At 49.3% G+C, this 144,179-nt stretch overlaps 1 long non-coding RNA gene across 1 annotated transcript; it reads right to left on the reverse strand.

Moving 5' to 3' along the window:
- Window positions 1-5,293: 5,293 nt before the first annotated feature.
- Window positions 5,294-64,915, reverse strand: LOC125943849 (uncharacterized). The gene is made up of 3 exons (XR_007465940.1): window positions 64,790-64,915; window positions 17,141-17,207; window positions 5,294-5,452 (listed from the first exon to the last, which is right to left on the reverse strand). It is a non-coding gene; the product is annotated as an uncharacterized LOC125943849 (long non-coding RNA).
- Between the last annotated feature and the right edge of the window lie 79,264 nt (window positions 64,916-144,179).

A 144,179-nucleotide genomic window follows, 5' to 3' on the forward strand; every position in this document is an offset into this window, starting at 1 on the left:
GTCGGAGGCAAATGTGCCACGTCCAGTCACCTCCTCCACTGCCACCTAAGCTATGCACACCAGAAAGCTATGCACTCCCGAACTTTGCGGAGAAATGCCTTGGCGCTCCTGTTAGGTTCTTAACAAAACGTCGCTTTATGCATTGGCGCACAAAATTAACTGGAACGTCAATGGATTTCTACGCAAAATTCGGGAATTAATATCTTGAAACTGCTGGCATCCTTAGAATTAATTCCAAGTGGATCCGCCTTGCGAGCTCCACGGCTACAATTTGTAAATTGCAATATGGGTCATCAGGTATTTAGTTAAAAAAAGTTGTCGCAGTTTCACCTTAAAGGCGAAGCATCAATTGCGATAGCAAATTTGTAGAGAGCTATACGGAGTAATGATAGTAGCTTAATCAGCTGTAGACACTTGGACATGCAGCAGCACCGACAACACGCAGAACTGTTGTCGACGCCGTCGGCGTTTTGCCCGCGTTCGCACAAAATGCGTGCGGCGTTGGTGACTGTTGCCGGAGCCTCTGATATAGATAGGCACTTGGTGGCGCAGCTAAACGTTCTGCGCCGTGCTCCCTTAAGGGAGCACGGCGCAGAACGCGTGTTTGTTTTCCGCCGTGCGTTCACTCCCCGTGAAAGCGCGCGTCCCTCGCGCCCTTTCACTCGCACATACAGCGTTCGGCGGCGTGCGGCGACAATTTCATCTCCATTGACGTCATACGGAACCTCACGGCGACGGCGACGGCGACGGCAGAAATCTGCTTTGGAGCGTCCATATAATTGCTATCGCAATAAAACTTAATAGTAAATTTTTGTTAATTGAAATGCATAAGCATTTGCATCGTCCATCTCAACCGGTCACTGCGTAGGGCAGTGAAAGCGCGCCGACTCGTACAGGTCATTCGGCGGGTGGACGAAGTGGTCGGTGAACGCCTTCTTCAGTGCGGCGATGTCCTTCAGGTCCGCCTCTCCCAGCATGGTGGACGCGAGGACAACCCTGGCTTGCGGGCCCATTCAGTAGAGCATAGAACGCACCTGGACCTCTGTCAGAGCGGCGTAGAGGCCGGTGGCGAACGAGTAGTCCTCGTATTACAGCAGCCATGTGGGCCAGGAGCTGGGGTTGTCAAAGTCAAACCCCGGCGATGGACACAGCTGGGCCATGCCATATAGAAACGGGGCGGCCGACGGAGCAGCGGACGTCGCGAGGGAGCCTTCACCGGTGGTGATGGCGGAGGCAAGGTGACTTCTTCGACGGAGAGCGGCGGCGGCAGGGCCAGGCTGTGTGTCGAAGCCGCAAGCACGGGATCAGCCGAGACGGATCCCACCCACTTCTGACACCATGTCAAGTGAGCGAATGACACAGCAGCCGGCTCTCCAGGCGACAAGTGCCCAAGAGGGTTTATTCAGCCCTTATATAGCCATAGATGCTGTGCTGCCATCCAGCGGTACTGCCGTAGACTACAACCATCTTTATTGTTCATGGACAATTTTCACTCACATAATAAGTATACTGATTATTGCAACGCAGAAAATCAATCAAGCGCGAGCAATGCTCTCTCCTAGTCGAGGGCGGATAGCCAAGAAATTATGGACGTGCTTTGAGGCCAACTAAGTGCAGGCAATATTCGAAGATAAGAATGAGATGCGAACATTGAGAATAAGAGAGGTAAATAAAATTTGCCAACCTCTGCAGGTGGCTTCCCGACCACAACTCCTTTAGGATTGCCTTCGGTCCTCGTACGTAGCGTCCATATAGCAGATCAAAGGGCGAGAAACCCAAACTTACCTGTGGGACTTCCTGTATGCAAATAAAAGTGGGCATAAGTATCGGTCCCAATCTTTCAGGCTTTGTTGGCACATATTCCGGATCATTTGCTTCAACGTTCTGTTGAAGCGCTCCACTAGACCATTCGCCATTGGATGGCAAGGCGTGGTCGGTAGCTTTTCAAGAGACAGCAGACGGCTTAACTCTGTCATGAGTTGCGAGGTGAATTGTGTACCTCGGTAGCATACTATTTCTCGTGGAATTCCGACCCTGGAAAACATCTCAAGCAATGCCTCGGTAATACTTTCAGTGGTGATGCTTGGCAACGCAACCGAGTCTGGATAAAGGGTTGCAAAGTCCACCATAGTTAGGACATATCGATTACCACTGGCCGATATGGGTGACAGGGGTCCAATGATATCGATAGCGACACGCTGGAAAGGAGTATCAATTATCGGCGCGTTTCTAAGAGGTGCACGTCCTACAAGATGTTTTGGGACGGTGCCCTGACAAATATCGCAAAACTTCAGAAACCGCGTGACTTCTGCTTGAACACCAGGCCAGTAGAATTCTTCCGAAACCCTATCCGCCATCCTCTTTGTCCCTTGGTAACCGGACAGTATGCCTTCGTGTGCGATTTTCAGGACGGATGCTCGAAGGTCCTTCGGAACAACCAGCTGTTCCACTTCTCTCTGTGTCGCTGACTTGTAACGCCGGTAGAGATGGTCATTGACGATGACGAATGTGGCAGTGGTCGATCATGTCGTTTTAAGTTTTGCCCACGTCCGCGAAGCAACCACTGAGTCTTCGATCGTCCTTTTGCATTTTCGCCAATGTTTCGGGCCCAACGTCCAACGGGCTTGGCATGACTACTGGCAGCTTTGGTGATTCTTTGCCACCGGATCGTAATACAGCAGCCACATCATCGTTGCAGCCAGGATCGGTGTTGTCCTTGCAATTTAGACAGCCATCTAAACGTTCTTCAGCCTTTAGCCAGGCTTCGCTTCTAGGCAACTCGAAAGAAGGGTAGACGCCGTTGATATTGCCCAACACAACATCATACAGTGGCCGTTCCATGCATATGAGAAGTACCGTGCCCTTGAACAACGGACAGTCGATATCAACTTCTGCTTCTGGAAGGTATTGAGCAGAAATGTGTAATAAATACACTCCGCGTTTTCCCAGTAAACTTCTCGGCCGGAACAAGTCCGCGTTTTACGATGACAGTGTCGCAACCTGAATCTCTGAGGACAGTCACAGGTTGACCTTCCAGATAACCTTGCGCTGTCGCCATTCGTTCTGTTCGACGTTTCGGACCGACGGGGCTTTCCGCACCCGACGCAATCTTGTCACATCTGGTGTCTTCAATGTATGTTGCAATGCGAGACTGTTCGCGCAGGGTGCTTCCTTGCGTGGTTTGGCCACGTTCATAACTGGAACACAAAGTCTCGTTGCGGTCCTTCGTGTTTTTGGGAAAGCTCTGTGGCTTCTACCCTTTCACATTGCTCACGGACCTGTTCCTGTGGCTCCAGACGAGCAATCAGGCGGCTTGTGGCCTCGTTTGTTGCATATGATACAATGAGGCTTTCCTTGAGCGCTCGTTGGCTCTTTTGGCGCCGCCCCACTTTCACATATGCGTTCTCTTCTCTGCCTCTAGCCAGGTGTGTCAGGCCTTGGGCTTCGAGATTATGATCCGCTGTTGCGGCCAAATTGCTCAAATCTTTACAACCTCGTTCCTTCAAAAATACCGCAAGCTTCTAGTCGCATCGCCGTAAAAAATTCTCCCAGACCACCCTGTCTTTCAAGGCGTCATATTTTCTTTCGGTTCGGCCAGTTCTTGCCAATGGTCTAAATAACCAAGCAGTCTGCTTGCAAATTGACGTCTTGTTTCGCCATTTTCGGGTTTGGCCTCTCGGAAATTGATTCGGTAACCTTCCTCGGTATACCGAAACCTCTGAAGTAATGTTGTCTTCAGCTTTGCAAAGTCAGTCGCATCTTCAGCGGACATGCGCCCAACAACAGTGAGAGTCTCCCCCGTTAGGCACAAACTCAGGGATAGACCCCACCTGTCACGAGGCCATCCTTGATCAGTGGCGACTCGCTCGAACTTTTGAATATAAGCGTCGAGTTCATCCCGGGATTTATTGAAAGCTCGGATTAGCTTGTGCGGACTCCGAAAGCCTTGTCTGCTCGCGCTGCGTTCCGAGGTGACTGCTTGACTAAGTCGTTGCGACTCTTGCACGCGTAGCCGTAGCTCAAGCAACTGTCACTTTCCGGCTTGCAGCTCTAACTCTCTGTCATGATTCTCCTTAGCAGCTTCACGCTTTAGCGTATATCTCTAGCTTTCTCTCTCCCGCTCTTTCTCTATCTACTGCTGGAGTGCCTTTCCTGTTAGTCCCAACTCTTTACCAAGACCTATCAGTTTTTCGGCATCCATCTTCAACCACCGCACATAAACAAAGTGAGACTCTCAAAAGGTGTTAAAGAGAGTTTAGTCCTGTCGCGCGGGCGCCAGAAAATGTAGTGAGATGATTGCGGACCGTCACATCTGTTGACGTGCGGTGCGGTGAAGGATGGAGCCGTAGACGTTTAGGTTGGGAGATGACATATATTAGGACTAAGCATTCTATTATACACTATACAAACAGAACGACGCACACATCACACAGTAACTAAAGTACATGTTGCACGTGAATACTAAGTCCCTACGCTACAGGTTCTTTTTCACGCTCACATCCTCGTTGTCTTCAGCAGGAGGAGACCGTAACGGGACGACTTGGTCGCCGAGCAAGACCTAGCGTGTCGACTTGCCGAGGAGCTGGGTGAGCGGTGGCGGCGGCTCGAACGTTCAGGAACGGCAAGAGATTAGACGACCAAGAACAGTACTGGCCGCGAACAGTCGCGGGCAGGTAGTAGCCGCACTGGTCACAGACATCCGCAGGAGCGCGACCGGTCAGGAGGTCGCCCAGCGGTTTACCCGGGCAGCCCTCTCGAACCCTGGCTCTTCGAACGCCGTGTCGAGCCAGTCTCTGCTGCTGCTGATGATGATGATGACCTTATCATCTTTGGCGCATACCGACTCACGGGATCGGCCAAGAGTCGGGCACATTTTATATATGTGCTAAGTGAATAAATTTAGCAAATGTCTAATTTTGGTAAATATACTAAAGCGAATAAATTCTAAGACGATTCAGTGGACGATAAATATATAAAAAGTAAGCATACTAGTACAAGAGGCAATAAGGTAATGATAAAGGAATAATAAATGAAAAGGAATGATAAAGGTGGTCTCTGCTGCGCTCGTGCCTTCTACCTCTTCTTATTTTTTTTCTTCACAGCCGCGCCACCTCATGCCCTCTCTTTCTTTTTTCCGCGACGCGCCGCATATGTAGTCAATGTCGTCTTCGTCGTCTTTTCACCACAAACATACACAATCATATTCCCCCGAAGCGTTCTTGGATACACTGACATCACGCTAGAAATACTACGGCAATTCTTAAATTGCACCATGAAGAGAGAGCAGCGAGTACCACGATCACATTTTTATTTCTCGTCATTTTGGTCTCTTTCCCGATGGCGGCGGCGCGCAGAAGCCGCGTCCACAGATGGGCAGACAGTATTTTGCCTTGGCGACACATCGACAGGGCCGAGGACAATCGGTATGTTTCCCGTTAAAATGAGTATGACACTGCAGAGAAAGGCCAACATTATGAAAGTGACAAGTGGCGTATAAATAAATACAAATTTTCAGGGCGTATGCACGTTGAGCTGCTGAAGAGGTGTAGATGAATTTCTATCCTGAGCGCGAGCGGGCTGGTAATTACAGTGCGTTGGCAGAGAAGAAACTGTGCTCTGTGCTACTATTGGTGATATTCTATAGTGCCCTCGCTCACCAGAACAAAGAGGCGGCTGAACAAGAACAGCTTTAGTGTCTAGACATAGATCTCCGCGATCATTTATCGCTATCAGAGGTGGGAGAACGCTGGCTGCAGTTGTAACAATGACACAGCTTCGCGCAAAGTGCAGGGATATTCGCTTTCACTTTATTTACGGCCTGAATATACGGGAATAGTCTTGTCAAATGAAGCGAGGAGCGAGATGTAGTTTTATTGGCAGCCATTTGTTGTTGCACTACTCGCAAGGTCCCAACTCACATTGTTGCAGCGGACGCGCCGCGCTTTAGGCCGCAGCTTTCAACATCCTAAATTTGCAACGTAGATTTCAAAGGTACTAGCAGAGCCGATAAGGCCCATAGAACTCGTCTTGGTGATACATTCTTAGGCCTTTGGCTGCGCATAGTAGGCGCTTCGTTTAGTCAGGTTTAGTGATGTGTTCAACTTGCGACAGCCATAGAGTTGTATAGTGGCCGCTACCTTTGAAATATCTTTAGTGCCATTGGATTAAAGCTTCTATACTGCCAGGGGCACAGAACGACAGTATTGTTACCAAGGAGGTTATATACTTAGGCCTATGTAGTGAAGGTACACTACATAGGCCAGAAGTGAAGCCACTCACTACCACATTGTTATAGGCAAGAAGCCCGAACCGCCGTAGCGGCCGTTTCAGAACTCAGAGTATATTTGTCGTCTATATTGATTGTGCGCTGTTACAACAGTGTTTAACAGATTGTGGGTATCACAACACCTCAATAGGTCACAGCTGCACGAGTCGTGTAACGATGACGCCGGCTTTCATGTTCCATTTGTAACGCAAGCTCTCATCAGTCGCTGGCAACTATTTGTACGTTGTGAGTTTGTTTGCTTCTGTTGGGAATACTTGGGGAAGTGTTCGTACGTACGCGTATATCAGTATAAAATTTGCGTGTTATATTCACGGTTTGCACGTCACTGCGTATAACTTTGAACTGGGTGATCATTTTTAGGTTTCACCGCATTTTTAAACATGGTCCATCAGCTGGATTATTCAGAGAGGTGGACATTACATGCACGCGAAATCAAAAGCCATATTCAACTAATTAATAAAATATCACAAATTAACTTACGAAATGATTGCATTATGGTACGGATTGCAATTTACGGATTGAAGCCGGTGAGTTTACAAGGCATCTTGCAATTTACGAGTTGTATGTGATGAGTTTACAAGTGTATCGACTTGGAGTAAATTTCCGGAATGACAGCAGTTTGGAGATATGCGCCATGAAATTAGCCGTAAAAATTCACTGTTTTTCGACTTACTTTATTAACAAAACATTTTTATATATAGAAGCACAAAAGAAACTTGAACGCCTGTGTTTTCGCCCTATATATTGAGGTATAATATCTCGAAACTGGTGCGATCCCGCACAGTCATTTCTAGTGGATACGTCATGCAAAATCACAGGCTACAATTTGTATATTAAGCATGAAATGCTTTTAGCTCCCATTGTCGGCAACTTCTAGAGACCTTGAGCGAAAATCCAGAGCCGTTATCCGGGTACTCAAGGCGAGAATGAGCGCGAGAACGAAACGAGAACCTGCGAGAACATCCAGGCATTGTTGCGAGAGCAAAACGAAATCACCTGGGTAACCAGTCAAAATTTAAGAAAATGCGGTCTCTGGCCACCAACCACTTGTTCTTGACCGCATTACATGCACTGGTACTGCTCAAACAAGTTACAAAAAGCTATTGTTTCCCATTTCTTCCTACTTGTTCACAATGTCACTCAAGCTGTAAGTTCTTGTAAGCTGAACTTTAATTTGTCATTTCCAATAGCGACCTTCAAAAGGCAGATACAGGGCACCATACACTTGATTGTTACCTTTTGGTGCTGAGACAGGGTTGCCTGTGCTGTTTTGAACGGCAGTGGTCCGTGCGTTCCGCGGCGCGCGTTTAGCGTGGCCTCCTTCGAGAGATGGCGCCACGCTGCGTGAGCAGGCCGGCAGCTTCCGGCGTGGCGCGGAAGGTTGTTTGGCCGAGACGAGACTTGCAACGAATTACAGTTCAAAACACGTTCATTTCGGCTCAGTAAGCTTTCTGGCCTGCGTCGCGGCATCGATCTGCTTCGCCTGTAGCTATTTCATGATTCCATCTACTCTCGATTACGGGAGACCCGGTATTTCTTTTTTGTTGCACTATGTGCCAGAATTAAAAAAATAAAAGTTCATTTTGAAGCTTTGTTAATTAGTTTATTATGCATTTCAATTCCTCGTGCTAGTAACGTTCCCGTTTTTGTATAATCCAGCTCAAGAACAAGAAATATGCTATCTGCCAAAGGCAATTTAAAAAAAAATCGGGTTGTGCTTAAAAAATGATCAACCTGTATAGCACATATGGGAGGATGCATATGTTAGCAGACGAGGGTATTTCACCGCTGCCTTGTAGTGGTCTCGGTTGTGCTCCAATGCAAGCGAGGTGTGCTTGTACGAAGAAATAGCTTTTTGGTTTGTACCACGTGGTTTGCACCGTGTACTTGTGGCGCGGCGCATGTGTTTTAATAGAAAAGCCATGGAGACAGATGCTTATAACTACAGAAAACGTGTACAGGACCAGTGCTCTACTTACAACAAGAGACGATTTGCATGTTCAGTGCTCGTCCTGTCTATTGCTCTTGCATACATGTCTGTGCGGTAAGCTTTAAATTCATTCGCCTGTGCCAGCTCATCTAGCATGAAATGGCGCTTTAAAAGCTGGGCTTGAACACAAGAGCTGCGAACCCTCTATTAGAACGAAATTTCAGAGTGATAAGGTTTGGGGTACACCTCACTGATGTGGAAGAAAAGCGTGAACACTGATTTCAACACTTGTAATACTTCAAACTTAGTGAATGCAGAACCTAAGCTCTAAACTAAGCTTCTATAGTTAATGAAAAATTCACAGTGCCTCTTACGTTATCCCTAAAACGACTTTAACACGAAAGCCCAAGTGCTGATCGCAATAAAGACGGACACATGACGAAAAGCATCCCCAATAATTCGCTTAGCCTACATCGCTTAGCCATCCATCTAAATTCGCTTACTCATCCTCTCAATTCGTTTAATCATTTTAATTCGCTTAGTGATCCCCCTTAATTCGCTCAATGTGCTTCGATTAGTCCCTTCCAAGGGTCGAGGGCTCGACTCCCACCGAAGACCGAGGGTTTGAGTGCGTTAATTATCTCTATCCCAATTAACTCTGTCATACACCAAAGTCTTGGGTTCTAGTGCCTTAATTATATATTATTTACCTGTGTCTTAATTATCTTCAGCCTTAAATGCCACCAAAGGTGGTGGGTTCGACGATCACCAAAGGTCTTGGGTTTGACTCCGACCAAAGGTGGTGGGGGTTCGAGGTGCTTCACTTTATCCTAATTGAGTGTGCCTGAATTAACTTCGCCTTCATTACCACCTAACGGCCATGGGTACGACTCTGACAAATGGTCGTGGTTCGACATCCACCAAAGGTCGAGGCTTCGTGGCCTTTTAACACGAAAGTGTTTTATGCCGGTTTTCACGACTGATTTCCGGCAATGGATGTAACGGCCGCTATCTAGGAGCAGGTGAAGCGAAGTACTGCATCGTGACACTAACGAGCGCCGACAGGGAGCGCTTCGGTGGTCACAGCACAGTGGAGGCTCCAACGCGGTGTAGCCATAGAATAAAGAAACAAGTGTAGCCTCGTGCATAGAGTTTCGTACAACAATTATAAAACGAATAATCATACAATGAAAAAATGATTAAAATTGTCCGACAGCAGGATTCGAACACAGGACCTCTAGTAGAGAAGCCCGATATTAAAACTAGTATGCCACGGACGCATGCGTGAACGAGCGACATAAAATGCCCTTATGAAATTAACGCCGGCAAGCCAGTGCAGTGAGATGCTTCGCGCGTTTCGATTTGGCCACCTCGACAAGCTGAACCGTTGTAATTAGTAGCGATTGTGCGCGTTCGCAGCATCTTTTTCACTTCGAAAAGTATAGATTGCTGTGAAATTTACGCCAATGAAGGCACATAAAGCGCAATAAACAAAGCGATAAGAACGTCTGAATCCACAAGCATGAACATCAGTCAAATCCATGTACATCTGTGGCCTCGTGCAGGTAGTTAGCATCGGATTAGCCTCTGGCGCCTCGTCGCCTACGGAATTGCGACTTCAACGTGCATCAGCAGTACATCGCACATTGCTTAGCTTGCGAGGGCACCACCTAAGACAACTGCTGCGCTAAAAGGCGCAGAAAGGCAACTATGTCGCCGGGCTAATCTCGCTTTGCTCCGGCGAAAGACACGCCAGCATGAAGCAAACCAGAATGACTTCGTGCGTTCGCGGCGCACAGGTGCGAACAGTGCAACTGGAATTCCTGCAGCCTGTACGCGTCGCAGCTCGACTGGCTGCCGTAGTCACCAACGTTTATAGAACCTTCTTCAGTTGCCTCCGCTGTACTCCCGAATCGGCGCAAGAACGACTTCCGGTACAGGTGGCGCGACCGCAGCAACAGGCTCTATGTAGCAGACGACAGAATACGAGCGAAGGCGGCGGCTCACTTGTAGTTGCGACTATCTGCGCGCAAATATTGAGTTACCTAGCCAACCAATAATTTCCCTCTTCAGGCAGTCATGCAGTTAATATCTCAGGACTGTTCGGCACTTCTAATGGGAGCTCGGTTGGCGCAGGCTCGCGTCAAGTGCAAGGCGACAAGGGTCAACGCTGCTCACTGATTAAACACACCTTGCGACCGCTTGCGACGACAAAAATAGTAGTTTTGACGCAGGTTCTATAAACGTTGACTTTGACTGACCGTTTTCCTGGCTAGCAGAGAAAACTGAAAGGTTTTCGTAGGTTGGGAAGCAAATGTTCTATTACAGAATTTCGTCAGAGGCGCGGTCGGCGTGCAGTCTCGTGTAGCCGTGTTTATTATTGACTTTTTTGCTTGCATTTCTTGCGGCGAGACCCTATGTGATTATGAAAATTGCAATCCAGATTAGATTATGGTAGACGCGTTCAGCTTAAACAGCGGAGATACTAGAAAACAGCGCTGCACATTGATTATTGAGGTCGCGAATGCAGCGGAGTGCATTTCATGAATTTTAAGCTCGCAGACACATCATAGTTAGTATAATAACATGTACAGATTCGGTTCTCAGCTCCCAGATAGGATTCGGCTCTCAGCTCCCATGATACTATAATTCGTACTGAAGGCCGAATCTTGCATAATGAGCCTTAATCATTCATTAAGAGGAAAAATAGCTCTTAATTTTGTTTCAGTCAGAATCAGAACCGGTTTTATTGAAAGTGAATAAAAAGATTACAGGCTGTTAATATGACTATTGGTTGGTATGATTAGTATGATTATATGGTCATTTGTTATTGCCACTCTTCGATTACACTTTGAAGATTACCAGTTTTTATGTTCCTTCTTTTAAAAATTCATTGAATATTACAATGCCGCCTTATGTTTTTGATTGTCCAAGGACATACCTCCTTTTTCTTTAAAATAGGCGTGAATGCTCTCCAGTGCAACTTTGTTAAAGCCATATTCACAAGGCATTCCAGAAAGAGTTTGGTTAAGTCGACTACATGCTGGCAACGCCGAGAGTTTTCATGGCCCTGATAAGCCTGTATGCTTTTGGGCTCGCGATTCTTAAGAGTAGGCAATTCATCATCCATACCGTGCTGTAGCGTGCCCCTTGAGGAGCTTTCGCCTTCGCTTGTTTTAGAGAACTTTCAATGGCAACTTGTTGAATAGGTGGTAACACACTCGGTGCTTCTTTGAGGTTGTAGTCGGATTCTGATATTCCAGCTTTTTTTTTTTTTAGCTCGTTCACATTGTTTAAAAGTTTGCTTCGCCGACACGCCGCTCGCACGGCTCTTTTTTGAAAAATGTTCAGCTTCTGCATGCCGCTGCCTTTGCCTAAGACCTTCCTGGCCCACCTGTCTGGTCAACCTAAGTTTAAACTTCGAGCAACGGCTGCAGTTTGAGCTCTGTGTTAGTACTTCGCAGCAGCTGCTTCTTTCTTCATACAGCAGCCCTCCTGCGCATACTTTTTACAGCCCTGGCACACGTTTAGTGCGTCAACATGCGCGAGCACATCTGTCAGCTGCGACACGGCGATGACGACAGCTTTAAGGGATTTAGCCACACGACCATGGCACTCACACTCATCTTGAGCGACTATAACGCATTTTTCAATAACCAGCGTGCTTTGTTCAGCCTTAATCGCGTAAAAGGCAATAAAACTACTCTTCTCGTCACAATCGACAATTCTACGCCAACTCGTAGACGGCAAGAAAGCGTCTTCGATATCCTTCAAAGTGAGAACACCGCTATTCAAAGTCAAGTCAAAATTTCCTGCCGAATCTTGAGGTTCACAGCTTGACTGATTCGAAGATCGCTCTAGCACAAGCGTGTCCTGATCTGGCGTCTTCCTTTTTTTTTTTTTTTTTTCGTTTGCGCCTTTGAAAGGTACGATGGCAGGTTGGGGAAAACTTTGGGCACACTCCCTTCCACAAGACTCCATTTACCGCTATCGATTTCGACTTTTTGCCCGTTAACAACGTGGGTGTACGTCTTCAAGATGTCCTGGCAGTGGAAATGCACATCGCACGCTCGCGATTTGTCTCACAGCCTTTTGTCCAGACGAGGAATGGCCCGATCCCACGCAGCGCGGAGAGCCGGATCACGCGGGGCCCAGAAGATGGGCCTCGATTTTTGTTGGTCTTATGGCCGCTTGTGCAGCCGAGCACGCAACACGTCGGCATTGCGGTCTGCCTGTGTAGTGCAAAAATCCACACGACACGACCAGACACGACGCACGCCTCCACTTGTTTGCCCACGCCTGATGAAACTTGCTATAGCCTGGCGCGACTACAGCGCCACTCGCCGCCGCTGTTTGCGCCGGCGGCGCGCAACAGCGACGAGTTTGAAAACTGAAAGAAGTTCTATAAACGTTGGTAGTCACTACGGAGGCCCGACCAGAATGCTCGCCCCTTCGTCGAAGCCACTCGTCAGCAGGACGGCGCTCGCCAACAGGATGCCGCGCATTACGCAAACCTGCAACATGGTCGCTGGCCCGCAAATCGTGCGCCTTTCGCTGCAGCGGACCGCGAGTTCACGAAGCAAACACGCAACAGCTTTTGTGAAGCTGTTGCATGTTTGAACACTTTCGTGTTCTACCGATTCCTATGAAAGAGGAATCAACGATAATTTTTTGTACCTTTCGTGTCGCCGACGCGTTTTCGCTCAAGGTCGACTGACTAACCCTTTCTGGGACAGTGGTACATATTTGTACCACTTTTTTATCTTGATTCAAATGCTTATAACAAATAAACGGTTTGAATTGGCGCCACTGTTACTTGTGCTGCCATCTTCTGAAGTGCTTTAGAAGCTTGTTTTGTGTTATTTCTACACTACGCCATGTGGCGCGCATACTGAGCCTCTTTTCCGAAGTGTCTTGTTGAATATTCACTATCCGCTGTTGTGGCCTCTAGGAAACTCTCGAGAACGCTGCGTAAACATGCCTGGTAACTGTTTTATTGTACCGGCTTACTAAGTGAACCCTCGTGATTCGTTTGCAGCCATAAACATACATTTTTGTTCCCTTATTTAGTCAGTGTTTTCAACGAACCTTTCGCAGGCTTGTTTTGTTAGGCCTCGCCTGGCGGCTATCGCACTGATCATGTCGACCAGGTTGAGTGTACATGCTTGCCAAGTCTCCGCAATTCTCCGGGAGGCTGCCGATTGCTTACACACCCCTCCGATCGCACAGGCCCGGTTTGGTGGTTTATCGTTATCTCGACGAGGAACTTTTGATAACATGACACTGCAGCGCACTCAGTTAGCTTCTTCGTTGTACAGCAGTGTTATGCAGTGAAGCGTGTCAGGTGTCTGAAGGGGCCACTTGCGATTGCGGGTTATAGCACATTTTGTCCTGCGTGCGTGTGTAGTCAATTCTACAAGCGCACTATAATAACGAGTACGAATAGGTCTGAATAGGTCTGACTGCCGCCTTGGCCAGGTGCTCCGCAGCTGCTGGGGACTGAGGGCCATGGGTGAATTGTGGGAGTCTTGAGGGAGGTAGCGGCCGAATACTGCACCAGGGAGGTCAATTCCTGTTTTGGTGAGGGAGTGACTTTGTTGAAGCTTAGTGGGCCTTTCTAATTGGTTGCACTTGGATTAGTATAGCCCTACTAGCTCTCGGCGATGTCTTTTTTTTTGCCGGTGTCAGGCGCCACTCCATGCCTGAAAATGTAGTGGACTGAAGGAGGATTTGAACTTAAGACCTTCACATTAGAAGCCGGGTGTTCTGCCTCTGCTCCTCGCCACCACTCATATAATCATGCGTTCATATAGCATTCAATTTTCATATAGTATTTTATTCATATAGTATTGCGATATTATAGGGCCTCCATTGACGTGAATGCCTTTTGAGAACTTTCTGCAGCAGATATAAAATATTCAGCACAGTTTCTCCACGTGCCCAAGCTAGAGCACTGCACGGGCTCGGGCTTACCCGAAAGCCCGGGCCCGGCCCGGCCCGTGGGCCGTGCCGGGCCGGGTAGAGGAGTTTTTTCACGGGTTCCGGCCGGGCTCGGGCATGGCGTGTGCTTTTTGACCCGGGCCCGGGCCGGGCTTGACATTTTTTGACGCGGGCCCGGGCCGGGCTCGGGATTTCTGCGAGTTATTCTCGGGCTTCTCAACTCTGACAAACCTGTATTTTTCGGTCTCGGGCCGGGTTCGCGCCGGTTTCGAGTCGAGCTCGGGTCGGGCTCGGGCTTAAGGTAAAGGGGTGGCGGGCCGCGCCGGGCGGGTAACGTAGATTATTTCCGGGCCCGGGCCGGACCCGAGTCTCGTCATAAATGTTTTGATCGGGCTCGGGCGGGCCGCCCAATGTAAAAACGGGCCCGGGCCGGGCCCGGGCCGCAAAAATCGGCCCGTGCAGTGCTCTAGTCCAAGCCATGTGATAGCGCTCACGATTTATAGAAGCATGGTCGTGCCGTATAGTCAAAGGTTGGCGGGCGAAAAGTGTTTTCCGTCTTTATACAAGTGGCTGAAATCTCAAGTCAGTTAGTGGGTAAACAGGGGTAAATATTGATTACGCAGTCAGCTCACACAAACCTAATTTGTACAGAGAGAGCATTCATAATTTAACTAAGCGAGAAAGTATCATTGGCGAACTTTACCACCGATAGCTTTTCTCGAATCCTGACGCAATAAACTGACGCAGGAATACTTTTATCGACAACAGCGACACACGGATGTGAACTGATATACTTAAAGGGGTTTCTTCTTGATTTCTTATCACGAAACCACAAATGCAGTGGAGCGACACGCCTATTCCATGGCTGCCTATGCTTTATCCGCCCTCTTTTTAATCTAGGAACATGGCCACGGGTGGCTTCGCTCGCTCCCCTGAGCCGCTGCCACTCCAGAAGTTTCATATAACCTCCTTGATTGTTACAAATAAGGCAAGCTTCATCCCACGAAAGGCGACACGAAGAGGCTATGTAACCACATTATCGGGGAATAGGAAATTTGGTGGTTCTAGTAGAGACGCTGCCCTCGCGATGAACAGTCCTTGTGGTTGAGCATCTCATCATCGCTCCGCTGTCTCATTAGCGGCAAGAGTGTCCACTATCGTAGCCGCAATGCTTCGCATCTTCGCAGGTATTGCCGCCGACACTCACAGTGGGCCAGAAAAATGAGCACACCGGCGTGATCAAATTCATATGGCTTGAGCACTGTCGATTGTGGAGCTCAGTAATGGCGCAGGGTGAGAACGCTCTGTTGACCTATCTTACCACAAGCTCCGAGAAACTGCATGATTCTTACCATAGGTACCCAGGCTACGCTTAAGGTCACCACATAATTACTTTGCATAAATGGTGAAATCAGTTTGCCTCGATGTGGGGAGCTCGGTATCCGCTGATAATCTGCAATCGGGTGGGCAAGTCACGTTCATTCAATCATCGGCGAGTATGCTCACCACGTGCAGGAACGTCGCGGGGAAAGTCTGGTGAGATTTAGCAGCGGTGGCAGGACGATAAAGCCTAAAGAATGGACTGTTTAGCCAATATTTGATTCGAATGTCAAATCTAGAGCTTAATTTTGAAACGAAATTACACATCATAAAGAATAAAGAAATTGACGGTGAATACAAGGTTCTGTACATAGAATTGTGTGACAAATTTGAGCATTTAGGTTATAAAGTATTAAGAAATCAGCATAAATATAAGAAATCAGCATAAAAATCAGCATATCAGCTTGGATTCATTGAGACTTGTGCTTGACCACCCTATAGATGTGTGAGCGCAGCAAAAGAAAAATTAAACGTGCCATTAACCCTCTTTTCGCAATCCCCACCACGCACACAAAGAAAGCATACTGGCAGTAGATTAGAATGTACGCTTGCGCAGGGGCTTCAATTCTTCTGAATGCTTGGAACGGCGTGTCATTCAATGTTAACGCGAAACAAGGTCAGGTCGATCGTGCATGGTATATGTATTGATATGCACTGGAATTAGGGCAATGAAGATAAATCAATGTTCCATAATTTGATACTTTTGCAACACGTGCATGTTTTGTTCGTTTAATTGTCAGACCTTACATTTTTTTATGAACACTCTACTTCTTTTATTCATGTCAAGTTCTTGCATTCACATTTCTTTACGCGCGTGTAATATGTTTTCTTTCGCGCTCACTTTGGTTCACACTCCTTTTATTTTATTGTTTTACCAAGAGGCCCAGTGGGGCCATCCCCGAGATACTGCAGTCTATGGTGCTATGTGGTTAGTTTTTGAGTATATTGGCGCTAATGGCGCCCGTACCGCTAGTTTTACCAAATCTGCAACTAATTCTCACTTTTTCTCTCGTGGAGGCTTATATTTTGTTACCTTTCGCGACTCGCTACAGTGTCTGGATTCGCGAAAGCGCCGCTTTTTGACCACTAGGCCGGGTATATACCCGGACCCTACGTTCGCCAAACCTGTGCGGAGTCTCCAAAAATAACCTTGTCTTCAAAAATGCTGGAAAAGCTTAAAGAAGCATACATCATTTATAAACTTGAGAAGCATTGTAATCGATACCAAAGAAAGCGATCAATCCCCACGGACTAGATTTTTGGAGGAATTGATGCTCAACAAAACCGTTCCATTTGCTTTTATTTCACATTTCATTTATGCTATACTGTCAAGTATAGGCTTAAATGAAGCCAGGGAATGTGTCCGGCAGGTTTCACATTTTACAATACAGGCCGCTTTGAATGAACTGGAATGTTGCGCCCGTGACTCAATGCTGTCCAAGTTTGAGCATCTGATCGAAGCACTGATGGTAGATTTAGCGAGACTGGTGCTCGTTTACTGGCCATTATTTAAGCGTGCATGTAACTTCTTACTAATTTCCAACGAACCAAGCATACGAATCAACTCAAGTGAGCATGATAAAATTGATAATACCAGTTCTTACCGGTCCTTTACATAGGCGATACAAAAGGTCTCCATTTCCTGCGCGACTCATCGAGAATGTGTCGATTCTGAAACGCAAATACATGGTCGTTCAACGGTTTGAACATGCAGCTAACCATATAAATACAGAATCGACAACTAGACAATTTCAGTATTTAACTATTGCTGCCTCGAAAAGAAACAAAGTGACAGTTTCGCCCGAAAGGCGAAGCATGGATTGCGATATCAAAATGGTAGACAGATATACGAAGTTAGGGCAGTAGTTTTATCGGCGGCATAAAGTTGTAAACATTCGCTTACTAACTAAATTAGCTACCATGGTGTCACGCGCGCACAGGTAAACATGAACACATCTCGCTCGATGACCACGGAAACTCGCTGTCAAAACGCTGGAGTTCGGAAGCGCGGCAGCAGCAGAGAGCGAATTGACCTTCGTGTTGTCTCTCGCTTCAACGCGAAGTAAACGTCGAAAGCTCAGCACAAACGTAGCTACCGGCACTGGACGAACTTTGTCGACATCGCAGGTCGCTTTGAAGATGAGGCGCGCGAGGGCGCGCACTTTACCCACATCGCAGATTGCTGTCAAGATAAGCGGCTCCACGGCCGTGCCGTAAGCAGCAGTCGCCGGAGTAGAACGCACCCCCTCCTCCCCCGTTCCTCGCGTGCAGAAGACGGTGCGCTTCCGCCTCGCCTTCCTCCCTCGCGCACGCGAGATTTATCCGCGATCCTAGGCTGAGGCTCGCAAGCTTTCACTCGCACATACAGCGTACGGTGCGCGGGCACGATGTCATTTTAGTTGTTTTGTTAACAGGGTGCGTGCCTGTATTACGAACTTCTCGAGGACTGGTAATAAACGAAAAAAAAAAAAATCGCACGGTGCCAAGGAAAGATGTTTGCTCTCCACGCTGCGGGCTCGGATTCAATTCCTCCTTGTATACTGAACGCTTTTCTCGTACATTCGCTTTATTTATAAAAAAAATGAACGACGGCTGCCGTGTCGTCCTATCTAGGCCAGATATATTACCAGGCCAAAGGTGGTAGGGGTAGGCAAAGAAATGCACATTTAAATATTGCTATGGGCTCGGGAGAGGGCTAAGGGGGCGTTTAATGATCAAGGCACAAATTTTGTGGCAATAGTAGGAGATTGGTGGACGGTGGTGGGTAAGACGAACCCATCGACGGAAGCTCTACTCCCTGGTCTTCGCCGCAGCCGCCGCTTTGCTCGACTTCCGCCTTCTCCGATCGAGATGATGTCCCAAATCGAGACCTCTGATGCGTCAGGAGCAACTCCTACGGGTCCCTGGCCATACTACCGAGTGCCGTCGAACTTCGGCGGGACCTCAGGAGAAGTCGTTGACGAATGGCTCAAGAACTCTGAAGAGCTCAAGAACTCTCAAGAAGGGCTCAAGAACTCTCAAGAAGGGCTGAAGAAGCAGGTGAGCAGAAGCAATGGCTGGGACTCGGCAGCGCAGCTCAGTCATGTTGTATTTTCACTCACGAACACTGCTCTTACGTAGTGTTAAAACCACGAGGACGCGTTCACCATTTGGAATCGTTTTGTTGAGGAAGTGCAGAAGTGCTTCGGCGATTCTAACGCGAAGAAGAAGTGAGCGGAGCAGACGTTGACTCAGAGGGCACAGCTTCCAGGGGAGACAGGTACCACATATATAGATGAAATTTTGAAGCTATGCAAGATAGTGAAATCCCCGGATGACTGAAGAGGACAAGGTCGGACACGTTCTGAAGGGGATAGCCGAAGGCGTGTACAATTTCTTGATTGGCAAAGAGAACCTGAACTCCGTGTCCGATGTGATGCAGCGCCGTCGCACATTTGAAACGCTGAAGATACGACGGATAGCTCCGAAATTTCGCCGTCTGTCAAATGTCCCAACAGTGGCTAGTGTCGACACGATGTCGCGTAATGACCTCTCATCGACAATACGCAAAATTGTAAGAGACGAATTGCTTCGATGTCAGCAAATCTCTCATTGCCCCAGCGCCTTCCAGGACGGCTATGCAAGAAAGACAGAACGCGCGCGAACGCCGGCAGCTCCGGCCCCATGGCAGCCATCAGTTAATGCAGCAGATGTCGATGAATGCTAAGGAACACTGCGATCTGAGTACTGATATCGGACACCCTCCGATTCCTAACGGCGCTTTCGCTCACCTCGTTTCACTCAACGAACGTCGGCTGGCTACCGTCCCCATGAAGAGCGATACTACTACCCAATGCCTTCTGACAGGACTGGTCACTCCGAGCTGCCACGGGTGTCTCGACCTCCGCCGGTGTGTTACAGCTGCGGCGTCCCGGGTCACATCTCGCGATCTTGCAACAACCTCCCTACATACCAGCGAGATCCCTTGCTCATGTCTCCTCAGCCTTTCGACCGCCCGTTCTCTACGCCACGGCCCCTACGCACGCCTACCGGTTTACGCTACCCCTCGCCGGCATCTGATCGAAGCTTGACGCCGCCACCAGCTCCACGTGCTCCCCGGTCCCCATGGCAGCGGCGATGCACGCAGTCACGGCCGCCGGAAAGCTAGTCGGCGCGGCCAATGGGGATGAGGCCGCAAGATACCAGACACTATCGTCGACAGATATACCCTCGTCAGTGTTTTTGCTGAAGAACAAAGATCATGTACTTGTTGATGGCGTACCTACGGTGGCATTTGTAGATACAGGCGGGACAATTTCTGGGATGAGTGTTAATTTTAAGAACATTCTTTGGGGGGGGGGGGGGTACTGAAAGTGATGCTTTGTCTAAGCCGTGGTGCGACATTCCGTGGTGTGAGCGGTGATGCGTTGTGGCCTGTGGGAGTTAGCACTGTGGACGTGTCTTTGTGGGGCAAAGTGTTTCCCACAGAATTCGCGGTTATTGCACCATCTACGCATGACGTTATTTTGGGAATATATTTTTTGCGGGAGTGTGGGGCAACTGTTGACTGTTGAAGTGGGCACCTTTCCGTGCATGGTAGTTTTCCAGCTGCGCTATTAGAGAATTCATCCCGTGATCAATGCATCTCTTTTGTCTCCGAGGACCCGGTGGTTCCTGCATTTTCTGCTGTGTGCGTTCCAGTAACCTGCTCTAGTAACAGCCTTGCCATGTTCGATGCTACGCTGGAACCGATTCATGTGACCTGTGTGAAAAAGAACATTTTAGTTACCCATTGCGTGGTGTCTGTAGTTGAAGGCTGCGCAGGTGTGGGGACAACTAACAGTTCAACGGAGCCTGCAGTGTTGCCTCGGGGCATAAAACTTGCTGTATTCAAACCCGAATCCTCTATGACGCTGGTTGCGCCTGTTGATGCTACAGGCGAGAATGGACATCTCGGTATTCAAGGTTCAGACGATTCACAACTTCTACAAATTATCAGCAAGTCATTTAGCCAAAGTGAACGTCACACACTCCTGGGCGTTCTCTCCAAACACTTGAAAGTGTTCGACTTTTCAAAAAGCAGTAAAATGCCTTTAATTCCAGCGTCTCGAACACGTCATCGGATCAACACCGCTTCGGCGCATCCCATACGGCAGAAACCTTACGGAATATCACCATCAGAACGCAACATCATCAACGAGCAAGTGCAAGAGGTGCCAAGAAAGGGACTAATTCAAGAATCGGCGAGTCCTTGGGCTGTTCCCGTCATTCTTGTGATGAAGAAAGATGGTACGTGGAGATTCTGCGTTGACTATCGCCGACTGAATTCCGTTACCAAGAAAGACGTTTGCCCGCTGCCCCGTATTGATGACGCCATCGACTGTCTGCATACCGCTTCTTACTTTTCTTCCGTGGTTCTGAGAGCCGGTTATGGGCAAATTCTGATGACAAGGAAAAACGGTATTCGTTAGGCCTGACGGGCTGTACGAATTCAACGTCCTGCCGTTCGGATTGTGCAATGCACCAGCGACATTCTAAATTATAGAGATTTCGGCCTGTTGGTTGTACATTGGAAATAGTTTGAAGCGCAAATACACAGACACAAAAGTCTGTGTCTCACGTGCTCTTTTGTGTCTGTATTTGCGCTTCAGACATTCTGAAGGTTCATGCAGTGCTATAACGTAAAATGATTCGAAACTGTTTTGATTCCAATTTCTGAAATCAGCCTCCACGATTGGTCAAAACATTTTCGGGCCACTCCCAACTTCGCCTGTCTCTCACGTGATGTCACGAAAACCGCGACAACTCCCCATCTGATATAACGTGTACACACTGATTATACATGATTAAACCGAACAAAAGAAAAAGAATCATTCCTGATTCGACGCCCTTTCACCATTATCCCTCTGCTATTGGTCCTACGTTTTCTGGCTACGCCACTTCGCCTGCCTGCCACGCGACCTCACAAAACCGCGAAAACTCACCACGTCAAAGTGACTTACGCGAAAAAAATGCATTAATATGCCGAACAAAACTGAAAATTTTTCTGTATAGCCACACACTGCCCCGTTCCGAAAGGAATAGAAGATGGCGGCCCGCCGATCGCTCAGGCCCTCGCTACTCACACCTGCCGGTGAGCATGTATTTATTTGCGCATGATAAACCTTTTTGCGTGGCAGTAAAACGTTATCGAGTCCTTTCGGCGTGCATACGACATCGCTCTGCCAACTCTTCCTTGCTGAGGATCTGTTTTAGCGGCATTCTAATCCTTCCGTTGCACGCCGCCGCGACTTTCGACCAGCCACCCCAAGCTAAGTAAGGCGAAGCGGACCAATCGGAGAAGCCGGCACCACCCTCTTCATGCGGTTATCTATTTTCACTGTGCTGGCTCAGGCCCCATCGAAACCCTCTCCACTAGAGCGTGCTCCTCGCCCCTTGTCAGCCTATTAGATAAGAAAAACCGCCGAGTGTAGACAATGTTAGCGGTTTTGACAGCGAACAAAGGTGACCTCCTATAAACGAGGAGAGTGTTTGATTGGGTTGTTCAGACAACGCTGCGGGTCACCGCCCGATGCCTGCGTCGGTTGTTACGTAAATTTGACGTCAGGGGTTTGAAATCAAAACAGTTTGGAATCATTTTACGTTATAGCACCAATAGACACTATTCTGCGCGGATTAAACTGGCAGCTATGCATATGCTACCTTGATGGTGGTGTAATATTTGGACGCACATTTCAGGAGCACAACACCCGCCTCGATATTCTACTCGACTGTATCGAAAAGGCTGGTCTTGAGCTCAAATAAAAAATTGCCATTGTGGCGAGCGCCAAACAGTGGTGTTAGGAGATCTCGTCGATAAAGATGGAATTAGACCTGACCCACAGAAGTTGGCAGCCGTTCAATCATTCGAGCAACCTCAATCTATCAAACGGCTTCGTAGTTTCGTTGGGCTCTGCTCATATACCGGTGGTTCATACCCGGTTTCGCGAATGTCGCTCACCCTCTGAAGAATCTTCTGCGTAAGAACACTCCGTTTCAGTGGACCCCTGAGTGTGAAGCCGATTTTCGCCAGATGAAGATTTTGTTAACTTCATAGCCAATACTCCGGCACTTCGATGCTTCGTCTCCAACAGAGATTCACACAGACGCAAGTCGCGGTGGCATCGGTGCCGTTCTCGTTCGGCGCTCTAGCAACGAAGAACATGTCGCGTACGCAAGCCGTTCTCTAAGCAAGGCGGAATGCAACTACACTGTGATGGAACAAGAATACCTAGCGGTAGTATTTGCCGTAAAGCGGTTTCGCTCGTACGTCTATGGTTGCCCGTTCACCATCGTCACAGACCACCATTCTCTGTGCTGGCTGGTCAATCTTCGTGACCCATCCGGTGGCCTCGCGCGATGGGCCCTTCGTCTACCAAAATATATGTTCACTATTTCGTACAAGAGTGGTAGTCGACACGCTGACGCGGATTGCCTTTCTGGGATGCCACTGTTGAAACGCCTGTTTCAAGTATAGGGGTAGCGTCGTCTGCTACACTGTGCGGCGCATAGATGGCGACCAGAAAGCGGTTTGCAGGAGTGCGCGGGGCACGCGGAATTCGGGGCATGGGAAAGATAAGAAAATAAAGAAATGAAACCCTAAAGGTGAGCTGACGTATTGTCTCTTTGTCTCAAGACTTGTCCGTCCCCGACGACGAAGCCTGGTCTTTCCTGCGAAAAGGCTCTCCTTTACATTTGGTGCCGAAAACCCGGGAGCAGTACTTCGACTTGGATGGACCATGGAGCGCTTGAAGAAGAGGCGTGCAGCTAGAAGAGCTCAGCAGACGCGACTTGTGAAAGAGATCAGTGACCTCATTGAAGCCAACGAGTTCGACCTGGCATCGCTCCGGACTATCCTTCAGCGTCTCGAGAAGAGCACGAATGGGCTCACGAAGATCAACGCTGAGCTTCATGCCGATATGTCCGACGATGAGGCCGCAGCTGACAATGATTCCATACAGGAATATGAAGACAAAGCCGCAGGCACCCTGGGACTGCTGCGACACCATATTTTGGAGCTGTCTAATCCTCCGACCACCGGTACAGGTGTTCGTGTAGAGCCGCCGCCCATACAACCTACCAGCGCGATGCCTTCTGGCAAGAACGGTCCCCAAGTGAGTGCCCCTGCCACACTTGGACCAAGACTGCCCAAATGAGACCTACTGAGGTTCGATGAATCAACGATGAAGCGGCAGTCGTTTGAGACATGTTCCGCCAGAACGTGCATGAGAACTCCCGTCTCAGTGACATCGTCAAGTTACAGTATCTCCGCTCTCTTCTGGACGCCGCGCAGCCAAGGCTGTCGCAGGGATCCTTACTACCGAGAACAGTTACACCGATGCCATTGAGATTCTCAAGGAACGTTTCGGGAACGCCAAGATCATCGAGGCAAAGTACCTTGAGAACCAGCGTACCGTCACTCCGGTGAGCTCTTCGAGCCATGTCATGGGATTGCGGAACCTGTACGATTTAACACAGGTGAATATATGATGACCGAGAGGCCTTGGAGTTCCTGCATCGCCATATGCTGCAATGCTCGGCGAAGTGTTAACGAAAGCCATCCCTCAAGACGTCATGGTAAATTACCATAGACACAGAAGCCTTAAGGAAAATAACGATCGCACCTTAAGGCCAACAGCGGAGGACGACCTTGACGATCTCCTGCAGTATTTTCGCGTCGAGGTTGACTTCAGGGAGAGAACAGCTCCCGGTCCATTAGAGGTGTCCAGCAGACACTACCTGCTGCCCGGATTTACGAAGCAGAGCAGTTATAGACTACTCTTGCTTACATGGCATCTCATGGAAGTTTTCGCCAGAACGCGCTCCTTGGTGGGGTTGGTTCTGGGAGTGCATGGTTCGATCTGTTAAGGACAGTCTCCGAAAGGCTCTTGGCACATGGTTCATAAATTACGAGCAATTAGCGACTGTCTTAACGGAAGTCTAAGCCATCATAAACAGTGGCCCGTTAACTTGTTTGTATGCTACACCGGATGAACCAGAAGTGTTAACTCTCGATCATTTTTTGCACGGTCGGAGGCTCACTGTCCTTCCCAATTTAAAAGCACTCGAGGCTGAGCCCACGACACATACTGAGCTGCTTGAAACGTGAATTCAATGGCAAGAAAGTAAAGAACGCTTCTGGAAGCGGTGGTATAAAGAATATCTGATGTTACTCAGAAACGTCCATAATAGACCCGCGATGGCTCCAACAAAAATCAGGAGGAATGACGTGGTTATTATAAAGGATGAAAATGTGCCAAGAGTTCGCAGGAAGCTGGGAAAAGTCGTGGATACTTTTCCTGGTGTTGATGGGGTAGTTCGTGCCTGTCGCTTGAAATTGTCGAACGGCCAGGTAGTCTCGTGACCAATGCAGCGCTTGTACCCTTTAGAAATGCACCCCTAGCGCATCTCGCGCCGGGAGTGTTGAAACGCTCGTTTCAAGTATAGGGGTAGCGTCGCCTGCTACACTGTGCGGCGCATAAAAGGCGACGAGAAAGAGGTTTGGAAGAGTGCGCAGGGCACGCGGAAATTGGGGCATGGGCAGTAAAAGAAAAAGAAGAAATGAAACCCTAAAGACAAGCTAACGTATTGTCTTTTTGTCTCAAGGCTTGTCCGTCCCCGACGACGAAGCCTGCTATTTCCTTCGAAAAGGCTCTCGCCTTTACAGCCACTACGTACGACGGATTGTGACGCCGACAACTTGACCACCTTATTGCTTCGCTGTCGCCTGACTTTTCCTATGTCTTGACATTCGCCGCAGAGCAGCGCAAAGACACAAGCTTGAGCGCTATTTGCCACACAGGGGCCTATAACCGAAGGCCAATTTTGCGTCCGAGATGGTCTTCTTTACAAGAGGAACTTATAAACGACGGGGCCCGCTTCCTATTGATGGTTCTGGAGTCTCTTAAACCATCTGTTCTGCGCGTTACGCACATGACCAGACCTCTGATCACTTAGGGTCCCCGCGAACAATTATTCGTGCTAAAGAACGATTCTACTGGCCTTAAATGCGCAAAACAATTGACACCTATGTGGCCAGTTGTACACAGTGCCCGAGCCACAAGCGACCTAACTCAGCTCCAGTCGGTCACCTGCAGCCAGTAAAGCCCCCCAGTTCCACTTTTGAAAAAGTCGGCATAGACCTGATCGGGCAATTTCCGCGTTCTTCAAGAGGAAACCGGTGGATAATTGTGTGTGCCGACTACCTGACGCGGTATTGTGAAACCGCAGCCATTTCCTCCGCCACTGCTGCGCAGATTTCTGATTTTATGCTGTATTCAATCATACTCCGACACAGGCCACCTCGCGTGATAATAAGTGACCGTGGTCGCCAATTCATTGCCGATGTTGTGGAAGAATTGCTGCGTTCGTGTACCTCCAAGTTCCGACACTCAACAGCTTATCATCCACAAACTAATGGTCTCACCGAGCGCACAAACCGAACGTTGATCAACATGTTATCAATGTACGTTGCTTCGGACCACAAGAACTGGGATGAAGTATTACCGCAGCAGAACTGATAGTTGGGCGAGTTGGTACGAATTCATAGTGAAATATTTAGCGCGCACAATTGACAAGGACACATTGAAGGGGGACACACGAGCGCTTAATCACAACTGTTTATTTTCGGAAAAATACAGAACATAAATACCCCAGCTATCTGTACTGAGCATGTGCAACAAGAGTCGTCAGTATAAACAGAAACAGAATAAAAAGAGGTTAAAAATGTTCAACCAGTATTCAAAAATGCTAATTCTTTGTCAGAAATTGCAACCGATGGTTGACTTTTGCACGTTTCAGCACACATTTTGATATAGGACGCTTCTGTGATTTCACGCGTTAGTTTGTTATCTGAAAACAAAATGTCAGTGTCAAAAAAATACTGGATCACAATGACATAGATAACAGTGGTTTGACAAGTGTGAATTATTTTCTTTACCGAGAGGTTGAACCTGTTTAATCTGTTTTTAATCTGTTTCTGTTTATACTGACGACTCTTGTTGCACATGCTCAGTGCAGATAGCTGGGGTATTTATGTTCTGTATCTTTCCGAAAATAAACAGTTGTGAGTAAGCGCTCGTGTGTCCCCCTTCACTGTGTCCTTGTCAATTGTACGCGCTAAATATTTCACTATGAAGTATTACCGTTCGTGACGTACGCTTTCAACTCTGCGAAACACGAAACAACCGGTTTCAACCCTTTCTTCCTTCTTTACGCTCGCCAACCTCCTCATACGCTGGACACTATTATTCCTTTTGTCATCCATGACGATTTGCCTATTTCGGAGACTTTGTGTCGTGCAGAAGACGCTCGCCGACTTGCCCGCTTACGTACATTGGCCGCGCAAGACCACTATAAACACGATACGACAGTCAACAACAGCATGTTACCTATGTTCCTGGCGACCTCGTGGTGCTGTGGACTCCAATACGCAGACGCGGCTTGAGCCAAAAGCTACTTGCAGACTATGCCGGACTGTTCGTTATCCTCGATCGTCTAAGCGAGGTGAACTACTCAATTGCACGTCTCACTTTAAATGGCCGCCGTTCATGCAAGACTGAGGTGACGCATGTTGCCCGCCTGAAGCCTTTCACACAAAAGAAGCAGGAGTGACTTGCCCAGCGGACTTCGTCTGGGAGAGGAGGAATGTTACAACGTGTCACTGCCAGTGAAAAGTGAAGGAAGCGGGAGCAGAGAAAGAGGAGGACGACGTTGCTCCTACGATTGCCACAATCTTTGTGCCTTGATCATTAAACGTCCCCTTAGTCCTCTCCCGAGCCCTTAACAATATTATAAACAGCGAATCACAGATTTGGCTCAAATGGCTTATGGCTCATTGTTCTTGCGCGATGTACGGCAACGCACTAACGTGGACAAAAGGAACACTGACTAAGAAGGACGACACAATTTGAGACGAAAATGGCACGTTGCTGTGTTCGTGTGTAAATTGTTTTTTTTTTTTAAAGCAAGCCTTGGTGCCTGCGTGCAGACAAGGAGAAGGAGGAGAGAAAGTGAAAAGGCAGGGATGTTAACCACAAATGTGTCTGGTTGGCTACCCTACTCTGGAAAACGGGAAAGAGAGAATAGAAAGATGAGATAGAGAGAGGAGGGCGGGAGAAGGACGCAGTGAGCTCGCGCACGCATGCGGAGGGCCTGAGCAAGTCAAAGGCGTTCACATAGGCCAGTTGCCCTCAAGAAAGACAAAAGTGCCTTCACAACTTTGTTGGCCGACGAGCGATGGGAGGGTCTTCAAGTAGCACCTGCATGGACAACTGCCAATCGTCCAGTCGTCGCAATGCTATAGATAATGTTTGGCTTTCCGACTGAATTGGATAGTAGTGACACAATAAATGTTCGATGTTATCTTCGCCGCCGCAGACGTCGCACGCGGTACCGTCGGTCATTCCAATCAAAGCAGTTACGCCTTCGTGAAAGGCACTACCAACCACAGCCGTTCTAGGAGCGACGCCTCACGTCGGTGAAGCCCGGGTGGAGGTAGGAGTTCGAGCGAAGGGCTCAGTTCGTGTAACCTGGTGCGCCTTATATTTGGGGTGTTCCACTCTGTTAAAGGGGCCCTGAACCACCCCTCGGGCTTGGTGAAATAACACAGTCCGCGGGTAGCATACGCTGTTGTGAACATCTCAGCCAAGTTCTGCTGTCGTACGTAGTCCGTGGAGCTCACAAGCGGAGTGCGAAGTCACCTTTCTCTCAAACACTCTTGTTTCCAAAAACCCTATGATCCTCGCTCTTTTCTGCGTTCGTAGGCACCAAAATCAGAAGTTCAAAATGAAATTTGAACTGCGCGCCACAGTGACGTTTCGGAGGCGGAGCGTTGTGGCCCTGCCCCACTCCACCGTAGCCTTCGCTGTGCAAGGCATTGAAGGAGGAAGGGGAGCAAAGCGGAGGCCGTGTTTAATTGCCAATACCTCCGCTTCTGCTGAAGGTATTGAAGTACTTTTTGCGCCAAAGTGATTCTGAAATAGCCTGTTTTAATTTCAAATGTCTTTCTCCACTTCGATAAAAAGTGGTTCAGGGCCCCTATTAAGAGAACTTAAGTGCCAGGTGACGAAGCTACCTTGTAGCGTCTCTCCTTGAAAGATGAATGGGAACGCTGTGTTGTTCTAGATGTGACTCTCGGACAGCTTTTTCCACTGATCACGCAACGGCCAGGTATCCCCTAGAAAATAATTTCGTGGCCTTCTTGTTTAACGTCACGGCGAAGTTTGACATTTTCGCACGTTAGCAGCTCGTGAGCTCCAAGTCGAAGAACTGACTGCATACTGTGCAAAGCCGGTACTGAAGTACACTGTAACTGAAGTACACTGTAACTGAAGTAACTGAAGTAAACTGAAGTACACTGCGCAGAGCCGTGAGTTCTTTATCTTTCGTACGACAGGAGTAAGCTAAATTGTTTTAGTGGAGACGGTGATAGATTTGACTTTTTCGGAAGTCCTGGAATTCTAATGTGTACGCCGGCACAAACACTCTGCAGGAGACAAAGGCTTTTCACGGCCAGGTTTTTCACAAAGCCTGGCCGTAGGTGCGTACCCCAATGTAAGCGAGGCATGATATGCTCTGACAGTTGTGCTATATGACGCTTGGGGTCTTTCCATTGTGAGTGAGGTGAGGTGGTGGGAAGGGGTCCGGGCAATTGCCTGACATGTGCATGCAATGTCTCGACGGCGATGTGCATCGGGAGTCGATAATCTTGAGCATTGGCAATAGTTTCAGCTGTTGACGCACTGCGCGGTATTCCAAGGCATATCCTGATTCTTGCGCCTGAATGCTCTGAATTATACGCAAATTGGTTTTGCAGGTGTTGGATAGTACAGGAAGGCTGTATCGGAGGAACGCAACAAACAACACCCTGTAGAGTTGTAACATAGAGTGTATGGACCCCCCCGCAATTCTTTCTTCAAGGAATTTGCAGGAAATAGCCATAAGGCGCTTTTTCACGTGGTTGACGTGAGGAGTCCAGGACAGATCTCTGTCAATCACAACTCCCAAAAACCTGTGACTCCTGCTTAACGATATCACTTGTCGGTTGATTGATATGCCGTATGCAGACATTGGCTTTCAGGTAAATGCCACCACTGCGCACTTTTCCCACGTCACCTGCAGCCCTTGTTTACGAAGGTAGCATGACGTCGATGCGGCGGCCTTCTGAAGCTGAGCGCAAAGCTGAAACCGTGTCATGCCCGACGTCCTGATACAGATGTCGTCGGTGCAGATAAAGAGTCGACCGGTGGTTGGCAGGTTCTCGATTAGTCCAATAAGGGCTAGATAAAGAGCATTGGGCTTAGTACTCCGCATTGAGGGACTCCGCGGCTACTGTAATACTGGGGTGTCGGGCCATCCCCGGTGAGCACGTAGAATAATCACATCTGTATGCGGCTGCGAACCCAGAGGTATGTCTTGCCACCAAGTCCTATTACCTCTAGCGCTTTAAGGATGGCTTCATGGGTGACGTTGTCGTAAGCCCGTTTGACGTCTAGAAACAAGGCAGCAGGCAAGCGTTTACTGGCTTTCCGAGTTCGACATACGTTACCAAGTCGACAACGTTTTCTATACACGAACGGCTGCGCCTGCATCCTGTCAGCATGTCTGGGTAAATTTCATAGTGCTCTAGGTAACACTGCCGTCGCGTTAGGACCATCCGTTCTATTACTTTTCCTACACAACCTGCAAGCGCGATCGGACGGTATGACAAAATGTGCAAAGGCGACTTGCCAGCTTTGAGGAGCGGAATCAGGCGACTTGACTTTCATTCCTGGAGAACGGTGCCGGTGTGCCACGAGTCGTTGTACAGAAGGAGGAGTGCCGTTCGAGCTCGTTCACTAAGGTTACACAGAGCGCGGTATGTAATGCCATCTGGTCGTGGCGCTGAGGAACGCCTGCATAAAGCAAGCGCAGCTTCTAGATCGCCCAGAGAAAAAGGGCACTCCATACGGAGATCTCGTGAGGATGGTGAGTGGTCGGGACTCTGAATTCTAGTGGAACTTGATTCACAGGCAATCGTCCTACAGAAGAATTCTGCGACTTCAGTCTCGCTGCATTGTAGGCAAAGAGTCAGGGAATTCAATGGATGGCGCTGTCCGCGGGTGGCACGGAGGCCACGACCACTTCTCCATATAAAAGACATAGGCTTTCGGGGATCCAGAGACTCGCAAAAAGACACCCATTGTTGTGAAGCCAGCTTATTCATACGACACTATTTTCTTCTGTGTGCATCTGGCCAATCTGAAATCACGGATGGACTTTGTGCGCCTACATCTTCAGTCCCGCACGGCGGCGAAGTGCGCGAAGTTTCTCTAGCGTGCATGAAGACTGGGGAGAGAGTGTCATAGCAAAGTTGGCCGATGCCGGAGACAGTATATGTGTCATTTACCATCGTCGTCACGCTGTCGTCGTTATACCATTTTAATTATTTCAGTTACCCCAGTGACACTATACCTGCATCGTCGTTCCATCGACGGCATTCCTTCTCCATCGTTCCATTGTCACCACACATTTTTCGCCATGCCATCATGGTCACGGCTAACCCTGTCTAGCGAGTTTCACAATAAAGTGGAGCGATTCCGGAAACAGTAAATCCACATATACTAGAAGCAATGGAAATTTCAGACTAACCACTACAGGTTGTACATAAAGGTGTTTTCGGCAATACGGTTGGTCGCTGGATTGCTTAAATGCTAACGCGTTAGTCAACACTCATTGTGAGTGAGCCTTTGTCAAAATAAAAACAAAAAACAAATTTTGATAGCATAAGGCACCTGTAAAATACACTTCTCAATTAATTAAGTAACATTTCACAAAGGAATATTATTATTATTATTATTATTATATTATTAAAAATTTATTAGGTAACAATTCACAAAGCAATAAATTGAAATTTGGAAACATTATTTCACTCTACTAAAACCACGCACAGTTGAATGTTATACTTATAAGTTGAGTTCCTGAGTAAAAGAAGAATAATATGTGCGCAACAGTTGGAAATTAGGCCGAGATTTGGGCAAGAAATCTACATCATAAATTTCGCTAAAAGGTGCCATAAAGGCAGCATTCAAATTGGAAGGCCTGCCTATGAAATTCAGACATCGATTAGTTACACAATATAAGCGTGACCAGGAAGACAAACGAATATCAGCCAGAGCTAAAACAAAGTATGGTCAAGAACTAACAAAAAAAAAGGGTTTTACCAAAATAGTTGTCGAATAAATGAATATGTATGAGCTTATCTACACCTAAACTTGCACATAACTCATTTTGTAGCGAAATAAAGCTAAGGAAACACTTAACCACACTACACTATGCATTTAAACAGAATTTCATACTACAAAACGTTATACTTGAAGCCGCTAATTTACGAGATAGTTGCATGCAGCTACGTTATACTAGATAGAGTATTTCCTCTCTGATGAACGACTAATTTGAAGCATAAATAGGTTAGGGACATCTGCTTCACCTGCCACATTGAATGGCACCTACCCGTCTCATCTGAAGGTGAGAGATTTCCACATTGAATACACTGACTAGGTGGCCACGCGGTCGGTAAACAATTGAATGATCAAAGAAGGAACTATTTTGACCCCAGCAATATTTGTGGCGATGTATTACTGTAGTTAAGCTGGCAAAACAATGCAAAGATCGGAAGCTTACCACCAAACTGCGACAGCTTGTAGGCTATCATTTCGCCAACTCCCCGAAAATCAGTGAACTTCAATGAATTCATCGACTGAGGATGTTGTTTATGAGCTGACAACGTGACCCTTACCACATGCACGGAACGCTCTCAGCCACTGGCTTACTCGAAAAGATGGTTGCTTGGAATTCCATGCACAGAGGAGATACACCTTGTAGGGTGCCACCCCTGGACGCCTAGCACATTTGCTATCTTGTTGACGCATGCGCAACACTGTCCTGAGGCTATATATATATAAAATACGAGGCTTGCGCTATACAGAGGGGAGTTGTCTGGCTGGCTGCGTGGCAGTCTAGTTGCGTTAAGTTCACGTTGCTCATTGAACCGAGTTACTATGTCTTGCTCCACGCTGTGGACCAGGTACAGCAAGCGATGCGCAAACCGTTTAGCAAGTCCTTTTCAAGCGATCGCACACTTTGCACGCAGCACCGTATATCCTTGAATTCTGGAGTTTTACGTGCCAAAACCACGATTTAATTATGAAGAACGCCGTAGTGCGAGATTCCGGATTAATTATGAACACCAGTGGATCTCTAACGCGCCCCCAATTCACGGGATACGGGCGTTTTTGCATTTCGCTTCCATCGAAATGCGGCCGCCGCGGCCGGGATTCGATGCGCGACCTTGTGCTTAGCAGCGCAAGACCATGGCCGCTAAGCCACGGCGGGGGTTGCCGTATATCTTCGTGAAGTGCTAACCAACCGTGAAGTGGTCGTCACCACTCTATTCCACCGGCGGTGTTTGAGATAGCGCGGAGCCGGCGCGTCTGCTTTCGGTAGCATCTCATCCGTACTCGCATTTCCGTGAACGATCCTTCCGCACTCTTCTTCGGAAAGAGCTGCTCTGTGTTTCAGAAGCCGAACAAAATATATCACATGAAGCACTTCATTTTTTTTTGCGCGCTTCGAAGCCGTCTTGAATAGTTGTGCCATTCCCCTTATTCACATGAAACAAGCCGCTCGACGAATCCGCACCACTGAGGTGCAACGCGTGATATTCCTCTGGCGTCACTCACCTTGTTGCAGCCAGGGAGAGAAAGAAATCGCCCCCCCCCCCCCCCCCGCATCACTACATCCATTCACGCCTTTACATGACCAACTTATGTCCTCCCTCTGGCGTGTGGCAAGATCGCCACTTGCTCGTCGTGGCGAGCTTATTGCCTCCTATATCAAAATGCCATTTCTAGAAAACTCCCAGAAGGTGGGGACATACAAAGACTTGCAAACTCCGTCTTCTAGACTTATTCTCCAGTCAGGTTCGATCTTTCTTGCATTTGACTACTTCGAACGCAATTTTTGAGGATTAAGACGATAGACCTGCCGAATAAATTTTTCCCTGTTACCTGGGTGATGGACCTAAGAGCTTACATTGCAAATGAGAAGTTGTTATTGCGACGTGGATTATCTCCAACGAATGGTCAGACAATAGTTAAGTGCATGTGAAGTCATAACACTACTTACATCTAACACACGAGAGAGAAGTTGGCTGTGGCTGTCTATAAAAGACGAAAAAAAAATTGCGGTTCCCGTCAATTGTGGAAATCCGTTGAAGAGAAGTTTTCATTGGTGTTTGTAAAGAGCGCTGTTGCTGCTTAACGATCATGTGCAAGTAGGCGCCACACGATGCAGATGGACACTTTAACTGTTGACAGCTTCGCTCAGCATAAACTTGTTGCGGTCGTTTGTGCACACGATACGCATGACGACCATGGAACGACCGCTTCATCATGGCGGCATGACGACGACTGCACGAAGACCGTGGGATGACGACGCTGGAGTTAGAACGTTGGTGCGACGACGGTCTGATTACGAAGAAGTGATGACGAAGGCTCGAAGTTGGCTGGGTGATGACGAGGATATGACAACGCAGTGTCGGTGACAGAGTGAAAACGGAGGAATGACGATGACGACTTGACAACCAAAGAGTGATCACAATACTATGAAGGCGACGAAATGCCACGAGCATCACTCACGTGCTCCACTTGCCGCCGCGGGCCGCTTTAATTTACACCCTATCTATTCCGATACCGTGGGTCGCGATAATTCACACTATATCCTTTCTTTGCGCAATGTCCTATACAGCTCTAACGGGCCGCTTTAATTCACACTCTATCAGGTGTTTGTTTACACCAAGTCCGGTGCCAGCCAACCGTGTAAGGTTGTAGTACGGAGCGAGCAGGGATGACAGTGTTACGATCAAGACTGTGCGATGACGACGAGGTAAAGGCCACGACGGCATGAAGACGACTCTGTAACGACGACGCAATGACTGCAAGTGCATGACGACGGGCTCATTGCAATTGCAATGACGTGGTCATGGAATGACCACGGCGGACTGATGACAACGGAATGGCAACAACGGTATGACAACTATGTCATGTTGGTGTTGGAGCTCACGTCGGCGCGTATGTGCATCACCTGCCGCCGTGGACCCACTCAATTCTCACCATATCAAGTGCTTGTTTGCACTATGTCCGGTACCGGCCAATATTCTGATACTGTAGTCAGGAGCAAGCGCGGATGACAATGCCAGGACGATGACGGAGGGATGACCACCTTACTTTCAGTATGTCCGCGTGTTCCGCGAATTCTAATCGACAAGACAGCAGGGGTGCTATTTTGTAGAAATGACTTCCTTTGCTATTTTGTAGAAATGTGTGGTGCTATTTTGTAGAAATGTGTGTACGTATGCGCGACGTTTTTTTGAATAGCCCAATCAACAGCTCCCTCCGTTGGGCGGATGTTCCTTTCGTGTTCTCTTTTTCCGCGGTGGTATAGAAAATTTTTGTAAAAAGACATTTAATAAAAGCACACGTTCATCCTTCGTGAAGCAAATTTGTTTTATAAACTTACAACGCGAAAGCTGCCGTAGCACAAAGAAAAGCAAACGCAAGTGCTCCTACTTTTGAAGCCGTAGCCACATATTTGTTGAATCTACATCTAATCCATGCCGTTGAGCGCACGCAAAATGGCGGCTTCTGTTGAACCCGAACTGGCAGTCGCATCACCTAGCATTTACGCTAGTCCATAATGTTCCGCAAGTAATTGCGATCCACGACGGTACTTGCGTCCGAGAAGAAATTCAGACGCTGCTTCCGGGAAACGTGAGATACAAGAGTGAGGTGACTAAATATTCTCGTGTACTGCTTGCATTGTTGTGTGGTTTTCGCTGCATGTATTGAATGACGTGTGATCATTTCTTTTTTTAGGAAGAGCCAACAAGAATTATTCAAAATACCGGAGGACAAAATTTGGAACATAGTGGACCGAGAACTGTCAATTGAGGCACCGAGCACCTTTCAGTAGGGCACCGCCACAACAGAACAATAGCTTCGTCAAAGTGATCGCGGAGACGGTATCTCTTCTTCGGTCAGGCGCCCCTGCACTGACGGTTCCGTTCCGAGAAAGAAGCTGCTACAATGGTACATGTGAGTAGGGACTTGAACTTTTTAACATTGACGGTATAAAAAGGTAAAACATAAAGTAATTAAATCGAAGTGAGCATTTTATGCGGGCGATAAGCTTGGACAAAATGTTTGCCTTACTGTATTGCGGTCGGGCTGAAATTCTCATGTTTTTACAAATACTTCTAAATGTCGGCGAAAGGCTCCACGTCTGTCGAAGGAAGAGGCCGCTATTCTGTTGCAGTTTGTCGAGCAGCATCCATACCTGGTAAGAGCTTCTACTGAGTTCTCGCCAAGCATGAGTGCTGCTCAAAAAAAAAAAAAAAAAAAAAAAAAAAAAAAAAAAAAAACTAGCTGTTGGAGGAGATAGATGGCTCTTCCAAATAAACAGCGGTAAAGACGACAAGCCGCTGGCGCAATCAATGGGCCAGCATGTGGTGACCTCTGAATTAATTGTATTGATCAGTAAACAAGCATAAAATTTACATGTAGTGCTGTTATGATCATTTATTGTACACATTTGCATGATATAACTGGTAATATCTAAGCACTTATGTGGCTAAAAGAAGAAAGTCAAGTTCAAGTAGCCTTGTAAGACATCTTAATGAAGTGGGACCGCAGCATTTTGATGGGCCAGAAATATATTTTCTGTGTTTCAACATCAAGGGACAATAGCATTATTGCAGTAACTTCAACGCCTGCGAATGCGGACCAATACAACATACCAAAGCCTCGTTACTGAGCTTCTGTAAGTAAATTAATTTTATTTTTTTTGCAACCAGCATCATAAGGCACAGATTGCTGGCCTGCGGCAGCTGACAGAGGAAGTGTGAAGCCTGCGGGACATACAGCCGCGGTGCCTCGAGCGGGGAGCGCTGGTCTCAGGGGACGAATCAACGCCTCCTCCAGCTGTTTCTGGCTGCACTTACTCATTGTGCACGCCAAGCCCCCCACCCCATTCAGGCCCTTCATTAAATATGCATTCACACGACTGGACGGAGGAGGAATTTTCGCAGCGGATGGCGTATCACGTGACGCGTGCGTCATCAAAACGTGCCGCCCTCGCCCAGTCCGGGCTCCTCCGGTCGCGGTCCGGATTGAAAATGCTCGCCGGTATTTCCATTCGTCCGTTTGGCGGTTGTCTGACCTCAATTTAGCGTAGTGAGCGTCAAATCTGTCAACATCGGACGGATTGGCATGGCTAGGATGGCGTGTTGTCGGCTTGAAGCCACGTGTGTTTTTGCTGTGCAGCAGTGACCGCATGTGCTTTTGTTGTGGTGCAGCGGGAAAGGCGAGTCGTGGTTGCGCGCGCATTTCTATTTATTCAGACCTCGCAGCCTGCGTGAGTTCAACATGAGTGAGTGAGGTGCACAAGAAAACGCTAAGTGACGAGGCTACCGTCACTTTCCTGGCTCTTGTGGAGGGTTTCCCGGCGCTATAGAATATAGAGCACGCTGATTATGCAAACGCGCAGCTGCGTAACAGGCTATGGCAAGAGATCGCTAGCGAAATGGCTCAACGGCATGCAGAATCAGCGCCTTACTCTGTCGGTATGTATAATTTGCTAGAACTTCATTTTTGGGATAATGACGTGCTGCGCAACCAAGAAATAAAGGGAGAGGGCAGGGCGTTCTGTCCTTTCTGCGCTCAGCCCTGTCTCTTTTTTTTTCTTTTGTGGTCAGCAGCATGTTACCAGTTCAATATGAACCATGTAGCCGAAACGTTTACTTCATTTTTGGGAATGCTATTCTAGATTTGACCCATTATGTTTCCTTCATCTGATTGAACCTCTGCAGAAAACGGTGTTCGCGAACAAACGCCGCACCTTCAGGAGTGAAAAAAAAGAAAACAGACAACTAAAAGCGGCCAAGGCACCGAGGAGGTCTACGCTGGAAAGTGGCGCTTCTACTCGTGCCTCACTTTTCTTGACACTGTCAAAAGGGACGACGCACGACTCGTCACTGAGGAGTTTGTGGAAAAGCGAAGTGTGAGTGCATTTGTGTCAATCACATTCTTTCTGCTACGGTCGACTTTTACTGGCGTTGTTTGGACATTTGAGGGGCTCATTTTCCCGCTGGAAACAATTTAAGAATTAGAATACGGTATATGTTGGTCAAGTCATATTGACACGTGTACTTGCTTATCTTTCACCGGTGACCGCTTTTCACCTGCTAACAAATGTTAAACGTTATCGCTCGGCGTAGGACGCGCCTGCATGTATCGGAAGTTTCTTGAACGTTATCGATGCTTCTATCTGCTGTCACCGACGCTTATGTAAGCAGATTGTATGAGCGACGAGAATTGTCAACTACTTTCTGGAAGACACGCGGGCACCAGGGATTACCCTGGAACCTTCGATGACTCACGTGTAAAAGCCGACTCGTTTCGCCGCTGATCAGATTTCGATGATCGCCGACTGTGTTCGCCGCTAGCTTTGTGCTTCGAGTTTAACGTGCTTTTGTGGGCACAGGTTCGCCCAATAAAAAATCCGTTTCGAATTCACAGTTTTGCGACCGTTTTTTTCACCGTCACTGCTACGTGACAATAATGTATTCACAAGTATGTTTTTTTTTCTATCAACTTAAAGTAAAAGCCAGCTGAAGTGGAACACCTCCGTGAACAGCCCGTGCCTTTGCTTTTCTTATTTCTGGATGCTAAGATTGCACAGACAAAAGTATATTTTATTTTATTTTCTAACATTGCTTCTTTCTCTCTTTTTTGTAGCCAAAGCGACTTTATAAAGGCAGTATAACATATGTCGCATTTCTTAATTTATGTGAATACAGGCACCTGGGCTGGCAACTGACAGTACAATTCAAGGACATTGTCCATACAGAGGAGACATCTGCTTTGCAATCTTCGCCATCACCATGCCACGAACAACCAGTAGTTTTCTCTCAAGAAACGGCTGCTCCTGGGAGAAAAAGAAGGAATGCCGACATGATGCCTCAGCGCACTGCAGCGCTGAAAAAAGTGGCTGATGCGCTTTCTAAGGACGATTCAGAGCACTCTGTGTCGTTATTTGGAAAGTTGTTGGCCTCATACATGCGCCAGTCAAGTCCCACTGCCAGCCTGAGTCGTCAGAAGGATGTTATTGACGCCATTATACCATATCTCAATGAGACGTAAGAGCATGGAGGAAGGAAACCCCAGGAGAGGCCCCGGCCAGCACGAACGTATTGGAGAAGGTGTGGCGGAAGTCACGTGCTGTTTTTCGCAAAGGAGCACTGGGACGGGTACCCCAAATGTCAACGTTGCCATGGCAACCGCGCTCCTGAAGCTTTCCCTGCTGCTCTTGGTCTCTGAAAAGTGAGATAAGATTTTTCCGCCGGTGTCTTTCCCGCAGCACCTTTTGTTCGCGAGAAAAGCTGACTTTGGAGCGTGGTGTGTAAGCTTCAAAGTTGTGTTTTGGGTCTGTGAGTGTGAGTGTCGGCCAGCAACAGATACACTCAAGCAATCTCGGCGCGGGTCTTCGTTGTCTTCTTCAACGTGCCACGGAAAAACACAGGAGCGCGTCTGCTTCACTGAAACTGCTACAGAAGTTTTGCAGGCTTTGTTTTGACGCGCGTCAGGAGCACACACTTCCGGTGGCTCGTAACAATGCAAGTTCAAAGTTCGCGCCCATCTGCTCCGGCGAGCTGTAGAACCCCTGATTGGAGGCGCAAATAGAGGTGGCACACCAACATGGCTGCACTTCCGGCTTCAAAGAAGTGACGTCACGGCCTCTCCTGTTTTGTTTCCTTCCTCCATGCGTAAGAGTCATACACAGCCCAGTTACTGTACGTGTTACTACCATATTAACTTGTAAGGACCACATGTGCAGAGGAAAGTGCAATTCAGTTAACCTTTATTTAATATATTCCTTGTTCTGTGAGCGTGCCAGAGCCGTGGTCATAGAGTGGCATCGCAGCAAAAAGAAAAAAGAAATCTTCTATTGCATGTGCAGCGCCGTCCACCGTTGAAACTCAAATTGAAATAACGTCCAGTTAGTCTTGGTTTTCTCGCTTGTTTATAATAAAACTTGAACATGTTTGTTTCTACTTACAAAGGGGGGGGGGGGGGCGGTGCGGATGCGGAGAACGGATTCGGAGAGCGCGGTCTTGCGCACACTGAGTTGGCATTCCGCCGATGGTCATAATAGGTCAACGCGGACAAACCTCAAGTGGAACGGCTGTACGCGGTGTTGTGCCGCCGGCCTCCGAATCCCCTGCGGGCTAGAGACGGCGCCGAGGTTTATGGCCTATAGCGTTGTTGACCATGTGCTGTGCGTACGGAGCGGGGGACCACTCCCCTACGCGTCCGGGCGGCAACCACGTGTATCTTGTTTTGAGCGCTGAGAAAAGCCCGCGTGGTGTCCAGTGTCAGCTTGCAGTGCGCGCCATAGAGGCGCAGTGCGCGTGCGAGTATCGCGTTCGAAGAACGTCGTCTGGAAAACACCGGGTCCGAATGCCGCCAACGGTCACTATTTTTCCACGCGGAAAACCCTTGAGGGGGGACTGCGGTACGCAGTGTTGTGACACCAGCCCCCGAGCCCCCTGCTGGCTAGAAATGCCACCGAGGTTTGAGATGGCCTAGCAATAAATCGTGCGTGCCTGGCGTGTTTGCTGAGGCCGTCACTGACCACGTGGAAATAGCAGAGGAAAACGGAGTTGCGGAAAGAAGGAAAACAGGGTTGTTTTCCTATACATTTACTTTTAATTGTAAGCCCATCCCTTTGGATTGTGGCTTAACAAACTTTCAGCTCTCATTGGCAACTGCTTCCGTGGGATGGGCCAACGGTCCTACCGCCCTTTTTCTTTGTCTATTTCACCTATAACAATCGAGACGAGGTGCTTGTTCCTCAGTCTAGGCTGTAATCACTAAACCTGATAGATCAGTAAGACTCCGTACGATGCAACGCTAGTCTGGGCCGTAACCACTTAGTGGTAGAACAGTGAGACTCGGTTGGTCGTATGTAGTGACAGTTGTCCTAGGCTCTAACTTAAGAAAAAGTCGAAGAGTAAGGCACTGTTTACTTGTGTGTTTTGCATCAGTGTTGTTTTGCTAACTCTGCATTTGACTGTGTAAATATTTTCGTTGCAATATATCTTCAAGTTTTGTTACCTCCAACCTGCCTCCTGCTTCATCAACGCCGATAAACACCTTGAAGAGACTTTCATCGACTTCAAGGACAAAGAACAAACTTAACTGCCCCGTTAGCATCCACTAAATTTGTGATATATTTGTACGCGGCCAATTCGTCACTATGACTAATGGTCCCCGGTTGAACGTTGGCTGCAATAATGGCGCCTAGCATCGCCGCCTTTCGTCGGCCGACCTTGTAAGTCGCAGCACCCCTCTGGTCGCGCCGAACATGCCGAAGACCCATGAACCACCATCTTTAAAACCGCCGTAATTTTGGCTGCTCAGCGGAAAGTTGTCGCCCGACATAAGGCGGCCTCGACTGTACTTTTGCTCGCCGCGAAGAAGGCACTCGTCAATTTGCGCTATCTCCCCGGGGACACCGAGTGGAGGTTGCGCCATCAGCTCGTCCCTCGCGAACTTTAGGGGGTAGTTCCTCTAGTCGGCGATGGCGTGCTCCGATAGAGGAAACAAGTCACCGGTCATCTCCTTCAACAGCCATTTGTCTACGCCTTTGCTCACGCAGAACTTGAGCCAAATCATTTGCTGCCTCGAGAGATGGTAGTTCGGACGGCCGAGGCGGTCCGTGTTGGCGAAGTAACTTCCTTCGCCTCTTTACCCGTGCAGTGCAGCGGTACCGTGTAACTGCGAAAACTGATTTCGGCAGCTGTGGCACCGGAAGGCCACCCGGCGTCCATTCTGAGCCTTCAAATATAATGTGACCACTTCGCCTTCGCAGGTTGGTTGGTCCGGATTGAACCCTAGGTGCTCGCAGGTGCCCCAGTACTCAGATGACGCCGCCGGACCTGGCCTGGGGCTGGGGCGCGGTAGACGAAAAGCGCTTGAAGCCGGAGAGAGCCGAAGCGATCGCACGAACTTTTCCTCCGCAGCCTAGTCACACCACTCTGCGCTCGGAAAACACAATTTGCCCCCCCCCCCTTCCCCCCCTCCGCGCTGTCTCCGCAGACGACGGCGTTCGCCTAACTCGTCACACAGCCAGCGCACTGACGTTTTGGAAAGGCAAAAATGACGCGAAACTCTGCGTCGGTCTTGTAGGTGAACGGGTCCAGATGGTCATATTGACGCTTACTACCGCTGGATGCGATGACTCAGGCTGCTGCTGCCGCCGCCATGTTCAAGTTCAACTCGAGGGGGGTTTCGCGATGTACAAGTTTGGCACGAGTTCGCCTGTCAGTCAAAACCATAGATCACGCCTCACGCGAGGCATGTAACTCTTGTGCGCACCCACCACGGTTGGGCCACGCCCAACTTATTTTTCGGCAACAGCGACGTGGTGCGGAACTGAGAGGCATTAACAATCTTGACCGGCGAAATAAAACACGCACAACGCACTGTCGTCGGTGATGTACTGAGCACCACTATAAAAAAAGCGTCTACTTTCGCGGGCTTGTGCATATATCTTCTTGGGCTGTGATGGCCACACAACACAGTTCATTGCCTGCATTTTGGCGATGTAGCGCACAGCAAATAATTATCGGCAGGTCACTGTAGCTGCTTGCAAGGCGTCGATGCGCCGCGGTAGACTACGATCCTGAGCAGTGCGTAGTGTTTTCCAACGACAACGTATCTCAGCTGTCATTTGAGATGGCTGCTCTGTCATCAGTGATGTATCGGACCCGCAGTGTCGCAAACACGGTCAGCGGTCAGCGCAAACGCACCCAGAGCGATGGCATTTTTTCATCACAAGCACGACACACTAAACAACTGCAAGACCTTCCTGCGTTCGAAGTTTAATTTTCTAACTGCACACAAGAGCCCTCACCCGCCAAAATGCAATATCTGCGCTGTCGTTACGATATCCACCTGCGATCGCTGTTAGCTTAGCAGCAGAGGCAATCGGCAAGCACGTTGGAGTGAACAACACACTTAAATTCTGCGTACATTCGAATGGAGGCACCTTCACTGTCCAAGCGGTGACAAGCGATGCATCGCGGAGACTTCGCGCACGCAGATAAACTAGTGCATTTTCACTGTGCTGCGCCACTACGGACCCTACAATACCGCACAACAATTTTGCAGCGACAGCTGTTGCCCCGTCTCTATGGCTAGAGTGTCGTTTCAGTTGGTAAAGCAGCGGCCTTAATAGCCGCCTCAGTGAAGCACCTGCAGTGAACAGCCATGCCGCAGCGTTGCGTTGCCATTCCCCTAATAGACAGGGAATGGACAGGTCATTGTCATGACTGACTTTATGCGTCATTATCGCATCGATTTTATCGAGAATAGCACTGCAGCGCCCCTGGCGACTGCTCCCCGTTTGAACTCCCTCGTGCGGGCGACCCTCTAGAATGTATCCGCTTGTAAGCTTTCGCCTCACTGTCGCCACTCGCGGCAAAAAAGTGCAAAATTTAATAATTGACTCGATGTCTGTTTGTCATCACAAATTTATAGCATGGAAAACGAAAAACCGATACTTTCAGAAATAGAATGTTTGTTATTTTATTTGCTGTATTTCCATGTATTCGATTGAGGGAAAGTGTAGGTGCAAGAATGCACCGCATGTGCCCTGTTCGCATTCGAGGGAGGATAGAAAGATAATGCTCGAAAGAGGAGGCATGCCCATAGAGAAAGAAATTCAACAAGAGGGGACACTCGGCAAAAACTGGCAACAGGAAACACGTCACCATACGTCACGCTATACTTTTGACACCGAACGTTAGCTGCCGCGAGCATCGAAAAAAAAAAGAAAGTGAACTTAAGTTAACAGGCATTCATTTATTTTTTAAATTCTTTGCCGCGAAAACTAAAACGTTTTGCGTATAAATGAACTTAAGATTTGCGACTTATTTCCTTGCCTTACCTAGCCACAGGTCAATGACGCGCCAGTTACATGCGTCATCCGCCAGACACTCCCCCGTAGCCAGCAAGGATGGCTGCGCGCGCGGCGACCCGTCTGTCTGATTCTTTTTTTCTTTCTGAAATGTAACCTGGTTTATTGGGCTCTCGGCGTATTCTTGCGTTCATTCTGCACTGGGACAAGACACCACTGCACTATTGGACTACGGCAAGGTGAGAAATCTTGTTTCACAGTCTACGACGCAATTAGGCTACGGCACGGGACCGAGACTTAAGACGCAGTTAGCGAAAAACAGCTCGGCCATCCTGGCGCAGTTAATTTGAGTAAATGAATCGTGCTGAGACATGTTTCCGACGCTTCCTAGGGGACTATTGTAACTTATTTCGGGTTTTGAGCCACACTGGCTGCACAGGGCGCCGTGTCGCAGTTAGCGAGAACTCAGCCGTGGTGTGTAGTCTAGTGCATCTTGCTAGGAGAAGTTTGTGCCGCTTTCTCTGACGCCAGACATTACTGAAAAGTAATTTCGTTACTTTCTGGGGTACTTTTGAGGCACGCTGGCCGCACAGCGCGCTGTGACGCAGTTAGCGATAAGCAGCTCGGCCGTGGTGATAAAGTTAGTTTGGCGTGTAATGAATCTTAGAGGGACAAGTCTGTGACGTTTTTGTGGCTCCGCAACAACATATACTTTCTTTCGGTACTCACGCCTGTTGAAAACGCGATGGGCGATTGCCAAGAGTGATAACATGGGGTGTGCTGCTGGCGCCGGCAGAACGCGCGAACGATGAACATATCAGAAACTTGTAATTCGAAAATTACGTCTTCTAAAGGACTGAAAAAAGGCATTGCACCCACGCATTTGTCTTGAGTGCCTGTTGCGTCCGTCTCTGTGTATGTCGCGTACCGTCGCGTCGCCCGAGGCCAAGTTTTGGAAACGCGAAGTCGCTCGTGTATTTGTGCTGCCTAAGTGCAGGAAATAATGCCCGGAAATTGGGGAACGCTTGGAAATCAGATGTTTTCATATATGTTTGGGATGAGTCGGGTATTTTCTACGCCGTGTATGTAAAAGCGAATAGCTTTTGTTTGTAATGCCGCCCATTCACCGCTTTCGCACGTTTCGCCTCGCAGTATTCCTATGTCTCAATACCAAAATGACTCATGCTTGTAACATGCTGTTACGTGCTTGCAAATGTAACATGCTTGTAATTTACTCTTTTTTTTTCAGCTGGTACCGTCCGGTGGAGCTTCATACAGGAACTACTGCCTTACCTGGTGGTGTCACAACGTTGGATGAACGCACAAAAAGCGCGGAACGAGCTTTTATATAGAGCAAAATAAATATTTCCTCATTGCACAAAAGGTCTTGCGTCTACTTTGTGAAATTGCACGTGGCACAGATTCGATGGGACTTTACGAGATCGTTCGCAATCACTTTTACGAAATAATAAACCGATTCTGCACGCAGAGCAAAAAAAAAAAAGATATGAAAGGAAAAGGGGGGGGGGGGGGCGCAGCCGGCGTGCTCGCCTGCGTTCAAAATACGCGCGCTCAAAACCGAAACCGGAAGTGATGCAAGTGATCGACACCGACCGCTTGGCACGCTGCAGTCAATTCGGCCGCTGGGCCCTATGGGAGTGTCCCCTCTTGTTGAATTCCTTTCTCTATGCCTCACCTGCCAAAATGCGATAACTGCGCTGTCGTTACGATATCCATCTGCAATCGCTGTTAGATCAGCAGCAGAGGCTATCGGCAAGCACATCGGAATGAACAACACACTCAAATTCTGCGTACATGCGCACGGAGGCACCTTCACTGGGCAAGCAGTGACAAGCGATGAATTGTGTCGCTGGGCAGCACGCTCTTCTTCGCAATGCATCGCGGAGATTTCGCGCACGCAGATAAACTAGTGCATTTTCACTGTGCTGTGCCACTACGGACCCTACAATACCGCACAACAATTTTGCAGCGACAGGTGTTGCGCCGTCTCTATGGCTAGAGTGTCGCTTCAGTTGGTAAAGCAGCGGCCTTAATAGCCGCCTCAGTGAAGCACCTGCAGTGAACAGCCATGCCGCAGCGTTGCGTTGCCATTCCCCTAATAGACAGGGAATGGACAGGTCATTGTCATGACTAACTTTATGCGTCATTATCGCATCGATTTTATCGAGAATAGCACTGCAGCGCCCCTGGCGACTGCTCCCCGTTTGAACTCCCTCGTGCGGGCGACCCTCTAGAACGTATCCGCTTGTAAGCTTTCGCCTCACTGTCGCCACTCGCGGCAAAAAAGTGCAAAATTTAATAATTGACTCGATGTCTGTTTGTCATCAGAAATTTATAGCATTCAAAACGATAAACCGATACTTTCAGAAATAGAATGTTTGTTATTTTATTTGCTGTATTTCCATGTATTCGATTGAGGGAAAGTGTAGGTGCAAGAATGCACCGCATGTGCCCTGTTCGCATTCGACGGAGGATAGAAAGATAATGCTCGAAACAGGAGGCATGCCGTTGACACGCCCGAGAAAGGCGTGGCAAGCGGCTCACAGCAAGTGTACAGATAGACAACATAACAGAGACCGTATTGCTAAATTGCGATAATACGTTGATAACAATACGCGGCGCTGGCGCGTTTTGTTGCGCAGTCCTCTGTGCCTGAAGCGCGGAAGAACTGTGCCGCGCAGGGTGCGCTCACCTTTATCTCGACATTTCTTTTTGCCTGCTGTTATTGCACGTTCCTTGCTATCATCTTTCATTGACTGCCTTCGAGCAAACTCGGGTAAAACTCGTGCGAACGAGAAACTCGGCGGATCCTGCATAGCACCCCAGTTCTCTTCCTTATGGTGGATACCGCTGTACTGGTCTTCTAACTCGAGTCGAACGGCGAAGCACGGGCGCAGCCTTGGTGGTTGAGGCTTCATTAGGCTGTGCTGCAGTTTCAGCTGACGACCCAGCCATTTTTTTGCCTGTAGCACCCGCAGAGCTGTCTCTCACACGAACCTGGTCCAGGTGCCGTTCATTTAGCCCGGCTGAAGTCTTGACGGTAACCATACGGGTGCCACTCGTTCGCTTGATTGTACCAGGCAGCCACTTTTCCCCCTCACCGAAGTTTCGGACCCAACTGTGTCGCCAGGACCGAATTTGCTTGGCGTGTCTTGCTGCGAAAATAAAGAAAACGACAAAGGTGGACGAAGACAGGTGTCTATAGGCGAGAGCGAATTTGGTAGTTCAGAAGCCTCTGTGACGGTGATTTGTCTCCTTGCGGTGTTCTTGGTAGTTGAAAAGAAGCCTGGACAATTGTGTAGATAAGCTATCTTGCAGAAACTTCTTTAGACCGTCTTTGATTGTACGTACGGCTCTTTCTGCAAGCCCGTTCGACTGCGGGTAGTACGGTGCAGTGCGCAGATGCTTCACGTTATTTCCGGACAGAAATTTCGCAAATGTCTCCGAAGTAAATTGCGTTCCGTTGTCCGTTACAATCTTCCTCGGAATGCCAAAACGACTAAACATCTCGCGCAACGCCGTGATGGTCGATTCAGCTGTGGTATATTACATCGGAACCGCCTCAATCCACTTGGAATGTGAATCCACTACGACTAAGATCATTGCACCGTTCATGGGACCGGCAAAATCGAGGTGAACGCGGGACCAGTTTTCTTGAGTCGGCGGCCAGTTGATCGGCGTTTCTGCCGGAGGCAACGGCCTAGTTTGCACACAAATGTCACACTTGCGGCTCAAGTGTTCAATTTCCTGGTCTAGTCCAGGCCACCACATACTCGTTCGCGCGACCGCTTTCATAGCCGAGACTCCCTGGTGCGTCTCGTGCAGCATCTGCAGCATTCTGTCACGCGCCGCTTCGGAATGACCACTCTATGGCCCCAAAAGATGATGCCTTGTGCTACAGTCAACTCAAGTTTCCTTGCCACGTACGCTCGCAAGCACAATTGCGCGTGTTTTTTTCTTGCGGCCAACCCTTCAGTATGGACGACTTCACGATTCGCAATACCTTGTCGGCTTCCGTCAGTCGGCGGAGCTCGTGTGACGTCACAGGTGTCTCGTCAAGTTGAGGCAAAGAGTGCACGAATTCTGAAATTTCTTCAGGGGCATCGTCAGGAGTCGGAAGTGGAAGCCTACTGAGGGCGTCGGCATTTTGGTTGTCTCCTCCGGGCTTCTGCTCGATCTTGTATTGGTACGCTCCCAAAAGCAAAGACCAACGCTGGATGCGAGCCACTGCCATGACAGGTGTAGGTCGGTCTTCGCGGAATAAGCCAACCAACGGCTTATGATCCGTCACAAGTACGAATGACCGCCCCAGAAGGTAATCCCGGAACTTGCTTACGCCGAACACCAATGCTAAGGCCTCCCGCTCGAGCTGCGAATAATTTCGTTCGGCCTGGGTCAGTGTTCGCGAACGAAACCCTATAGGCTTGTCGACGGCGGCAACTCGATGGGAAAGGACCGCTCCTATGCCATGCGGAGATGCATCGCACTCGAGGCGCAGCGCCTTGCTTGGATCAAAATGAGTGAGCATTTTGGCATGTCGGAGGGCTTCCTTAGATCGATCAAATGACTGTTGCTGCTCCGATGACCATTTCCAACGGCAATCCTTCTTCAGAAGGTCATACAACGGAGCAAGCATCGTTGCCATGCTCGGAAGAAACTTGCTATAATAAGTGAGCAGACCGATGTAAGAACGCAGCTCGCTTACGTTCTTCGGGCTTGGTGCCTTCATCACCGCTTCCACGTTCTTCTCCAGCGGATGAAGTCCGTCGCTGGTGATCTTGTGTCCCAGGTACGATACTTCCGACTTCCTGAAGGAACACTTATCCTTCCGCATTTTGACGCCACATTCCCGGAACCGTTGGAGCACTGCCTTAAGATTGCTTCCACTGTCGCCTTTCCTTTCTGCCACCAGGACGTCGTTCAAATATGCTTACACGCCAGTTAGACAGCGCAGCTTATTTTCCATAGCGCGATGGAAGATGGCTGGTGCGGATGACACTCCAAAGCGTAGGCGGTTGAAGCAGAACAACCCCACTTGGTAGTCCACTTCTTTGACTCCTCATCCAAAGGAATCTGGTTATAGGCGTCGCGTAAGTCTAGGGTGCTGTAGACGTCTCCGATGTGCAGTGCTGCGAAAATATCATCGATGAATGGAAGTGCATACTGTTCAGTGACGCATGCTGCGTTCACGGTTAGCTTGTAGTCGCCACAGATCCTGACAGATCCTTCTTTCTTCAGCACTGGCGCAATCGGCGTAGCCCATTCTGAGCGAGCGACAGGAGACAGCACGCCTGACTTCACTAGCCTTTCTAGCTCTTCAGTCACCTTGTCTCGCATTGCGTAAGACAGTGGTCTCGCCTTGAAAAACTTCGGAATCGCTCCTTCTTTCACGTAGAGGTGAACGGGAGGAACCTTGAACAGGCCTAGTTCTGACTCGAAGACGTCTTGGTACTCCGACAAAATTTCTTCGAGCGTATTGTCATCTCCTCTGCTGGTACTGCTGAGGCTCAAGACTGTAGCACCCACATTGTTCAGGGCACGAATGAGGTCGCGACTGCATAAACACGGCCCTGAATGACGAATTACAGTCATAGTGGTAGTCAGAGTCTTGCCCGCGTAGAAAACTGGAAGGGTAAGCTCACCAGCGATAGGAAGCGGTCCCAGGTAGCAGGACAACCTCAGGTCGGTCTTCTCAATTTGAGGCCACTTAGCACGGTGCATTTGGTAGACGTGCCAGGGTATCACGCACACCGGTGACCCGGTGTCTTATTTCCATGACAAGGTCGACGCCTCCGCAGCAAGACTTGCGCCGCATGGGACCGACGATTTCGTTGCTCGACACCGACGCTTGGTTTTCGCTGATGGTGAACAGTTGAGTTGAGCGCGCCTTGTTTCCTTCGGGGCTTCCAGTTAAAGCAAAGGTGTTCTGTTTCTTGCCTCTTGCCCTACAGGCTACGGATATATGCCTTTTTTTCCGCACTTGAAGCACTTCGCAGTTTTGAACTTGCATGCTTGTTCCGAGTGGATTTTGCTTCCGCATCTTCCACACTCTTTACTTTCTTGCCTGCTTGTGCTTCGTGCTGGTCGCCTGTCCATCAGCTTATGCAGTCCTGGTTCAGTCTTCACGTCGACGTTTTTCATGAGCTCGATGCCTTGACCCGCAGCCTCTGCTGCCAGCACCATGCTCTCGGCTTCCTTCAAGGTCTAACTCGAACGGGAAAGCAGTGTCTTCTGTAACTCTGTGCTTCGGATTCCGCATACAATCTTGCCCTCAGCATTTGGTCCAACATGTCACCAAAGTTGCATTTGTCGGCGAATCGTCGGAGGTCAACGATAAACTGCTGGACTGATTCATCTTCTTTTTGGACACGAGTAAAAACCTGAAGCTCTCTGCAATCTCGTTGGGCCTCGGGTCGTAGAAGCCTTCCAGAATTTCCACCGCTTCCTTGTAGGTGAGCTGGTTCACCTTACGAGGAGCGCACCGCCCACTGAGGACGTCAATTGACCTTGTACCAAGAGCCGAGACAAGAAGCGCTCTCTTCTGTGCATCTTCCGTGATGTTGTTCCCTTCGAAATAGGACTCAATGCGAATGACGTACGAAGTCCACTTGTCCTTGCCGTCGTCAAACAGTTGCCAGCCTTGCTCCTCGCGTTCTCTTTCCTGTGTATATGTTTACAAATCAAATAATAATAATAATTCGAAATAGGACTCAATGAGAATGACGTACGAAGCCCATTTGTCCTTGCCGTCGTCAAACGGTGGTACTTGGTACGACATTGCACCATCAGCGATGCACTTGCTCTTCAATACGTGTGTAGGTTTCTCGTCGCCATTGCTACAACGTGCCGGGGACGGAGCGTAGCATCCGAAGCACACACCAGACGAAGGCTGCCAGAACAAGGACCCTTTATTTCGTAGCGGCTATCTTTTTATAGCCGCCCGTCAAACCAAACAAGTAAATCCAGGTACAAATCAGTGCAGAAGTAAACAAGCGCTATCACAGCACCACGCGAAGCCATGCGCGCGCACTCGCAGCGCAATCTACTTTACAGCAATACATAACATGTGAGATCCTAACTGATGGGCTCGGCAAAGAAAGCTGCAATTTAAATAAATTACAAACATAAATGTGCAGTTACGAAGCAGTTCAGTGACTGCTGTTCACCTGTAGTTGAAGATGCGCTGCCTTGGGCTCAAGGTATCCCCTCCAAACGGCTTCATCAAGTTTTCACCCAGAGGAAAAGCATCATCTCCTACAATAACCGGGGGCATGTGAAGATCCGGCGAACTTGCCACTTTCACGGTTTTGGGCAGTCCCGCATTGTTTTCATCAATTGCTTTTCGCAGAGGTGTTGACTGCCAAATTCCGCCACCACCTTGTGAACCAGGGTCGCCAATGTCCAAATAGCGAAACCTATAGTTTGCATCAACAAGCGCAAATAGCACTATGCTGAAGGTTTTCTTATATTTGAAATACAAAGAGCCTGGATCCTATGGCTTGATGATGCACACATGCTTTCCATCTATTGCACCTATACGATTTGGGAACGGCCACTTTTTCTTTGAAGTCTTGCATGACGGTAGACCACTCACCACCAGTCTTGGGAGTCTTCAAGAATTCGTCTTTCAGCTCCAGGTAGATAGCCACACATGTATCTTCTATGAGCTGGTTGACAGTTGAGTGTCCTACCCTGAACTGTCAGCTTAAAGAGTAGTGCGTTTCTCCTAATAAAAAAAGAAAAAAAATGGCTGGTTACACTAAAAATTAACAAAGAAAGACAGAACTCCGCATTCGAAGAAAATGTGCACATTTGACGTTCCACTGGAATCTGTGTGAAGCAAATCTTTTACGAAGCGGCTATTTTCATGCTATGAAACTAATCTCGATACACACAGTTGCCTTTATTTCACCATATTTCCAACATTCCAATGCAACATATTCATACGATGTTTATGAGCCGTGCCGGCCAAAACGATTTAGTACTATAATGTATACGCGCCGCATGCAGCGTTCGCTATATCTACGCCGAAATACACGAACTGTTCATTGCAAGAGGTAAAGGCAGTCATGTCACAACGAAGATGTGTTTGCCATTGTACACACTGCAGAGAGATGTAGGACGCTAAAGACGGGTAAGCACGCTCACGCCAGGCGTCATTTATATCAAGTCAAGCATGGCCTTCAAGTTAAGACGCATTTCTGAATACGGGGGTTATTTTTTACGTTTCATTCCTGCGTCCATGGGCTAACGGAAATAAGTGCACGGGCACATCACACGCGACGTGTAGCGCGCACTTCACAAGAGAGCAGCAGCAGTCACGGTCGAGAAAGCTGGGGAAGCTTTCGCTTTAGAAGTCAGCGCTCCTCATCAAAAGTGACACTTGATACTTCAAATTGAAGCAGACGCTAGCGCTTACCTGTGGTGAGGAAGCGAAGAGTGATTTGAAGCCGTGTCTTCGCTGGCAGAGATGGTCTCATGATGGTTTCTTTCCGCTCGATCGTATGTTGAACGCGGGCCAGAAGTTCGAAAAACTGCGTGCTGCGGACGCGTAGGAGGCGCTTGTATTCTGCCGGATCACACTCCAGCAGCTCTTCATAAACCAAGCTCCGAACACCAAGCGTCTTCTTCGACATCCATGGTTTCGTCCAGCATAATCGTTTTCTTTTTACAGCCTGCCCCTCGTCGTCTTCACTCACTTCAAGTAGAACAGCCAACGCGGACAAACGCCGCCTCCAATAGCCGTCCATCTTGGAATGCGCTTTTGTATCCCGCAATTTGGCAACGTGCGTAGCTTTAGAGTCGAGAGTAAGCACGCGGATTCCGCAAACGGCGGTCCGGCTGTGCGAATGCGACCTAACTCGGCTGCGCCGGATTCAAGCGATGACGTCACTGTTTGTCCGCGGAGCAGGCGGGATTTGGCCCTCGCGTGTGTATCCACCTGAAATGTAAAAAAATGTAGGCAAGGAATTTTTCATTGCATTTTTTATTCGCTTTAAAAAATCTGATGTAGTCATGATATGAAGTTAGACTATTGCTGGTTTGCAACAAATAACTGCATATGTCACCCTTTAATGCAGCCACCAATAGCATAGCAGATGCAGCATGATTTTGTGCTCGAATTGATACTGCAGCAATAGGCGTATCCACACAATCAGGCTCACCTGGGGTGCTATGCAGGATGCGCCGAGTTTCTCGTTCACCCGAGTTTTGCCCGAGTTTGCTCGATGGCAGTCAGTGAACGAAGATAGCAAGGAACGTGCAATAACAGCAGGAAAAAAGAAATGTCGAGATAAAGCCGCGTATGACAACATGAGCGCACCCTGCGCGGCACAGTGCTGCCGGGCTTCAAGCACAGAGGACTGCGCAACAAAACGCGCCAGCGCCGCGTATTGTTATCAACGTATTATCACCATTTAGCAATACCATCACTGTCCCGCTGTCTATCTGCACACTTGCCGTGAGCCGCTTGCCACGCCTTTCTCGGGCGCGTCAAGGGCGTGCCTCCTTTTTCGGGCATTATCTTTCTATCCTCCGTCGAATGCGAACAGGGCACATGCGGTGCATTCTTGCACCTATACTTTCCCTCAATCGAATACATTGAAATACAACAAATAAAATAACCAACATTTTACTTCTTAAAGTATCAGTTTTTTTGTTTTGAATGCTGTAAATTTGTGATGACAAACGGACATATAATGAATTATTAAATTTTGTACTTTTTTGCCGCGAGTGGCGACAGTGAGGCGAAAGCTTACAAGCGGATACATTCTAGAGGGTCACACGCACGAGGGAGTTCATGCGGTGAGCAGTCGCCAGGGGCGCTGCAGTGCTATGTTCGATAAAGTCAGTCATGACAACGATCTGCCCATTCCCTGTCTAATAGGGGAATGGCAACGCAGCGCTGCGGCATGGCTGTTCACCGCAGGTGCTTCCCTGCGGCGGCTATTAAGGCCGCCGCTTTACCAACTGAAACGAACCTTTAGCCATAGAGACGGGAGCAACGGCTGTCGCTGCAAAATGGCTGTGCGGTATTCTGGGTCCGTATAGTGACGCAGCCCAATGAAAATGCACCAGTTTATCTGCGTGCGCGAAGTCTCCGCGACGCATTGCGAACACGAGCGTGCTGCCCAGCGACACAGTTCGTCGCTTGTCACCGCTTGCCCACTGAAGGTGCCTCCGTGCGCATGTGCGCAGAATTTGAGTGTGTTGTTCACTCCAATGTGCTTGCCGATTGCCTCTGCTGCTGAGCTAACAGCGATCGCAGATGGATATCGTAACGACAGCGCAGCAATCGCATTTTGGTGGGTGAGGGCTGTTGTGTGCAGTTCGGAAATTAGACTTCGAACGCAGGAAGGTGTTGCAATTGTTTAGTGTGCCGTGCTTGTGATGACAAAATGCCATTGCACTGGGTGTGTTTGCGCTGACCGCTGACCGTGTTTGCTGCACTATATCATTCACAGAGCAGCCATCTCAAATGACAGCTGCGATACGTTGCCGTTGGAAAACACTACGCACTGCTCAAGATCGTCGTCCACCACGGCGCATCGACGCCTTGCAAGCAGCTATAGTGACGTGCGGATAATTATTTGCTGTGCGCTACGTAGCCACAACGCAGGCAATGAACCGTGTTGTGGGGTCATCACAGCCCAAGAAGACATATGCATAAGGCAGCGAAAGTCGACGCTTTTTTTTTATAGTGGTGCTGAGTACATCACCGATGACAGTGCGCTGTGCGTGTTTTATTTCGCCGGTCAAGATTGTTAATTCCTCTCAGTTCCGCACCAAGTCACTGTTGTCGAAAAATAAGTTGGGCGTGGCCCAACCGTGGTGGGCGCGCACAAGAGTTACATGCCTCGCTCGGGGCGTGACCTATGGTTTTGATTGACACGCGAACTCGGGCCAAACTCGTACATCGCGAAACCCCTCTCGAGTTAAACTCGGGAGCATGGCGGCGGCAGCAGCAGCCTGTGTCATCGCATCCAGCGGCGGCAAGCGTCAATATGACCATCTGGACCCGTTCAGCTACATGACCGACGTAGAGTTTCAGCGTCGTTTTTTGCCTTTCCAAAACGTCAGTGCGCTGGCTGTGTGACGAGTTAGGCGAACGCCCTTGTCTGCGGAGACTGCGTGGCGGGCATATTATGCTTTCCGAGCACAGACTGATGTGAGTAGGCTGCGGAGGAAAAGTTCGTGCGATCGCTTCGGCTCTCTCCTGTTTCAAGCGCTGCTCGTCCACCGCGCCCTAGCCCCAGGCCAGGTCCGGCGTCGTCATCGGAGTACTGGGGCACCTACGAGCACCTGGGGTTCAACCCGGGCCAACCAACCTGCGTAGGCGAAGTGGTCACATTATATTGGAAGACTCAGAATGGAAGCCGGGCTGCCTTCCGATGCAACAGGTGCCGAAATCAGTTTTCGCAGTTACACGGTAAAGCTGCACTGCACGGTCAGAGAGGCGAAGGACGTTACTTCGCCAACACGGACCGCCTCGGCCATCCGAACGACCACCTCTCCAGGCGGCAAATGATTTGGCTCACGTACTGCGTGAGGAAAAGCGTAGACATATGGCTGTTGAAGGAGATGACCGGTGACTTGTTTCCTCTATAGGAGCACACCATCACCGACAGGACGAACTACCCCCGTAAGGTCGCGAGGGACGAGCTGCTGGCGCGACCTCCACTTGGTACCCCGGGTAGATAGCGCAAATTGATGAGTGCCTTCTTCGCGGCGAGCAAAAGTATACAATCGAGGCCGCCTAATGACGGGCGACAACTTTCCGCCAGCCGCCAAAATTACGGCGGTGTTAAAGTTGGGGGCCCATGGGTCTTCGGCATGTTCTGCGCGACCAGAGGGGTGTTGCGACTTTCAAAGTATACCGACGAAAGGCGGCGACGCTAGGCGCCATTATTGCAGCCAATGTTCAACCGGGGACCATTATTCATAGTGACGAATTGGCCGCATACAAATGTATCCCAAATTTAGTGGATGCTAACGGGGCTATGCCTCAATCCGCATTGGTAGACAGTCAACGAAAGCGTGAACTTTGTGGACCCCATCACGGGCGTTCACACGCAAAAAAAAAAGAAAGTTATTGTCAAAAAGTGAAGCGCTCCCTCGTCAGCGATGGGTACAGGGTAACTGCACCGATGCTGGAGTCCCACCTGGGATGCATGTGGTGGCAGTCAACATCCACGTGCGCTGCAAATACCCTTTCGTGCGTTTGTTAGAAGCCACGGATCGCTCCGGCTAGCCACTACAAAGACTCTTTCCTGCGGTTGTTAGAAGCCATCGCTCGACGCTTGCCAGTATGGAGGTGTATCGCAAAGTAAAAGAAAATAAAGCGTAGTTTTCTGACCCTTGTATGTGTGCTTTCCGGCATTCCTGTGTGCTTACACGGTAAGCGCGCGGCAAACCACTTATGCGCTAGCCGACGCTCACTTCGTCTTGTAGCTGGATGCGCGCGCTACTCGCAGCTTTTCTTTAGCGCGAGCAACGAGCGATCTGTTAAAAGCCCAGTGTGAAAACCAGGCGCACACCAATCTCTGCTCGGAAATGGGAGCGCAAGCACGTAGCGAGCCGCACCAATCCAATCTAGAGCAAAGGAGCAACGAGCGATCTGTTGGAAACCCAGTGAGAAAAGCAAGCGCACACCAATCGGTGCTCGGAAATGCTAGAGCAAGCATGTATCGAGCCGTGCCAATCGAATCCAGAAAAAAAATAGGGGGGCGAGCGTCCCCTCGTGGCATAACGCGAAACGTATTTATATACAAATTAGTCTAATACATATTCCGTGTACATCGTGGAAACATTAAAATGCTTACAACCCACGTTAATGTGACTAATATTATTGTACTAAATGAATTTATTTTATAACTTGCTTGTGCCTGTATTGCACTCGGTGGAACGACAAACAAGTGAAAGAAGGCACGACCATGCACCGACCGTATGATCACGTGAGCCCCAGTTTGTCGACCGCCCATATGGCAACGCCCAAGGGATAATGGCCACCCAGAGTGAATCAAGATAAACCAATGAAATTGGAGGTGTGCCGATGGACAAACGTCGTCTTGTTACCATTTGTTCTTTGATCTTGGGGCGTCGCCAGAGCTCGTGAAGATCCCGAGTTTCGCCAAACTCGGGGCATCCTGCATAGCACCCCTGCACAAGTGCCAGTAAGCCTGGTGGTGCGAGTATTCTGACCGTGGCACTGAAATTTCCAGGTGCCTGATTGCTGTCATGTCAATGTGCGCAGGAGACACGTCACAATTGTTTTACAATTTCGTCCTGTCTCATCAAATGGCGACAACTGAGAGGCAGATGAATTCGGACCTTAATATAACACTGACAGCAACCTATAAACACACGCACACACACAAAACTGTGATGAAAATTTCTTGCCTATGTTCCTTCATTTCATTTGTATATTTGTGAATATCAAAGTACGACATCACGTTTTTTTTCTATATATAACCCCACGACAGTATGTTCCTTTCACATGTGACGATGTGCCTACATATCTGGCTGTGATGAATATGGTTTGGTTGGTGCTTGATGATTTATGCACCGGTACATTCTTTTCTGGTACAGTTTAAACTGGGTGCTATTTCTGTGTAACTATGCACGCACATAGTTTTTGAAACAATGCATGCCGTTACTTAGGATATTTTAGATGCAAGTACAAGGGGATGTGATATTTGTACGAGGTGATGTGATATATGTCGCATATGTCTCTAGTACTGCAGCCTGATGATTTTCACGGTTCTTTAATGTAGAGTCTATTGCATGTGATGTGTGCATAAACACGTTTTACTTTAAAGAATGGCTGTAGATAAAGAAAGTTGCAGTTTTGTTTAATAATTTTGTTTACATGCTACTGCTAGATTTGCAGTGCTAGCTTGCACTATAAAAATATTACTGTGTAATATTACAGTTGGTTACTCTACTAGTTACAAGTGAGGGCGCTTTTTTGACATCTATCAACTGCTCATGCGTGAGCACACTTCACGGGAGCCACAGCGTTTGACATGTTGGATGACAAGTTGACAGCATTTTTGTCACTCGGAGGAAACTTTGTGGTTGCTTCGAGAGAAAATGGTGGAGGACCTAAAGGTGTGCGTTAACAGCACGTTCCATGGAGCGGAAGGTGTGATGTGCACTGTGCATTTTGGTTTTTGTGAGCTTCTCTACCCGAGTAGAAAGCGAGGAGACGAAAGCTAATGTCCTTCATTGCATAAGGGGAGCGGAGAACTGTCAGGGATACCAGTAAGAAAAAAAGACTAGAAAACAAAACTGCACGCTGCATTCATGGCATACAGGGCATCTAGACGACGACAGTAGCAGCAGAAAGCAAATCATGTGAAACACACTTTTAAATGCCACTTAATTTTAGTTTGCTTCCAATCTTATATGTCACCACTAAATATTCTGTTTTACTTGGTATACATGTAAGGTCTACATAACCCTCGACCACACAACTTTTACATTTCTATACAAATCGTGAATGCTTTGCATTACGTCGACATCAACTACAACTGAGTATGGAAAGTGTTGTGTGAGCAATTTCACAGCATTAAATGCACAATGCAATTATTTCGTATCTGTTAGACCACAACATATTGATGGCACTACAACAGCGTGTATGCACCTATAAATGCTCACACTGCTGTTGACGTCGCAAATACAGCGACACACTCTTCAAGTAATGCATGTACAGCGCACGGGTTGGATCGAACATGCCGATTACAATGTCTCGGACAGCGCGCCTTCTCAGATTATTCAATCGAGACCCCCCGTTTCGGGGCAGACCGTGTGGTATGAGTCGCCGTTACTGTCAAGCTCGCTACTACTGCTGCTGCTGCGGCTATCGTCATCACTTCCATCACTGTCTTCTACGTTGCCCTCAGACAGCCGAAGGTTGTGCAACACAGCACATGCCGCGACAATGTTGGCCGCACGCTCCGCCTCGTAGAGGAGGGTGCGGTACCGCTGCCTACAGTGGAAACGGCTCTTCAAGAGCCGAATAGACCTCTCCACTACGGAACGCATGGCGGCATGTGCTGTGTTGTACATGCCTTCGGCTGTTTGCTTTGGAGGATGGCCGGGAACCGGGGTCAGACACCACGACTCCAAGGGGTAGCCACTTTCACCTGCATGAAGATGAAAATGGTGCACTCAGTACTCTTCTGACGAGAAGCAAGTTGACAACTGAGGAAAGTTACAGCATCATTCACCAAAGGTAGGGTTCAGATGTTGCAGATCTTACACTGTCGTGTGGACCAAGCTCGAGTTGGGCATGTCCGCCCCAACACAAACTGTTAGCCAAATTACAAGCGTACTTCTCGGTGCCTGCCAGAAGTTGAAGAAATTAATGCTTATTAGTACTACCAATGACACAGTAGTAGCACTAATACACTAATACGTGTTGCTTTCTTCTGCTCCTTGCAGGTACTTGGTAGCACGCTTGCAACTTATTAACACTTTTAAAATTGTCAGTGCGAGCAATAATTGGTTTGATTTTTTTTCTACCTTAGGCACGCACTTACTCGTGTGCTTGTTATTTAGTTAAATGTTTGTGTTGGGGCGCACATGACGTTCTATTCGCTAATGAAGGGTGATTGCGACAAAAATGCTTTGTCTCACCGAGGAGGTATTCACCAGGATTCGCGATGCGACCCGCTTGGAACCGCCGGCGCAGCCATGTCATCCACCAGACGAATGAGTCTTAATCCGACCCCTGTCGCATGGGATCCACGGTCAGGGTCCTCATGTCCGCATCGCAGATATGAGGAAAATGTGAACGGAGAAAGTCCGCATTGAGAAGTGCAACATAACTGTCAAAAGAATGAGCAGCACTACAGAACATAACGCATACTTACGAACATGCACTTTACGGCGTAGTAGCCCTTCGGACACATGAACGCAGACGTGCGCTCACCCTTGTGGGTGATAATGGCAATGAGGCTACCATCCATGCACCTGATCATGCCGGGAATAGTGCCGCACCCTCCTTCACGGCTGCCTTTTCTTCGGACGTCTTCGGAAAATGGACACACTTGTTGCGGGCCCCTGCGTTTAGGAGAGCCTCTGCCACGCGTCGCACGCACTCGCTCCCGGTCGACTGCGACACCCGATCCTCTCCACGCTCCCCACGGACGCTTGCTCCCGGTGGCAAAGAAGCGCAGCCCACACAAAACCTTCCGCTACACCGGCAGTCCCGTCGCTCGCTCCGCTTCTAGTTCCCCGGCCAGTTCCTCGCACAACAACCGCACCGTTTCCTTCGAGGGGCGAAAATAGACATCCGGCATGCCAAACGCATTGTCCGGCTCTCCGTGTCCACGTCAGCGACGGCGAAAAGCCACCGCCATAGCGATGAGCGCGGCAGCCATTTTTTATGCGTTCTGAAACGACCCTGCCTGCGGCAGTGCGAAAAAATGATGCCTTATGCTCCGCATAATGAGTGTGTCAACGTCATTTTGAAGTAGCGGGTTTTGCCGGGCACGGCCGGGCTCGACTGGCGCGCGCGCTCGCTTCTTACGGCCTTCGCATCGGGGCTAGTTCATGCCTATCGCCGCTGCTTGGAGGGGGGCGCTGCGACCCCACCCTCTTTCTCAGCTGCTCCCAGCCGATCTGTGCAGGCGCGGAACGCTGGAAGATTGGGTCGGGCGCGCTTCTTACCTCACCGTGCATTCAAGAACAAGTCGCCTAATTGTAGAGGACTCGTAAATGGTTCATCTAGGCTTCTTATAAATGGATGCAGTGTAACTGTATTATACATCAAGCTTCTTTAAATTCACTGGGGATGCATGCGCCGGGAGAACAGCTCTCCGCCATCAAATGTATTTTGAGGAAAGAAAATAATATTTATTGCTCGTATGGCACTTACAATGGTTGCCATACTTTCAGGCGAAAACTCTTGCGGGCACAGTAGCTCACAAATGTGTCTTATTCACAATTACAATCTGAAGGGTTTCCTTGGCGGCTTGTGTACATATAGGCCGAAGGCTTGTTGTTTTCTTCAGTCAGTTGGTTTGACTGATTTACAAGGAGTATTCTCAGAAACTTCTCGGTAATTAGATTTGCGGATCGTATCGCATGACTGTCGTCAACACCTTCAGGGTAGCTCAAGATGAGAGCGCGTTGTAAATAGGGCTGCACTGCTCTTTCGAGTACTTGTAGTTCATTCCTGCGTGGCAGGTGTTCAGAGGCTTTATCGAAAAAAAAACACGCTATTATTTATTTATTTGTATTTTATAAATACTGCAATCACCATGCGGTGATTTTAGCAGGGTGGTACAAGCATAACGAATACATTGTTATGTACAGAAAATGCACACGGTAATAAAGAAAACTGTTATTTGAATAAATACAAAGCGTACAGGTTGGGCACACGCAACGTTACTCTAAAGAAGTAAAACACTGTCACTGCAAACATGGCACAAACAAAATAATGTCACTGTAAACATTATAAAAAAGAAGTTAATGTTGGCGCAGAGACGACTTAAATACTTAAATACTTAAAAGAGTTGCTGCGTGAGGAAAAAGGAGTTATAGTGAAATTATGTATTTGCCGAGTAGCGCATCCGGAGGAGAAGGCTATGATCTTTGTTATGTCCATCTTATAATTCCCCTTTATTAGTTGATGCTATCTTGTCCAAATATCTTGTCCAAAAGCGCTAGAAACTCGGGCTTGAAACTCATTGCTTGAGAACTGGTGAAAAGAAACACCGGGTGTTTTCCCGGAACGCGACTTGCAATACGGAAGACAGCAATACACCATCACACAGCAGTTATATACCGATCTGCAATGAACGGCGCCAAGTCTTGGCTGTGGCCGCGCGTACTAAGGGCTGTACGACCGTCTTCAAGATGGATGGATGGATGGATGGATGGATGGATGTAGAGTGACCTAGAATAGGGGAGAGTGTCCAAAGCGCCGGCTCCGGCGAGGGCCTTTTTCTGTGAACTGCCGCGCCGCGCCGCTGCTGCTCCGGACCCGTGGGCTTTTCGCGCTCGCGAAGCGCGCGGGAAGCGAGGGTCGTCTGCTACGCGCTGTATTTTTTTGCGTTTAATTTCCACGCAAAGCGCTTAAAGTCTATTTAACTTGAACAGTGTAGTGCTGCATGGAGATTACCCATCTTTGAGCGTTTCTTTGTGCTTGGGCAGCAAGATAATGCAAAAACTAACGTATCAAACTCATCAGCGCGGCCTAGCTCCGGTGTTAGAGTTCGGGAACGGTATTACGGTAACTGCGCGTGCGTAGAAACGCGCTAAATGAGCCCGCGCAAGGAAAGAGCGCAAATAAAGAAACGTTATTCGCATGGGTACGCGGGCAATAGCACATTGCTTGCAAGAATAAGAGTAACGACAAAAGTAAATTACTCGCGCAGTCAAGTGAAAAACTTACGTGCGTGCAGTGACCGCTTCGCTCACCATTACGCGCTTTTCGCTCACGGTCAGTAGTGGTTTACAGCTATATGCATATGTATTTATTCGAATATTTTTTAGCCACGACAATATTTGATTATGAACATAGCAGAGTGAGAAGGTGTAAGGGAAGCAAGAGAAAGAGCAAAGACGGCCCTAACGCCGCAATATTGTTGGCTTATTTCGGTTCAGAGGTTGCGTACACGAACAATTCTTGCTGTACGCTATCTCTTCAATACAAACTTCGCGCATGATGTACCTTAAGGTTCACCGTGAGCGAAGCTTTTTTCAAATTCAGACATTCGAAAGAAAAGCCATTCGATGCAGCCAATACAGCTAAACAAATATATTTTTTCTACATTGAAATGAATAGATAGCTGCTACTGGCCTAGCCATTTACTAATTTCTTATGTAAATGTTATTACTGGAATAGCCTTGTTTAATCCGTGAATCCTCTCTGAAATTACCAACATGTAACTTCTCATTATACCATACTTATTGCGTAACGTGTGTTTTTTTACGTAAACTAACAAGCATTCATGGCGCGCGTGACGATGTTTGTGCTTGCAATTATATTGAGGGGAAAATCGTCTTGAACATTACTGTCTGATGCACTACAAATTTCACAATGGATCTACATATTCCTAAAATAGTTACCTTCAATAACAGCAAAAAATGAAAAGTTTTATGTTCTGGTGATTTGTTGCCTCTTTCATTACATAACTACAAGTACGTAGTTATTGATCAGTAAGTATGTTTGCTGTGTGCGAACCAGCGAGCATAAGCAATAAATATTCCTAAAGTTACTTTCATGTTAAAATTCACTTAGTGTTTGCGCTCTTGCAACACAAGAAGGCGAGAGACGAGTTGCACATACGTAATCCGTCATGTTCGTTTTCTGACGCGTCGCTTGCTCTTAATTATGAAATGAGGCATACGTATACAATGTTGCACTGTTAGCGTTTCATTTATTTTGGCTTGTCTTGTTTTTTGCCGCGTATATTTCTCGCGTACCCTTTACCTATACACGCCGTGCTATAGCTTAGTGGCTTTGGTAGGTTGTACTGCTAAGCTCGAGGACGGGGGTTCGATTCCCGGCCACGGTGGCTTACATTTCGATGGAGGCTAAATGCACAAAACACCCGTGTACATAGATTTAGGTGCACGTTAAAGAACCCCAGGTGGTCGAAATTAACGGAGCCCTCCATGCGGCGTCTCTCATTGCCATATTGTGATCTTTGGGTGTAAAACCCCAGAAATTATCATTACTATTATTACCCTTTACCTATGCTCTCCCTTATTCATTATATATTGAGTAAGTTCGACACTTTCAGATCGAGATTGGCATTCAACACGTTTTTATTGTCACACCCACAGCATCAGAGGGATTTCTGGCCGTCGTCATATGACCACACGTAATATTGTTATCGTTAATCGTGACGTGAGTGCGAGTATGTGAAGTTACTAATGCCTGGATGACCCATCAGCTATCTTAGTCACACATTTGTGCCTTTCCACGTGAACGAGCCGCGAGAGTTACGCGTTTTGTATTTATTTTTGGTACCGCGGCATCGGCCAACAGACACATTCCGCTTCCCAAGAGCGCAGTTAAGGATTTCGCCTTAATAAAGAAACACCAGAGCGCTGGATGCAGTCTTGTAAAGCAAATCGAGTGCATGAAATAAAAGAAAGGAAACGGTTATAAGGTTCAAAAGCGTTAGCATTAGTTAGCCATATCTGCTACGTTCTCTTGGTTATTATCGCGGTCTTCAGCTTATTTTCTTCTGCAGCACGTTCACGTTGCTCATTCCACGCATAACTAAATGAAGTAAGCGCGCGGAATGCGTTACTCAAACAGCCGAGTAAGCGCGGACCAAGCGAGCTAGAAGGAAATAGACAAAATACCCATATTCACAGCTGGCAAACGCGTTCTCTGTGTGGTGAGTCACTACGGTATTACCTTGCGGTGACGTGGTATTTAATATATCCGAAATTATCACGATTTTGGCTAATAGCAACCAAAATATCAGGCTCGTAGCAGACGCCCGCCGCCTTGGCGCGGCTTCCGCAGCGGAGAAAGCCCACGGGTCTGGTACAGCAGCGCCGCGGCGCGGGAGTTCACACAAAAAGGTCCTCGCTCCTCCCATGCATTCGCCCGGCGCTTTGGACACTCTCCCATATTCTAGGTCACTCTAGATGGATGGATGGATGAAGAACTTTATTGGTGTCCTTCTGGGCGCGGAGCCCACAAATTACTTCAAACTGAACGACACTGACAGAGCACCGATTAAAATGCGCGGGAAAACGATCGTGCGAGCGCGAAGGCAAGCGCATGTACGCGGAGCAGGGTCAGGGTCGCAGCGCCCCTACCGCCGACGGGTGGCGAAACGTGCTGAGAAACTCTCCCATTGTTTCCCCGACGGGTGAGAAGGCCGTAAGAAGCGAGCGCGCGCGCCAGTCGAGCCCGGCCGTGTGCCGGGTTCCCGACGTCGCGTGATTGACAGACAAAATGGGCGCGGCCTGGTCATTTTTGACCAATGGCAGCCGGGTGATGACGTCAAAAAGCATAAACAAAGTAATAGAATTCCTACAAAATCACACCCCAGCTGCTAGCAGCAGCTGCGGCGGTGGCGGCGGCAGCAGCAGCGGGAAAGTCGAAGGCGATGCAAACGTAGCATAATCATATAATACGACAATGCACAAGTGCGTTGCCGTTATCGTCACCGTATCACTTTGATGCTGAAAAATGCGATGGAGCCTGTAAGAGTACTTACGCAAATGCAACGGTGATTGCAAACGAACAAAACATGAGTGCTCTGAATTCAGACATTTGCATAGCTCATATGAGGTGCCATTCCCTGAACACAGAAGAATGTTTTCACAGGAAGTTGCTGTTTTATACTCTAACCGTGAATCAATGCCTGCAAGTGTGTTTTCGAGGAACTCTTATTGTTAGGGGCAGCTTCATGTGTTGTAGAGATATTGTTCAAGCCAGCTGTCACGAACATATGCCATCCGGTTATAAAATACAGCATAAATTTCGCTGCGAAACAATATGACTTGTGTTTTGCAGTATAGACTCTACAGCTGATAAAAAAATGTAAATTTAGAAATTTACAGAACGAAAATGTATATTTGCTTGACCATATTGTGCTCGCGCTGGAAAATCGCACAAAAAGATGTAGTCTAAAGATGTAGATCCTGGAACTCCGCGCTTGGTTGCAGCAACAGCAGTAATACGAAGTGGTCTGAGCCTGCATTAAACGTTGTGCTGCGATCCCGTTCATGCTAATATTGTGTAACCTGCTATTGCGCACTATTCTGTCGTTTCATGCTCGAGAGTAGCACCTATTGGTACATGAATAAATGGCGGAATCCATCGCTACCTTAAGGTACACAATCAAATAAAAAATTAAAACAGAATTCAACTCACGATGACTCTCCATGGTAATGGGAGTAGCAATCGAACAATGTAGCGAGATATATTATTACAGATGTCATGTTTATTTACACTTATACCCAGGTAGCACAAAAAAGATACTTAACGTTTTATAGCTTTTATCAGGGACAATATTAACGGTTTGAAGAAGACACGAGTATGACAGCTTCAACTCCGTTGTATGAGATAAGCTCATTAGAGGGTTTAAACTTGATTTTAATGTATAAAAGCTGTGTACCGGCACACTGGTGACAGCTCGCTGTAACTACAGCTTGTGCAAATATAATTGTAGCTGCCATATTTTATGTATCTACTGTATCTACTAGTTCACAGGGACGGACGACGACGAAGTGCCTCTTTGATAGAACGCTTCTATCTCTGTTCCTTGCATTTTGATCAAGTTTTCCACGTTTTTCGGGGACGCTGCTCCCTGCCTCGTGGCAACGGACGCGGAGCCTTCCACAGGCCCGCCCTGCCTGAGGTTTTCTATGGCAAGCTCCCCGGGGAATCAACGCGCCTGGTCCAGCACCAGCGAGGTCATCAGCGAGGCTCGCTGCCTTGTGGCGATGGACGAGGAGTCAACTGCGGTGACACCCGGCCAAAGGTCAACCATGGCGAGCTCGTCGAGGAAACGAGGTTCCTGGTCTACCACCAGCGAGGACACCGAACTGTACTCGGTCACCGGCAACGACTCGTCGGATGACAGCTTTGAGTCTGTGATGAGCAGGAAAGGCAAAAGAAGGTTTCTCAAGGTGTCTTCACCAGCGAGGACATTAACAATGAAGACAAAAATTGAACGCTGGCCGCACTCAGTCCTCTTCGTACCTGAGGACTCCTTGATCAGTCTCCGAACGCTTAACAGGCAAGCTCTCTCCATGTTCCTCGAGGGGGTGGCGCCGAATGACATAAGGGAAGTTCGAATAAACACGCGAAAGAATATCCTCGCTGTGGACGCGACAAATTGTAGCGCGTTGGACAAGCTTCGGAAAATAACTGATTTGGGAGGCGTCAAAGTACGACCGCGTGTACCATTGGACGAATCCAGCATGGCGGGCGTCATTTATGACATTGATTTGGCCATAGCGAACTCGGATCTGCCAATTCTCATCAAACCAGTGACCGAAGGAGTTATCATCACACATGTGCTCCGCCTTGGCAACTCCCGCTGCGTGAAGTTGATATTCAAGGGCGATTCCATTCCTTCGTATGTCAAGGTTGGCCACTTCCGACATGCTGTTCGCCCATTCGTGCCCAAGCCACTTCAGTGCCATAACTGCATGAAGATCGGCCATGTCAAGGGCGTCTGTACGAGTACGGCTTGTCCACGCTGCGCTGAGTCGCACACTGTGGACGCTTGCCGCGCAACACATTTAAAGTGCAGTAACTGTGATGGATCCCATGATGCCTCATCCAAAGAGTGCCCGCAAATACTGAGAGAAATTGCCATGTTTAAACAAATGGTCAGAGACAGCTCATCCCACAGGGAAGCTGCTGAGACTGTACGACGCCGGCGTAACCGTCGACGCAAGCGTACAAGACGTGGTGTTGATCAAACGCAGAACGCACCCAACCCACTACCTTCGAGTGCACGTAAACATACAAGCACGAAGAGGATTGAGACTGAGAAATCTAAAGCCGCGGAAGACTGGCCTGCGCTTCCGTGCACACAGCCTGCCAAGGAGCCTCCCGGCCTGATGTCTACTTCCACGCACACTTCGGTGGATGAAGTACCAAGGGTTGACCGACAGATCATACCGATGCTGCGGTCCCTAATGAATGTCATTAAAGAGCTACTGACAAGTATTGCAACTCCAGCCGCTCGAAGTGGCCTGCAAGTGCTGGACGCGCTGAGCCCAGTCCTAGCAGCCCTGGAGTAGAACCATGGATGGCAATCACCAATCGCTCCACCAAGAGGTCAGAGAGGCATCTATTATCCAGTGGAATGCCAGAGGACTTAGATGCCGGACGCCTGATTTTCGTCAGTTTGTATACTCTAACCGTTTCCCAATCATCGTAATCTGTGAACCGAAATTATCAAACCCAATCCGTCTATTCGGCTACGAATCAATCAGGTCCTCAACTTGCAGCGAAAGCAGCAAGGTCGTTGTGTTTATTCGTCGGGAGCTTACCTACGTCGTTCAGCAAGTGCCACCTCATGATGAGAATCAGTTTGTTTGCCTGACTGTTAAGAAGAAAAAGGTAGCCTTTACACTGGTGGGTACCTACTTATCCCCTTCAACCCAGTTTGATAGCAAGAGACTAGAAGACATCTTGACAGCAACCCCTGGTCCATGAATTATCACGGGAGACTTTAACGCCCACCACCCTATCTGGGGAAGCTCTAAAATTAACGCAACCGGCCGACGACTGGCTTCATTCGCATCTGACCATGGACTGTCCCTACTTAATGATGGGAGCCCTACCTTTTTACGAGGCTCATCATACAGCAGTTGCTTAGACTTGGCTTTTCTGTCACGTCGCTTGGCTACTCGTGTAAAGTGGTTTTTATACATTGAGACACATGGGAGTGATCATATCCCCAGTTACCTTAAGATCAAGGGTTTGGCCAGCTGCCATTCGCCAAACACAATCCGGCGAATTGACTGGTCTACATTCGAAAGCAGCATGGAAGAAGCTTGTCGCAACGGTCTCCCTTCTGGCCTTCAACAAGCTATCAAGGAGGCAACGCAGAATGCGATGTGCACGATGAAATGCTATCCAAAGTTCTCCAAATCCGACGTGGAGTTAGAGCAACTCCGTGCGATTCGTCGGCGGGCCGAGCGAAGATACTGACGCACAAAGTCCATCCATGATCTCAGAATAGCCAGACGCACGCAAAAGAAAATCCAGTGCCGAATGGCCAAACTGGAATCTCAACGGTGGGCAATGTTTTGTGAATCCCTAGACCCCCGAAAACCTCTTTCTCACATATGGAGAACCATGCGAGGCCTACGTACATTTCCCGAACAACGCGTGCCATTCAAAGCCTCGGCACTTTTCCAACGTCGAGAGGACATCGAGGTAGCGGAAGATTTCTGCAGAAAGATTGCAGGTCAATCAACCTACACAGGCCCCCTTGGTACGGATAGCATTGAGCCGCATACACGGGACTCACGCATGGACTTGCCTTTCACCACCGAGGAGCTTGATGCGGCTCTTGCTTTGTGTAATCGGTCGTCGTCTCCTGGACTAGATGGCATATCGTACCGCATCTTGTGCCACCTGGGTGAGCGAGCTCGAAATGCCTTGCTGGATATATTAAATGAATCCTGGCAGAATGAAAACGCTCCTCAAGATTGGAAGACAAGCCGCCTGGTGCCACTATTCAAATCTGGCATGTCACCACTAGAGCTCGCGTCATACCGCTCAATCGCGCTGGCAAGTTGCGTAGGGAAGGTGATCGAACGCATGATCCTTACCAGATTGGAGTGGTACCTGGAACGCTACCAAGTTTATCCAAATTCTATGGCCGGTTTTCGACGTCTCCGCTGCTCCATTGATAACGTCATAGATCTGGTCACTTACGTCCAGCATCAAAAGAGATGTAAACGATTATCGGTCGCTATGTTTCTGGACGTAAAAGGAGCTTATGACAATGTTGCTCATGATGCCATACTTGGTGCTCTGGAATCGGTTGGCCTTGGTGGCCGCGTGTACCGGTGGACCCGCAACTACTTACACGTGAGGTCATTCTTTGTGCAGACCGAGTACGGTCCGACGTCTCAACACTGCACATACCGTGGTGTTCCTCAAGGTGGCGTCTTGAGTCCCACACTATTCAACCTTGTTCTTGTCGGTCTCGTGGAACGTATACCAAATGCTGTCCATATATCAATATATGCCGATGACTGCGTGTGGACGTCAGGTGTAACACGTCCTCAGGGGCGCGCGAGACTTCCAAAAATCTGCGACATCAATTTCGGCGTATCTCAGCGAACAAGGCCTCCTGGTTTCACCTGAAAAATGTGCGCTGGTCGCGTTTACGCGGAAGTCAATGACGCCTGACGCCATATCCATCAATGGGCAAAACATCTGTTACGCCAGGACGCATAGATTCTTAGGGGTGATCATTGATCGAGACCTCAGCTGGAGACCCCATGTGACATACCTGAAGAAAGGCCTAAAGGCCATTTCACCCGTTTTCAAATTTCTTGGAGGGAGAACGTGGGGAGCGTCAGTACACGCAATGTTACAACTATACAGGGCACTGTTTCTCGGATATCTGAGATACAGCTTACCTGTACTGAGCAATACCTGCAGAAGCAACATCCGCACAATCGAAAGTGCTCAGGCGCAGGCACTAAGGGTTTGTCTTGGATTGCCACGATGCACATCGACAGCGGAAACAATTGCAATAGCTCAAGATTACCCAGTGACAACTCATATGACATTGGAAGTGCTCAGAGGTAGGTAAGTGGTTCTTGAGGGAAAGGGAAAGGTTGGCGCTATCTTCTGCAGCCCTTGAGGGAGCACGGCTCAGCGCCAAACTCAGAGCGCACATGAGGCACATTGTCCGCTCCCCTTTCCATCACCTCGCCACTCTGCCGAATGACCGACCCAATGCCTCCTTTTGCCAGGCGATATCGGCGTACCGTGACTGCCTCCCTCGAGATTATACGCCTGCCGAGAGACTGCTATCACCTCCTTGGTGTTTGGCTCGTCCACAAGTTCGACTCTCGGTACCAGGGATTCGAACGAAGGCAGGACTCTCGTCCCCAGCTCTCAAGTAGCTAACTCTCCTCATGGTGCACGAGACGTACAAGGACCATTTTCACATTTACACTGATGGCTCGACAACTCTTGACTGATCTACAGGGGTGGTGATCTTCCCCGGAAAAGCTGTGACCCTTCAGTTTCAAACTTCTCACCGGACAACGTCGACTGCGGCGGAGCTTGCTGCACTTCGCTGCGCACTTTACATGATTCACGAAGACTTACCAAGAAGATGGAGCATATTTACAGATTCAAAGGCCGCCCTGCATTGTCTGCTATCCGCTCTACGTCGTGGACAACAAGACCAACTTGTGCTGGAAATAAGGCACCTTTGTCACCAACTAGCAGAAAAAGGACATGACATCACTTTTCAGTGGCTCCCAGGCCACTGCGGCATCATGGGCAATGAACAGGCCGATGAAACTGCGAGGAGGGCTCACGAAAATGCTGTGAAGGAACCCATCCCGCTATCAAGAGCCGATGCGGTAACAAAGCTTCGCATAATCGCGCGTGATTCCACACGAGCCATGTGGAACACACCTGGTTTCCAACATACTCGACTGCACCGCCTGGACCCATCCTTAGGACTACTGCCGACTGTGGCTTGGAGTATCCTTTACGAATGCTTTTGCTTGTCGCATCGGAATGGCTGACAGTGCTGCCTGTGATACTTGCGGCAGCGAGGAAACAGTCCAACATATCCTGTGTCACTGTCCCCGCTACAGCTCACAGAGACAGTCGCTGGTAACGGAGTTGGCACGCCTCGACGACCGGCTGCTTTCTGAGCAGACGATTTTAGAATGCCGACTGATACGGTCTTCACAGCAGAAGGCGACGAGGGCGCTACTAAAGTTCCTCCGGTCAAGCGACCTGTTTGAACGACTGTGACGCTCCTGAGTTCCTTTGTGTGTGTGTGTGTTTTCTTTCCTTTTTTATCTCCCTCTCTAAGTGTTTGCATTTTTCTTTATCTTTCTGTCTCCCCTTACCCCTTCCCCAGTGTAGGGTAGCAAACTGGATATTTACCTTCCGGTTAACCTCTCTGCCTTTCGCATCTCATTTATCTCTCTCTCTCTCTCTCTAGTTCACAGGCGTCGGCAACAGCAATCGTTAGGCCGCCATATTGGAATGTCAGATGGGGTGTCAATGTGGAATACCCTCCTGCATAAACTTCATGAGCATTTCTCCTTTTCAGTGGCACAGGTCAGTGTTGCAACGAATGTAAATACATGGTGCCTGTTTACAACACCCGTAGAGAACAAAGTTAGAGAATCATTAATGAACAGTAAACATATTGAATTATCACATGGCTTTTAGTATTTTTCAATGAATTTAACACGTTTTGCCTTGCACTATACTGTTTTTTTAAATTCTAAGGTTGGTATGTCTGCACAAACTTTGACTGCAGGATGTGATTTTACAAGACCGTAGAGGCTTGGGCTAGTCGGTACCTACTCGAAAGAGAAAACAGCGCGAAAAAACACGACAAGAAGACAAGAAGGAGGACACACACCCGCGCTGCTGGGGACTGAATTCTTTATTCAGAAAGAAACACATATATACCAAAAATGAAAAAAGAAAGAAAAGAAGGGTATATCACTGCGCATGGGCAAAAAATAGACACTGATGAGATTTGGATTTCCCGCGAATTAAGACGGTTCCGGAGATATGTTAGTTCTGCGTCAGACAAGGCCGCAGACGGAGTGCTGACGCAAGACGCACCATTCCTTGCAATGGCAGCAGCCTCAAAGATTTCTCGGGCACACGCGTCATGGTAGCGTCTGCGGATCATGCACTGCGAAAAGTCAAGTCCCGGATTATGACACAGATCACAAACACTGTAGTGCAAGGCCAAGTTGCTGCCAGTACCGGAGCGAAGACTGTAGGCATGCTCTCTTAAGCGATCGTTTAGGCAACGACCAGTCTGTCCAATGTAGGAGCGACCACAGGGGAGAGGCACCTCGTACACCACGCCTGCTTTGCACTGGACGAATGGTGTGGCATGGTTCTTTTTACGCGCAGGTTGTCTGGGTTTTTCCTGGTTGACCTGGCGGCAAAGTCGACCTAGCTTGTTAGGCGCGGACAAAACTACACGAACACCTGCCCGCTGCGCGATTCTCTTTATGCTGCGGGAGACGCCATGAACGTAGGGTATGATGGCATACCTGCTTCTGCCGCCGTCTGGCTGCTTCACGGGCGACAGTTTTGCACACTTTTCAAGAAGTTTTTCCGCGACGCCGGTGAGGAGTGGACGCGGGTATCCTGCACTGAGCAGCCTCTCCACTTGGGAACAGAAGCTGGTGTGCACCTGGTGATAGCAGGAGCGCTGGAGAGCGTTCCCCAGCGTGGCTGAGGCAACACCTCTCTTGATGAGCTTGCTGCGGGCCGAGCTGAACGGGAGAAGGCCCATCTTTGAGCGAGGAGCATACTCCCAACAAACGTGATCCTGCTTGCACGTTAGCTTGAGGTCTAGGAAACGAAGGCTGTCATTCTCAGGATACTCCTTAGTCAGTGTGAAGACATTGAGGACTTTACAGAACTTGACGTAAACTTCCTGGAATTGAATAGGGGCGTCGTGATGGCCTTGTTCAAGAACAACTAGAAAATCGTCCACACAACGAAAAACCTTCTGAACAGACACCTGCAGAGACGATAGCGATGCGTGCAAATGCCGGTCGAAATTAGCCAAGACCAGATCACTTAGTAAGGGCGCAATACAGGAGCCTATGCAAACTCCCTTTTTCTGAATGTGCGGTTCATCCATGAACTTGATCACCATCGAACGTAAGTATAGTTTCAGGGCTTCGAGGAAGTCAGTTGAAGAAATGGCACATTCGTTTTGAAATCTCAGGACACCAAACGTGTCGATGGCGTCTTCAACGACCTGGCAGATCATGTCCTGGGGAAATGAAAAATATAGGTCCTTGACGTCGATCGAGAAGAAATTCAAAGAACCAGCGTGCTGCTTAGCCAAGTAATCAGAGACGGTCATTGAGTGCCTTATCAGAAAAGGTTCATCAACAGGAAGTACACCTAGGTGCTTCTGCAGAAAGTTTCCCAGCAACCGCTGCCAGGGGCCTCGCTAGGAGACGATAGCGCGAAAAGGGCAACCTTCTTTGTGAGTTTTTGCAGAAAAAAAGATGTTCAAGGTGAGGCGTTCGTTTTTCTTCAAAGAAGCTACGAGCTTAGTCAACCCCACCCTGCTGCACAACGCTACACCTTCCTTCTTGAGCGCATCCGGTTTCTCTCCCTTGAATAGACAAAAGTTCTCTGTTACGGCTTCTTGGGATTTTTTTTTGGTAGTCAGCGGCATTGAACACGGCGAAGCCGCCTTCCTTGTCGGACAGAAGTAGTCGCAATCCAGCAGACTTTAGAAACTGAACAACAGGAGCTACACGCCTGCTTGCCACAGTGTTGGTTGCCGGCAAAACGGAGACGCAGTCGGAAATGCACCGTTCACGATCCTCATCTTTAGCCCGAGCAGCGACAGATCTCACCATGGACAATGTTTCCGGGCCATCAAGTTTTGTGGGAAGGCAAAACTTGGGTCCAAGGCGTAGGGTGTCCAAAACATTCGGGGGAAGTGTTGAGTCCGAGAACAGGTGTACACGCTGCCCGGAAGGGCAGCTACGAACCTTTTTTGAGAGTCCTGCGAGAACCTTTTGCCATAGGAACTCGGAGACCTGCGCCGCAACCCGAAGCTCGAGGCGGAGTCTGCTGCTTCCTTCATCGCGGGAACCACCAGAAGCACAACACACACGGAGGCACTCACGAAAGTAACGGATTTGCCTCCAAGCCTCGGACCGCAGGATGCGACACAAGCGCAAACTGTGTCCCAGGGACGGTAGCAACGGGCCGCCGATGAGGGCAAGGCCAGGTGGGGTGAACTGATTCTTGATGGCGTAGGTGAGCACTCGGACACGGCAAGTGGCGGATACTATTTGAGTGACACAAAAAAGAGGATTGGAAAGGTTAAAGGATTGAAAAGAGCCCGATGTAGAAGAAATAAATTGCAAGACCGTAGAGGCTTGGGCTAGTCGGTACATACTCAAAAGGGAAAACAGCGCGAAAAAACACGACAAGAAGACAAGAAGGGAGACACACCAGCGCTGACTGACGACTGAATTCTTTATTCAGAAAGGAACACATATATACCAAAAAAGAAAGAAAAGAAGGGTATATCACTGCGCATGGGCAAAAAATAGACACTGATTAGATTTGGATTTCCCGCGAATTAAGACGGTTCCGGAGATATGTTAGTTCTGCGTCAGACAAGGCCACAGACGGAGTGCTGACGCAAGACGCAGCATTCCTTGCAATGGCAACAGCCTCAAAGATTTCTCGGGCACACGCGTCATGGTAGCGTCTGCGGATCATGCACTGCGAAAAGTCAAGTCCCGGATTACGACACAGATCACAAACACTGTAGTGCAAGGCGAAGTTGCGCTGGTGTGTGTCCCCCTTCTTGTTCTCTTGTCGTGTTTTTTCGCGCTGTTTTCCCTTTCGAGTATGTGATTTTACATGAAAGAGTGCATTTGTGTGCATGACACCTCATCAGGCAACGTTCTGCGGCACCGAATGTGCTGAGTTTTCTTTTGCGTCGGGCACCATATCACAAACTGTTCCTTTTGCAGTTGAAGTGCAACATTAATGCAATGCACATTTGATGCTCTAACCAAAAGAATCGAGCCCTTTGATCGCCTTATTCTCCTCACTTGATGTCTAGTGTTAGTGTGATTAACACCATGAGCATCAATGTGGTGTGTAATATTGTGAAGGGGGCAGTACATTTATTAATTTTAGCAGATTTTTGAATAACTTGAAGTATTGTAGAATGCTGTTTGTTTCTTTCAATCATTGCTGCGAAATTTCACTTTTGATTGTTGCAACAACTATGATGTATAGTCTGAGAGCTCTCTTGCCAACCTATATAATGTGAAGGCAACTATGCTGAAAAAAAAAACTCCTAATGGTTTGCCAGGAACTAAGGTCCATTGAGACCATTCAGTTTTAAGCTCACACCTGTAGATGGTACTGCTGAATGAATGCTCAGCTATTAGAAGTGTCCATAGTATTTTCTTCCATTGAAGTAAAATTGAAGCTTTGAATAGCATTCGAACTTAGACTTGTTTGAAAAATGAACCATTTTCTTGTTGAAGTAAGACAGGGGTTCAACAGGAAGACAGAACCTTTAATTCGTCAACGGTTGCACGAATATAAACAGTGCTCAACTTTTCGCAGTCTTGCACCTGGTTTAATGCATTTCCAGTGCTTTAAAGAAATACGAAAAAAATAAGAGATGAATGACGCAACTGCAGGTAGAAGCTGGTCTTCAACTGATTGTAGTACATGGAAAAGTGCGTGTATAGTATATATACTTTCACTGTTCATGCACGAACAGATGCCGGAACGTAAATTGTAGTGCATGCTTGAAGCCCCTTATCAAAGATGCATGGTAGAACGGTTCTGATGCACGTAATAGTATTCTTTCATTGACAGAGCAATAGCAGCGGTACTGACACATTTGTCGTTTTCTTTTTGAAAACAAGAAAGCTTCAAGAATCAGACAGAAAGTTTTGTCTTTGTACCTGCCAAGAACATGTGTGCTGTTAAATATTGGTGTGCAGTCGCACCTCTTACAATGGTCCACTAAGTGACCGGATCCCCCTAGTGCACACGGTGCTCTGTCAATCTGTCGTTAACGCAACGACTACTCTGGGCAATGTAGCATTTGCCATATGACGGGGATGTAAACGACCCCAGTACTACTTGCCACGAAAGGGGTAGCATGCTTCTTTGTGCATGCTGGGCCTGTGTGCCCTTGGTTGTTCACTGCTAAGCACATGCGAAACTGCTTTTCCAGCTCTGAAAACAGCACAGGGACACCACATTTGGCGGCCCTGCTTTTCAACGGGTGTGACAGGTGGTGTACATAAGGCACAACAACCGGTAATTTACCTGGCCGAGTCCAGTTGCCCATTTGCTTTTGATACTCTGCACTTGACCTCTTTGAGGAGGCCTTCTAGCACAGAGGTGATAATCTTTTGGGGGAAACCCACCCTGCTAAGACATTGGGCTTGCTCTTGCAAGCTCATTGCCAGCCGGATGGTGGCTCTGTAATGTCATTGCTCGCAAATAAATTGATGACATATTTAGCGTTTTGTACCAAGGAAGGGTCTGCCACACAAAGCGTATCGATCCACCTTCTCAATTGATCTCGTTGACTGACTTTATTCTGTTCCAAAACCTGATTCACTCAGCTGTGAGAACTTTTATCGAAGAATCTGACCCCGTATCTTTTATGAACTCCACTGGTTTATCTACTGACAGCATCCTTGAGCTCTGTGGGATCAGTCAAAAGTGGTGCGAATTTTTATAGGTCGACGATTACATGGTTGTTAAATCAGAGGCCCCGGAGTGTATTCAGACAATTCACAACAGCGCTCTTGAGGTACATGAGTGATCTGCACCAGGTCTCAATTTTACTCATAAGATGCCTGTCAACTATTGCTTGCAATTCCTTGTCCTGTCCTTCCCTCGGAGAACACGTTTGCTCGAAGTATCAACCAAGATCAAGAAAGTGAATCTTAATTTGCAGATCGGCTCACTCAAAGGTGGTTAAGCGTGGCATAGCTGCCAACTGCTTGTGCTCAGCCCTCAATAAATTAGTGCGAACACTGATGGCAATGAGCTTGCAAGAGCAAGGCCAACGTCTTAGCAGGGCAGGCTTCCCCCACAGATAATCGCCTCTCTGGTAGAAGGCCTCCGCAAAGAGGTCAAGGGCAGAGGATCGAAAACAACGATCGTTATGCCTTATGTGCACCACCTGTCGCATCGCTTGAAAAGCACAGCCACCAAGTGTGGTGTCCGAGTGCTGTTTTCAGCGCCAGGAAACGTGGCTCGTATGTGCCGATCAATGAATGACCGTGAGCACAATGGTCAAGCATGCACGAAGAAGCACGCAGCTCCTTTCACTGTGTCTAGTACTGCCGTCTTTGACTACATCCCCCTGTCATGTGGTAAATGCTACATCGGCCTGGGCGGTTGTTCCGTTGACAGATTGAAAGAGCACCGTGTGGAAGTCCACGCACTAGCGGGATCCGGTCACTTAGCGGACCTTTCTAAACGATGCCACTGCACACCAATATTTAACAGCACACGTGTTCTGGGCAGGTGCAAGGATGAAAAGTGCCGTCTCATTCTTGAAGCTTTTTGTATTTAAAAAGGAAGACGATAAATATGTCAGTATAGCTTCCATTGCTCCAACAATGAAAGAACGCGATTACGTGCATCAGAACCTGTCTAACATGCATCTTTGATAAGTGGCTTCAAGCATGCGCTACAATTCATATTCCGCCGTTTGATGGTTCATATATATATATATATATATATATATATATATTGGAATGGACTCGTGACAATATATATATTGTCACGAGTCAACGCGATAGCTATAGCTATAGCTAAAACGCTATATATATATATATATATATATATATATATAGTCACGAGTCAACGCGAACAAGAGACCACACGTTGAACAAGACGGCGGAACAGCTTAAGAATCACCAGCACAAAGACATCTTCTTCGTCTTCGAATACCCTGTCCTACTACTCAGAGTCAGTTAATGCACGTACTGTCATCGTCGTTTAAACGTCGAGATAGAGTACGCGTCATTTGCTCTCTCTCCAAAAGAGCATCGCCTCGATGCTAGACAATAAAGTTCGCTTGGTGAAAATGAAAGTCGCTCGTACAGTCACTCGATGACGTAGGGCTTCATGCGCACTACGTGCACAAGTTCAGAACGGTGTTGGCAGCGCCTTGTGCAGTGACGGCTATCTGGAACGACCTCGTATGTGACGTCACTTAGCCAACGCAGCACTTTATAGGGTCCGAAATATCGCCTCAGAAGCTTCTCGGATAGTCCCCGTTTTCGTATAGGCGTCCAGACCCATACTCTTTCATCCGTTTCGTAAGTTACAGGCCTATGATGGGCATTATAGCGACCTGCATCGTATGCTTGCTGCTGGTGTATTCGCACGCGTGCGAGCTGCCTGGCTTCTTCTGCACGTTGCGTAAACGCATCGGCATCCGTGTCAATGTCGTCAGGTTCGTGCGGTAGCATGGCGTCGAGCATCGTCCTTACGTCACGTCCGTGTACAAGGCTGACTGGAGTCATCCGTGTAGTTTCTTGTTTAGCCGTGTTTAAGCAAACGTGATATAAGGCAGAATCTCGTCCCAATCGTTGTGCTCTATATTCACGTACATGGAAAGCATGTCTTCGAGTGTTTTATTCGGGCGCTCTGTTAGTCCGTTTGTTTGTGGATGGTAGGCTGTTGTCTTTCGGTGACTTGTGCCACTGAGCATCAGGGCGTTATCTAAAAGCGTGGCTGTAAATGCGGTGCCTCGGTCTGGTATGACGATGGTTGGTGCGCCATGTCTCAGCACAACATTCTCTATGAAAAATCGGGCCACCTCTGCTGCTGTGCCTCTCTGGATAGCTTTTGTTTCGGCGTAGCGAGTAAGATAGTCAGTTGCTACAATAACCGAGCGGTTACCACTAGTAGAGGTAGGAAGCGGACCCAAGAGGTCCATTCCGATCTGGTCAAATGGCGTTTGCGGTACTTGAACGGATTGTAGCAAACCGGCTGGTTTCGTTGGAGGTGACTTGCGCCGCTGGCACTCTAGGCAGGTCCGAACGTGATGTTTCACGGCAACGGGCAGTCCTGGCCAATAATATCTTCGTCGCACTCTGTTCAGTGTCCGCGTATATCCTAGATGCCCAGAAGTGACCTCGTTGTGGCATGCTTCCAGTACTTCACTACGAAGAGCAGTAGGAACGACGAGCAAATAGCTTCATCCGCTCGATGAGAAGTTCATTTTGTATAGGGCTTTGTTCCTTAAGCAAAGCGATGACAATCCTCTTGCGAAAGCTTTAGGTGCTGTCCGAGTTCGTCCGTCCAAGAAATTAATCAGGTCAAGCAACTCAGGGTCGTCACGTTGTTGTTGTGCAATGGTAGACGTGTCGAGAAGACCAAGGAATGCTGTTTCCTCTTCATCGGTCGAAGGAGCTGACTCAATGGGTGACCGAGACAGGCAGTCAGCGTCGGTATGCCGTTTCCCTGACTTGTGCAGGACCGTCATATCAAACTCTTGCAGTCTCAGGCTCCAACGTGCTAATCGCCCGGAAGGATCTTTCAGATTTGTGAGCCAGCAAAGCGAATGATGGTCGCTGATAACGTCGAAGTCGCGACCGTACAAATAAGAGCGAAATTTTGTAACCGCCCATACCACGGCGAGGCACTCTTTCTCAGTTGTAGAGTAATTTGCTTCTGCGCGTGACAGCGTTCTGCTTGCATAAGCGATCACTCTTTCTGTGTCTTCCTGGCACTGCACAAGCACAGCTCCGAGACCAACATTGCTGGCATCAGTGTGAAGCATTGTCGGAGCTGTCTCGTCAAAGTGGGCAAACACAGGGGGTGTTTGTAACCGGTTCCGCAAATCATGAAATGCAGCTTGCTGTTCGTCGCCCCATACAAACGCAACGTGATCTCTCGTGAGGCGAGTTAACGGCGACGCAATGCGAGCAAAGTCTGCAATAAACCGCCGACAATATGCGCAGAGGCCGAGACAGCGCCTGACAGCCTTTTTATCTGAAGGAACAGGGAACTCTGCGACAGCGGCAATTTTTTTAGGATCCGGGCGGACTCCCGCGTGGCTGACGACCATGGCCAAGGAACTCTAGCTCCTCAAAGCAAAAGTGGCATTTCTCAGGCTTTAGGGTGAGGCCGGCGGACCGTATAGACTGCAGAACTGCTTCGAGCCGTTCAAGGTGCTCTTTAAACGTTGCGGAAAACACTATGACACCGTCGAGATAGACTAAGCAGGTTTTCCACTTCATCCCCGAAAGCACGGTATCCATAAGCCGTTGAAAAGTAGCAGGTGCAGAGCACAAGCCAAAAGGCAAGACCTTAAGTTCGTATAGTCCATCTGGCGGGACAAAAGCGGTTTCCTCATGGTCTCTCGGGTCTACTTCAATTTGCCAATACCCGCTTTTTAAGTCCATTGAAGAGAAATAACGAGCGTTTCGAAGCCTATCAAGTGAATCATCTATGCGGGGAAGCGGATACACGTCTTTTTTGTCACCTGATTTAGCTTTCGATAATCCACACAAAAATGTAGGCGACAGCTGTGCCCCTTGGTAGGTGCCGTCGCTCTGTGCTAAAATTGGTCAACAACAGGTTCGTGCGCCCATCGGTGACATTTACGATGCCTCGTGCAACGGCGATACCGTGAGTAAATAACAAGGGGGTTACTTGGTCTGCAACTCCTTCACAATCAAACGGTACGTCACATGCGACCGAAAAAAGGATACATGACCGAGGTGGGACGACCACGTCGTTTTAGATTAGACGACAGGCGTTGCGTTTCGGCGATAAGCAGGGAATTAAATCCGGAGTCCTGTGAAACGTAACCAAGCGGTCCGGGATGTTGATTATGGCGTCGTATTCCCGTAGAAAATCCATGCCTATGATTAAATCATTACAGCATGTTGCAAGAACGACGAAAGTTGCCACAAAGGACGAACCTCCTATGGTGACTCTCGCCGTACAGCTACCAGCAGGCGTGAGCAGTTGGCCGCCCGCAGTCCTTATATGAGGTCCGGTCCAGGGAGTTTTTACTTTCTTAAGGCGAACGGCTAGAGCTTGACTCATTATCGAATAATCGGCACCAGTGTCGAGTAGCGCTGTCACTTGCAGACCGTCAACTGAAACAATAATATCGGCGCTCGCAATTTCGTCGGTGTTAGAGTTTGTCGGCTTCACGGCGTCCTGCGACGGAATTATTGGGGTTTTTTTCATCGTCTTGTTGGCCCGCAACCATACCCCCAGAGGTCGCCGCCGTTAGTTTCCCCGGCGTGGACTGGGCGACCTTCTTCCCCGGAGGTCAGCAAAAGTACGTCCACTCGGTGCAGATGAATGAGCAGGGGACGGAGAGCGTGACCGCCGGCCAAAATCGGTCTGGTGTTTGGGCTGAGAGTCGTCGTTCAGAGTGCGCGTTGCGGGTGCACCTTGAAAAGCAGCGTCGTCGCGGCGTAGTAAGTGGTCGTCACTGGTGCGTCGACCGTCAGACCAGGATTGATAAGGTCGAAATGAGGCATCGCGGTACCAGCAATGACGGGAGACATGGCCGATGCCTCTGCAGTGATAGCAGAGGGGGCGCCTAGTGACAGTGCGCCATACGTCCGTTCTTCAAATTTGCGGCCGCATCGAAGGCTCGTCTTGAGGCGGTGACCAAAATGCAGCTGACGGCGGCTGGTGGTAGGACGGGATCGGCACAACGGGCGGATGTCTCAAAGGTTCCTCTGTTGGTGATGACCATGGTATGGCCCTCAGTGGCTGATGGTGCGACCGCATGGGCGTCATAGGTGGTTGACGTCGGACAACGTCGGCGTAACTTAGGGGGCGCTGCTCATGAACAGGATCGCCTGCCGAGAATGTGTAACTTAGGGGGCGCTGCTCGTGAACAGGATCGCTTGCCGAAAACGCTTGCCTAACTTCATCACAGGACGATTTCAGCGACTGATGCCATGGGTGGGCCCACTGCCGGTGTCCAGAGCTTCTGAAGTTCTTCTCGAAGAATCTCCCGAATTAGATCACGGAGGGAGTTCTGACTGGTAACGGTCATTGCGGCGGAGTGGATAGGAGTGCTGGTGGGCAAGCAATCGTACTGCCTGCCTCTTAGATGGAGTGCGCGTTCAATACCAGTGGCTTCCTTTATAAAATCACCCACGATACTCGGTGGATTGCGCACAAGTCCGGCAAATAGTTCTTCTTTTACGCCACGCATAAGGTAGCGCAACTTCTTTTCCTCAGGCATGTGAGGGTCAGCTCTACGACACAGGCGGGCCATGTCCTCGGCAAACATTGCCACAGTTTCATTTGGTTTCTGGAAGCGCAACTCAATTAGTTGCTGGGCACGATCCCGTCGATCAACACTAGCAAATGTCTCAGTGAGCTGATGTTGGAAATCATTCCATGTGGTGATGTTGGCTTCACGGTTCTGAAACCACATGCGAGCACTACCGTCAAGGGAGAAATAGGCGTGGGAGAGCTTTTGTTGAACAGTCCACCCTTTGTTGAACAGACCTTGGCAACACGTTCGTACTGGTCAAGCCAGTCTTCAACGTCTTCATGTGCGCCACCATGAAAGCGATCGGGAACCAGTGGTTGCAGAAGGGTTACCTGGGACGGACTGTGAGTAGAGCTGTCTTCCAGAACTCGTGGAACCTGTGGCGGACTGGTGGTCGCCATTGACAGAGGTAGACAGCGCTCGGACGAGCCTTCTTGCGGGGGGTTGAGCTCGGGAGCAAGGCCTAGCAACCACCGACTGAAGCGATGTACAGGAGTTATTGGAGATGGGCTAGATGAACGGCTTCCGGGAGGAGTCTGGATCATCAGGCGGGGTTGTGTACCCAGCACCTCCACCAGTGTCACGAGTCAACGCGAACAAGAGACCACACGTTGAACAAGACGGCGGAACAGCTTAAGAATCACCAGCACAAAGACATCTTCTTCGTCTTCGAATACCCTGTCCTACTACTCAGAGTCAGTTAATGCACGTACTGTCATCGTCGTTTAAATGTCTATATATATATATATATATATATATATATATATATATATATATATATACCGCACCTTTACATGCACTACAACCTGTTTAAAAACAGTGTTTCCTGTCCTTGCGTCTTTCCTCTTCTCTTATTTTTGCCTATTCTTTTAAAGCACTGGAAATGCATGAAATGTTGATTTTCAAACTAGCCCAGCTGTCTGTTTAAGTATTGCGCCAGGTTATCATACTGCCCCATGTTTTTAACAGCGAAGCTGTTTAAGCCAGGTGTAATTTGTGGTACGTATCAAGAAACTACCAAGAAAGAAAGGAAAATAAACTTTCTTGCCGAGGCGGGATTCGAGCCCACGTACCCCCGGTACCAAAGCGAGCGTCGTAACCACTAGGCTATACAGCCACGCTTGCAGAACATGCATCTTTGCGAACCATATGATTGCGTTCAAGCGTCGTCGTCTTCGTCCACAGCTGGCGTGTTCGTACGCTCGTGCTCTGCGAGGTTAAGAGGTTTTGCGCGCATTCATGGAGTGGGTCTACTGGAACGCGGTGTCGGCATTGGAACGCAGTGCCGGTGTTGCAAGCTGCGCTATGCAACGCGCAGTGACGGCCGTAAGTCCAAGACGCGCGAAATGAAATTATCATCATCATGAGTAATAAGATGAAAAGTTCGTGCGCACTTCTGGAAAATGCTGGGCTACGATCGCCCAGCTTCGCTGTTTGAAGCGTTGTGCGGCCGAGTGCAAGGCTAGGTGCTTTTCACAACCTGTTCTTTGTTATTTTAAGGTCATACCCAGTTCAATTTTGATCTGTTTATTTATTTTATCTAGTCAATATCTTTTTTTCTTCGTCTTTTGAAAAATGTGCATTCATAAGCTGCCTTCATTTCCCATTTCCACTGATGTTAACAAAACACATGTTATTACAAAGTTTATTTTTCTTAATTCTTCATTGCTTGTTTTCCAAATGTCCAAAGAGTTTATTTTAATTCACCTTTCGATTTCTGGGTAGACTATAGGTAGACTTGCTTACATGTGTAGATACGTTTCTGGTCTGATCACCCCTACTCCTTGTAAGAACTGACAGCAGTGCCCCTACTCGCTCCATCGCAATCACTGCTAAACACTGCCTTCCCAACTTTATTTTAACATTTCGGCTTCTCTTGACCTACTACGTGCACCAGTATCTCTCCCAATGAGCGTAGGGGTGAGGAAGGTCTGCATACACAAAAATGCTGCCAAGAAAAACAGTTGCTATCCTGATGACAAGTACCTTTGTCGCAATGTTAGCTACAGCAACATCCCCTTTTCCAACAATGCTGATTCATGTTCATGGTTTTCTAACACATAAGTTACCGCTTTGTTGTGATCTGTGATTATCCTTTTTTGTTGCTTTCTTGGGATGGAAATTTACCAATGCTATTTGTGTCTCTTAACAGCCGCAAGTTTATCCTTGCAAGGCATGTGGGATCAAGAACAACTTTTATCAGAAAAGAGTGCAAGACGAGTGGTTGAACAAAATAAAATTGATTCTGTGTTCTAAAGAACTTGACATCTGAATTTTTGCACCGGGTTGTATATATTACAGGCAATTCATTCATATCACAGTGAAAAGTGTTTTCCGTTTTTAACTATGTCACTGTGTTGGTCAGCCACTTTTCTCAATAGGAACCTGCTGCTTTTAGCTGCCTTCACGACATTTCTTTAAGAGATATGCACTGTCGCAGACAATAGCGCCAAGGACGCGAAAGCATCAGCCGAATTGCATCGCTGAGCCATCAGCCGGGTTCAGCCACACTTATCATCTGCGTTCAAGACCACAGGAAAAACTTTCCGAACGCAGATGTTAGCGAGGCTGATCCCGGCAGATAGTGTAATGATAAAATTTGTTTGACGATGGCGCTTCCTAGGCACTTCTGACCCCGATAGTACATTCTTCAAAAATAAATGTGCTCTGTAAAATGCAGCAGGGGAAACACCTGTACTTTAACGGTTGGACCGCATAGCACAGATTCAGCATACAGCGTCTTCCGTTTTCTGTTTACAGGAAGCACCTGTATTTTAGCGGTTGAACCGTATAGTACAGATTCAGTGTACAGAGTTTTCCGTTTTCTGAACATGGGAAGCACTTGTATTTTAACGGTTGAACCATATAGTACAGATTCAGCATACAGAGTCTTCAGTTTTCTGAATACAGAAAGCACCTGTATTTTAACGGTTGAACCGTATGAACTTGGTCTACAGAGTCCTCCGTTTTCTAAATACGAAAGCACTCGTATTTGGCCTTACGGTCTCTATTTAACGGCTGTCCGTTCTAAGGAAATGACCGTTCTTTAGTCACGGAAAAGTGTTCGGTCACAATTTACCAGCAGATTTTGCCGTAAACCAAAGGTATATTTTTTACAGTGTAAGCTCTTCATAGTCTAAACAACCAATCACCAACCAATATCTTGACGCGCACTCTACCGGGTGTTCAAAATTAAACTTTAAGGAAGTTTTAAAAATCGACTGTGGCTGGTAGCATAATTCTCATCGCTAAGCTGCGTTATTCGAAGATGCTGACATTAGTAGCACGAGAAATCGAAAGAACTAATTAACAAAAATTCCCCGCAGGGGCGTCTGCGTCAGCAGGCGTTTGGTGTGTTGCGACACCACGGACCCGAGCACACGAGGGTCGGACCCTCCCACGCTTAACCGTGCGTGCCCATGGCTTAGCCGTGTCCGGGGAAAAGGGGATCCTGGGGGTTGAGCCGACGCTGAGTGTTTGGACCTTTAAGGCCCCTCAGCAGAGGCAACACACCCCTTTGGCCTCGGCTTCACGTAGACGGCACCCTCGGACTGACCCACCCGGGGGAAATCGGTAGTTGCCTTTTCCTATTCTCCTCTTCAATCTTCGTCTTTTTCTCTCACTTTCAATCTTTCCTGTCTCCTCCTCACTTCTGATTTTCTGATCCTCCAGGCAGCTAGGGTTAACCTTGTGTGAGATGGCCAACCTTGGTTATATCCAGGGGCGGATCCAGGTTTTTTCTGAGGGGGGGGGGGGGTTCAGCTTCTGTCAATGATGATGATGTTGATGATGATAGTAGCCTTTCTTATTTACCGAAATTTACCGTTTTTGCTCACGATAAACCCGCGTTTTATACGGCTAGAGCAACACCTCTAGCCCTCCGTGGTGGCTCAGAAGCTCAGGCGTTGAGCACCCGATCGCGGGATCAAATCCCGGACGCGGCGGCCGCATTTCGATGGAGACGAAATGCAAAAACGCCCGTGTTCTTGCGTTGTAGTGCAGGTTAAAGAACCCCAGGTGGTCAAAATTAATCCGGAGCCTTCCAACGGCGTGCCTCATAATCAGAATTGGTTTTGGCACGTAAAACCCCAGAAAGAGGAAGAAGACCTGTAGCGAAGCCAGGTATCGGTTTCTCCGAGCTTATAGGAAAAGGACGTTACCCAATACAGCTATGCGCTTGGCGGCTGCGCCTGATAATACAGGGTGTTCAAAACTAAGCTTTATGGTTTTCTTAAAATTAGGCACTGGGAGGCACGCGAAGACCACCTGTGCAAATAAGTTATATGGCTAATGGGGCACAAAGTGAGATGATAATTATCGCTGTGAGCAGCCCAATTAACTAAAATTGAACAATTATTTTTGGTTGACTGCAGTAAGTGGGTATATTTGTATTGAAAACTTAGATACAGTCGTGTTTCTAAACAGTATCAGTCGGAAGAAGTATTCTAGCGTGTCCGTGCTCCGAGATATCCGATTCCAAATTTCAATTGTCGTACTGCGCAGAATAATCGAGTCGACGCGAGAGCGGTTTATGCTTTGCGTAGCTGTGGAAGGTAGGCATTTTGGACATTTTTATGGCATTGACATCTTAATGGGTGAAACGTTGTCATGAGATTTCTGCATGACAACACCAAACTTAAAGCGGCAGTATGAAATATTCGTTAGCATAGCTAAAAAGGTTTCTGCTGTTGATGGTGCAGTTGTTGCTCTTGATTTCAATAAAACTTACAGTACTTGGAAATCAGCAGTCACTTTATTTGCGTAGCCCAGACAAGGACCATGCCCGGTCGTCTAGTCACCAATACGCACGCGTACTGCCCTCCGGCTTCTCCGCTCGCGCCATTATCTCGGCATGGCAGCTGCCGCCATCTTTACAGGCTGCGCGGTCGCGTGTTACAACAGCAGTTACGGGTTCTTAGATTTTTTTAAAATTTCGCCAGCCGTGAGGGGAAGGTGGACAGTTATTATCTTTGCCAATGCCTCCGTCCCGTTGTCAGACTAAACGCCGCACGCAACAGCCGCGTCACATCAGGGAGGAGCTTTGCGCCGATCCTCACTCTCTTGCATGCGTAATCATGCGAACGACAATTAAAATTTGGAGTTGTATATCTCGAAGCACCGACACGCTAGACGAATTCTTCCAAATGAAACTGTGTAGAAACACGACTGCCTCTAACTTTTGAATACAAACATACGCTCTTACTGCAGTCAATAAAAAGTTAATTATTCAATTTTGGTTAATTGGGCTGCTGACAGCGATAATTATCATCTCAGTTTGTGTCCGCCTGGCCACATAACTTATTTGCGCAGGTGGTCTGCATGTGCCTCCCAGAGCATAATTTTAAGAAAGCCATAAAGCTGAATTGGGAACACCCGGTATATCTAGCCTGTATTGTTTCTTAAAATAAAATTTGGGATGATGTGTTGCAGGTTCGTTATAAATGCGTAAGCGCGGGTCCGTCTTTGGAGTTCTGTTGGGGCACCTTGATTTCCTTAAGGAGATTCTTTGTGTTCGGCTGAGACACCTTCGTTTGCATTGGAGCTCCAACGCGGCAACCACCAGGCTGGTTGTTTATGATATGCGAATCACCGCGTATGAAGACTCACGACGCCACCTACAAGAATAACGATGTGGCGTAGTAGCCGAGAGCGCGAGCCAGCGTCTTCATGTTTTGTTTCCCACGCGACGTCATCCTTTTACACAAGGCGCGCCTCTGCTCCCGTTTCTCTAACCATGCGACGCCGATCCTAGGCCCGCACGCTGGCGTTGGCCGCTGACATCACGCTCCTCCACTTCGTAGCCGCGGCTCGAGGCTTCGCCCCGCTTCGCGAGAATGCCCACTCAGGTAAACGGATCCGGCGGGTTTGAGCCTCCTATGCTTAATGTACGACAATAAAACTGCGAAGTTACAATGAAAAACTTGTAGTGTACGAACGGTACTGTGCTCGTACTCGATATTGTGAACGTGTAACTGTGATCACAATGAGTGCTACAGTTAAAAAAAAAGTTGCCTATGCGTAGTTCTTAGTTTAGCTGTTAGTTGTTATTATTTATATATGAACACTTCAGCAAGAGATCTCTTTCATTAAGCAGGTTGGTCGCGGAACCGATGACAGCCAAGGAGGCAACCGTTGACACCCCAAGGGGAAACTAAGTTAATCAGGCGCGAAGGCGCTCGAGCGGACCTTGGCGTGCTTGGCAAAAGGGACGTCCCCTCGTTCATTCGACGCCACCGACGGGACGAGTAAGGCACGGCAGGCGCCAGGAGGTCCAAGGTGTTCATGATAAAAAATAACTACGGCAACTTCGCGACACCACACTCCTACGGAATAGAGCGAGCTAGCTTTACTTCTACATGGCTGATACCACTGGTACTCGCGAAAAATACTTTTGAAGAATGCTGTTGGCCATATTTTTTTTTGCGACAGGGACATCCCCCTGTCAGCGAGGGGGCGATGCAGAAATCTGAGGGGGGGGGGGTCAGGACATCCGGACATCCCCCCTGGATCCGCGCCTGGTGCCACCCCACCCTAAACTCACACGCTGGCAATCCCGGGACTGGAGACGCCTACAAACGAATACATTTCCCAATATACACACACTCAGCAAAATACACAGCTGTCCTCGGTGCAGCGACACACCAATCTTCATACATATCACTTGGCATTGCAAACAAAGACCAGCTGAGGGAAACTCACCCCTCGTCACACGCAACGAACTTGAAAGGTCGTGGGAGGCGCGACTCGCCCGGCAGGACCTGGGAAGCCAGTAGGCAACCTTGGACCAAGCCGAACGAGCCGCTAGAGCCAGTGGGGCCCTGGAATTGCGGCTTCAGTCTGCTATTTCAATAAAATGTTTATTCCTCCTACGCTTGATCTCGCGTCCAGGCTTTTCTCATGGTCCGAGCACGAAAAAAGGCGAAGAGGCCAACGAAAGTTATTCGCTTTCACACAAGTTTAAGCCAAGTTATTTTACAGCTTGCAAAAGTTGCAATGAACCATTCAGAAGATCTATGGCCCTGACGTATGGCTCTGCAATGCTATGGGCACTTTGCGTTCTAAAAAAGTGTTCGAGCGGCCACTAGACGAGAATCTTACCGACAGCCAGAGTAGTTTTGAGGGTCTTGTGAAAAGATGCCCTCTGGATGCTCGCGTTTTAATTGGCTCCAATGGCAGTCCCACTGTGAATTCCGCCGCAGTTAAAGGCTCATTCACACCGGCGACTTAAGGAGGTCGCGCGACCATTTGCGACTCGCGAACAAAAAGCGACCGAAGGCGACTGATGTTCACACCGGCAAGCCCGGCTGAGCGCGACCTGCAAGTCGCAATCCCAGACATTCTCGTTCTTCAGCGAGAATTCTAGGGATCTACCCAGTCATCGCGGGCTTCGCTGGCACTGTGTAAATTGGTTTCGCGTTCGGGCAACAGCCATGGATTTTGATTCGAGTGAACAGGAAGACGCCGTCCTTGTGCTGATGTGCTCCGCCGGGGTGTCAGCTCTGGCAGCGCGGAAGCCTCCGAAGAAAACGCGACGCTCGTGGGTGCGCCCGTGCCTCCGCTCGTGTGAAGTGACCGGCCACGCAAGCCGCCTCCTGCCCGAACTTTGTGCGCATGACAACGAGTATTATCCAGAGAGAGCAAGTTGTAATTTCTAGCTCGTATTGCGTGTTATTCGGGGCATAATATTAAAGCAAAGCTGTTCACCCGCTGTTCACCTTTGGGTGGCGTGCTCATCCAACGAACGGCAGCTGGAAAAAGGGTTTGTGTTGTGCTTTCTTTTCCTGCTGTTTAGCTTCCAGCGAATGCGACCGCGTACATTCGACACGTTGCTGCAACTGCTGCGTCCCAGAATCACAAGACAAGACACTAATTACCGGCCTGTAGCCTGCATATCGTGATGCGGACATTGCATTTGGCATGGACGACGACACACATCACTTTCGGCGCGGCGCTAATTGGTTGAGCAGCTTTGCGACCACGGTCGCGCGACTGAAAAATCGCGCAGTGATCGACTGGCCCAAAATGGTCGCTTTTCGAGAAAAGCGACCATTTGCGACTGGTCGCTTTGCGACCAACTTGGTCGCGCGACCACTGTCTGTCGCCGGTGTGAATGAGCCTTAAAAGAACATCCGATATACCCACGAATGCACCTCTGCAAAAATATTACGTCCCATTTTACACTGTGAAGAAATGTTCAAGCAGTCGCTAAACGAAAACATTACAGGCAGCCGGAGTTCTTTTGGGTTTGTGCGAAAACTCTAGGGAGCCTACATGCAACGCCGTTTTAAACGGCGTTGCATGCAGGCTCCCTAGAAAACTCGTGCTTACGATGCCCTCATTTCAATTGGCTCGAATGAAAATACATCCGATGTGCCACCTAGTGTTTGATCAAAATGTCTTTGAAATCGTTTAGCACCATAGTCGTTTTACAATAAATGCTTTGTTCTTCGCAAAGAACTTACCGTAATAACCGGAATATAGGTCGAACTTTTTTTCAAAAAACCGTTGCGAAACCGTTAAAAAACCGTTGAGGGTCGACCCTCGTCTTATATACCGGACATTGGCGGAAAAGCTACGGAAGTCTTGCAACAATGGGCAGATGAAGTAAACAGCCGCCTTCGCCATCGCATTCAGGCTGCTTTTTCACATTTTGTTTCAAAATGAGCGGAAGCCGGCGGCAATTCACCGTCGCCTTCAAGAAAAAGGCGATTGAGTACGCGGAACCCACGGCAACCCGCCAGGTTGCTGTGGGCTTCGTATCGTGCGACCATCGACCCGCGTGTTTGCCAGCACCTTATCATCACGGCACGGAGCAGCATTTAAATAAATACTGTCACCATTGTGCAACCGGCTGAGTCGCATTTGTTTAAAGGTAAGGGTGTTTTTCAGTACTTTTGCCATTGAAAAAGATTTTTTTCATTTTTAGAATTGGTTATAGTTGGGGGGTCGACCTATATTCCGGTTCGACCTATAGTCCGGTTTTTACGGTAAATAAGAAGTACTGCTAAGGAGTTATCCGCACTTCGCCGCATCGGGTAGCCATGTTTCTAGCCTCCTTCTTGGGCGGATTTATGAGATAGTGCGTGGGCAATATTTCATTTGACTTGTACTAGACAATGATTTAGTAATTTTAAATACGTCAGTTGTCATTGGAATGTAATATATGCTTAATGCATTGACGCATATGCTTTGATTCATCATTAAGTCCCGTGAACAATGTTTGCAGACAAGGCACGTGTCTGGAAACGCGTTCACCTCCATAAACCAGGTGGCAGCCTGGTGATCCACGAACTTGCTACTGTTGGGTACATTGGCATGTCCTGCACCTGGGTACATTGGGTACATTGGCATGTCCGTTACTGCTGGTGGCATCGGTAGTATAGGTATGGGTGGCACCACTGTGCGGTAGTTGTAGTACCGGTACCGGTGGCACCACCGCGCAGTACCACAGCCTTTTGTCAATATTAACATGCGTGATTACTGGTGTGTAAGAGAGGGCACTCACATTCTTCCCTCGTGACAGTTAGTGTTTCTAGAAAATGTCGAGACGCTGCACCTCCGATGGGAGACGCACTGTGTGTTGTTTCAGACGCTGCGGGCTTTTCAGAATAAATTATATGGTTCACACATCTCATTCTCATCCCCAACTCGCTCAGGAAGACATTGTCTTTCATCGACATCCACTATACTCTGTTTCAGTAGTTCCGTGCAGCACTGTGTAAGGTACAAGCCTCTTCGACCAATAAGAAGCACGAACACATTTTAAAAGTGTCCTTCCACGCCCTGTCATCTGCTAGTGGCGAGCACTGCAGCGCGGAAGCATCTCCGAAGGCTGTTCCCCTTACCAATCTCTCTCTCGACGTGGTGCGACGCTACGTTAGTCGTATTTGGCGACTCATGGTGTCGAAGTGAAATTATTAGCGTTCGTTAATATTTTCTAAGTTATGGACCCAGTGTTCTCGTTGGGCGTGCAGAATCGCAGTGCGCATACCTTCCACACTGGCGCTCCGGAGGCTCGAGCTCGGCGGTTCACGCTCCGGCGGCTCAAGCTCCTTACGACGCGGTGAATGACCTTGCGAGACATGACGTAGTAGAGCTTTCGCTCTTAAGCGAAGCAAAATCGCCTAAAAAATCGCAGCTGTAACATGCAGAGAAGCCTACAAGTAAACATGTTCCGAGTAGACCACTTGTTAAGGCCAATAAAACAAACAACGGGTTCCGAACGCTTAGCAGGAATCAGTACTCGATGGTCACGCAGCCTTGCCTCTGCTGCACGGAACTACTGAAACAGAGTATGGATGGAGTGGGCTTGTATACCTGGAGTCATTATGATATTATAAAATAAACCCTTTTTCTCTCGCTCCTACTCCCGAACGTACTCCCTGTGGCTGGCAAGATCCTCGGCCTAAGCGCTACCCGAAGTTCCAACAGTGCATAGAATCATTACTTGCTCATTGGATAGCTAACGTCGCCTCAGGTTTTCGCCAAACCAGTGCACAGACAGCCCATCTGGCTTGTCCCAGTAGCCTGCAAGTGGGGAATGCCGTAAAGGCGTCGAACCCTCTAGGACGTGTTGACCGAACCTGGAGCGTCTCAGTGTTTCGAGCCCCGGCTGGCAAACACCGAAAAGGTGGGAAGCCGGGACAGCCGTATTAGCGAGTGCTGTGTTTATTAGTAAATGTAGGTAATACTTATAGCGCACTGATGTTCCTTCGCTGTTGAAGACGATAGACTAAAAGGCACTTGCTAAGAAGAAAATTTCTCATCACTGTCGCAGTAGCTGTCAAAAGTTCGTTATGTTCATAAAATATTTATTCGGAAACAGCGCATGTAGCGATATTCACTTTCAAGGTTATGCAATGTGGCGCAGGCGAGCCGATCTATTCAATCGTTCACTACATTGACCGTGCATTACTTGCCGTTGTCATTTTTACTGAAGTAACCAGAGTGCATGACAATGCGAAAGTGGAAAAATTATCATGCATTAAAGACAACGTGTGGGTCGCATGCACAAAGCATAACACATATATAAGCTTTACCCTACTGTACATTTCATTGTCATTGATTGTTCACAGCCATTCTTCACTACAATGCATTGCCCTTGATGTAACTCTAAATAAGGAAATAAATATATCTTGAATGGCTGAGTGATATGGCAGGAATTCATTGTATGTAGAGGCAGGTGTGCAAACAAGGACGTAAGTAGAAGGAGGACAGCAAGCAGAACCGCATTTGTGTTGTCCTTCGTGTTCTTCTTGTGACATGTTTGCAAGCCTGCCTTTACGGGTCATGAACACATGTAAGTCACATCACCTCTTTGCACGATATATCAGCATAAATACATGCCATCAGAGCGCCCTAATACCCCAACTGATTGTTTCATGTCTCCAAGCACATGATCTTGTGAAGAAATTTGGCCAAGGGCAGCAGCATGGCTCGATATTTATTCTTGATGTTACGAACAGACCTATGCTACGGAAAGTTAATCGATGGACAGATGCGAATAAGCCCGATTCATTCTCACATTGTTACCGTATCGTTTCGAAACTCGAGGTGGATTTACTTTGCACTAAGATAATAATTACCAGCGGAGAAATCAAACTTCACGTGCAAGAATGTAAATTTCTCATGAATTTCAGCTCTGGTAAACTCATTTTGTCGGCGAGCAATTGAAATGCGTCTTGTCATGACGCATTGACGGATGCCGGTGGAAAAACGCGAGAAGTATCCGCGCGCCTGTCAAAGCGTTGCAATAACATTATTAATTGCCCACAAATGCTTGTTGATCTTTAAAATTTTTTATTGGAATGCAGCCATGGGGAAATTACTAAAGCAACGAAAATGACACATTACACGTTGCAAGGAGGGGTACGGGAGGTTCCAACGATCAACGTTTCATTTTTCCTCGAGATGTTTCTATTAATCAGGTGCAGCAGCCGTGACTTTCGTTGCTCATGGGTTCTTATTGTGAAAATCGCAAAGCACGAGCCAGTGGCGTCTGCGACAACTGCTCATTCAAATCACGACGAAATAAGCGGGTGCAAAACCGCACAAGGGGAGAGGACAATGGAAACTTTCACGAATATGAATGGATGCAGGTTGTTTCTAAAACAATTATGCGGTTTTATGTGCCAAAACCACGATCGCCGTAGTAGGGGACTCCAGAAATTTGGACCACCTGGGTCTCTTTAACCTGCAACTAAATCTAAGTATACGGGTGTTTTCGCATTTCGCCCCCATCGAAATGCGGCCGCCGTGGCCGGGATTCGATCCCGCGACCTCGTGCTCAGCAGCCCAACACTATAGCCACTGAGCAACCAAGGCGGGTGCAGGTTGTTTCTGGGGTCGACCGCCGCTTAATGTGGCTTCTAACTTGCCACATTATCAACTGCACATGCTCTGTTATTTCTAATGAGGATTTGGTTAATGTTTCTGAACTATATTAGGTAAGGCGGGAGCTTCTTGTTTATTCCAACGAGAGCAATCTTCCATGTGGTCACGGCGAAACAAATGCGGCTCCATAGGCGGCAGCCATGAGAAAGTGGGCGCAGTGCATGGAGGAAAAAAAAATCATCTTTACGGCGAAACGTCACGTGATGATATTGAAATGTCAAAAAATAAAAAAAATACGTTCCCCTGATGGTGGTGGGTTGCTTGTGATCTTGGGAAATGCATCGCAAAGTGTATACGTTCTTCATGTGCTGCACCAGCCAATCGGTTGTCAGTATGTCTACGTTGAAGTCCCCTGCGAGTATGAAGGGCGCGTGTCTGTAGGTCTTGGTGTACTCTACCATGCTCCTTGCGAGGTAAAGTTCGACGCTTTCCCTTGAGATGTTGGGTTTGAGATACAGCGTCATGATGGACGATGTTATCATCACCGTGGAAGAATAGTCGGACGTTCGGCTTCCCTGGCCCGAAGTTCGGGGTGCGCTTGCCGATGCTGACGTTTACGTTCGGCTTCCCGAACTTTCCTCTGCTCCGCGGTGGTGGCGCTGCCGCTGCAACTAGCGCCGACGTTGACGTTGTTCATGGGGTTTCGCACATCGTTGCACAGAGAGAGAATGACGGAAGCACAGCGAACGCGCGCTTTATACTGCGCTGCGACACTTGCGCCGCCTACCGGCGTACCCTTAGAGAGAGAGGGAGAGAGTAAGAGAGAGAGTTATATGCAATGATTTGCTGCGCCGCACCTGTGGCGGAGAGGGGGAGAGAGGAGGAGGAGAGCGCACACCTGCATGGGAGAGGAGAATGAGGCAGCGTTGCGCATGTGCAGTATGGGTGCGGACGCCGCAGAACGGACACTGCCCCTAGCATAAGATGCTCTCGCATATAAAATTCGGCTGTGACTGTTAGCAAACATCAGAGTGCACGAAGAGTCGTTTTTCGTGGTAGAACAAAATGTGCCCGTGACTCTAAGCGGATCAGTGGCGGAACGTCTCAGGTTTCTTTGTCGAGTGCAAAACGTCCACGTCGAAGAGTTATACCCGGCAGCACAACCTTTCGCAGAAGTTTTCAGTGGACTAGGACAGCTGAAAGACGTGGAGTATACAATGAAGCTAAAGCACGGAGCCGTAGGGGTCGTCGTGCCAGCCAGGAAAGTTCCAGTGGCCCTTCAAGACAAAGTCAAACAAGAGCTTCAGCGCATGGAAGAACAAGGCGTGATAGCAAAGGTAAAGGGCCCGACGGAATGGTCGAGTTACATGGGCACAGTCGTTAAGAAATATAAAGTGCGGATCTGCCTAGACCCCATAGCGCTGAACAAGGCGTTGTTACGGGAAAACTGTACTATGCCTACTCTAGAAGAAGTACCAAAGCTTGCTGGCGCCCACGTTTTTTATTGCGATAGCAATTATATGGACACTCCAAAGCACATTTCTGCCGTCGGCGTCGCCGTAGCCGTCGCCGTCGCCGTGAGGTTCCGTATGACGTCAATGGAGATGAAATCGTCGCCGCGCGCCGCCGAACGCTGTATGTGCGAGTGAAAGAGAGCGAGGGACGCGCGCTTTCACGGAGAGTGAACGCACGGCGGAGAACAAACGCGTGTTCTGCGCCGTGCTCCCTTAAGGGCTGCAGAAGTAGGCGTCTCTTTCCTCCTTTACAATCACCATATATGTAGAGCAAACGCGCCTTCTTCCGACGCGCGAAAGGCGAAAGGAGGGAAGGGAGGCGACGTTTAGCTGCGGAACCAAGTGCCTATTTATATCAGAGGCTCCGGCAACAGTCACCAACGCCGTGCGCGTTCGGTGCGAACGCGGGCAAAACGGCGACGGCGTAGACAACAGTTCTGCGCGTTGCTGGTGCTGCTGCATGTCCAAATTGATACAGCTGATAAAGCTAATATCATTACTCCGTATAGCTCTCTACAAATTTGCTATCGCAATTGATGCTTCGCCTTTCAGGTGAAACTGCGACAACTTTTTCAACCTTAGACGCAGCATTGGGGCTTTGGCAGATAAAGCTAGAAGACTCAAGTTCCAACTTTGTGTAGTGAGTACACCGTACGGACGCTACCGCTTCTTGCGCATGCCTTTTGGCATTGCCTCTGCTCCGGAAATATTTCAGGCAGCGATGCACCGCGTCCTAGAAGGTCTGCCAAAGGTTGCAGCAATGGATGACAACGCGCAGACGGTGACAAATAAATATACAACAAGAAGAAAAACGTAAACTTTATTTTCAAATCAATGAGATTCGAGTGCGGCGTCTATTTATTGGGTCTGGGCACCCGCCGCGGACGCGGTTCCGAGACCTTCTCTCGAAGCGGCTTCCTCGGCTCGCTGGACGGCCCAGAGTTGTGCTGTCAGGTTCGAGCTGAGCAGTGCGGTCTTCCAGCGCGAGCGGAGGCTCGCAGTGGAAGAGACGGAGGGGTCGACACTGCCGGTATTGTTTGTGAAATCCTGACATTCCCATATCATGCGATTAAGCGTGGCAACCTCGCCACACGACTTGCATCTGTTTGTAGTGTACATGTCTGGATACATGGCGTGCATGAGTCTGGGGTTTCTGTAAAAATCCGTTTGTAATTGTGTGTAGTCTACTGCTTGCGTCCTGTCTAGCGTGAGGGAGTGTGTATACGCGTCTGTGTAACTGGTAGTGTGTCGTGATGTCGTGGAACCTGGTCATACGATCCTCTCACGCCCAGACGTTTGCAGTACCCCGCGGGGGCTCTTCCTCCGATGATGCTCGGTGAGTGAGGCCTCGAGCAACGCGGTGAGCCGCTTCGTTGGGGGTGCTTCGTTGGGGGTGCGGATCCATAGCAACAGCCTTCGGTTATCGAAGTCGGCCTCTCCCTGGTGTATGGGATGTCGCTGGAGTATGTGGTACGCCTCTTGCGAAATGCATCTATTTGCGAAATTGCGAATGGCAGTTTGCGAATCGCAGATCACGTATGTAGCTTTGGTTTGTGTGAGGGCCACTGCTATGGCCGCTTCCTCTGCCGCTTCGTAATGTGCCGTGTTCACGGTGACGCTCGTGAGGTGGTTCCCTCGGTCGCTAGTAACTGCCGCCCCGAAACTCTTCCTGTCTCGATAATGCGCTGCGTCGGTGAAGACTGCCTCCTTGTCGTTGTAGTAACTTTGGTTCATGTGTGGTGCCCTGGCTTTGCGTCTCGCCGTGTGGTATTGGGGGTGCATGTTGCGAGGCAATGGGGGAACGTATAGTTGCTCACGTATGGCCGCATTTCGATGGGGGCGAAATGCGAAAACACCCGTGTACTTAGATTTAGGTGCACGTTAAAGAACCCCAGGTGGTCGAAATTTCCGGAGTCCCCCACTACGGCGTGCCTCATAATCAGATCGTGGTTCTGGCACGTAAAACCCCATAATTAAAAAAAAAGTTGCTCACGTATGGTTCTTGTAATTTCCACTTTGATGCCGTGCTGTGTGTGGTATGTGATGCCGATCTTTTCGAGCACGTATCCTCCCGGTCGGGTTTTGGATAGGCGCTCGAGTTGGAAGACTTGTTCTGCCTCCACGAGTTCCTCGAGCGTATTGTGTAAGCCTCGTTGAAAGAGTTTGGTGGTGCTGAGTCGGGGCGTAAGTCCCAATGCACATTTTTACGCCTTGCGTATCAGAGCGTTGAGCTTGTTCCTTTCCGCAACCGTCCGGTTGTGAAACGCTGTCTTGAATAAATATAAATACAATACAAAGAAGGCGGAATTTGTTTGGCGGGGCTCAGAAATTAATAGGAAGGTCGCAAAATTATGTAATTGCAATCTCTCTCTATAGCTAACATCAATTGCACAGCCTCTCCACTTGCTTTGTTTTTAGGGGCGAAGCTCCTTAGGGTGTGGGTCTGTCCCTCCTCTGTAGTATGTAGTAGTAGTTGTAGTAGTAGTAGTCGTCGTCGTAGTAGTAGGTAGCCACGTCTACTTTAAAAAAAAATTCCAAAAGTTGTGTCTGTAGCGCGGAATGGAACCAGGGACCCCTCGCTTCAGAACGCGCGACGCTAGCCACTACACCACGAAGCGCACATGGACACACGCACCACGATGACAATAAATACCCAACATTAACGAAAGACTGCGCGTTTCTAACGCGTTTGTGCTAGTACGTTACGGCCCGTGTAAGAATCTGGTGTAAGACGCTGTGGCCTCTCCGCCTTACCCCCGTATTCATAAACGCTGATGGCGTCGGCAAACGCGGTGCACGTTCCGGCATGTGTAAACGGCTGCGTAAGACGCTGTGGCCTCTCCCCCTTACTAGAGAGTACTGCACGTTTCTAACGCGTTGTGCTAGCGTCCCCTTAAGCGGGAGATGGTGCAATTATAATGAAGGGCGCTGTTATAAAATAGGAATGATGTCACATATGGCGCGTGTCATTGGTGGAAGTCAATCGTTCGATTTAGTGCGGCGAGACTGGGCGAATTACACGGAAGATTCACGGTTTACCGATGATTCCTCCCGGACCTTCGCCCACTCATCATCATTCACCCCGTGGATATGCGGTGTTTTTTTCAGGTGGTTTCTCTGAGGTGGCTTGCTAAACAGTTTCGCAGATTGTAAGTGGGTCAACTATTTAAGCTTGCACTCATAACCAGAAGAAATAATAGAATTATCTGCACAATTTTTTAGATCATTTCCCTAGTTTGAAGAATCATTGTTTGCACAGAGTTTTGTCTAAGAAACGCTAATAAAACTGACTGACGAAGTAAAGCACGTCTTCCTCCGTAGTACCTAGGCAAAGCCACATTTTGAGTCGTAAGAGAGGCAATAATCCCCAGCAAAATGTCCTCACAGATGTAAAATACCCCAGCAGAAAATTGTCCACATTTCTCTTTGGGGACTTTTATCGGTGGGGCAAACGCGAGAAAGAAGCTCTCGTGGCGAAAATGGCGCGCTGGCCTCGAAGATCTTTGTCACTCATTGGCCGCCCTCGTCGAAATCCTAGCGCGGAACGATATCTTAGTACGTGAGGAGATGTAACCGCAACATGTCGCCGCGTCGAAAAACAGCTTTCAACGCTGAAGGGAGGAAACGCAAGCGCGAGGAGTATGCGTGCTTTCTACGGGCAAATGATAGTGCGGACGCGTGTTAAGCAAACACGAAAAGAAGACGGCCGAAGGTCGCGATACACGTCCCGCAAGGAGGTTTAAAATGAGATTCGTTGACGTCTCGTCCCAATGGGTGATTCGTATCGTGTCGACCAGGAGCCGCAGGACGTCGAGCAACGTTGTTGCCTCATAACGAAAGAGAGTCACCCAACGCGGACTCGTGGCTGGCGAGAATTCTCAAGAATACGACGAGCGTGTCGTTACTTTGCAGTGTGGAGAGGGGGACCCGATGGGGCCCATCTAAAATGTAAGTAGAATATAATACGATTAAACTACGAATTAAGTGAATAATAAACATGACAAAGGGACAGAATAGAGACGTACAATCAGCATTTATTCATCGTATCATTTGAGAGACCATGTGCGTCGATTTGCCCACCTTAGCGTCGACATTGGTTGACACTTTCCTTGTTTCTGTCGTTCTTGCAAAATGGATTAGATTAGAAGAAATTTGCCGACTACACTGTTATTTTCTACTGTTTGTACTAGTTCCGCCACGTTGTTCCGTTCTTAAAAAATTTTTGTAAAGAACTGCCTCTATCGCCAGAGTAATTTGGATGGTTGTTAATTGTGTCGTAAATGAAGAGATGCTAGTAAACCTCGGCTCCATTTCGCAGTGCTTTTACCGCCGCACTCATTGTCTCATGTTTCGTTGAGAATAAAAGTACGCAAGTGTTACAACGCCAAAGCGTGCCAGCTGTGGAAGAAGACGACGAACGCGCGAGCAGTGGCAGACGCGTGTCTCTGTGACAGCGTGACGTGTGCAATCAAGCACACATAGGCACACCTTTAAAAGTAAGCCAGAACCATAGAGCAGCCGTAGCTTCGGGGAAGTGGGCTCGTTTCGCACAACCGCTGAGCCCCAGGCTCGATTACCACCCAGACAAAAATGTACCAAATTTTCTTTCCAAAGCCACTAATTTGCTTTGTTTACAGGAACCTCCCCGAGAAATGTGACGACACTCGAAGCATTTGTAGACGTGATTTTACTCTTTGCGGCGTCGGACATTTTATTGCGATAGCAATTATATGGACACTCCAAAGCAGATTTCTGCCGTCGGCGTCGCCGTCGCCGTAGCCGTCGCCGTCGCCGTGAGGTTCCGTATGACGTCAATGGAGATGAAATCGTCGCCGCGCGCCGCCGAACGCTGTATGTGCGAGTGAAAGAGAGCGAGGGACGCGCGCTTTCACGGAGAGTGAACGCACGGCGGAGAACAAACGCGTGTTCTGCGCCGTGCTCCCTTAAGGGCTGCAGAAGTAGGCGTCTCTTTCCTCCTTTACAATCACCATATATGTAGAGCAAACGCGCCTTCTTCCGACGCGCGAAAGGCGAAAGGAGGGAAGGGAGGCGACGTTTAGCTGCGGAACCAAGTGGCCTATTTATATCAGAGGCTCCGGCAACAGTCACCAACGCCGTGCGCGTTCGGTGCGAACGCGGGCAAAACGGCGACGGCGTAGACAACAGTTCTGCGCGTTGCTGGTGCTGCTGCATGTCCAAATTGATACAGCTGATAAAGCTAATATCATTACTCCGTATAGCTCTCTACAAATTTGCTATCGCAATTGATGCTTCGCCTTTCAGGTGAAACTGCGACAACTTTTTTCATCGCGACCCAGTTTCGCCAAGGTCACCGCCGACATAGACACCTAAGGCTTTCGCCTTAAAAAAAAAAAAGTTGTCGCAATTTCACCTGAAAGGCGAAGCATCAATTGCGATAGCAAATTTGTAGAGAGCTAAACGGAGTAATGATGTTAGCTTTATCAGCTGTATAAACTTGGACATGCAGCAGCACCGTCAACACGCAGATCTGTTGTCGACGCCGTCGGCGTTTTGCCCGCGTTCTCTCAAAATGCGTGCGGCGTTGGTGACTGTTGCCGGAGCCTCTGATATAAATAGGCACTTGGTGCCGCAGCTAAACGTCGCCTCCCTTCCCTCCCCCACGGCCTCTCGCGCGTCGGAAGAAGGCGCGTTTGATGATAAGTGGTTCTTGAGGGAAAGGGAAAGGTTGGCGCTATCTTCTGCAGCCCTTGAGGGAGCACGGCTCAGCGCCTCTCTACATATATGGTGAGTGTAAAGGAGGAAAGAGACGCCTACTTCTGCAGCCCTTAAGGGAGCACGGCGCAGAACGCCCGTTTGTTCTCCGCCGTGCGTTCACTCCCCGTGAAAGCGCGCGCCCCTCGCGCCCTTTCACTCGCACATACAGCGTTCGGCGCGCGGCGACGATTTCATCTCCATTGACGTCATACGGAACCTCACGGCGACGACGACGGCGACGCCGACGGCAGAAATCTGCTTTTGAGTGTCCATATAATTGCTATCGCAATAAAAAAGTTGTCGCAGTTTCACCTGAAAGGTGAAGCATCAATTGCGATAGCAAATTTGTAGAGAGCTAAACGGAGTAATGATATTAGCTTTATCAGCTGTATAAACTTGGACATGCAGCAGCACCGGCAACGCGCAGAACTGTTGTCGACGCCGTCGGCGTTTTGCCCGCGTTCGCTCAAAATACGTGCGGCGTTGGTGACTGTTGCCGGAGCCTCTGATATAAATAGGCACTTGGTGCCGCAGCTAAACGTCGCCTCCCTTCCCTCCCCCTTCCTTCCCTCCCCCACGGCCTCTCGCGCATCGGAAGAAGGCGCGTTTGCTCCACATATATGGTGATTGTAAAGGAGGAAAGAGACGCCTACTTCTGCAGCCCTTAAGCAAGCACGGCGCGGAACGCGCGTTTGTTCTCCGCCGTGCGTTCACTCCCCGTGAAAGAGCGCGTCCCTCGTGCCCTTTCACTCGCACATACAGCGTTCGGCGGCGCGCGGTCACGATTTCATCTCCATTGACGTCATACGGAACCTCACGGCGACGGCGACGCCGACGGCAGAAATCTGCTTTTGAGTGTCCATATAATTGCTATCGCAATAAAAGACATTGGACCGAAACCGGGCCCCGCACAACCTTGAATTTCAGCTATGGCTACAGACGGGGAAAAGTCAACCACGGTGCGTTCCAGCATGAAGCTAGTGTTATGTGGTCGCTTAAGTAGATTCGTGTTTCAACACGAAAAGTGTTATGCCGGGTTTCACGACCGATTTCCGGCCTCGGATGTCGCGGATCTTAGCGCCGCCATCTAGAAGCGGTGAAGTCAAGTACCGCATCGTGACACTAACGAGCGCCGACAGGGAGCGCTTCGGTAGTCACAGCGCTAGGAAACAGCGCTTGCATGTAGGCTCCCTACACAGCGCAGCGGAAGCTCCAATGAGGTGTAGCCATAAAATAAAGAAGCAAATGTAGTCTCGTGCATAAAGTTTCGCACAATAAATAAATATACAATATATATTCATACAATAAAAACAATATTAAGGTAGTCTGATGGCAGGATTCGAATACAGGACCTCTTGCAGGGAAGCCAGATACTAGAGAGTTTTAGTATTGCGGAAAATGTTTGCGTTATCGTTAGCGTGTTACGCACGCTAAATGTTTGCGGAACGCTGTTCGATAGAGGTCTAGTATAGCGTAAGACAACGATGCACCGCTAAGCGCAAAACTTCGCCGCGCCATTTAGCTGCGAGTAGTCAAAGCAGCAAACTGAGCAGCTCGACAACCAAAATAGCCGTGTGAATCCACGCCAAGCCTTCAAACGAGCCTGCATATCAAGCGCTCGGGCCGAGGGTGCCACCTTGTTTGCAACGCTAAAAACTTAGCGAGCGTTTAGCGTCTCCGCTATATTCGAAAAATAGCGGACGCAGGCTACGCGCAAAGCTGAAATAGCGTGCTGAGCATGCGCAGTCTGACCCCGCTATGTTTTTGCGTTTACCATGGTGCCATTTCCGCAATACTAAAGCTGTCTATTGAAACCATTAATCCACGGACGCATGCTTATACATGTGACATAAAACGCCCTTATAGCGTGCAAGCCAGTTCATTGAGACGCTTGGCGCGTTTCGATGTGGCCACCTCGACAAGGTGACCTGTTGTGATTACTAGCGATTGTGTGAGTTCGCAGCGTCTTCTGCACTTCGAAAAGTATAGATTGCACTGAAATTTACGGCAAGGAAGGCATATAAAGCGTAATAAACAAAGCCACAAAACGTCTACATCCACAGTCACGAAGATCAGAGAAATCCATGTACTTCTGTGGCCTCTTGTGCGCAGTTAGCACCGGATTAGCCTCTGGCGCCTCGTCGCCTACGGATTGCGGCTTCGACGTGCACCAGCAGTGCATCGCCTACTGCTTTGCTTGCTATGGCGCCACCTAAGACATCTGCTGCGCTCAGCGGCGCAGAAAGGCAACGACGTCGCCGGGCGAATCTCGCTTTGCTCCGTCGAGAGACACGCCAGCGTGAAGCAGAATGGCTTCGCGCGTTCGCGGCGCAGGACGCTGCGGAGCGTTCGGAGCGAGCGGACGTACTTCGCGTCGGCTCCGTCGATGAGGCCAATTTTGGGAGGACCATTCGACCCCAGCCCGTCCAAAACGGTACGATCGGTTTCGGCTTGGCACCCGGAGCACGTAGAGCCCAAATTTTGGTGAGTCCGCCCACTTTTGCGGATTCTACGCCTGTTTTGCGCCGGACAAAGTGGCGAGCCAGCTAGGCCTAACCGGCCAGCTAGGCTTAGCGACGGCTTCGGCCGCATCGGACCGCGCCGGTGGCCCCGCTTCGTACGAAATGTCGGCGTCGGGCCACTCAGCCATGGATACGAGTCCGGCCCGGGACCAGCAGCCCACTTTGGACCACAGCTCGGGACGCATGATGGTTGCCGTCCCCGGAACGCCGATCGACGAGACCCCAGAAAACATCGCCGGTTGGGTGGTCGCCACTCAGCGAGGCAAGAAGGCCACTCTGAACAACGCCGAGACTCCGCAGCAAGTTTCGGCACCCCAGCCCGGTAAGAAGGCAGCCCAGCCAACCCGGGCCCAGATTATCAAGAAAGTCAACGCGAACTTCGCGAAGACGGCACGCATGCCTCACGTGCCACGTGGCGAATGCAAGGTGATAGTCAGGCCCCGCGGGGGACTGCTGGTGGGCAAGATTATGATGCCGGAGCTCGTGCAGGCGATTGCGGGTGCGGCGAGAATAAGTCTCGAAGACATACAGAGGGACACGATCTGTCCAAACGTTGCACAAAACATTATCGTGATCAGCACGCCGGAAGGCGAGAGAGTCAGCCGCTACGCGGCCATCCATGCACTCATGATTGGAAATCAAGCATACGAAGTGTGCGCTTACGCGGCGGCACCCGAAAATACGGTGAAGGGCGTAATCGGAGGCATCCCGCTCAGCGAAACGCCTGAAATGATCCGAGCGAAAGTTGTAAATATCTACAACGGTACGGCGCTCGAAGCGCACCGGATCGGAAACTCGCACGCAGTGATCGTGCTCTTTAAGGGGGACCAAGTCCCGTCCTGCGTTAAATACTGCGGCGCGCTAATAAGGTGTCGGCTATACCGCCAACACAAAGAAGTGTGCAGAACATGCGGGCAGGTCGGCCACCAGAGAGACGTGTGCCCCCGACCGAATGTGGTGGTTTGCTTCGCCTGCGGGAAGGCAAACCCCGGCGAAAATCACGAGCAGGATTGCAAACCTCGCTGCAAACTGTGCGGAGGCTCGCATCCCACCGGCACGGGAAACTGTGCGAACAAGTTCAAGACGCCATTCTTGCTTCGGAAGCGCGAACACGAGCGCAAGATGGCGGCGGAAAAGGCGGGAAAGTCTGGCCAGAGCAAGGCCAGATTTTCTAGAAAAGACGAATTCCCCGACCTCTCCCCGAGCAAACAAGAGGGGCGGCGCAAGAGCCGCAGCAAGAGCCGAGGGCGGTCCCCAAGCCGCGGACGCTCGGAGAGTTGCGATAGGCGGCGCAGTCCCTCACGTGACGGCCGGAAGTTGTGGTCAGATATCGCCAGAGGCGGAGCCAAGGGCGAAAAAGACGCGAAGGAGCGCCAGCGCTCCTTCGCGTCGCAGAACAACTCGCTTGCATCCAAAGTGATGCAGCTCGAGAGCACGATTAAGCTGTTGCAGGAGACAGTGAAGCAACAACAGGAGACTATGAAACAGCAGAAGGAGCTGATTGCAAGATTCACTTCGCAACAGCACGGAAACCAATCAGATACGCCATGGAGTGTGGGAGCGGCGCAGCAGACGGCATCGTTCACCCCGCTGGGGACGCCGGTCATGCCACCGCCACCACCGTCGCCGCAATCGTTGGAACAAGGCAAGACCCCTTGCCAGAAGAAGGCCCGCCGTAGCTCGGTGATCGAGTCGGACGAGGACGAACACCTGAACATGAACACCGGGGACGACGAGACCGAATCCATCTCATCGATCTCGACACTTCACTCTAGGGACACGGATACCCAAGGCGGCCTTAACTACGGGGCCCGGTTCAAACACATCAACGCGCGCCTAAACAGGCAAGACAAGTGCACAAAAGAGATCTCACAGAAGGTCGACAACGTGGCGTCAGCCATGAAGAATTTCAAAAACGACGTCAAGGCAGACTTTGCAAAGCTCGAAGCCCGAGAGGAGGCCCGCATCAGCACGGGCTTCGAGGAAATGAAACATTTCATGGTCCAACTACTGCAGGAGGAGATGGGGAAACTCGGCCACGGCAGCCGCACTTCGCCCGGAGCCTCGCCCAGCCATGGATAAGGCCGCCAACAACGCCAAGCTCAGAGTGTGGCACTGGAACGCCAACGGCCTCCGGTGCCGCAAGGCCCTACTACAACAAGTTCAATCCATGGCCGCGCCTCCTGACGTGATCATGATTCAAGAGACACATATGGAAGAGACCCCGAAACTCCCGGGTTACCACGTTCACGCATCACCCCCCAGCGCGCGCACCAGCAACACGGGCGCGGCACAGGGAGTCTGCACCTTTGTACGCAAGGGCATCACCCTCATCAAGCTCGACCGCTTCCTCGATGGCAACACGGCCCTGGAGTTGGGCGCGACCGAAGTCGTGGTCGGTAAGAAGACGCAAGAGTCCGTTTGTCTGATGAACGCCTACAGCAACCCGCAGCACCGCAGCCAGCGGTTACGGACTCTGTTCCAGAAAGCCAGGCGAAAAGACGTCGACATGCCGATCATCGTGGCGGGTGACTTCAACTCGTCCCACAGGGAACTCCGTCCCACGTCCCGCACGACTGCCAAAGGACGGAGCCTACTGGACGAGGCTGAAGAGGCCGAATTTGAGCTGCTCTCGGACCCGCAGCGGCCGTCACGAATTGGCACTTCAGCAACCAGGGACACCACCCCCGACCTCGCCTTCGTGCACCTCCCGGATGACAGACCGGTGAGCTGGCGCAACACGGGGCTCAACTTGGGAAGTGACCATTACATCATAGAAGTGGAATTGCCGCTGCGGGTCCGGAGCTAGCAGGCCCCGACTCGCAAGCACAAGCTGACGGATTGGAACGCCTTCCGCCGGCAGGAGATTGCGCCCACCATTGAGGACCTCGAAAAGTGGACGCGCAGCCTGGTAGACGCGGTGGCGCGTGTGAGCACGGAAGTGGAGACGGACGAATCGATCCCCACTATGGACCCTCGACTGGCCCACCTGATCGAGGCACGACAATCACTGCAACGCCGATGGAAGCGCATGCGGCACAACAGAACACTGCGCAAGCGCATCGCCCACCTCGGCCGCGAAATCGAAAAATACAGCACGGAGCTCTGCGTGCAGCAATGGCATGCCATCTGTAACGAAGCCGACGGGCAGCTGCACGCCAGCCGTACGTGGAAGCTGCTCCGCCACTTACGTGACGAGACGCAGAGCAAATCGTTCCAGCAACACAGACTGGCGCAGATCCTGCACGCGGCAATCAAAGAACACGGCGAGGACGAAGTGGGCAAACGCCTCATCGATCAATATCTCCCGGCCACCGCACAAGTCCGCCACCCGGACTACGAAGGCACAGACAACCCCGCGCTCGACGCGGATATAGAAGAATGGGAGGTCCGCCGAGCGGTGCAAGAGCTGAACTGCAAGTCGGCAGCCGGCCCGGACCTGATCCACAATAAGACCCTGCGAAACCTTGGCGACGTGGCCATCACGGCCCTTACGAATTTCTACAACGACTGTTGGCACTCCGGCACGCTGCCCAAGCAGTGGCGGACCGCCCGAACGATATTGATCCCTAAACCCAACAAGCCGCCCAGCATTGAGAATCTCCGCCCGATCTCCCTGACGTCATGCGCGGGCAAGGTGCTGGAGCACGTGCTAAACAACCGTTGGCAGTTACATGGAAGAGCACGACGCGTACCCTGCGGCGATGCTGGGCTTTCGGGCCCGGCTGAGCACGCAGGACGCAATGCTACTGATCCAGCACGACCTGCTCGAGTCCCCCAGCAAGACCGACTGCAGGGCGATCCTAGGCCTCGACCTCAAAAGTGCCTTTGACAACGTGCTACACTCCGCAATCCTGGCACAGGTCGAGAGGCTCGGGCTGGGACGGCGAACGTACGATTACATCCGGGCCTTTCTCTCGAATCGGACGGCGTGCCTCCACGTCGGTCACCTGCAGCTGGAGAAGCGAAGGTTGGGCAGCGTCGGCACACCGCAAGGGGCCGTCATCTCCCCCTTTCTTTTTAATATAGTCATGATACCAGTGGCCGAGCGCCTTGCCCGATTGCCGCAGGTCCAGCACACAATATATGCAGATGACATCACATTGTGGATGACGGGAGGCACGACCGGCCACATAGAGGAGTCACTGCAAGAGGCAATCTGGCAGATAGAAGACTGCCTGCGGGGGACAGGCCTCCGATGCTCTCCGCAGAAGTCGGAGCTACTGGTATTGCCACCTCCTGGTCACTGGCGCAAGTCAACGGAGAAGGAGGCGGCTAACATCACGCTGAGGACCGAAGACGGCACCACCATCCCGCACGTCCGAGGAATCAGAGTACTCGGCATGCACTTCGACGCGGGAAACGGCAACCACACCGCTCTGAGCCGGCTGCTAACGAAGGTGGGAGTGGTGACCCGCCTGGTCAAGCAGATCTCCACCAAACGACATGGGATGCGAGAGACGAATCTCCTGCGACTGCTGCAGTCGTTCGTGACGAGCCACGTCTCGTACGTCGGCGCGTTCCACGGATGGCTGCGGAACGAGCGGGAGAAAATCAACGCTGCAATAAGGAAGGCCCACAAGACGGCGCTGGGCCTCCTCGCCAGTACGAGCAACGATGCCCTGGCTCGTCTAGGAGTCCATAATACCCTGGAGGAGGTGAGCGAGGCCCAGCGCACGACGCAGCTGACTCGCCTCGCAACAACCAAAGCCGGAAGAGCGATCTTACAGAGGGTCGGCCTGCGCCCGCCAAGGGCCGAATCCTATTGGGAGGAAGCCCCGAAGCGGGAGGAGGTGAGCAAGCAAGTAGCAAGGCGCCTGGTGGTCCTGCCGCTCCCGCGCAACGTGCACCCGGACCGCAACAAGGAGCGAAGGGTGGCCAGGGCGAGAGCGCTGGCAGAAACATACGCCGACGACGCAAAGGCGGTGTACGTTGACGCAGCCAAACACCAACGCAAGCCGAAAACGTACGTGGCAGCGGTTGTCCGGGCCACGGACGGGAAAGTGCTCAACGCCTGCAGCGTCCGAGCGACGTCTGCGGAGCAAGCGGAGGAAGCCGCCATCGCCCTGGCGCTGAGCGGCATACCGGAGGCGACCACGATCCTGAGCGACTCCCGCACGGCCATCGCCAACTTTGGCCGCGGGAGCGTCGGGACGCCGGCGGCGAGCCTGTTGCCGAGGACCAAGTCAACCACAACCCATCTACGATGGTTCCCGGCTCACGTCGGAGTCATCCCAGGAGGAGCGGCCAACCGCAACGAGGAGGCGGACGTCGTCGCGCGTGAGCTCGCGTACCGTGCGGCGCCCCCCCCCCCCCCCCCGCCCCTCGGAAGCGGACGAGGCTGACTTCCTGGACCCGGAGCCGCTACTGGACTACGGAGGAATCCTCGCTTGGTACCGAGAGGGCCACCGAGCGTTGCCTGGGCCTCACCCGAGACTAGGGCGACGTGAGGGCGTCCTCTTACGACAGCTACAGACTGAAACAGTACTCACGCCGGCCCTAGCCCGGCACATGTGTCCCGGACTGTTTGAAAGTGCTACGTGCAGTGTGTGTGCGCGAGAACTGGCAACCTTAGCCCACGTGCTGTGGGGGTGTGACGCGTGTGCGGGGGGAACCGTGCGGGACTCTCTGCCACCGGACATGGAACACTACATCAGTTCGCCTGACCATCAGGCGCAACTCCAAGCCACCCAGCGGCTCGACGCGGCCCTGGCCCGGCAAAAGCGAACGGAGGCAACTCCTAGTAGCTAGCGCCGGACCGGTCCGCGCTGAGGTCTAGTGAGATAGGGGGTTGATGGAGCCCTACGTGGCCTGATCCACCCCTACATGCCGGATTAATGTCAATAAAGTCATTTTCTCTCTCTCTCTCGCGGCGCACGGTGCGAACTCTGCCACTGGAATTCCTGCAGCTGTGCGCGTCACAGCTCGACTGGCTGCCGTAGCCACTACAGAGCCGGACTAGAATGCTCGCACCTTCGCCGAAGCCACTCGCCAGCAGGACGGCGCGCGCTAAGCAAACCTGCAACATGGTTGCCGGCCCAGAAATCGTGCGCCTTTCGCTGCAGCGGACCGTGAGTTCACGAAGCAAAAATGCAATACCTTCTGTGAAGACACGTTTTTCTTTCTTGTTCTACCAATTCCAATGAAAGAGGAATCAACCTTATATTTTTTTTTCTGCTACGGGTGCACAACGCGGCTAAATATTTCATCTATATATATATAAAACAAATTTGCATAGCTTGCACTAGTGGGGCAAGGCTTAAAGAAACAGTGGAGCCGATCGGCACCTAGCTGGTCCTGGCCTTACGGGTTACACTTCTCCGGAATTGATTGATTATTGATCGATTATCGATTGCCTATTGATTGGCTATCGCAAGGTGCATGACTTCAACACGGCGCAACAAGGAAGACGAAAAGACGAAAGATCACGCAATCTTTCGTCTTTTCGTCTTCCTTGTTGCGCCGTTTTGAAGCCATGCATCTGTACCAACTCGCCCAATCGTCAGTGCTACTATCGAAAGATATTGGCCATGTATTTGGGCTAGGATAAGCACTACCAAGTCATCCCCAGCATTTTCCGGAATTTCTTTATTATTGAGCGATTATCGTTTAGCTATTGATTGGCTGTCAATTTACTATCGCAAGGTATTGGCCACGCAATTTGGACTAGGCAAAGCACTACCAAGTCATCCCCAGCATTTTCCGGAATTTATTGATTACTTGTCGATTATCAATTACCTATTGATTGGCTATGGATTGGCTATCGCAAGGTGAAGCTAGGCGTAGCTGTGCGCAGTGACGTCATCGCTAGGCGAGTTTTTGCGAACGCTATGCAGGAAAATGAAAAGCTTAAACAGCTCCGCTGTTAATGTGAAAGAAAATTACGCGACAAACGCAGTCCATGCGTCATTTTTTTTACCAAACCAGAACCCTGACAAACAATAGGCTGGAGGGAAAAGGCGTAGCGCATCAGAAACAGGAGGCAAGAAGAAGAAGAACGCAAACAACACACACGTGTGGCGCTAGAATAACTAATCGATGTGTGTTGTCTGTGTGCTTCTTCTTGTGTCCTTTTTCTCATGCGCTACGCCTTTTACCGCCATCATGTTATCCCAACAATCCCAACGTGCAATGTTGGTAAACAATAAGCACCCACCCCTGACAGTGCTTTACTACCTGTGGTGGTGTTACCAGTGAATGAGGGCTGTGTATGCAGCGACTAGGCAGTCCTGTATAGTCCGGGACGACAGTTCGTAGAGCGAGAGAGAGAAAGCAACACTTCCCAGGCAGCACACCACCAATGGTCCAAGCATGGCCCAATTCTGGCAGAAATTGGTATCAGTCCTTAACCAATGCTGGTATATTGGCAAAGTGCAACCCAATCCAAGGCTGGCCCAGAGTTGAAATCAAGATAGGTCGAATATTATTCCAATGCAGCAGCCATTGCTTCGCTAGCGCAGTACCAGCGATCAGCCATTTCGTTGCCACTATTAATGGCAGCTTTCGGGTAATCCCCCTTGCATGATGAATATTGTGAATATGCTGGTTCTAGAGATTGCGGCCATTATTACTGCGATCCTTTTGCTATTGGCTGTTTTGATAGCAATTGTCCCCATACTGGCTATATCGATTGTCGCTAAGAAAACGCGATATAAATATATTAGGTCAAGAATCAGAAGTCCTCTACGCATGCAAATAATAATAAAAAATACTGCAAGACAATTTTATAGCAGTTTATTGACAATAAATAAGCACTAAGAGGTATTTTCCATTCACCTAAATGGGTGACGCTGGGTTGCGTTAAAGCGGTTTATTTTCAAGCCAGTGCCAAAGAGCCATCTCTCGTGAAGCTAGGTGGATGACGGTGGATTAGGCAGAGCCCTGAGGATAGCAATTAGGCAAGGTGCCGAGGACGGTGGGCTGGCCAGGGCTTTCAGGGCAGGGAGCTGACGTGGGTAAGCTGGTTGGTCAGCGCTCGGATTACGCGGGCTGGTCAGGCTCGCGTCATCCGTAGGCTCCTTACGTAGGCTCCTTACGGTGATGATGATGATGATTTATTGGCATCCCCTTTGATACTGACACGTACACATGTTTATCTTTCACCGGTGGCCGCTTTCAACATTGGCTGACAAATGTTAAACGTTATCGCTCGGCGCAGGACGCGCCTGCATTGGAAGCTTCTCGGACGTTATCAATGCTTCTATCCGTCGTCTGTGGTCACCGACGCCCATGTAATCTGATTGTATGAGCGACGCGAATTGTCTAGAACTTTCTGGAAGACACGCGGGCATCAGGGATTAATCTGGAACCTTCGATGACTCAGGTATAAAAGCCGACGCGTTTCGCCGCTGATCAGATTTCGACGATCGCCGACTGTGCTTCGCCGCTATCGTTGTGCTTCAAGTGTAACTTGCTTTTGTGGGCACAGGTTCGCCCAATAAAGAATCAGTTTCGTCATTCCCAGTTTTACGACTGTTTGCTTCATCGTCACTACTACGTGACAATACAATGCGGCGACAAATAATAACCTAGCCTGCTTGATTTAATCAGGTATACTATACATGTTCTTTATCTAGCATTTTTGTATACTTCTCATTATTTTTCTTTTTCTAACATTTACCTTGTACCGCTGCTATGATTTTAAGGGATCAGGTCGTATCCATCTTTTCCCTGCTTTTTTTCCACCAGTACTCTAATCGTCTTTTGCTTATCTCTACGGCTGATCTGTTGATGTTTCCTTCCACTTTAAACGCAAGCGCTTCTGGGAGTTGCACGTTACCTACGGTTCTCGCTGGGTGGATCCCGTCGCGTTCCATTAGGATGTGCTGAGAGGTCTCTGGATCTTTACTGCAGCATACACATGCCTCATCTAGTTCCGAATATTTGCTCCGGTATGTTTTGGTCCTTAGGCAACCGGTTCGAGCCTCAAATAGCAAGGCACTGCCCTTTGTGTTATCGTACAGATTTTCCCTTCTAATTTCTTTATTCTCATTCTTGTAAATCTCCATTGTCCTTTTTTGTTTCCATTCTTTGCGTCCAATTCACGGTCTCTATTTCGCTCACTTTCTTTCTCATGACGCCTGGTTGTCTATTTACAGTTTCGATTATCCTGTACTTGGTTGCCAACTTCCGTGATCTCTTCCTCCAGGGGTGTAGCCAGAAATTTTTTTCGGGGGGGGGGGTTCCCGGGGGGGGGGTAGCGTCTGCTTTCCTCTACGTGACGAGATTGATAATAAATATTGGTAGTTTAAGCAGACTCTATATATGTATATCAAAGACATGGCCCCCCCCCCCCCCCCCCCCCCCCCCGGCGTGTGCTTGTGCTGAAATTAAGTAAAAGTAAACGCAGTAAAATACAGTAAGTGCGACAGCTAAAGTGGGCGTTTGGAGCAATGGTTTCTCATCGTGCCACTGAATGGACTAGTCTTCGAAAACGCATTATTGAGACGACCCGACCGATCGGAGAAGAAATCATTAATTGTTAATCTCCGTTAAGCGTAGATGGCGTCGTGCTCGTCGGGGCGAAGTTCGTTTAACAAGTCAAGGGCGGCTATACAGGTGAAAATGCACGTGTGACCAGGCTATACATGCTCCCATAGCAATAGTTGGTTCGCTGCGTCTTTGCGCTAGAAAACTTAAATAGGCTCAAAAACACGTAATGCGTTTTTTTTCCAAGCTTTCTTCGCCCTGCTCCCTCATACGAGGGGGTTGCATTTCCTGCGGCAAGTGCATGGGCCGCTGTGTCTTCCGCTGTGTGCAAGCGTGCAGCCGTCATTTGCCTTTACGTCAACAGATTCAGAATTGTACAGAACATTTCACCGCACAGCATAGATATGGCATGTGTACGCATTTTAAGTAGTGCGCGCAACTTATTTTTTGCTTCACTTACGCCGGTGCAAACAGGAAGCGGCCTTGTACCTCACAGAATCTCGACTGATTCGTGTACTAGTGATGCAGGAATGAACTCCGGTCTTGCTCAGTGCATAGTGCACATAATTTCTCAGGACGCGTGAACTCCAACGAGAACTGTCAGCGCCTGCAACAAGAGTTTACTTACGCTGTACTGCGCACAGCAGTAATCCATGCTTGTCGGCTGTCTGTTTCGTGCATTCTGTTGCGAGTCAGTGGAATTTCACTGCTGGCATCAACCCCTTCGTGTGTACATTGCTGGTTTGGGATTCCAAAGCACAACAGAAACTACCAGCCTTCCGTAAATGCTGGTCTGGGATTCAACAACACAACAGTAACTACCAGCCTTCCGTAGGGGCGCAATCGCAAAGAGACGTTTCGCACGCAGACTAATAAGATCCTGCGTGAGCGCGGCCTAACCGGCACCTGAAGGGAAGCGGCGGAATATATACCGGAAATTTCAACCACCTGGGGTCTTTAACGTGCACCTAAATCTAAGTAAACGGGCCTCGAGCATTTTCGCCTTGATCTAAAATGCGGCTGCCGTATTTGTTGCTTCATTTGTTGCGCATTTGTTGCTTCAAAATGCGTCCGCCGCAATGCGGCCACCAACATTCTCGCCCAAAACCTCACAGAGTGTCAAAGCCTTGACAAACATCGTGACAGTTTTTTCCATATGCAGAAATGATTCGCTGTAATTGTCAACCCAAACGGAAGCGCCCAGGAATGAAATTGTGATAGTAGCACTGGTTTCTTGAATTATGTCAGCGCGCAACGACGAGAACAAAGGGTGGGTAAGTGGGGAGGAGGGGGGGGGTTGCGCAAAAATTTCGGGGTGGGGGTTTGAACCCCCCCCCCCCCCCCCTGGCTACGCCCCTGTCTTCCTCCATTCTGCGTCCACGCTTTTCATGTAGAGATGTTGTGCGCTTTAGCCGCCCATTTATTTTCATCCATGTTCCTGAGCCTTTCTTCAAAACTAACTTTGCTCTGTGCTTCTCTGACCTCAAAAGAGGCCAACCCATGTCACCCTGCACTGCCTCATTTGTGGTATTACCGTGGGCTCCCAAAGCCAACCGGCCTACTGATCTTTGGTTAACTTCCAAACCCGACAAGATATCCGATTTTAAGCATAGGATGGCATTTGCGAATGTTAGCGCGGGGCACCATTACTCCTTTCCAGATTCCACGCACCACCTCATACTTCTTGTGGCCCCACAGTGATCTGTGTTTCATTATTGCTGCATTCCGCTTACCCTTTATTTTCAGATTATCTTGGTGGATGCTTGAGTAATTCTTTCCTTCGTTTATGTTTACTCCGAGGTACTTATATTGCTTCACTACGGGTATTACTTGCTGTAGAATTGACACCACGAAGTTACTCGTCTCTTCATTAAAGATCATAATTCCTGATTTCTCTGTGCAAAACTTAAGGCCTAGATTTGTTGCTGTGTTGCCACAGATATTCGCAAGTATCTGCAAATCTTTTTTGTTGTCCGCTAGTAGCACAATGTCGTCTGCGTACATCAGTCCAGGGACCTTCTGTTGCACCATTTGTCCATTACGCATGTAGGATAAATCAAGACCTAATTCGCTGTTTTCCAGTCGTCTTCTATACCCTTGACGTAAAGCATGAACAACAATGGTGACAGAGGGCAGCCTTGCTTCAGTCCTTGGTGAATTCCCACCATTTCATTTCCTTTGCAACCTTCCCATACCACTTGTACTTGGTAGTCTCTGTATATCTCCGTCAGCAGCTCCACGAAATCGTCATCTATGCCTTTGTATTGAAGAATATCCCACAACAATTCCCTGTATACGTTGTCATAAGCTCCTTTAATATCTAGAATGCTATCCATGAAGGTCTTTTCTGAGCTACTGAAATCTCTATGCACTGAGTTAGTACAAACATATTATCCTCTAGGCGTCTGCCTGGCCTGAACCCATTCTGTAGTTCCCCCAATACATCGTTTTTCTCTACCCACTTTGACAGCTCTAATTTTATGGCTTGCATTGCCATTCTATATATCACCGACGTTACTGTAACTGGCCGGTATATGGTGCCCGTAAGCCGATGGTCATTCGTGCTCATTCCCGATCGTAGTGGGTACTGTGACGGTTTTTAAATGCCTGTGCACGTATGCCCAGGTGTAGTAGAGTTAAGGGGCATCATGGGACCAGAATGTTTCGGCGCTTTCTGGCATGGTGTCTGTTGTAGCCAGTGAATTTCTTCGAAACGTGTGAAGCGAGGTAATACAGCATTACTTCTGCGAAAATTTATTTTTAAGCACTGTAATGGGTTCTATTTATTTACAAGGCAACCTTTAATATCAGTTTAAAGGTCAATAATCGCTTTTTGTTGTTTTACTTTACTTAGAAACACTTTGAAGAGGACCAGTACGAGGGAAATCGACAGGATGGGCGCCGTCTGTTAAAGTCAACAGCCCTGCCCACGCTGTTTCAATTTCGACGTGAATAATAATTGTACTGTGGCACATGATATCCGCAATCTTTAGTGGACGCAATACAAGGAATGTTTTTTTTTGTTCTTTTCATTTCAGCTCGGCCTTAGCGAAGAAGACCTCCTGCGAGGCGGCCTGCTGCATGTGTACTTGCTGGTACGGAAAACAACCCTTCCTCAAGTATTGCTCAAGAAGTTGACCTTGACGATACCGCAGAAGACACTCTAGATAGTAGCTCCTTTTTGGAAGAAACTGCAAGGTGAGCGTGAGTGCACTGAGAGATCTCGCTTTCGGCATGTGAGCTACGAAAGGCTCTGCAAGACATGAAAAGAAAAAACACTGAATTGCTGAAAGCTTGTTGTCAGTGAAAAAGAAGTTGAAGACAACTACCAGAAAGACGAAGCGGCTGGAAAAAAGCCTTTGCTACGCTGACCAAAAACCTAAAGTTTCTGAACGAGGATCAGAAGGCTGCCTTGGAAAGAAAAAGCCGAAAAGGCAGCACATGGAGTGCAGAAACGATAAAGAAAGCGTTGCGCTCAAGTTACCTGCGGCTCTGCTGGATATGACTTGCTTTTAGAACAAGGCAACCCTCTTCCGTCACGCAGAAACGCTTTGCAGACGAATACAGCACCTGTCATTTAAGCCCGGTGTCTGACTGAGATCATAAGCATGATGAAAAAATAGCTGGCTGCGATGTCGACACCGAAAAAGATAGCGTTTTATTCCTGGACGAAATGGGGATTCGTAAGGGTGTCGAGCTAGACAGAAGTGGTGATGGCTTTCTTGGCAAGACGACGCTATCTGAAAACTGACAAGCAGCAAACCACGTATGGTCTTCATGGTTGGTGGCCTAAACAAGCGCTGGAAGCAGGTAATCGCTTATCACTTAAACGGGCGCTTTTGTGAATGGGAGAAGTTAAGAGACTTTGTTATCCATTTAATCATTTAATAGGCTTTGTGCAGATATTTCATTGCGTGTGCTTTGCGTGACCTGCGACATGGGGAGTCCCAACCGTGCAATGTGGCGAAGCCTAAACCTGTCAAGTTCCCGCTATTTTGTCATTACGTTGCCATGTCCCAATCCATGGGACAATACTAGTCGCTGTTCTTTATGAAGACCTTCACACGTTCTAAAGAATTTCAGAGGGCACCTCGTACGGAAAGATCCGATGCAAGTCATGGACGAAATAGTGGCCAAGTACAATTTACCAAGCAGAGATGTGTCGATTGAGTACGTTGAAGCAGTGCTAAAGTTAGACATGGGGCAGTTAAAAGTGGCTCCCAATCTAAGTACTCTCCATGTTTCGAACGGCCACTTCACAAAGATGAAAGTAGGCGTGGCAGTTCAGCTCTTCCGTGAAGCACCTGCAGCTGTCAGGTACCTTGTGGAAAAGAAGAAGCTCCCGCCTGAAGCTGGAACAACAGCCTGGTTTTTTTAAAACAATTTTTATTTGGTACACAATCATGACTGCACGGCACCATGTTGTTGCTCCAAGTTTGTTAAATAAAATTAGATATGAAGAGTCCATTTAAACGCTTAAACTCGCTGTTGAAGTCGTTGAGAGCTTAGGCATTGGCATCAAAAAGGTGTAGAAGCCATGCCAGGGTGGGGTGCTAATGTCCACTGTTGTCGTGCTTCAACTGCTTCATATCTGCTCAAGAAACTGGTTATACTCTTCTTGACAGGAAGGTTGGCGCAAGATGCCTCGAAAACTTGTTTTCCATCATCCGAATGATCTCTCCGGTGCCCAGTGCATATGATGTCAAAAATGCACTCAAAATCGTATCAGTTAGCCAGTTCCTCAAGGTACCTAAAAACTCAGGTTATGAAGCCGACGACAGCAACTGAGGACTATCGTAGACTTCTTGGTGAACTACTGGTGGACTTTTGTGCAGAGATACAAGAAGTGAGGGCAGAATTCCAAGATCCCTCGGACGCAGATGACTGCGCAGAGGTTGGGCCATTGTCTCCAGTTGAAAGTGACATCGTTGCCATTTGGCAGGATTTGGTGAACCATTCATCTCCACAACAAACCCTGCTCTAGCTGCATACGAACCCTGACTGCTGATGAGCCTTCTGATGAGCCTTCTGATTAGCATGCTCTCGTGCAGCTGAAGTAGTACAAGCAAGGCTCCAGAAATCGGTATATGTGAGCCGTACAGTACTGCACTTTGTTTCTTCCTGCGAAAGTCTGCTCAAGAAATTTCAGAGGAAGAGGAAATTTTTCGTTTGAGTTACCCAATCAAGACTTTTACGAGTCTTATCGAGCGATCGGTTTCTCTACTACCTAGTGAGTGCACTGACCACCCAAGCGTAATGCGAAAATTGATGTGCCGTTTTATTGTCATGCGACTGCGAATCTACCTGCGCTGGCTAAACGAGCTGATGATTCAGACTATGAATATGGCAGCAAGACTGTGGCTGGCGTCAACTTGCCGTAAAGTGACTTGCTTTGCAGGTTACACCACACTCTACATTATCGTCGCCATCAGCATGTTTGAGTCACTGCAGGAAAAAGGTCTGTTGCATCTCTCTAGATGATCATGGACTATTTAGAAGGAAGCCATTGCTAATCTTAGTTTATTTACGGTTTTTGTACGCGATATATGTAGTGTTGGTTATTTTTTCAATGTAGTTAACATCAGTGTTCTAATGGTTATTTATAAAATGTTCTGTACTCGCCATTGATGTGTTTGGCTGATGTGACGTATTCGATGGTAGCGATGTGTGTAGTGATGAGTAGCTACGGAGGAGGATCCTAGTGGATCCTCCTCCGTAGCGTCGGGGCAGGCGGGTAATCGGATGGGGAGCTAGGTTCGGTACATAGGTAACGCGCAGCTAGCTCGTCGGTGATTTGAGTGTCGGTCTTACCCGAGATTTTGAGTTTGTGGTAGTCGGTCTATCGTGAGTTGTTGGGATGCTGTCGACGGTTTGTCACCTAGTAAGTGTTTCAATAGGTTCCATTGGCCCCGTTTCATTTGACCATCGACCGAGTTACACACTTCGTCCCAGTGCTGACGCTGTAGGTTACGGCAATGTGCCTCGATTGACGATGAGTCAGCTATCTTTTACGAAGGTTACGATGAGCTTCTGCGTGCGCCATTTCGCGTGCAGTGATTTTTAGCTTCGAGTAGGTGAGCTAGCCGGCTATCCATTCGCTCGACCTCCAGTTCGGTTTCAACATCCTGAGTCGAGTTTGCAACGTCCTCTTGAGTCGTGCGAGGGTTCTGCTAGGGTTTTGTAGTGAGTGTCGTCGCGTTCCTGAGATCTCGAAAACGATCCAGTCGTAATGCGAAACTGTCTGATTTTGTTTGTAGTGACGTTTACGTTCGTCTGTATAATGTAATGATCACTGCCCAGATTCTCACCTAGGTTAGTCCACGTGGGTTGTCCCGCGTGCCTAACATCGTGAGGTCCGGGGTGCTATCGCGCGTAACCGAGTTACCTACCCGTGTGGCTGAAGTTGGATCTGTTAGGAGCGTGAGTCTATGGTGTGTGCATTTGTGATACCAGGCAGTGCCCTTACGGGAAGAGCCGCGGTACCCAAAGTCTGGATGCGTGGCATTAAAGTCTCCCCCTTATGAGCATGGTCCCCTGCAATTTTGCTCGCGCGATGAAAGAGGACCTGAAATGTAGTTGGTGTTCTGGGTGGTACTATATACGTTAAGAATAAAAACTGACTGTTTAAGCTTTGAATTTGGGATGAACTCTATCATAATGTGTTCGTCTTTGAGATCGGGGCGGACCTCGTGGCGAACATATGAGTAACTTTGGCGAGAGCGTCGCTATCCCTCGCGTTCCCAACGCGATGGTCCGCTTCGGTGCGATAGGCACGCAAACGGGGTCGGCGGTTAGCGTTTCTTGTAAGAGAATACGGCAGGGCCGCTGGCGCTAGATTGAAGGAATTGTTGCAAAGCTGCCTTCCGCTTGGGAAGCTGAAGGAATTCCATTGCCAAATTACAAGATTGCTGTGTTAGCCCTGATGAACTGCATAGGGGTTGGCGCATGAACCGCCGCGTGCTGTCCTTCTATATTTGTAACCGCGCGTGGAGCTCGGTGAGCTGGAGGGTGTGTGGAGTCATATCGGCAGCTCGGTCTGCCGCAATGTCTGCGCGGAGGCGGGCGAGTGCCTCCATGAAGTTAGACATAGTAACGGGCTCGTCGGCCGGGTCCTCGGCCGCGCGACGCTTCGCGGCGCGATTGGCGTTCGACGAGGTAGTGGGGACGGGTTCAACAGCCGGAGCGACGGGCGTCGGTGCCTCGACAACGCCTTCTCTCGGCTGCTGCAGGTTTCGAATAAGTGCTTTGAATTCTGCGTTTTCTTTGCGCAGAAACGCTAGCTCGCGTTTGAGCTCTTGAATCTCATCTTTCTCATGCTGTGGCAAGTTACCCGTGCGCGCGGAACCGCGAGTCTCACCTTTACCGGCGACTCGGTTGGCCCAGGTAGGTGTTGCAGTCGGACTCTTGGTGGTGGTAGGCAGGTGCTTCGTCGGTTGACTCGGGGCTGGTTGCTTGGGCGTTGGCTGTTGCTTGGCCGAGCCTCCTTGGGTCTGTTGGTTGTTGTTGCGCCGGCGTCTGCGGCGGCGTCGACGTCGAACGACGTAAGGGATTTGATAGCGATTTCGGCATGTGCGGTCGCCCGTAATATGGGCCTCGCCACACAACGCGCACTTGGGTGTAACGCACACATGGTCGGGTCCGGTGGGTTTGATACCGCAGTGTTCACAGACTTCCTCAGATGGAGTAGGGCAGACGTCTTGTCGATGCCCGACTCGGCCGCAGTTGCGGCAGGTGTCGATCTGTCGCTTGTAGAGCGTGCAACGCAGCAGAAGCATGCCGCAGCGCACATAGTTGGGGACTTTGTGTCCGTCGAAGAGAAGGATGATGGTGGTTGTATCCTTGATTCGTCATACCCCCATTAACGTGGGGTTGTGTGATGAGACGAACAGGCGTTGTAGCTCTGAGTCTGGAAGGTCAGCGTCGACCCCTCGGACTACGCCTCGGCTGGTGGTGCCAGAGGCGACTACGTAAGCGGATACTGGATGCGCTCGCTCCATGAGAACAATTTGTCGTACTTTAGCGTACGCTTCGGCCGTTTGTAAGCTCAACTTGCTGATCACAAAGATATTCTGTGTCTCGTTAGTGCAAACGATATCTTCCTCTGCCGCCGTTGGCGGGAGTCGTGCAGCGAATAGTAGAGCTTGTAAGAACTTAAGCTTGTTGCACTTACGCACATCCAGTCCACCTCCGGGGCGGACGATGACACGGTGATGATCCGTTGGCAGCGGGGGGAGCCGGCTGGCGGCTGCAACCCTCGTCGCAGCTCCGGTTCGCAGGGCGCCAGTGCGGGCGCCGGCTGGCTTGCCGTAGTAGTTGAAGATGTTGCTCGACGTCGAATTGCTTCGATCCAGCCAGGCGCGCTGGCTTCCTCTTGAGTGATTAGTTCTCCCTCCACCATGGCCTCAGCATGATATCGGCGCCGCGGCGGGACGCGCCGGCGCAGGGGTACGTAGTCGTGTTCAGCACACTTGAGGCCTAGCGAGCGAGGCGAAACGTTGGTCGAAAAAGGAAAAAAACTCTGGGTGGCCCGGGCCAAAACTGGTATCCGGGTGTTCCCCTAGACGTAGCGAAAACGTTGGTGACAAAAATAGGGAAGATTTCACACAGTAGACCGGCAAAAAGCATATCAGAAGGCGGAGCCGATGCGGAGACGTCCGCTCGTCTCGACGCCCATGGCGTTCCCTCCAGTAGCCTTTAGAGTCCACATGCCGCGTAGGCTTCGTTCGATGCGCGCCTCCCCGTAGTCGCCGATCACAGCGCCGCCGCTACTTTCGCCGCCGCTACAGTCGCCCAAGGAGCGCGGTCGTTACATTGCCCAATTCTAGTAAACTGTAGCTACGCCAGTACTACTCCTTCACATAGTTCGGCATCTCCTTCGGTACTTCGTCTCTCAACGCAACAAATGAAATGATTAACGAGTGCCAATGGAGCCAAGTCCCAACGTGTAACAAACCCTGTGGAGTTCTAAACAAACCCCATGCGGAATGCATCCTTTGATACCTCTTCAACAGAGAGCCTTTTCAAATACACTTGATCGTGAAAAAGTCGGAATAGCCACAACGTTATTTTGTTCGCAGTGCATGCCCTTTAGCTCACACATCCTATAATTGTCAATCAGTTGATTAAAACAGTAAAATTATGTCAGGATGTTTGCGATTTTCCGAGAATTCTTTGGGGCCAGCGTCTCCACCGGTGCACAAACTCGTAGAACCGCGCGACCGGCACTGACCAATATAAGGCAGAGCGTACTTAAGGAGAAATCTTTATTATAAGTCTCATAGTTCAGTAGACCTTCAAAGTCCTTGAGCGAAAACGCGTGTACTACACGAAAGGCACAGAAACTATAATCAGGAATGGCTCATACCCCCCTTAGCAAACAACATGGGTGATAAAGCGAATTATGTGGATGACTCAGCAAATTAACAGGGATGACTAAGCGAATTAAGTGGATGACTCAGGCGAGTTAAAGGCAGTTAATCGGGCCCATGCAGGACTGGGCATGAGTGGATGACAAAGCGAATTAAGAAGGATGACTAAGCCAAATAATTAAGAGTATTCAAGGCAAATTCAGAAGAATGACAGCAAATTGAGAAGGAGGACAACGCGATTTTAAGAGGAATGAATTGAATTCAGATGTATGGATGCAATTTAACTGGAATCAAAGTGAATTAAGAGTAAGCAAAGCGTAGTCAAGTGGATTACTAAGCGAATTAAGAGAATAACAGCGAATTAAGAGAAATCGGATTGAATTAAAAAAAATCACAGCATATCCACGGGGTGAATGATGATGAGTGGGCGAAGCTCCGGAGGGAATCATCGGATCTCCCGCTTAAGGGGACGCTAGCACAAACGCGTTAGAAACGTGCAGTACTCTCTAGTAAGGGGTAGCGGCCACAGCGTCTTACGCAGCCATTTACACATGCCGGAACGTGCACCGCGTTTGCCGACGCCATCACATGACTGCTGAGAGAGTACCCCCGTATTCATAAACGCTCCTCGACATGAACTGCAGAAGATAGCGCCAACCTTTCCCTTTCCCTCAAGAACCACTTATCATCATGAACTTGACTTGCCACCGCCTTGGGCAGCGCGTTCGAAACGCGTTGAAGGTAAGGCGGAGAGGCCACAGCGTCTTACACCAGCTTCTTACACGGGCCGTAACGCGCTAGCACAAACGCGTTAGAAACGCGCTAGAAACGCGGCCTTTCGGTAATGTTGGGTATTTATTGCCATCGTGGTGCGTGTGTCTATGTGCGCTTCGTGGCGTAGTGGGCTAACGCCGCGCGCTCGGAAGCGAGGGGTCCCTGGTTCGATTCCGCGCTACGGACACAACTTCGGAATTTTTTTCTCATTTTTCTCAGACTGGTTACACACTACTACTACGACGACGGGGACGGAACGGGTGCCGCTATAAGGAGCTTCGCTCCTAAAAGGAGGACGAAGCAAATTAAGAGGAATCGAAGCGAATTCAGATGGGTGACATGCGAATTAAGAGGAATCAAGTGGAATTAAGAGGGATGACAAAGCAAATTAGGTGGAATCAAAGCTAATTATGAGGGATGGCAAAAGCGTATAAAGTAGATGACTCAGCGTTAATTAAGGTGGATGATTCAGAGAAATGAAGTAGCCAGGTAAGCTGACTAATTATTGCATCAGCACTTACGCTTTTGCCTTCAAGTCGTCTTAGGGATAACATAAGAAACCATGCGTATTTTGGCGTAGCGCCTTCGCCATTGGTGCTGTTGCCGTCGTGGAGTGGTCCCCTTATGTACCGCACGTGCGCCCCTCGCGCACATGGGTTCAGGTGTCCAGAGACGCGGACTGCGTTCGGCTGCGAAAAACGAAGCAGCGAAGTGGAGGCACCACGAACGCTCCACTCAGTCGGCGCTGTGCCAGAGCCAAGACAGCGTTTGCCTTCTGTTGGCGGCTGTGGTGGTTCGTGGTCCCAGGGACTCTGATACAGGAAGCAAAGTCATAGACAGGACAAACATTTATCAAACACAGATGGCGACAATTACATTTACATGAGTTAAAAAGACACTGTGGCTATTTGTATAACAGTCCACGCAGTCCACGACTCACTCGAGCTATCACAGTGCGTGTCCTTCGGTCATTTCGTAAGATGGTCACTCACAATACTGGTGACGATGGCGGGGGCGTCGGCTCTTGCAGACGCAGCGTTGTTTGTACGAAGAACTCGTACAGCGCCCAGTGCACGAGAAGATGAACTGCTCGCGCGACAGCACGGCAGGCCCATGCGGTCATCAACGCGGCACCGTGGCCACGACCCAGCAGGCGGTTGTGTCGGACCCTTTCAAGTGGCTCGCCCGAACTTTGCACTCTCGACCAAGGCCATCGGTACCGCTGGGTTCGAACGCTCGTTCACCGCAGGAACAGCACCGATCCGTTCACTCTGGTCTGCAGTTCAGCTCTGGCCGGAACCAGGTTTGATCGCAGGACACGCCAGTCTCGTCCCGGCTGGTCTGGTAGCACGGGCTCGGTCCGTGTTGTGCCGCAGGTCGAACCGTACACGCCCAGGCTAGCCTGGCAGCGCTAGCTCAGCCATTTCATTCCGAAGGCCCCGAGCTCCCATGCGCGTTCGTCACGAGCTCGCGCATTCACTTCTTATTCGTGGCTTCCGTTGCCTTCTTCCAGGTTTCCACATATTAGTTTCTTATAGACACAAGTTCCAACACAACTAACGGGACAAATCAGCACATGACAATAATGTGAGAAAAACAAGACGGTCTGTGTAACGGCAGTACGTCACGACTGCTCAGTGAATTCCGCACGGCTCATATAGTCAGCGCCGACATTGTCCACACCGCGAATGTATTCGACATGAAAGTCATATTCCATAAGGAGTAAACTCCAACGTAGCACTCCGTTATTAAGGTGCTTCGCTGATCGAATGTATGTCATTGGTTGATGGTCGCACTGCAATGTGAACGGCTGGGCATACAGAAAGACAGGATATTTCTGAATTGCCCAAACTACGGCAAGGTCTTCTCTTTCGATTGTAGAGTAGGCTGATTCACGTGGTAGTAATTTCCGGCTTGTATAAGATATTGGATGCAGACGACCTTCATGTTCCTGGAGCAGTACTGCCCCTAAGCTTCGTGAAGACGCATCTGTGCGTAAACCAAATGGCTTGTGCAAGTTTGGAGATTTTAGTACAGGTTGCGTGGCCAATGGGCGTTTCACAGTTGAAATGCTTTTCGTGTTCTCCACTCCATACTAACTTATTTGGGAAGCCTTTCTTTGTAAGTTCTGTCAGTCCGTACGTCAGCTCAGCGTAATTGGGCACAAAAGTCGCGATAGTAACCCGCAAGGATCTTCTCGTAGGTGCTTTTCATCGTCTGTAGTGCACCTTGCCCGGAGATGTGTCCCAAAAAACTGGTTTTTTGGGCAGCCGACTTCGCATTTGCTGGCGATAGATGAGCCGTTTTGACGCGCTCCAAACATTTCTACAGTGTTTCGCCTGCAATGCGGGCGGTGGTAAGAAACGCCGCCAATAGCACCACATATGTCGCTTCTTGATGCTGCATGAAATGACACCAACGCAAGCTGTCGGCATTAGTCAGCTCGCAATGAAATATACATAACGTTTGCTTCACGTTTACTGTCTGTTCTTTTCAAAACAGTGTAGACGTGGCGTCGCTCAAGAGGAACGATAGTGTGCTCATAGAGTCCCACCAGCGCAAGGGCAGAACGCTTTTCTGGCTCTGGCACAGAGCCGACTGAGTGAAGCGTTACGGTGTCTCTTCGCTGCTTCGTTTTTTGCAGCCAAAACGCAGTCCGAGTCTCTGGATAACTGAACCAACGTGCGCGAGTAGCGCACGTGCGCTACATAATGGGACTGCTCGACGACGGCTGCGCAGGCACTAACGGTGAAGGCGCCTCAATCCCAGTATAATTACAATGTCGAAATTCGCATAGTCTGTTAGGTTATCCCTACGACTTGAAGGCAAAACCCAAAGTGCTGATACAAGCCACAATTATTAGCCACGTTCATTCTCTGAGTCACCGTCTGAATTCGTTCAGTCATCCACTTTAACCGCTGAGGCATCAACATTACATCGTTGAGTCATTCACAGTATCGCCTTTGTCATTCTTGCTTCGCTTTCATTCCACCTAATTCGCTTTCTCATCCTCTTAATTCGGCTTGATTCCTCTTAATTCACGTGTCATCCATCTTAATTCGATTTGATTCCTTAATTTGATTCGTTCTGCTTTTAATTCAATCCGACTCATTATTTCGCTGTCATCTCAATTCGCTTAGTAACCCACTTTAACACGCTTACATTACTCTTAATTCACTTTGATTCCGGTTAAATGTATTCATCTTATGTCAATTCATTCCTCTTAAATTTCTTCGTCCTCCTTCTCAATCGCTGTGATTCTTATGAATTTGCTTTGAATTCTTAATTCCTTAACAAGTTAAGGACCGCCACAAAGAGCAATGGAACGAAAATCTTAGGACTAACGTTCAGAGACAGGAAGAGAGCGGTGTGGATCAGAGAACAAACGGGGATAGCCGATATTCTAGTTGACATTAAGCAGAAGAAATGGAGCTCAGCAGGCCAGCTCAGCTACAGGCCAGGATGAGCTGCGTGTAGGATGGATAAACGATGGACCATTAGGGTTACAGAATGGATACCAAGAGAAGGGAAGCGCAGTCGAGGTCGGCAAAAAACCAGATGGAGTGCTGAAGTTAGGAAATTTGCAGGCGCAAGTTGGAATACGCTAGCGGAACACAGGGTAATTGGAGATCGGTCGCAGGGAGAGGCCTTCGTCCTGCAGTGGACATAAAATATAGGCTGATGATGATGACTCCTTATGCACTTTGATTCCACATAATTCACTTTGTCAGACTTCTTAATTCGCTTTGTAATCATCCACTCTTGCCCAGTCATGCATTGACATGATTTAACTGTCTTTTACTGACCTGAGTCATCCACCTAATTCGCTTAGTCATCCCTCCTAACTTACTTATTCACCAACTTAATTCGCCTCATCATCTATCCTAATTCTCTTTATCATCCATCTTGCTGGCTTACGGGTGTATGAGCCATTGATGATGACACTTTTTGTACCTTTCGTGTAGTCGACGCATTTTCCTTCAAGGACATCGAAAGTCGACTGAAAGATGAGACTCCTAAGGCTTTCTCCTTAGGTATGCTCTGCCTTGTATTGGTCAGGTCTGGTCACATGGTTCTGTTAGGTTGTGCATCGCCGGAGTCGCTGGCCCCAATGAATTCTCAGATAATCGCAAACAGTTGAAAACTGACATACTTTTTGCCTTTCTAATCAACTGAATGGCAATTATGGAATGTGTCGGCTAAAGGACATGCACTGCGAACAAAATAACCTTGCGGCTATTCTCACTTTTTTTGACGAAGTGTGTTGAAACGACTCTCTCTTGAAGACATACGAAAGCTTGTATTCCGTATGGGGTTTGTTTAGAATGCCACAGGGGTGGTTATAGGTTACAACTTCCCTCCTTGGACACCATTCACAAGTCACTTTGTTTGGTTCCGAAACAAATTAATTAATGCGGTACCAAATTTATAAAGGAATACGATTCTCGTGGCACCTCACTTGTGAGCGCTAAGGGAACTTTAGTGAGGTGCTGAATGACCGCTTCCGGAATTTCACAACGTGAGAATATGACCGCGTGATCGGACTATAGTCCGATCTCGCGGTCTATAGTCCGATGGAAGCAGCATCTCCACGTAGACTGCATGAGCCTCAGCGGCTGCGCTTCGATGTGGGTGATTGGGACCGATTGCTTGGTAATGAAACGCACTGACTGCAGTGAAGTGATTATATTGCACTCCAATGGCAAATTTTTATACAAAATACACTGAACATTGTTAGCATACATGAAAGTAGCACAAACATAGTTTCCGTTTCGGTCAATGCAGTGATATTTTTGTTCGTTATCTGCTTCTTTGACCCTAATGAACTGGCGCTGCTCTTGTGGAACTGAACTTTCTGCTGTTATCGCACTGGCTATAAAAATGCCTGTATTCCTGTGCACTGAAGTTTTCTTTAGATTTCTTTTTATTCAATGTGGTGAGCTCGCTTCCAGGCATGTCTACAAAAGAACTAGCAAGATGCGCGAAATAAGTGCGGGCAGCCGTGTTTGATGCAGGAACTAAATCAATTAATTTGCGCATTGGCCGTTACCCAACGCGTAAAATCACCTTGGACTGAAGTCAAAGTAGCTATAGCTCTTGTGACTCTACTTCACCACTTGTCCGCAACCATAACTTACTTAGTTTTCAATCCTCTGTGGAGCTCTTGTTTAGCAGCTGTTCCTGCTTCGTTCTGGTTTTAACAGCGAAGCTGTTTAAAGCAGCGGTAATTTGTGGTTCATATCAAGAAACCAGAACAAATAAAATAAGTTTCTTGCCGAGGCGGGATTCAAACCCGCGTAGCCCTGGTCTCAAAGCGAGCGTCGTAGCCACTAGGCTACAGTGCCTTTTTTTTCTTTATTGTCTTTATTCAATTCACACAGAAATAATCATACCAGCCCATCAAGGGCTGAAAAGGGGAACAATCAAAACTGGGCATTTACATCAGCCCTTCTAACCTAGGAAGCCGGTTCTGGTTCGGGTTCATGAAGTTTATACACTTGAGCCATTCTGCTGACAGATTCGTGAAAGTAACTCCTTATTGGCCACGCGTCAAGAACGGCATGACGATAGGCCATTCTCGACAACCAAATACTATGTAGGCCCAGGAGCATTATCATGTCGAATTGAATGCCTTCGTCGTTATTGACCGGTAAAAATCTAATGCCGTAGCTATCTATCGGTAAGTCTTTTTTTAAAGTTCTTTGAAGTATGTCCCAAAAGAAGTAACCTCCGCAAAAATCTAGAAAAACGTGTTCAATTGCCTCAGGTTTCCTACATATAAGACAGTGAGTTCCCCAAGGTACGAGCATTCCTTTTTCTTCCATATATGTCTTTACTTCTAGCGGATTAGTATGCAGTTTAAAGAAGCTTTTGACACCACCCCTAACAGGCAGTTTTTTTACCCTTTTTAAGATGTCTTGACCTGGACCATCATTGTATTAGGTTCTATACAGGGGAGTGGGAAGAAATACATCATATAAGTCTGTACAGTTTTTTCCGAGACACGCCACAGAGGTATTCGAGGGAGAAATGGTTTTGTAAGATACCACACGAAAGGTACATTTGTCTCATATACCCAGAAATGCTTCCTGGCATACTTTCTGACCACACAATTCAGTTTGGCAGATGTCTACCTAACCTCACTTGGCACACAGTTCGTAAAAAGGGGTCAGTAGCATTGCGAAAAAACATAAAACGATTCACCAGGTCTCTAAGATACAGATGTGACAGGCCAAGTCCTCCTAGGCGGACACGTCTAAAAATACTTCTTCATTAGTTCTTTCCCTCGTGGATCCCCAGGCAAAAACAGCAAAAACACGATGTAATTTCTGAATATTAACTCGTGAGCAATGTAATACTTGCAGCACGTACCACAGCTTGCTAATTAGGAACAAGTTGCAAATTGTGGTGCGTGCAAACATAGATGGGTTGAAGCCTTTAAAACACTCGGAGCTTTCTCGTATTGTGGCTACACAGCCAAGCTCGCAGAAGATGCATTTATGCGAATTGCGTTCGAGCGTCGTTGTCTTCGCCCACATATGGCGCGTTCGTACGCACGTGCTCAGGGATGTTTTGCGCGCTATGAGAGCGAGAGACAGAAACGCATTCACGGAGCGGATCTCATGGAACGCGGTGTCGGTGTTGCAAGCTGCGCTATGCACGCGCAGTGACGGCCTAAGTTCGAGACGCGCCAAAAGAAATTGTCATCATCATGAATAATAAGATGACAACTGCGCGCGCACTTCCGGAAAATGCTGGGATACAATCGCCCAGCTTCGCTGTTTCAAGCGTTGCGCGGCCGAGTGCAAGGTTAAGCGTTTTTTTATTGCGATAGCAATTATATGGACACTTCAACTGGATTTCTGCCATCGGCAGTTGCCCTTGAAAACAATCTTCACGCAACTTGACTTGCCCAGGCGGTAGACATCAACAATGACGTCACGATAACTTGCTGCTTTTACCAGAATCGGCAAGTCATTGTTGAGAATGGCCAAGTCTACATCATATATTACACCGGTGATGACATCAGAGCCCAGTGGTATGTGAGAGCGCACCTGCATGCCATCAAGATCTGTTACTTTGCGTAGGGCGCTAAGAGCACCCGCATGCAGAACATCAACCGCCAGTACATTTTTGCGGGTGTTCGCTCGAATGTCCGTGATTTCATTTGGCACCACGGTCTCCAGCAGCATCGAGACAGATTGCCTGTTAAGCCGCTTCATGTTACCGTTGGGTATCACAGGCATTAACAGAATGGTGTCGGCGTCGGAGTTCCGCATGGGCTCAACAGTTTGTGTACTGGAGGATGAAGAGGACCTGGTGTTCCTTCTCTTCGCCTTGCGGCTCCGCACAAGTTCGAAGCCTTCGTCGTCCGAAAGGTCCTCGCTGCTGAGCGAGTAGATGTGGGTGCCTTCGCTGTCGCTGTCAGTCTGGAGCCCGATCCGCTTCCTGGAGGCGGCCGTCACTGACGCCGCCGGATCCGGCAGACGCCCTGGGCGGTCCACGTCCATCGCCACCGAACAAGGCGCAACGCCTGATCGATATACCGGAGATTTCACAGAAATAGCCAGAGGTATAAAAACAACACTCCGCCAAGAGACACTTCGTCGTCGTCTTCGACACGTACCTCCCGTCTTACGTTAAGGTAGGCCACTTTCGGCATCCTGTCCGGCCTTTCATTCCGAAGCCTCTACAGTGCCGCAACTGCATGAAGATTGGACACGTGAGCAGCGTCTGTGAGAATGAAACAGTGTGCCCCCGCTGCGCTGAACCACACGCCGCGGATAAATGTGCCGCCACTGTTATGAAATGTCCAAACTGCCACAGATCTCATGAGGCCTCATCGAAAGAATGCCCCAAGATTAAGAAGGAAATGGCTATCTTAAAAGAGATGGCAAGAGATCATTCCTCTCATAGAGAAGCCGCCGCTAAAATCAGGAAGCGACGCTCCCGTCGGCGACGTTCTTCAAGAAAAGATTCTGCGTCGGTGATGCGTATGCCATGTCCCAAGTCACCTCCTCCACTGCCACCCAGGCCATTGACATCAGAAATGCCCACAAAGGACAAGGGCAGTGGGAAAAAAAAACGGACACCGAAGCCTGGCCTGCCTTGCCAAAGCGGCAGCCACCAGCAGAATCGCTGCACGGCGATGGAAGTCGGCCATCCCGGGCATCTCCTGCCGGTGACTTGACTGAACAGGATCGGCAAGTGGTTGTAATGGTGCGGTCACTAATGAATACGATTCGCATGCTACTGAACAAGCTGCAGACACCAACAGCTGAAAGCGCATTGCAAATACTGGATGCATTGAATCCAGTACTTGCAAGCCTCCTATAAGCACAATGGCTCACCAAGCACTTTCTTTTCGCACTGAAGTTAGAAGTGCGACGATTTTTCAATGGAGTGCCAGAGGCTTGAAGTCCCGCATCTCGGACTTGCGCCAATTTGTCTCGAAGAATCGGTTCCCTATACTTGTTATTTGTGAAGCGAACGTAACAAAGCACTACAGACTATCTGGTTATGAAGCGTTTGCATCTTCCACATGCGAGGAACGGAGCAACGTTCTCATTTACATCCGCACGGACTTGAACTATGTTTCGCATGCTGTTCAGCCTCATGACTACAACCAATACGTATGCCTCCGCGTCAAAAAGAACAAAATGGCATTTACTCTTATTGGTTGTTACATCACCCCATCACGGCGGTTTGACCCTGAAAGACTGAAAGACATATTAAAGGAAACTGATGGCCCCTGGGTCATCAGTGGGGACTTCAATGCGCACCACTTGCTTTGGGGAAGCACCAAGATAAACTCCAGGGGAAGGAATGTTGCATCGCTTGCCTCTGATTATGACGTCTGCATCATGAACGATGGTAGCCCGACGTATCTGCGGGGTCCTAGGTATAGCAGCTGCCTGGACTTGACTTTGGTGTCACGGAACTTCACATCACGTGTTAAATGGTTTTGCGACATCGAGACTCATGGGAGTGATCACATTCCCACCTACTTAAGGATTAATGGACTCACTCGATCTTTCTCTCGTGGTATCTTGAAGAGCACTGACTGGACTAGGTTACGTCGCTTATGGAGGAAGCATGTGGGGGCGATTTCGCCGGCGACATCGCCGACACCATCACAGAAGCACTTAAAGTTTCCAAGTGTTCATCATCGTTGTCATCAAGCCGAACGGATTTCGACATTGAACTTGAAAGACTTCGTGCGATTTGACGGCGTGCAGAACGACGATACAGACACACTAAATCAATTTATGATCTGAGAGACGCACGTCGCATTCAAAAGAAAATTCAGCGTCGCATACACAAACTAGAGAGTGAGCGATGGAGGATATTCTGCGAGTCATTGGATCCTCGCAAGCCCCTTTCACATATCTGGAGGACAGTACGTGGTCTTCGTACATCCCCACAACAACGACACCCATTTGCAGCTTTGGCCCCCCATCTTGGCCAAACAGAGCTTGGTGTGGCGGAGGGATTCTGTGCGAGAGTCACTGGCGAGCCTGTTAACATCAACGTTGATGTAAGGGACCCCCAGCGGCTAAGGTACCGGAAATGGACGTGTCCTTTACCATGGAAGAACTCGAAGCTGCCCTGGCAGTCTCTAAACGATCATCCTGTCCAGGCCCTGACGGCGTCACCTATTCTGCCCTGGGACACCTTGGACAAGAGGCAAGAAGAGCGCTTCTGAACAGCTTTAACAACTCATGGCATAGAGGTACAGTTCCGCAGCAATGGAAGTTAAGTCGGCTGGTACCATTACTAAAGCCGGGAAAATCTCCGTTGGACTTGGCGGCATATCGCCCTATTGCTCTTGCCAGCTGCATCGGCAAGGTTATGGAAAGGATGGTCCTTGCACGTCTAGAATGGTATCTCGAGCATTACAATATCTACCCCGCTTCCATGGCAGGCTTTCGTCGGGGTCGTTCTTCAATTGACAGCGTTATTGACCTCACAACGTTTGTGCAGCAGCAGAAAACCCGTAAGCGCATATCAGTTGCGCTCTTTCTTGACGGGAAAGGCGCGTATGACAACGTTGCACATGATGCCATCGTCACCTCCCTGGAGACTATTGGAATCGGCGGCCGCATGCTTCGTTGGTTATCCGACTACATAACTCGCCGGTCGTTTTTTGTGCAAACAGAAGATGGTCCCACAGCTGAACATTACACGTACTGCGGCGTGCCTCAGGGAGGAGTATTGAGTCCGACGTTGTTCAATGTGACACTCATTGGACTAACTGACGTTTTACCTAAGACAATCTGCCTCTCGATATACGCAGATGACATCTGCCTTTGGACTTCTGCAGTTACTCGGCTTTAGGTGCGTGCGCGTTTGCAACGGGCAGCAACCTTGACATCAGCATATCTTCAAGCACAAGGCTTGACTGTGTCAACCGAGAAATGCGCATTGGTTGCATTCACAAGGAAACTTATGACACCATACCCAGTCTATATTAATGGACACACTATTGCCTACTGAAAGACCAATCGATTTTTAGGTGTAATAATCGACCGCAATCTTTCCTGGAGCCCTCATTGCTCGTACCTGAAGAAAAAACTGTCGTCGATAGCACAGGTACTGAGATTCATGTGCGGGAAAACATGGGGCACATCTGTACGCTCCATGCTTCAGTTGTACAGAGCTGTATTTCTGGGATACCTACGCTACAGCCTTCCAGTGTTGTCCAATACGTGCAAGTCAAATGTTCGCTCGTTGGAGAGCTTACAGGGTCAAGCATTGCGCACTTGCTTAGGACTTCCTCGCGGCGCGTCAACACCTGCAACAATCGTCCTCGCCAAAGATCATCCGATCCAAACATACGTTGCAGTGGATTGTCTCAGGGCGCATATCCGCCATCTTTCCCGCGTCCCCGATCATCACTTGGCGTTCTTGCCTTCGCAGAGACCTCGTTCCACGTCTTCTGAAGTTATCATCACCAATTCAGATTGCGTTTCATCAGGATACACCCCAGCAGCAAGGCCTTCATTACCCTTGTGGTGCCTGCAACAGCCTCAGGTTCGCCTAAGTATTCCGGGAGTAAAGAAGAAGGCCAATCACCCAATAATAGCTCTTAAACAGATGACGCTGCTATTAATGAATGAGACCTGCTGGGACCGAATACACATCTATACCGATGGTTCCGTCTCATCTACCAGTTCTTCAGGTGCCGTTGTCATTCCGGCAACGAAAACCACACTCAAGTTCAAACTGTCACACGTGACAACATCAACAGCGGCAGAGCTTGCTGCCCTGCGTGCTGCTGTACAATACCTTCTGCAAGAGACACCTCAAAAATGGGTCATATTTTGTGATTCTAAGGCCGCACTTCAGAGTCTGCATTTTGCCATTTATCACAGGACTCATGAGCAGCTGGTATATGAGATAAGGGAAGACCACCATCAAGCTATCGCTAAAGGGCATGAAATTATATTTCAGTGGCTACCGGGACATAGCAGCATTGCTGGTAATGACCTCACTGACGAAGCCGCCCGGTCTGCTCATCTGGAAGGCCGACCAGTGCCAATCCCCTTATCCAGGACCGACGCTGCAGGAAAACTTCATATCGTGGCTAAAGCTATGACATACAAATATTGGTCTTCTATTAACCTCCCGAAGTGTCATCTCTACAAAATTGACCCATCCTTGAAGCTACAAGTGCCATCAAACGTTTCCCGCTCTGAGGCGACAGTCTTGTGCCGGCTCTGGCTCGGGGTGGCATTTACAAAGGCCTACTCATTCCGCATTGGAATTGGGGATACGCCCATGTGCGACTCTTGTGGAACTACAGAAACAATTGAACACGTATTGTGTCTCTGTCCCCAGTTCGACGTCGAGTGTGATGCTCTCCGGACAGCATTAAACCGGCTGGACTCTCGACCATTTTCTGAAATGAAGATCCTTGGACCATGGCCGTATGCTTCGATGGCACAGAAAGCCACGAAAGCCTTGTTGCACTATCTCAAGTCGACAGGTCTTGGCGACCGTCTGTAGACTTCGTGCGAAGTGTCTTTGTGTGCGAAACTGTGCTCTCTCTATTTCTTTCTCTCTCTTTTCATCCCTATACCCCCTTTCCCCAGTGCAGGGTAGCAAACCGGACGTGCGTCGGGTTAACCTCCCTGCCTTTCCTCTCTTCTATTTCTCTCTCTATCTCTCTCTGCCGTCGGCGTCGCCGTGAGGTTCCGTATAGATAAAATCTTCACCACGCGCCGTCTGCCCGAGCGGACGCGCGCTATCATGGAGAGCGAACGCACTCAATCTCCCACGCGCAAGCAAGGAAGCGGGAAGCCAGCGCCGGAGGGAGCGGGGGGGGGGCACTTCTACTCTGCCAACAACCGCGCTCGTCGCTCGACCGCACCGTCTCTAATCTCTCCCACGCGCAAGCAAGCAAGCGGGAAGCCAGCGCCGGAGGGAGCGGGGGGGGGCGCACTTCTACTCTGCCAACAACCGCGCTCGTCGCTCGCCGCACCGTCTCTTATCTCCACACGGCTCTGACCTTTATGCACTGTGCATTCGCCGCTCAGTTTCTGTTGCAGCGATAGACCGCACGTACCTTCGCCCGCTGCAGTGTATGGGCTTGCTGCCAGCGTTTTGACAGTCGTTGTCTACAGTCATTCAGTGTGATCTATTCATGTTTGTTTGTGCGCGCTCACACCACGCTTGTTCATTTAGTTAGTAATAGTCGGGCCACATTTTCCAACGCATGCTACACATGTAATGCTGCCCGGATCGGCAGTGCAGTGCTACAGGTGTGTCCCTTCGCACGCGCGCTGCCCACGGGAAGCGCTTCTCATCAACACCACTGTTTCACACGCGCCTTCTCGTGGTCATCGAGTCTCTCATCTCGGTCTACTTACGCCGCAGCACACCTGCTTACTTAATCAGCTCATATTTACTACAATTCATATTGCTACCAAAGCCGCTCACCTTACTTCGTATGACATTGCTGTGTTGCTATCGCATTCATTGCTTCGCCCTTAGGGCGAAACTGTGACATTTTTTTATTTAAATTTGTGCGTACAGACGCGTCCGTGGCGGATATAGTATCAGAAGCAATGGCGGACGTTCCTCCCCATCTACCGCCAAGGTTGGGGGCTGGCCTCCCAGCTGCAAGTCAATGCCCTGCTACCCCGTTATCAATGAGGGCAAGATTATACCTTCGGTAACCCACTACAAGTTTCACGGAGTCACCACCGACCGTGACCTTCTTGGTCGAAGCACATCTCTGTATAAAGAAAAAAAACACCGCATATCCACGGGGTGAATGATGATGAGTGGGCGAAGCTCCGGAGAAAATCATCGGTAAACCGTGAATCTTCCGTGTAATTCGCCCAGTCTCGCCGCACTAAATCGAACGATTGACTTCCACCAATGACACGCGCCATATGTGACGTCATTCCTATTTTATAACAGCGCCCTTCATTATAATTGCATCATCTCCCACTTAAGGGGACGCTAGCACAAACGCGTTAGAAACGTGCCGTACTCTCTAGTAAGGGGTAGAGGCCACAGTGTCTTACGCAGTCGTTTACACATGCCGGAACGTGCACCGCGTTTGCCGACGCCATCACATGACTGCTGAGACAGTATAACCCCCGTATTCATAAACGCTCCTCGACTTGAACTTGACTTGCCACCGCCTTCAACGTGTTTCGAACGCGCTGCCCAAGGCGGTGGCAAGTCAAGTTCAAGTCGAGGAGCGTTTATGAATACGGGGGTAAGGCGGAGAGGCCACAACGTCTTACGCCAGCTTCTTACACAGGCCGTAACGCGCTAGCACAAACGCGTTAGAAACGCGCAGTCTTTCGTTAATGTTGGGTATTTATTGTCATCGTGGTGCGTGTGTCCATGTGCGCTTCGTGGCGTAGTAGTCATTCTACTTCTTGACGCGCGAGCGAACGGACGCAGGATCATGTGCTCCAACGGAGCGGAGATAACGGCCCTTGGTGGCCGCGGAAACAGGTTCACCTCCGAAGAAGACAAGGATTACGAGATCGTGCTGCCTGCTCTGCCCACCGGTCGTGTTGTTTTAAACACGTTGTTTTTGCACGGCGATGTGAGGGTGAGGCCCTATAGGGTCGAAGATTTCAGGGACGCCCTCGCGGACGCTGGTGTGCTCCCCGACGTTGTGGCGTTGGGGGCATACCAGATTAACCATGTGTGGGCGATGACCTTCAACAGCGTGGAAGCTGCAAGGAAACTGGCCGACTTCAAGGAGCTGCAAGTGAAAGGTCGCCGTTGCATCGTTTTTGACCCTGAGGACCAACAGGTTAAACTGCGTCTGCATCGAATGCTCCACGGCGTTCAAGACGGTGACATCCGGACTGCTTTCGCGGCGTTCGGGAAAGTGACCGAGGTGACGCTGGCGTTGGCGCGTCCAAGGCATGAAAGAGAAGGGCTCAACGACGAGAACCGTGCTGCTCAAGATGAAGCCAGGAATGAAGGTGGACGACCTGCCCCATCAGGTTCGAGTCGCCGGAGAGTTGGCCCTCGTTGTGGTGCCTGGGCGGGCGATGCAGTGCCTGCGTTGCCATGGCACGGGGCACGTTCACCGCGACTGCAAAGTCCCCAGGTGTTCCAAGTGCAAGCGCTATGGGCACGCGGACGCGGACTGAGTCTGTACCTATGCGTCGGCTACCGGGCAGGTCAAGGAGAACGAGAACGCTGAACTCATGGACATTGCTGAAGCGGAGGATGCAGCGAGGGGAACCGACGTGGCGGGCTAGCAGGCCGGGACGCAGGATGCGTCAGCATCCTCTGACAGCAACGCCCGTACTGGCGATGCTCTAGTGATCCAACAATCATCTGGAGACTCCCTTGGGACAAGTGAAACGACGGGAAAGGACGAGGAGAGTGCACCGGTGCCTAAGATTGACGAGCCTAAGGACCCGACCAAGCCGCATCAGGACAAGAGCGGCGCCCACACGCCGACCAGCATCCCCGCAGCTGCCAAGCGTCCCCACGCCCAGACCAGCACTGACGGTGTCCAGGCGATGGCGTCTGGCGTCGAGGAACCTCCAGCTAAGACGGCTCAAATCCGGCGGTCGTCTCTTCGGCCGCGCCTTAACGTTTCTGTGGACAAACGTTCCGGCACTAAGGAGCACCTAGATCACGTTCAGGTGCTTGCGCCGGACGATGACGGCGGCGTCTAGCCACGCGCTAGACCAGGGAGGTAAGCACCATGCTGTCGGTCGCTTCTCATTGTGTAAAAATGGCTCTTGCTAGTCCGTTGAAAGTCGCTACCTTAAATGTTAGAGGACTGGCAGGGAAGAGAAAACAAGGCCAGCTGTACCGGCTTATAACGGAGCGCGACATAGATGTGCTGGCCGTGCAGGAGACCAAAGTCGACGGTGAGGACGAGACTGGCAGCATGGTGCGGCGTTTCACGTCTAGGTTTTTTTCCGTGGTTAGTCATGCTGTGGGCACATCGGCTGGATGCGTACTTTTTGTAAACAAGTTGCCGGGGCTTGAGGTGCATGCACATTATTCGTGTGCGTCGGGCCGGTGCGGTGTACTTGACTTTTCGTTGAACAACATTGAGTGGCGTATTGTGTTTGTACGCGCCCAATAAGGTGGATGACAGGGCCCTTTTTTTCCATGACATCCAAGAGCGCCTTTGCACGGGAAGACAGCTCATAGTAATGGGCGATTTCAACTGTGTCCTCAGGGCGAGAGATAAAACTAGCGTTCTGGGGTTTAGAGATAAAAGCACTGAAGTGTTGTCGCTAATGGTTGAGAACTGGGACCTTGAAGATGTGGCAGAGTGTCTCGAAGGAGGGCGTGCGGTGAAGAAGTATACACGGTTCGAAGGCTCAAGCCACGCGCGGCTTGACCGCATTTATGCATCAGTTGATGTCCTTCCAAAATGTAACAGCTATGAGGTAGTGCCAGTGTCGTTTTCAGACCATTGTTTAGTTCAGTGCTGCATAGGAATTGTAAAGAGAGGCAATGCTTTCTCATGGGAAACGTGGAAATTAAATAACATGCTTCTTCAGGATGAATTTTACAAACGAGCAGTAAAAGATGAAATAAGCAAAATAGACCCAAGTAAAAACCTTCAGGTATGGCAACAGTGGGAAATATCTAAAGAAACTTTAAAAATAAAAGCAATAGTCAGGGCTACGTGTATTAGTTACGAGAAAAAACAAAGAGAGACTGACTTACAGGCACTACTTCATGAGCTGCTCAAGCAGGAAAGCCGAGCCCCGGGGAAATGGATGGAAGACATTAGAAAAGTTAAACAAAAGATGGAGCAAATTGATGAACAACGTTGTCGAGGAGCGCTGGTGAGGACAAGGGCAGAGGACACAGCTGCAGGTGAAGCGCCATCAAAACGAGCGCTAGGATTAGAAAAATCGCGAGCTCAAAGGAACCACGTTGACGGAATAGAATGGCGCGGGAACTTATCGACAGACATAGACGACATCAAAGCCGCTTTTAATGAGCACTATCAGGCGCTGTTCGCGTTTCTACAGTAGATGTGACCACATTTAAGAATGAGTTTCTGAGGGTTGTACCTCGACTAGATGACGAAAGAAAAGAGAGATTGGAACTGGTGATAACGGAAACCGAAGTTGAGCACGCAATAGATAACTTAAACCCCGGAAAATCGCCTGGACCAGATGGCTTTAGCGCCGCATTTTACAAAGATTTCAAGAACAAAATTAGCCCTGTTTTGACTGTTATCTTTAACGAGGCCTATAAATTAAACACGTTGCCTCCATCCTATGGGTTGTCCCACATGGTCCTCATTCCTAAAACTGATGATATAGAGAAATTAAGACTGGTTACAGCATACCGTCCCATAGCACTCATTAATGTAGAGTATAAAATCTTTATGAAGATATTGGCTCGAAGATTGCAGACGGTGATACAGGACATAGTCGGGCCTCACCAGACATGTGGGATAAAGGGGCGCTCCATCGTTACAAATATTCACAAAGCGCGCAGTGTACTTGAATGCTGTGATGATACTAGTGGTCGGGTAGCCATTCTACAGATCGACCTCGAAAAGGCTTTCGATTGCGTGGCTCACGAAATTCTGTTTGCCGTCTTAGACCACGCTAATGTAGGTTCATGTTATCTGCGAGGGAGTGGCCCTGGCGTACCGAAACTGCATGACCAGATTGATCGTAAATAAGAGTCTGGGGGCCCCCATAAGCGTGCACCGTTCGGTGCGCCAGGGCTGCCCCCTCAGCCCGCTCTTATTTGGTATGTACATTGAAACCCTGTGCATGAAGATATTGGAAAGCAACAGCATTAGAGGATTTAGGTTACAAAGAGCCGAAGTGAAACTGCTGGCATATGCTGATGACGTTGCAGTTATAACGGATGATCAGGGCAGTTTAATCGAGGCTGTCAAATGTCTCCGTAAATTCAGCCATGTCACAGGTAGTGGAGTTAACTGGTCCAAGTGTCTTGGGCTCTGGCATGGAGCGTGGCCACAAAAGCCAGACCTCTTCGCCAACGTGCCTTGGGTAACGACCCCGGGCAAGTATTTGGGCGTACCGCTCGACGCTTATAGCGATAGTGAGAAGTATTGGAAAGAGCAGACTAAAATCATTCGGGAGAGAGCGGAGAAGTGGAAAGTAGCCAACCTATCGATTTTTGCCAGAGCTACCGTTTGCAACCTTTTTTTCATAAACAAGCTGTGGTATGTAATGCAGGTATTGCATTGTTCACGGTTAAACGTCCAGAAGCTACACAGGGTCTTCGGAGTCTTTGTCTGGGCATCTGAATGGGAGCGCTGCAGCCGTACCACTTGTTTCGGAGGGTAAAAGACGGGGGTCTGGGACTGGGTCACCTCTTTTTACGGCAGTTGGTAAACCGCTTCTTGTTTTTTCGGGACGCCACAGACCCGTTTCTGCGTACTGTATGCCAAATGAAGCTAAGCCGACGGCTGCCCGAGTACGTTGTTTCAACCGAAGAGCTTGTGGGAGGGATTCGTGGTTTCTACAAAGAAATCGTATCGAGTGTAAGATTTCTAACAGCGCGGTTTTCGAATGATTACCTATTCAATGTGAAACGAAAAAAACTGTATTGTGCTTTGTGTGACATTGTTTTCCCAGTGCCCTTGTACAGGTCCGTGTACAGCGGAGGCCCAGGCAGTGATGTTTTAAAGAGAGTTAAAAAAAATGCAGGTGCCGCCAGGAATGAAAACTTTCTTTTTTAAATTACGCACCGGAACATTACCAGTTAAAAGTTTTTGGGGGGAAAGGAATTGTTTTTACCTTGGGGAACACACTGTTTAATTTGCAAGCAGCCAGAGACAATCGATCATGTTTTTTTACACTGTTGGGAAGGCGTTAATTTTTGGGATGTCTTACAGAGAACAGTAGGAAAAGAATTTCCACTTGACCCGTATGGCATTCGGTACTTAAGCGTAGATAACGAGGATGGGGCGCCTTTTGATTTAATTATGCTTATGGGCCTCCACTGTATTTGGCGGTCCAGAATGGCAGGATACCACGTTGATAAGGAGGCACGGCCTGCACGAATTTATTTTCGTGAGAGCATGCACTGGTTTGTTGAAATCAATAAGGCATTAGCGGAACCCCCCGAGTGGCTCTCAAGAGTAGAGCCGCTTGTGGATCTGCGCGAATTCTAAATAGACGCAGCCAGCACGATGGTGGTTGAATACGCCTTCCCCTACTGTATATTGTAATTGTATATTGTACTGTTCCTTTTGTGAAATCTTCTGTGTCAAAGCCAGGCAATAAAGAAAAAAATGACAGCAGATCCACGAGGTGAATGATGATGAGTGGGCGAAGCTCCGGAGGGAATCATCGGATCTCCCGCTTAAGGGGACGCTAGCACAAACGCGTTAGAAACGTGCAGTACTCTCTAGTAAGGGGGAGCGGCCACAGCGTCTTACGCAGCCATTTACACATGCCGGAACGTGCACCGCGTTTGCCGACGCCGTCACATCACTGCTGAGAGAGTATACCCCCCCGTATTCATAAACGCTCCTCGACTTGAACTTGACTTGCCACCGCTTTGGGCAGCGCGTTCGAAACGCGTTGAAGGTGGAGAGGCCACAGCGTCTTACACCAGCTTCTTACACGGGCCGTAACGCGCTAGCACAAACGCGTTAGAAACGCGCTAGAAACGCGGCCTTTCGTTAATGTTGGGTATTTATAGCCATCGTGGTGCGTTTGTCCATGTCTGCTTCGTGGCGTAGTGGGCTAACGCCGCGCGCTCGGAAGCGAGGGGTCCCTGGTTCGATTCCGCGCTACGGACACAACTTTCGGTATTTTTTTTCATAAAAGTAGACGTGGCTACCTACTACGACGACGACTACTACTACTACAGAGGAGGGACAGACCCACACCCTAAGGAGCTTCGCCCCTAAAAGCTGGACAGCTTTGCTCACGTCATTCGACATTTGTGTGGAAAATTGTTGGGGCCATACAAATCATCTCTTCTGCAGCTCTACCAGGCACCTTTTATTGGATACCTCTGCTACAGCGCGCCTGTACTTTCTCGGATTTGTACATCTGCCGTGCGCACACTTGAAGGAGCTCAGGCTCGCGCACTAAGAATTTGCCTAGGATTACCAAGATGTGCTTCTACATGGGACACTACTGCAGAGGCACGCGCGTGCTCAGCTCGAGTTTATTTGCAACATGAGCCAGTGCGAGTGCGTTTAAAGCTACTGACTAGGCATAGGAATCATCAACTGACAAACGTCACAAGCACACGGCATGACGCCGCCTACTCAGAAGACCTGTGCAACAAGACCTGTGCCGTCGGACTTCGCACCACATGACATACCGTGAGTTCCACTCTGGACAATCAAAAAGACGACGGTGAGACTCTCAATCCCCGCAATAACGAAAAAAATGTCGCAGTTTTACCCGAAAGGCGAAGCATCAATTGCGGTAGCAACTTAGCAGAGAGCTAACGGAGTAAGCATAGTAGTTTTACCAGCTGTATAAACTTGGACATACAGCAGCACCAGCAATGCGCAGAACTGTTGTCGACGCCGTCGCTGTTTTGCCCGCATTCGCACCGAATGAGCGTGGCGTTGTTGACTGTTGCCAGGGCCTCTGGGGACGGCTCGGAGGTTTTCGATGAGATCAGAACGGGAAACTCGTCGAGCAGTGTCGGAAGTCCTTACCACATTCTCGCCTCGCAGCGTTTTTATATAAATACACATTTGGTGCCGCAACTAAACGTCGCCTCCCCTCCCTCCCTCCCGTCCCCCCACGGCCTTTCGCGCGACGGAAGAAGTCGCGTTTGCTTTATATACTATAGACCTTTTCATCGGGTGAGGAGGAAAGGGCGCGCGACGAGCCTTTCCTCCTCTCTAGCTTGTGTGAGCCGGCGCGGCGCGGCTTGAATGTGTTGCCGGTCGCGCACTGCGGAACGATTCGGAGGTGTTTTAGCTAGTTCTGAGTGCAATTTACGG

Source organism: Dermacentor silvarum, chromosome 3 (genome assembly GCF_013339745.2).
Source record: "Dermacentor silvarum isolate Dsil-2018 chromosome 3, BIME_Dsil_1.4, whole genome shotgun sequence".
Classification (NCBI taxonomy): Eukaryota; Metazoa; Arthropoda; class Arachnida; order Ixodida; family Ixodidae; genus Dermacentor; species Dermacentor silvarum.